The sequence below is a fragment of the Brassica napus genome, chromosome A7 (assembly GCF_020379485.1).
Source record: "Brassica napus cultivar Da-Ae chromosome A7, Da-Ae, whole genome shotgun sequence".
NCBI classification, from domain to species: Eukaryota; Viridiplantae; Streptophyta; class Magnoliopsida; order Brassicales; family Brassicaceae; genus Brassica; species Brassica napus.
Window position 1 is genome coordinate 21,706,893 of NC_063440.1, and position 110,991 is coordinate 21,817,883.

The 110,991-nt window shown below is 34.2% G+C and overlaps 15 protein-coding genes and 1 long non-coding RNA gene across 19 annotated transcripts; 9 read left to right on the forward strand and 7 right to left on the reverse strand.

Annotated features, from left to right (window-relative positions):
* The first annotated feature begins 3,359 nt into the window (after positions 1–3,359).
* LOC106353838 (phosphate transporter PHO1 homolog 1-like) lies at positions 3,360–7,099 on the forward strand. The gene is made up of 12 exons (XM_013793647.3): positions 3,360–3,614; positions 3,702–4,005; positions 4,105–4,559; positions 4,641–4,712; positions 4,824–4,953; positions 5,234–5,357; positions 5,451–5,700; positions 5,777–5,926; positions 6,030–6,182; positions 6,293–6,571; positions 6,656–6,792; positions 6,868–7,099. Exons 1-12 carry the CDS (start codon positions 3,390–3,392, stop codon positions 6,956–6,958), a joined length of 2,370 nt encoding a protein of 789 aa, XP_013649101.1. The 5' UTR covers positions 3,360–3,389; the 3' UTR covers positions 6,959–7,099.
* A 10,202-nt stretch (positions 7,100–17,301) lies between these two features.
* LOC106353839 (putative phospholipid-transporting ATPase 9) lies at positions 17,302–22,991 on the forward strand. Its single transcript, XM_013793648.3, has 9 exons — positions 17,302–18,000; positions 18,162–18,631; positions 18,994–20,447; positions 20,529–20,805; positions 20,884–20,972; positions 21,077–21,185; positions 21,265–21,477; positions 21,556–21,972; positions 22,050–22,991. The coding sequence occupies exons 2-9, from the start codon at positions 18,218–18,220 to the stop codon at positions 22,674–22,676; spliced, it is 3,600 nt and encodes a 1,199-aa protein (XP_013649102.2). The 5' UTR covers positions 17,302–18,000; positions 18,162–18,217; the 3' UTR covers positions 22,677–22,991.
* Positions 22,992–23,626: 635 nt separating this feature from the next.
* LOC106353840 (proline-rich receptor-like protein kinase PERK9) lies at positions 23,627–27,823 on the reverse strand. Of its 2 annotated transcripts, none has more exons than XM_048735901.1 (10): positions 27,190–27,823; positions 25,714–26,890; positions 25,243–25,650; positions 25,066–25,149; positions 24,929–24,999; positions 24,782–24,858; positions 24,567–24,714; positions 24,333–24,494; positions 23,905–24,251; positions 23,627–23,818 (listed from the first exon to the last, which is right to left on the reverse strand). In XM_048735901.1, exons 2-9 carry the CDS (start codon positions 26,567–26,569, stop codon positions 24,057–24,059), a joined length of 2,001 nt encoding a protein of 666 aa, XP_048591858.1. In that variant the 5' UTR covers positions 26,570–26,890; positions 27,190–27,823; the 3' UTR covers positions 23,627–23,818; positions 23,905–24,056. The 2 variants fall into 2 exon arrangements, with proteins under 2 accessions (XP_048591858.1, XP_013649103.1); XM_013793649.3 differs by lacking the exon at positions 27,190–27,823 and adding an exon at positions 26,971–27,158.
* Positions 27,824–29,872: 2,049 nt separating this feature from the next.
* On the reverse strand, positions 29,873–31,221 carry BNAA07G24500D. Its single transcript, XM_013793650.3, has 2 exons — positions 30,698–31,221; positions 29,873–30,112 (listed from the first exon to the last, which is right to left on the reverse strand). Exons 1-2 carry the CDS (start codon positions 30,895–30,897, stop codon positions 30,082–30,084), a joined length of 231 nt encoding a protein of 76 aa, XP_013649104.1. The 5' UTR covers positions 30,898–31,221; the 3' UTR covers positions 29,873–30,081.
* Positions 31,222–31,461: 240 nt separating this feature from the next.
* On the forward strand, positions 31,462–32,740 carry LOC106353842 (ATP-dependent Clp protease adapter protein CLPS1, chloroplastic). The gene is made up of 3 exons (XM_013793651.3): positions 31,462–31,701; positions 32,069–32,225; positions 32,304–32,740. The coding sequence occupies exons 1-3, from the start codon at positions 31,638–31,640 to the stop codon at positions 32,563–32,565; spliced, it is 483 nt and encodes a 160-aa protein (XP_013649105.1). The 5' UTR covers positions 31,462–31,637; the 3' UTR covers positions 32,566–32,740.
* Positions 32,741–32,944: 204 nt separating this feature from the next.
* LOC106357098 (protein PLANT CADMIUM RESISTANCE 12) lies at positions 32,945–34,618 on the reverse strand. The gene is made up of 4 exons (XM_013796783.3): positions 33,849–34,618; positions 33,688–33,759; positions 33,392–33,601; positions 32,945–33,303 (listed from the first exon to the last, which is right to left on the reverse strand). Exons 1-4 carry the CDS (start codon positions 33,973–33,975, stop codon positions 33,227–33,229), a joined length of 486 nt encoding a protein of 161 aa, XP_013652237.2. The 5' UTR covers positions 33,976–34,618; the 3' UTR covers positions 32,945–33,226.
* Positions 34,619–36,088: 1,470 nt separating this feature from the next.
* On the reverse strand, positions 36,089–37,360 carry LOC106353843 (probable carboxylesterase 6). The gene has a single exon (XM_013793652.3). It carries the CDS (start codon positions 37,227–37,229, stop codon positions 36,240–36,242), a length of 990 nt encoding a protein of 329 aa, XP_013649106.1. The 5' UTR covers positions 37,230–37,360; the 3' UTR covers positions 36,089–36,239.
* Positions 37,361–40,200: 2,840 nt separating this feature from the next.
* On the forward strand, positions 40,201–41,019 carry LOC106353845 (30S ribosomal protein 3-1, chloroplastic). Its single transcript, XM_013793653.3, has 2 exons — positions 40,201–40,510; positions 40,586–41,019. The coding sequence occupies exons 1-2, from the start codon at positions 40,307–40,309 to the stop codon at positions 40,862–40,864; spliced, it is 483 nt and encodes a 160-aa protein (XP_013649107.1). The 5' UTR covers positions 40,201–40,306; the 3' UTR covers positions 40,865–41,019.
* LOC106353846 lies at positions 40,922–42,060 on the reverse strand. Its single transcript, XM_013793654.3, has 3 exons — positions 41,446–42,060; positions 41,283–41,364; positions 40,922–41,183 (listed from the first exon to the last, which is right to left on the reverse strand). The coding sequence occupies exons 1-3, from the start codon at positions 41,557–41,559 to the stop codon at positions 41,005–41,007; spliced, it is 375 nt and encodes a 124-aa protein (XP_013649108.1). The 5' UTR covers positions 41,560–42,060; the 3' UTR covers positions 40,922–41,004.
* Positions 42,061–42,393: 333 nt separating this feature from the next.
* LOC106353847 lies at positions 42,394–45,469 on the reverse strand. 3 transcript variants are annotated; one of them, XM_013793657.3, is made up of 5 exons: positions 44,985–45,469; positions 44,454–44,536; positions 44,246–44,368; positions 42,705–44,153; positions 42,394–42,621 (listed from the first exon to the last, which is right to left on the reverse strand). In XM_013793657.3, exons 1-4 carry the CDS (start codon positions 45,235–45,237, stop codon positions 42,744–42,746), a joined length of 1,869 nt encoding a protein of 622 aa, XP_013649111.1. In that variant the 5' UTR covers positions 45,238–45,469; the 3' UTR covers positions 42,394–42,621; positions 42,705–42,743. The 3 variants fall into 3 exon arrangements, with proteins under 3 accessions (XP_013649111.1, XP_022544770.1, XP_013649109.1); XM_022689049.2 differs by adding an exon at positions 44,650–44,704 and having other exon boundaries at positions 42,394–44,153; positions 44,985–45,223; XM_013793655.3 differs by having other exon boundaries at positions 42,394–44,153.
* Positions 45,470–47,558: 2,089 nt separating this feature from the next.
* On the reverse strand, positions 47,559–51,649 carry LOC106353848 (protein NRT1/ PTR FAMILY 3.1). Its single transcript, XM_013793659.3, has 5 exons — positions 51,421–51,649; positions 51,116–51,333; positions 50,711–50,946; positions 49,797–50,120; positions 47,559–48,554 (listed from the first exon to the last, which is right to left on the reverse strand). The coding sequence occupies exons 1-5, from the start codon at positions 51,521–51,523 to the stop codon at positions 47,645–47,647; spliced, it is 1,791 nt and encodes a 596-aa protein (XP_013649113.1). The 5' UTR covers positions 51,524–51,649; the 3' UTR covers positions 47,559–47,644.
* Positions 51,650–66,217: 14,568 nt separating this feature from the next.
* LOC125576271 lies at positions 66,218–67,819 on the forward strand. Its single transcript, XR_007314703.1, has 2 exons — positions 66,218–66,607; positions 67,542–67,819. It is a non-coding gene; the product is annotated as an uncharacterized LOC125576271 (long non-coding RNA).
* A 6,580-nt stretch (positions 67,820–74,399) lies between these two features.
* LOC106353849 (alpha-xylosidase 1) lies at positions 74,400–78,480 on the forward strand. The gene is made up of 3 exons (XM_013793660.3): positions 74,400–74,727; positions 74,803–75,476; positions 76,401–78,480. Exons 1-3 carry the CDS (start codon positions 74,513–74,515, stop codon positions 78,284–78,286), a joined length of 2,775 nt encoding a protein of 924 aa, XP_013649114.2. The 5' UTR covers positions 74,400–74,512; the 3' UTR covers positions 78,287–78,480.
* An 8,468-nt stretch (positions 78,481–86,948) lies between these two features.
* Positions 86,949–88,589, forward strand: LOC106353850 (ethylene-responsive transcription factor ERF118). The gene is made up of 2 exons (XM_048735907.1): positions 86,949–87,173; positions 87,270–88,589. The coding sequence occupies exon 2, from the start codon at positions 87,464–87,466 to the stop codon at positions 88,409–88,411; it is 948 nt and encodes a 315-aa protein (XP_048591864.1). The 5' UTR covers positions 86,949–87,173; positions 87,270–87,463; the 3' UTR covers positions 88,412–88,589.
* Positions 88,590–99,779: 11,190 nt separating this feature from the next.
* Positions 99,780–102,445, forward strand: LOC106353851 (3-ketoacyl-CoA synthase 6). The gene is made up of 2 exons (XM_013793663.3): positions 99,780–100,982; positions 101,771–102,445. The coding sequence occupies exons 1-2, from the start codon at positions 99,938–99,940 to the stop codon at positions 102,217–102,219; spliced, it is 1,494 nt and encodes a 497-aa protein (XP_013649117.1). The 5' UTR covers positions 99,780–99,937; the 3' UTR covers positions 102,220–102,445.
* Positions 102,446–106,515: 4,070 nt separating this feature from the next.
* LOC106353852 (zinc finger protein CONSTANS-LIKE 6-like) lies at positions 106,516–108,975 on the forward strand. Its single transcript, XM_013793664.3, has 2 exons — positions 106,516–108,292; positions 108,528–108,975. The coding sequence occupies exons 1-2, from the start codon at positions 107,318–107,320 to the stop codon at positions 108,759–108,761; spliced, it is 1,209 nt and encodes a 402-aa protein (XP_013649118.1). The 5' UTR covers positions 106,516–107,317; the 3' UTR covers positions 108,762–108,975.
* The last annotated feature ends 2,016 nt before the right edge of the window (positions 108,976–110,991 follow it).

A 110,991-nucleotide genomic window follows, 5' to 3' on the forward strand; every position in this document is an offset into this window, starting at 1 on the left:
TCAAACAGCCATACCAACTCGTCCTCCTTGTTCAGGGAACTAGGGATGAGTTGTAGGATGAGATCCTCATAGAGAAGCAAGTGCTGGCGGATAGCTTGAATGTTCCATTCTTTTGAGTGTGGGAGAATGAGTTCATGGACTCGCATGTTCCGGTTGTGGAGGGTTGGAGGCCCCATTGGAATAGACGGAGAGAGGTTTGACAGCCACGGGTCCTCCCACACTTTCACAGACGCTCCATTGCCTATTGTCCATCCGAGACCTGTCAAGAGAAGGTCACGGCCCAGAGAATCCCTCTCCATCCGTGGGAGCCTGAGGTCGAGCTTGAAGCCCTAAGGAAGGGATCAGAGTGGCAATATTTTCCTAACAGGGTCTGGCCAAGGAGAGAGTTCGGATCCTGCACAAGGCGCCAAGCAATTTTTGCTAGAAGGGCCTGGTTAAAACACTCAATATCTCTAAATCCAAGACCTCCAAGGTTTTTTGGGAGAGTAAGCTTAGACCAAGCAACCCAACACATTTTTCTCTTTTCCGGGTTAGCATCCCACCAAAAACGAGTAAGTAAAGATTGTATTTGCTTACAAAGGGAGGCTGGGAGCATGAAGCATGACATAGCGTAGGCGGGTATAGCGGAGAGAACCGATTGGAGGAGAACTTGCTTTCCCGCACCAGATAAGAACCTTGTGGTCCAGCTGATAACTCTTTGTCTAATCCGATCTAAGATGGAGTTAAAAATGTCCCGCTTTCTTCTGCCAAAGTGCTCGGGCAGCCCGAGATACTTTCCGATACCTCCCTCCTTCTCTATTGTTAGTTGTCGCTTAACTCGAAGCTTTGTGTGGGAAGACGTCTTGGAGGAGAAAGTGATAGCGGACTTAGTGGCATTTATGCATTGGCCTGACGCTTTCTCATATTTGTTGAGGAGAGACACTAGTTGCGTGCAGCTTTGGGCGTCCGATCTCATGAAGAACATAGTGTCGTCGGCGAAAAGTAGGTGATTTATCGCAGGGCTGTTTCGTGCCACTTTAACTCCGGTCAGCAAGCCCAGATTTTGTGCCTTGGTGCACAGTCCCGAGAGAACCTCTGTACACAGAATAAAGAGGTACGGGGAGAGTGGATCACCTTGCCGGAGACCTCGGGAAGGTGAAACACGACCCTGGGGAGCCCCGTTCACCAGGAAAGAATATGACACCGATGTCACACATCATGGTCCAAGAAATCCAAGTCTCGTGAAAACCCAATCTTCTAAGTACCGCTTCGAGAAAGGACCATTCGATTCTATCATAGGCCTTACTCATGTCAGTTTTCACCGCCATGGAGCATCGCACCTTAGCCTTTGATGTCTTAAGATAATGGAGGATCTCGTGAGTAATAAGGACGTTGTCTCCAATCGCCCGTTTGGGTACGAACGCAGATTGGTGTGGCGAGATGATGTGTGGCAGAAACGGCTGAAGACGCTTCGTCATTATCTTAGCAATGATCTTGTAGTGAGTGGTGCAAAGCGCAATCGGACGGTAGTCAGCCACCTTCCTCGGGCAGGTGATTTTCGGGATAAGCCGAATATGGGTTTCGTTCTGCCTATGGTGGAGGTACCCTGTCTCAAAAAATTCCCGGATGTCCCGGTAAATATCCTCGCCAATGATATCCCAATAGGAGTGGTAGAAGCCAGCGGAAAATCCGTCAGGGCCCGGAGCTTTATCAGCATGAATGGCGAGGACAGCAGCCTTGACCTCTTCTCTGTCCGGGAGAGCGATGAGATCAGAGTTCATCGCTGACGTGATGCAGGGAGAGAGAGCTTCTTCAACGGTTTCGATGCAGTCAGCGCCCGAGGTTGTGAAGATAGACTGGTAGTACTTTGAGATAGTTGCCACTATGTCTTCTTCAGTCTCATAGATAGCGCCATTTTCATCTTCCAGGATAGAGAAAGCATTGATTTGTCTTCTGCCTCTGGTAATGGCATGAAAGAAAGACGAGTTGCGATCCCCGCTTTGTAGCCATTGGATGCGACTACGCTGCTTCCAGTATTCTTCTTCCTCGCGGTATGCCTTTTCAAGCTTGGATGTAGTCGAGGCAATTAGATCAGTATCCGGGGAAGGGGCAGAGAGTGCTTCTTCGAGAATGAGCTGGGCCGCTCTGATAATTTCATTGCTTTTCTCATTTTGTGCCTTCGTCCACTCAATGATCTTGGCTCTAATCCTGCTAGTCTTAGATATGACTGATTCCTGCTGGGGATGAGGCCAATGATTTTTTACCAGCTCTCTGACTTCTGGCTTTGACCGCAGTCTCCTGTCGAACCGGAAGGAGCCCTTTTTTAGGCTTTTAGACTGGTCAAACAAGGTGAGGAGAGGACGATGGTCCGAACCCTCAAAGCGTAGATAGACGCTCCGACCAGATGGAAACTTCTCAGACCATGAGCAATTGGACATAGCGCGATCAAGTCGGGATTGGATGAAGTGCTGATAACGCATACCTCTCCAAGAGAGGTGGTTTCCCGCATGTGGAAGATCCCAAAGGCCCATTTGTGACACAAAGCTACGGAAAGCCAGGAAGGAGCCTTCCCAGCGAAGAGGTCCGCCTAGCTTCTCGGTGTTGTCAAGCAGGTCGTTGAAGTCGCTGGTAACGAGCCAAGCATCGTTACGGTTCTTGCCGAGTTCCATAAGTTTGTTCCAGAAAGCTGGGCGATCTTCCATCTTTGGAGCTCCGTAGATAAATGATGCAAAGAAGGAGGCCTTTTTGGCTTGAATGTGGGTATCAATGATATTACTCGATGAATATAGAATCTCCACATTAATATCATCTTTCCAAGATAACATCAGCCCACCACTAACACCAGTGGGGGGGACAGAGAAGTGATGCTTATACAACGAGTTTTGGTACAAACGGAGAACTTTTTCATCAGTGTTTTTAGTCTCCATTAGAAACAAGATGTCGGGAGAGAAACGCGAGCGAATCTCTTTGAGGCGCTGGGCTGTCAGGGTGTTTCCAATCCCTTGGCAGTTCCAGCTCAAACAGGCTAAGGAAAAGATCCTTGAGGTGACCGAAAATCCGTCACCTTACGAGTGCTGGCTGGAAAAACTCTAGAACCCGGGACTGCTTTAGACGAGGGGCCTGTCTTTTTTCCTTCAGCTTGCATAATGAGCTTTCTCCTTGGCGAGTTATGGGTTTTTGTGATCCTTCTTTTTTTAATAGCAACCCCCTTAGTTTTAAGAAGGATATTTGAGAATGTGCTTTGCGAAGCATTATCAGTAGGATCAAGCAAGCCCAGTCACATATATTCTTCTCTTTCTCTGCCTTTTCTTTTGTCCATTATAAATCCTCTCTTAACCTACACTCACAAAACAAACACACTATCTACTTCTTTTGAGTTTTGAGTTTAAAGACTTAAGAGAGAGAAAGATATGGTGCAGTTCACTAAGCAATTTGAGGGGCAGCTTGTTCCCGAGTGGAAGGACGCCTTTGTAGATTACGCTCAGCTCAAGAAAGACCTCAAGAAAATCCATTTGTTAACCAGTGGAGTTGAAGAGGAACACACAGAAACTTCTCTCATCAAAACAATCAATTCCTCTTTAGGAAAGCTTTCCCTTTTCGGTAACAAGGAACGGGAACGCCCTCGTGCCATCAAAGTACTAAAATTAGACCATCATCCTTTGTGATTTTTATCAACTATTCATCTTTTTCTGTACTAATGATTATGATGCTTTTTTGAACAGGTTCATACAAAGCTTGCTTCTTCTGTAAGTAACAGTGACGTGTATGAGACGGAACTCCTGGAGACGATTGCTGATGATACCGATGCAGCAAAAGAGTTCTTCATGTGTCTGGACACGCAGCTCAACAAAGTGAATCAGTTCTACAAGACAAAGGAGAAAGAGTTCTTGGAGAGAGGGGAGTGTTTGAAGAAGCAAATGGAGATACTCATTGAGGTCAAAGATGCGTTCAATCAAAAGCAAGCCAATGGAGAACCTACTCAAGAATCAAAAAAAGACGATTCCATCTCATGCACCATCTCATCCGGTAATAAAAACATACATTATAAGTATCTCAAAGTTCAGTGGCTAATTTGTATACATTTCAAGAAGTGGTTTGCTTAGTTTGCTATGTTTCTGGATGCAGAGGAAGACTCTATAAAAAGCAGAACAGAGGAAACAGAACTTCAAGAATACTGCTTAGAGGATTTGGATAACAATGGGAAAGAAGCATTGGAATCTCCGAGATCAGAAGAATCAATCATAATCAACAACGAGGACTCGAAGCTGAGGACGGTTTCTGGCCGTGTTTTCAGCTGCCAGGGGAGGAATCTCAATATAAAGATTCCATTGACTAATCCTTCACGTAAATTTTCAGCTATAAGTTACTTCATCAAAGAAGATTTGATAAACCAGTCATCGTCAAAGAGACGTGGTCCAGATGGAGTAAATAAGCTGAGAATCAGCAAGAAAACTCTAAACCATGCCGAAAAGATGATCAAAGGAGCTTTGACAGAACTCTACAAAGGGTTGAATTATCTAAAAACTTACAGAAACTTGAACATGTTAGCCTTCATGAACATTCTCAAAAAGTTTGATAAGGTAAAGCAATTTTTAACCAGAGCTTCTATAAGTTTTTTTTTTTCTTTTTCGTTTTATAAGACTAACACTTTGATGTTTCAGGTTACTGGAAAACAAATCCTTCCAATATATCTAAAAGTGGTGGAAAGCTCTTACTTCAACAGTTCAGACAAGGTAACTGGAAACTCTACGTTAGTTTTTTTTTTGTTTTTCAAGTTTTTGCAAGCGGAAAATCGAAACCTACTGTCCTGTCTTATCATTTATTGTAATCTTGGGACATGACAGGTGATAAATCTATCAGATGAAGTTGAAGAATGGTTCATCAAGCACTTCACAGGAGAAAATCGCAGAAAGGCAATGAAATATCTGAAACCGCACCACCGGAAAGAGTCTCACTCTGTCACCTTTTTCATTGGTGAGTTTTTTTAATTTTAATATCTTTACCTGTTGATGTTGTGACGTTTTTATTTTTCACTTTCAAACACGAAATCTTTTTGTAAGACCGACCACAAATAAAAAGCTTTTGGACCCCATCACATACATACACATTAGGATTCCACAATGTAACCTTTAATAACGTTCTGTTATACTCTCTGTTGCATAACATTATCTTGTCTGCTTAAGAATATTTGCAGATCATATAGGTTTGGTTTAATATTGTCCTCAATTTTGAGTCAAATTTAATATTTATTCAGGTCTATTCACTGGTGGCTTTGTTGCTCTTCTTGCTGGCTACATCATTGTGGCTCATCTGACTGGAATGTATAGAAAACAATCTGAGAAGACTGTCTACATGGAAACTGCGTATCCTGTACTAAGGCGAGTGGTCTAATTAAAAGCTTAATTCATAATGATTATGGTAAATCTATAAATAGAAAACTAATGCCAATTTGGTATTGTTTTGTTCTGCAGCATGTTTGGGCTCTTGTTTCTGCACTTATTCTTATACGGTTGCAACATATTTATGTGGCGAAAAGCGAGGATAAACTATAGTTTCATCTTCGAACTTGGGTCCGAAAATGAGCTCAAGTTCAGAGATGTTTTCTTGATATGCACAGCTTCAATGTCTGTGATAGTCGGTGTCATGTTTGTTCATCTCTTGCTTCTTGCAAAAGGTTACTCATTTGGACAAGTTCAAGTGATCCCTGGCCTTCTATTACTGGTATAGCCACTATTCATCATGTGTTTTTATGTAAATTTGTAATCTAATATGTTTTGTGATTTTTGCGGTTTTGAAGGTCTTCTTCTTAACACTGATTTTTCCCTTGAACATTTTCTACAAATCAAGCCGTTACCGACTTATATCAGTCATCAGAAACATTGTATTTTCACCTCTTTACAAAGTTGTGATGCTCGATTTCTTCATGGCTGATCAACTTTGCAGCCAGGTAACGATTCCATGGACCAAAACAGAGCTAAGAATCTGATCTTTTGCATAAACCCCTAGTCAAAATCTGATCTTTGAAAAATGGGCAAACTCTTATCTCACAGGTACCTATGCTAAGAAACCTAGAATACATAGCCTGCTACTATATAACCGGTAGCTACGCAACACAGGACTATGGATATTGTATGAGAGTCAAGTACTACCGAGATCTTGCCTATGCAGTTTCCTTCCTCCCATACTACTGGAGAGCAATGCAGGTAGAAAAACTTAAACTAAAACATCATTGCTTCTTCCCCAAGTTTCTGTTTCTTCTGTCCCAAGTATGGGTTTCCACTTTATAAAAATACTGAAAAAGTCTCTGCCACAGTGTGCAAGGAGGTGGTTTGACGAAGGCGAAACGAGCCACCTAGTGAACCTAGGGAAGTATGTGTCAGCAATGTTAGCCGCTGGAACCAAAGTGGCTTACGAGAAAGAGGGGAGCATTGGTTGGCTCTGCCTTGTTGTAGTTATGTCAAGTATAGCCACAGTTTACCAATTGTATTGGGACTTTGTTAAAGATTGGGGTTTACTTCAACATAATTCCAACAACCCTTGGCTTAGGAACCAACTCATGCTTCGCCAGAAATCAATTTACTACTTCTCTATGGTACCAAATCTAAATCTTTTACCGCCTAATCAAAATGTTTTGACACTCCTCTGTATTTTCTCATTCTCTGATTTCTTTTTGTAGGTATTAAATATAGTTCTAAGGTTGGCATGGCTACAAACAGTTTTGCACTCAAGTTTTGAGCATGTGAATTATAGAGTGACAGGATTGTTCTTGGCTGCTCTTGAAGTCATCAGGAGAGGACACTGGAACTTTTACCGGTACAATTAATCTCCCTTTAAGGATCTTTTTGAGCATCAGAATACTGATGCTTGCAAACAAAACCACTGTTGCAGATTGGAGAATGAGCATCTAAATAATGCAGGGAATTTTCGAGCTGTGAAGACAGTGCCACTTCCTTTCAGAGAAGTTGATGAAGAAGACTGATCTAATCGAATCAGTAACCATTACTATTAGCTTTTTCTGAGATTTGAAAGAAGGAAGAGGAAGGATGTTCTTTCTTGATTAACCATATTGTTAGATCTGATCAAGAATCTTTATATCATTATTAAAACTATTATTATTCTTGTCCAAAAATCTCTGAAACTATTGAAGTTAAACAAGAGAACATAAAGAGAACAAAACACTTGATTTTATCAAGTAGAAAAAGTTAAGATGAATCTGGCAAAATCTGCTGCGCTAAAGAGGCGTGTGACTCTCCACTTTCTTCACCTCATCAACCTTCTTCTGTGCATCATCAATCACCCTTCGACGTCCAAGTAGATATAGAAAACTGAGAACAAACCTTGTCCATGGTGTTTTTGAAACAAGTCTTGTGTTCATCCATTGGGGTATTGACGAATTCACTGAAACGGTCCTTGAGGTTAGCAAGGAAAGTGGTATTCTCATCATTTACATGCTTTCTGCAAGATGTTGTGGAAGCAGCAGTTGTTGGCTGGCTCTCGGTTTGAACGTTCTTGGTATCCATCTCTTCCTGTTCCCCAAAAAAAAAAAAACTGGTAAATATGAATAATCCAACTGAGTTCTTAACATAGAACAAAGCCTCAAAAACAAAGACCTAGTATACTACTTTCTGCTAAACCCTAAAATCTCTTCAGAATTTGCTACGATGATTCAGAATTTCTTCTTCATCTCTTGATCACTAGTCTCATGTAATTGATAAAACATTAAATTTAATTAAGAGAATCGAAACTAAAAATACCTTAATCTTTGTCTCTCTTTCGCTTGTACAACTTCTTTCTATCTTCCTTCCTCTGCAAGCACTCTTTTCTGTCTCCTAAGACTCAGCGCCTATATATTATACACACATCTGTTTAAGTGTATAACACGCAAAAGAAACAACGAAAAGTTAAATATAATTAATTTTAGTTAATTTAACATAACACTATGTTTTCTTTTTTTTGTAATTTAAAAAAATTTCTAGTTTTTTTTCTTGGTTAGAAAGTTTTCAAAAAGTTAAATATGTTAAAAGTTAAACCTAAGAATATGTAAAGCTCAAAAGAATATGCATATGCAGTTTTCTACTGGAGAGCAATGCTGGTAAAAATTTAAACTAAACATTGTTTCTTCCCCCCCACCCACCCCCCCCCCCCCCCCCCCCCCCCCCCCGCCCCCCCCCCCCCCCCCCCAAGTTTCTGTTTCTTCTGTTCCAAGTATGGGTTTCCACTCTATAAAAAGTACTTAAACAGTGTGCAAGGAGGTGGTTTGACGAAGGTGAAACGAGCCACCTAGGGAAGTATGTGTCAGCAATGATAGCCGCTTGAACCAAAGTGGCTTACGAGAAAGAGAGGAACATTGGTTGGCTCTGCCTTGTGGTAGTTATGTCAAGTATAGCCACAGTTTACCAATTGTATTGGGACTTTGTAAAAGACTGGGATTTTCTCCAACATAATTCCCACAACCCTTGGCTTAGGAACCAACTTATGCTTCGCCAAAAATATATTTACTACTTCTCTATGGTACAAAATCAAAATCTTTTACCACCAAAATGACTCATGATACTAGTGGAAATATTTAATTTTCCTCTGTTTTTCTCATATTTGTTGATTAATTTTTTTGTAGGTTTTAAATCTTGTTCTAAGATTGGCATGGCTACAAACAGTTTTAAACTCAAGTTTTGATCATGTGGATTATAGAGTGGCAGGATTGTTCTTGGCTGCTCTTGAAGTCATCAGGAGAGGACACTGGAACTTTTACCGGTAAAACTTATCTTTTAGGTAAAACAAAACCATTGTTGCAGATTGGAGAATGAGCATCTAAATAATGCAGGCAAGTTTCGACTGTAAAGACGGTACCATTTCCATTCAGAGAAGTTGGTGAAGAAGACTGATCTAATCTAGCTTTGTCAGAGATTTCGAAAGAACAAAGAGAAGAAAGAGGAAGGATGTTCTTTCTTGATCAACCATATATCATTGTTATTATTCTTGCAAACGAAGATATTTATGATGCAAGATAAAAAAAAAAAGCGAATTCTATAAATAAATATATTAACGCCCAAAAGACTTGAAGAGTAGTTTTGCACATTTATGCAAGGGAGCTTGTTGAACTTCTAAAATCCAAAGCAAGAAAATTAAAAGAAAAACTTCAAAGAAAAAACACTCTATTTTATTAAGAACACATAAAGAGAAAAACAGTGGATTTTATTAAGCAGAAAATTTAAGTTTTCAGTTGAAACTGGCAAAAATCTGCTGCGCTAAAGAGGCGAGTGACTCTCCACTTTCTTCACGTCATCAACCGCATCATCCTTCGACATCCAAGAAGATACAGAAAACTGGGAACAAACCTTGTTCATGGTGTTTTTGAAACAAGTCTTGTGTTCATCCATTGGGGTATTGACGAATGCACTGAAACGATCCTTGAAGTTAGCAAGGAAAGTGGTATTATCATCATTCACATGCTTTTTGCAAGATGTTGTCGAAACATCAGTTGTTGTCTGGCTCTGGGTATTCATCTCTTCCTGTTCCCAAAAAAAAAAAACAAATCTGGTAAATATGTATAATCCAACTGAGTTCTTAACTTAAAAGAAAAACCACAAAGCCTAAAGAACAAAAGACAAAGACCTAAACTTTCTGCTAAACCCTAAAATCTCTTCATAATTGGCTACGAAGATTCAGAATTTCTTCTTCATCTCTTGATCACAGGTCACATGTAATTGATAAATGTAAAATTTTAATGAAGAGAATCGAAACTAAAGTTTACCTTAATCTTTGTTTCTCTTTGGCTTCTGCTACTTCTTTCTTATTTTCCTTCCTCTGCAAGCTGAGACTCAGCACCTATATATATATACCTGTCTGTTTAAGTGCAGAACACGCAAAAGAAACAACGATAAGTTAAAATATAATTAATTTTAGTTAAATTAACGTAATAATACTCTGTTTTCCTTTTTTATAATTTTTAAAAAAAATCTTGTTTTTTTACTTGGTCAGAAAGTTTTCAAAAAGTTAAATATGTTAAAAACTTAATCCTAATGTAAAGAAAGCTCCTGAAAGGCGGCGTCTTGGAATGATTGATTACACCCTAATTTTTTTGCCTGATCGTTTTCTTTTTGTGCCAGAGATTGCGAAAAGGAAAAATATATATAATTTTTGTACCTTGATTCAAAGTCATCAATATGAAAGGGAATAGCTTCGATCCCGATCTGTCTTCTTACCATGTTTGTATCTTTTCTTGGGGATGTCAGCAAACTCCATTTCCCGAGCTAGTGGAGGTGTACTCAGAGATGCTGGAGGCGGAGTAGCTGAAACAGGGTGAACAAGGCCGGTTGGAGGCGGAGCAGTGGTGGTGGAGGTTGCCGGTGAAGCAGCAGGTCCTTGTGCATTGACACTAAAGGGAGAGATGAGATAAGAAACTAAGAAAAGAGACCAAATGATTGAATGTGAGGCCATTGTGTTGAGAGGGAAACTGCAAGAAACACAAAAGTTTGGTGCAACGATGGGTAAGGTGGTTTTAAGTCTTCATCAGAATGCTACGTTGCTTCTAAGTTCTAACTATATATGTAGCAATAGCTACAATTATCAGGCCATTATTACGCACTGATCGATCAAATAAAAATTCAGCATTCTTAATTAACAGGGACCTAAACACTGGTAACTAGTCTAGAAATGCATAACATTATCATTTTAACAAATGTTTTATGTAACAACTGTGCAAAATGTTATAGATCAATGGCATTACAATGAACCAACTTCAAAGGTTTTTTAACAAAGGAAGAAGATAGTATTGAGCATCACCAACGAGAACTAGCACAGAAACATCTCGACGATGCAAATCGGTCATTGAACTGAGTTTGCGTATATATCGGCGAGAGAGAAGAGGATGTAACTCGCTCGTTAAGCACAGAGGTAGCTGTTGAGATTTCAATTTGGGAATGACCGAAGCCATTGTTGCGACCTCTCTGAATTATGTAATTGTGTATAGAGGAAGATGACAACAATAGCTAGTCACTAATTGAGTTATATACTACTAAGTTTATATTTTTGACCAAAAAAAAAAACTACTAAGTTTATAATTGGGCCTGGTAACATTCTTATATCCCATGGACAGCACACTTTCATTGACCATATGAGCGTAGTTAGTTCAGCTTATTTATGCACGATTATAGAATTTCTCCACTCCACACTCCAAAACTATACCAGTACCATATCTTACGAGTTACTAAATACTAATTCTCCCATACCTTGAAACTGCATTATCTAAATAGTAAGAAGCATCGTAATTATACTTGACCTTACTCTTAAACCTCATTCAACCCTTTAAAAACAGAAATAAACTTGCCGATCAATAATTTTTTAAGCTTAAGATAGGTTTTTTTAAAAGCCTAATATATGGTTTTTTATAAAAAGAAATTAAAAAACTATTAGACTCTTACCACTTTTTGGTATTTGTCTATAAAATGTTTTCAATATATATGGTCTATCGAAACTTTTCCATAATAACCTACCACCTATATATAAACTTGGTTCATGAATCATGACTTGTTTGTAACTTGTAAGATATTGATAAACAAAAGTACTAGCTTAGTTGTGTACTAAATGTAAGTGTTTAGTTAAAATCGACCAAAATAACCAATATATATGTTAGGTGTTAGGTTTGTATGGTCAAAGTTTGATGAACAAGTGTTGATATACCACATTCCAAAATTACCTAATCCTATAGGAAATTTAGAAAGTGACATTTTCTCATAAATATCTTTCTAAGGCGTGACGCTAGGGAGAGGGATTGAAATGTGATGTCAAATGAAGGAGCAGGGTGTCTAACCATTGGCTTATGAGATTCTTGGCACAGGAGAATATATATCAAACACCATAAAATTCTTCATACATAAAATATTCAAAATTATCCGATCATTGGTACATGAAATATCTCGTATCATTACAGCCGTTTTTGTTGATCCAATCCAATAGCTGCTATGTTGTCATGTATACGTACTATGACTAAAATAATGTTTGTTAGTTTCATAAAGACGTGATGATAATATTATGGGGATGTGGGTGATGGTTTTGTTATGTGACTTATTTGTATGTATGTATATATAGATAATAGTACTCAAGAAGTTGGTTAGAGGTAGATGCTAGGGACCGGTGACAGTTGTACGTAGATTGCCATGTGTTGGACACTAGCCAGTTGGGCTTCTCGGTTTGCTTCCCATTTGTATGCTCTTTATTTCTCGTCTATTTCTGAGGCAGTTAGATTTGGCCAAAGTATTTGATTATCTGTTAATAGTTTTGGATTTATTCAAAATAATTAAAACATATAAAAATATAGATAAAACCATTAGCTTGAAAAAAAAATGGAAAAAGAAAGAGCGCAATTTCCCTAGAAAATAAGACATGACTAAAGATATATGAATTATGATTGTGTGAAAAGGGAGATGAAAAACAAAAGAGCAAATGTGATGTGCTAACAAAAATGGTGTCCAGTATTCGAATGCGATGTGCAGAAATATCATTTGGAAATGTCTGAAGACTCCGATACTGATGATATTCCATACATACGAAGACAAGTTTCCACAGTTCCACTAAATTATAAATGGTAAAACAAGATTTGATAATTGAGAGATTAGAAAAGTAGCACAATCATTAATCTTACAAAATTCATTAATAGCCATAGATTCATTATGTAGTTATGGGTAGCAAGTTCTCATTTGCAAATAAGACGTTAGTATCCATACGCAGATTTCATTAAAGATATAACAACTGTAGTATAAGAATATCTATACATTCTTCTGCATTTCACTTTTACCACATAATGTATATGATATTTGTACTTATGTAGCATAATAGAATATAGTACTATTGTTTTGTGTTATTATTTAGATTCACATATGCATAATGCATATTTTTGAAGAAATTTTCTAAAATAAAAAGAAAGAAAAGAAAATTTCAAGTACATGGAGATCAAAAACTTATTTTATCAAAAGACTGGTCAACATGTTAACCATTTTCTCAAATCACAATTTTAGGGGAATAATTGTCTCAATTAACTGAAGATTCCGTAAACCGTATGGATTCCGTAAACCGTATGGATTTCATCGTCAATATCTTAAAGTCATGGACTTCTTTAGAGAAAAAGTTTCATAAATATCAATCACAACTTTAGAGTTATGGCTACCAACTTTATTTAATCATTCAAGCACCGCACGATCGAAGAAAATATTTATATGCCGTATATTCTAAATATTCCAATAAAGATCCTAATTCAGTAAAAAAAAGATCCTAATTCAGTACTACTCAATCACAAATAAATAAACAAACAAACGTGAAACTCTTTTAGCTTTTCAAGAGTGTATGATGAAGATGTAACCAACAAGATCATAGGTTTCTTCTCTCCCAAGAAACATGTTCTTTATTTTCAACGGAAAACTGAAAAGCATTTCAGCTCCACATCGAGTAGATTAATACATTAGGGTTTATGTTGAGTCGAATTTCGTTGCCTTATAATCAGGTCCACCCTGAGAAGAAGCTACAGAAACATGGGTTTCCAGCCTTAAAATATACTTTATCCCTTTCATGAAAGTAAAATTTTCTAGAGTATAGGTGTTTATTAAAAAATTAATAAATATTTATATTTATAATTTAATTTATTTTTTATTTATCATACACTTTCTAATAACTTTCTACCAATGACATTTAATTAATTCAAATATTCTCAATTAATGTTTCTCAAAAATATAAAAAAATATCTTAACAATATAGAAAATTTATCTTTGTGGAACAAGAAAAAATCTAAAAAATTTTATTTTCGGGAACGGATTGAGTACATAATTATTTCAGCTTTCTTTTCCAAAAGTTACTTTACTTTAGTGGCATAAGTTGTTTGATAATAGAACACTGGGATGTTTTATTCAAAAAAAAAACACTAGGATGACATCTTTTTCAGCCCATAACTTTTAAAAAATACCTAAAATATTTGTAAAATATATACTTTACATAATAAAATATTCAAATGGCCAAACACATTAGATTAGTAATTTTTGACAAATTAAAAAATTAAGCTAAAAGTAAAGGTATTTGAATTATGTTTCAATTGGTTATTAAAAGTAAAGGTAAATTTTCTTAAATATATATTCTTGGTTTTAAACTTTTAATTAATTTAATATGGACGGCTCAAACAATTTTGTTTTCTATTTGGATTTGTTTTAAATCAAATTAGGTTATAACCTTTTTAGGTTTTAAATCATTTTCTTAGACTCGGTTGGAATACAAATCCAGTTTTCAGATAGAAAACATAGATATATCTATTATACACATAATCAAATATAATTTGCTTTCTAGATTGATTATTTCGGTTGTTTAATTTTGCTTCGAAACAATTTTTCCGGATTGAATGCCTCTAGAAATAAATAATAACATACCTCGAAACTACTGACTTTGTCATATTTGGATAAAATGCATATACAAAATATATGGATAAGAAGTGACATATATGAAATATACTATGTTGTCATCGTGGTTATAATATAGGAATAATAGTTGAGCATAGATATCCAGAGAATAGTAAACAAAAGTTTCAGATTCTGATAGTTTGAGAAAATCCCAAAATTTGAATTAGGTATATGAATCATATAAATTTTAAATTGAATCGTTTAACTTTTCGAGCGACATTCTAGATAAGTTATGCAGTAAAATTATATTAAGTGTCGCATACATCTATGCCATTTTAAAAAAATATCATAAATTATACTTTTTGCGTTCCCAAAAATAGGATTTTATAGATTTATTTTTTGTTACAAAATGATAGATTTTCTAAAAAAAATAAGATACTTTTAATAATTAATATTGAAAAGTTGTATACTTTAAAAAAATATTAATTGAAAATATTTAAATTGGTTAAATACTATTAGTTGATATTTACTGGAAAATGTATAGTAAATTAAATTTAATTGTAAATATTTATTATATTTTTAATATGCGTGATTATTCTAGAAAAAAAAAATTTGGGAACTGAGAGAATAAGAAAAAGGAGTATTACATTTTTATGTCATACATTTTTGATGTTTCATCTTTGAAATATACAGAGTGAATTACAACAGACAAAATCTTTTTGATAACCAATACAAAGCAGGTGTTTCGTAAATTTCTTTAATGTGTGTTTTAAAAATACACATAGAAAGTACGACGGACATATTTTTGTTTATTACAAAAGTCAGCCATATAGCTATCATAAAAGCCACAAAATATATGCAAGGATATGTAAAACGTTGTGGGTAAAATTATTTTATGTACAGAGTTTTCTTTGAATAAAGATCTATATGTTTGTTTATTTGGTCGTTTAGAAGATGGATTTCGGTTTTTTTTTTAGAATTTGGAATCTCCACTATTGACCTGGTCAGGTTCTATCTTTTGACAAATTGCAAAACGAGGGGTTGCTTCTTTCTTTAGATCTCTCCCCAATGTCACCACATAACCGACCTCTACGCTTAACCACTAACCCATGCATACGGACGTGGCGGAGCCACACACTCAACCGAACAACATTTGAAAATTTAATATAATTTATTAAAACTTAAACTATATGCACCCATTCTAAATAGTGTAGGTTAGTATTCATGTTCTCAACAAAATTATTTCCCGTCTCTGCCATTGGAACGTGGTGATTATCCAAATCTTCAGCAAGTGTTTTTGCCTTCTGGAGAATTCTAATCCCAATCTTAAAAGAATATTTATATCATACAGCTTCCTTTGTAAGCTCGTTAAACACCAATAAGACCTTGGATCACATTTTAATAAAGCTCAGAACTGAACTTAGTCTCCCTCCTTTGTTCTATGTCCCCTGGACGATCACATTTTTATTCTAAAATAAGTGTACCTTAATGATATAAATAGTCAAAATATTTTTCAAGTTTTTTTACATATATCGCGATGTGATTTAATTAAAGCGATGCTAATTACAACGATTACAAAAGACGATGATTGTGTGTGCATGTAACAAAATAAATAAATAACATAAATAATTTGATAACGATCTTCAGAGTCTTCTATTGGTAGATTTTACAAACTTTAATTTCATTGTTTTTTTTTTGAAACTTTGATTACTTTATAATTTCATTGTTGTAGCATACTAACGGCAAAAACAATTGAAAACCTACGAGGCTACAAACAAAAAAAATAGGCCTCTTAATGCAAAACCTTGAAACTTGTCACTAAGCTAGAAGTTGATTGATTATATAAAGGGTTAAAAGTTAAAACAGAGAAAATATATCGATTTAGGAATCAATAGGATGTTCAATTCTATCTTTTAAATTGATCTCTCTTATGAAATGGGACCGGCAAGATGTAACCCACGAGGTATTTGTGAACCGGGAATTACATTTAGGTGAAACATAAAAGCAATATCCATGCATTAAATGCTGCATACCAAACTATACAGAAGCCGGTGGCATGTTTTATGCATTAAAGTCAAAAGTTCCTCTAATTAACCATACCAAATCCTAGAGAATATAAAGTCTTTCCCCCAACTCATTACCATTGAGAAATATAATTTTGCTTCGAAATTCAAGCACAATCATTTTAACAAAAAAAAAACAAAATTATTATTATAGTGATTTAAGTCTTTGTGAAATTTTGAATTTATAACCAAACAAAATTTTGCATATGATGCTGTACATTTGTTTTCTCTCACTATAAACAACTACCCAATAATGATATGAAAACATCCAACGTTTTAGTATGATTACATAAGTTAGTCATGAGATCATCTTTAATCCTATTTTATTTTTCATTTTAAAATAAATTTGAGTAAAATTGTCTTCACCTTTGCTTTATTTTTTATTTCATAATAAAGTAAAAATGAGATTATAAAAAATAAAGTAATGTATTTATATTTTACTCATTATATTTTTAACTCCAAAATAAAATAGAGTTTGAAAGAAATTCAGTTCACTCCACCTTTTTTTAAAAAAGTAATACAATAAAGATGATCTAAAATGTCGACTACAAGTCTACAATGCGTATTTGGCGAGTCCTATGTGAGCTGCATTCTGTTTTGATATTTTTAGTATTCATCGAACCTTACTCAGTTACTCTGATATATGAGTTTGCAATCTGCATATTTTTTCTGTTTGTGTCACATCTTTATAAAAACCAGAGAAAGATAAAACCTAGAAAAGGTATTAAAAAGATTTATGGATATCCATGTCTATAAGAAAAAATAAAAAGATATGTTTCGCTAAAGAGAAAAGGAAAATTATATGAACACGTTAAGGTTGTAAAATAGATGATTTCATTTTCATTTAAATAGATGATTTCACCTAATTTCTCTAATTAAAAGGTGTATATTCACACTCCTATTTATGGATGGGGTTCCTCCTAATGTTGCAAGAGTTTGACAACAGCGGTGAAGAACTTAGTAATATACAAAGAGAATTAAAATAGGAGTGAGAGTGAGTAATTAGAGAGAGAGAGTATGAATTAAAATAAGAGAATTCATGCATCTAACATAAGTGCATTTTTTTGTTTGGTCACATTGACTGCGCATCTAATATTTATCCAATCGTTCCTTCTTCTTTCCGGTCTATAATGTTTCTCCTGACACTAAAAGTCTCTTAGATTTGAAACTGGCAGATCATATTGGTCTCTGTCTTTTTTTGTGTTCTTCAACACAGAGAGACCATTATCAGATCACCAGATTCCCATTTTCCCGGGAAATAAAAACAGACTATTTCCTTGTCGCATCTATTGAATGTTTTTTTTTTGCAGCATTTGATTTGCTGTTCTTATTCCATCAAACATTATAATTATTATTCTATAACTTTGGCACCTTCTCTTTGTTTTTTTCTTCCTGAAGATAAACATTGCCTATAAAAAATCTCATCTTTCTAATAGATACCCTTCTTGATCTTGAAAGATACACACAACTTTTGCAAACTCACTCAATTCCCAAGGTAACCAGAGAGTCGCAGAAAACAAGGTCGGAGAAAATATAACCAGTCACTGTCTTGTCTGCTTTTCTCTTCGGTCCTGCCAATATCGGTACTGTCTTTTTAAAAACATTTTATTTTTCTTTCTTCTTTTTTTTTAAAACATTTTATTTATCTGTTTCTAAGTTTTAAAAATGTTCGGTTGGTTGTCTTCCTCTGATTCTTACTCGTGTTGCGTGTCTGAATTGTTTTGTTTTACTATTATATTCTCAGGGCTCTGCAACTTGTTAAAAAGATTCAAACCTTTGTCTCTCCTCTAGATCTTCTCAATGGCAGGAAATGAAACAAAGAGACCAAGAAGAAGAAGAAGAAGAATACACCTAAGCAAGCTATACACACTAACATGCACCCAATCATGTTTCAAACAAGACCATTCTCGAATCGGAGGACCTGGTTACTCTCGTGTCGTCTTCTGCAACGAGCCTGATTCACCTGATGCTGATTCAAGTAACTACAGTGACAACTACGTGAGAACCACTAAGTATACTCTCACTACTTTCTTACCAAAGTCACTCTTCGAACAGTTCAGGAGAGTCGCTAACTTCTACTTCTTGGTCACTGGGATCTTGTCTTTCACTCCTCTTGCTCCTTATACCGCTTCAAGCGCCATTGTTCCTCTCCTTTTCGTCATCGGTGCTACTATGGTTAAAGAAGCTGTTGAAGATTGGCGCCGCAAGAAACAGGTACTCTTTCATTTCTTTCTTTCTTGCAATCTTGTGGTCTTGTTTAGTGTTGGGCATTCGGGTTTACGGTTCGGGACGGGTCAGGTTTATTACGATTTCGGGTTATTCGGGTTGGGGTGTTTAGGATTCCTTTAGGAACCGAACATTTTCCGGATCGGATTGGTTCGGGTTCATGTCAGGTTTCTATTTTTGTAGAGTTTAAAGAAATAGGAACTGTTTGGGTTTTTGTAAATTCCGGTTTGGTTTTGGTTTTGCTTTTTTTGGTTCGGCTCTAGTTCGGTTTCCTGGTTTCAGAAAATATGCCCAGGACTAGTCTTATTCTTGATATTGTCTGAAAGATTCAAGCATTTTCATGTTATTAGGATATTGAGGTGAATAATAGGAGAGTGAAAGTGCATAAAGGAGATGGGAGCTTTGATTCAAAGGAGTGGAAGACTTTGAGTGTTGGAGATATAGTTAAAGTAGAGAAGAATGAGTTCTTCCCTGCAGATCTTGTTCTGCTCTCATCTAGCTATGAGGACGCTATTTGCTATGTAGAGACCATGAACCTTGACGGTGAAACCAATCTGAAAGTCAAACAAGGACTAGAAGTAACTTCATCCTTGAGGGAAGACTTTAACTTCAAGGGCTTTGAAGCATTTGTCAAATGCGAGGATCCAAACGCTAACTTGTACTCCTTTGTTGGAACCATGGAGCTTAAAGGAGCCAAGTACCCTCTCTCACCTCAACAGCTTCTCCTTAGAGACTCAAAACTAAGGAACACTGACTTCATCTTTGGCGCGGTTATCTTCACTGGTCATGACACAAAGGTTATCCAAAACTCAACAGATCCTCCTTCTAAGAGAAGCATGATTGAGAAAAAGATGGATAAGATCATCTACCTCATGTTCTTCATGGTGGTGTTGATGTCATTCATTGGTTCTTTCATCTTTGGAGTTACAACAAGAGATGATTTAATGAGAAGATGGTACTTGAGACCAGACAGCTCATCTATCTTCTTTGATCCCAAAAGAGCTCATGTTGCTGCCATCTACCACTTCTTAACAGCTGCTATGCTGTACAGTTACTTCATCCCAATATCTTTATATGTCTCAATAGAGATTGTGAAAGTCCTTCAGAGCATCTTCATCAACCAGGACATTCACATGTACTACCAGGAAGCTGACAAGCCGGCTCGTGCAAGGACCTCTAATTTGAATGAAGAGCTTGGTCAAGTGGATACAATTCTCTCAGACAAGACAGGGACATTGACTTGTAACTCCATGGAGTTCATCAAGTGTTCTGTCGCAGGGACGGCTTATGGACGTGGTGTCACTGAGGTTGAGATGGCTATGGGAAGAAGGAAAGGTTCTCCTCTGGTGTTTGAGAGCAATGAGGATGATGTGGAGTACAGTAAGGAACCATTTGTTGAAGAATCAACTGTGAAAGGATTCAATTTTAGAGATGAAAGGATAATGAATGGGAACTGGGTCACTGAACCTCATGCTGATGTTATTCAGAAGTTTTTCAGATTACTCGCGGTGTGTCATACAGTGATACCTGAAGTGGATGAAGAGACTGAGAAGATCTCTTATGAAGCTGAGTCTCCTGATGAAGCAGCATTTGTTATTGCAGCAAGGGAGCTTGGGTTTGAGTTTTATAACAGAACTCAAACTACCATATCTGTAAGAGAGCTTGATCTTGTGAGTGGTAAACGAGTTGAGAGGTTGTACAAAGTCCTGAACGTTCTTGAGTTCAACAGCACAAGGAAAAGAATGTCAGTGATAGTGGAGGATGAAGATGGAAAGCTTTTATTACTTTGTAAAGGAGCAGATAAGTAAGTGTAGATGTTACTATAGAAAACCTTTTCAAAGATGAACTATCTTGTAACTTATTGTTTCTTGTTTCTTGTTTCAAGTGTTATGTTTGAAAGACTTTCCAAGAATGGTAGAGAGTTTGAAGAGGAAACAAGGGACCATGTGAACGAGTATGCTGATGCAGGGCTGAGAACTTTGATACTAGCATACCGCGAACTCGACGAGAAAGAGTACAAAGTCTTCAGTGAAAGAATCAGTGAGGCCAAGAGTTCAGTTAGTGCTGATAGAGAATCACTTATAGAGCAAGTCACTGGGAAGGTTGAGAAAGATCTGATTCTTCTTGGAGCTACTGCTGTTGAAGATAAACTCCAAAATGGAGTAAGCAAGCTTCTCATGATATTCATAAAAATCAATTTTTAGTTCTTGAGCTGACATATATTATCTTCTTCTTTTCAGGTGCCTGACTGCATTGACAAGCTAGCTCAAGCAGGAATCAAGATTTGGGTTTTGACTGGTGATAAAATGGAAACTGCTATCAATATTGGGTATCGTTTTCTCGGTATCACCTTAATATTATCTACTCCTTTGAGTTCCGGCATACATTTTTTGTTCATTCTATGAACAATTTTTGTATGTATCTCTTTGACAGATTTGCGTGTAGTTTGCTAAGACAAGATATGAAGCAGATCATAATTAACTTGGAGACTCCTGAGATCCATTCACTGGAGAAAACCGGAGAGAAAGATGCCATTGCAAAGGTATATATACAAAAAAAATGTTATCTATGCACAAGATTATGTAGGTGAATGATGCAAAGTGGTTGATGTTATCTTGCAGGCATCAAAAGAGAGTGTCTTATTGCAGATAATTAATGGAAAGGCTCAGCTAAAGTACTTTGGTGGTGGAAACTCTAATGCTTTTGCTTTGATCATTGATGGTAAATCACTGGCTTACGCGTTGGATGATGATGTCAAGCACATATTCTTAGAGCTAGCTGTTGGTTGTGCTTCTGTCATTTGTTGCCGTTCATCACCAAAACAAAAAGCTCTGGTCAGTTTCTTCTTCACTTGTTCTTTTGGTTAAACCTTTTGTTGTTGTCAAGATTCACTCAAGAGTTACTATATATAGGTGACAAGACTAGTGAAATCCGGAAACGGTAAAACAACATTAGCCATTGGTGACGGCGCAAACGATGTTGGGATGCTTCAAGAAGCAGACATAGGCGTTGGGATTAGCGGTGTGGAAGGCATGCAGGCTGTAATGTCAAGCGACATTGCCATTGCTCAGTTTAGATATCTGGAGCGTTTGTTACTAGTCCATGGACACTGGTGTTACAGGCGCATCTCAACAATGGTGTGCTACTTCTTCTACAAGAACATTACATTCGGTTTCACTCTCTTCCTATATGAAGCATACACAACATTCTCAGCTACACCTGCTTACAACGACTGGTTCCTATCTCTTTACAATGTTTGCTTCTCTTCTCTTCCTGTTATTGCTCTTGGTGTCTTCGACCAAGATGTATCTGCCCGGTATTGTCTCAAGGTAAGCTTGTTTTTTTTTTTAATTACAACAGCTTAATCATAAACAAGTTGTAACCAAACTCTTTCTTGGCTTCACAGTTTCCACTATTATACCAAGAAGGTGTGCAGAACGTTCTCTTCAGCTGGCGGAGGATACTTGGATGGATGTTCAACGGATTCTACAGCGCAGTAATCATCTTCTTCCTCTGCAAAACCTCTCTTGAGCCACAAGCTTTCAACCACCAAGGGAAGACACCAGGGAGAGAGATCTTAGGTGGGACAATGTACACATGTATAGTCTGGGTTGTGAACTTGCAGATGGCATTAGCCATCAGTTACTTCACACTGATCCAGCACATTGTCATATGGGGCTCCATCCTCGTTTGGTACCTCTTCATCACGGTCTACGGAGAGCTTCCAGCAATGATATCAACCGGTGCGTATAGAGTATTTGTTGAAGCTCTGGCGCCTTCACTTTCTTACTGGGTCATCACTCTCTTTGTGGTTGTGTCGACTTTGTTGCCGTACTTCGTCTACTCGGCGGTTCAGATGAGGTTTTTCCCAATGTACCATGGGATGATACAGTGGTTAAGGTACGAGGGTCAGTGTAATGACCCTGAGTACTGTGATATGGTGAGGCAAAGATCCATAAGGCCTACAACTGTTGGTTTCACCGCCAGGTTAGAAGCTAAAAGGAGATCAGTGAGGAGATCTGAGTCTATATGACCACCACCAAATAGCCTCTCAGCAGACTCGCAGGACGTATATAGACCGGAGGAGAAAGCTGTTTTAACCAGTTTCTTGTACATTTTTCTGACAAAGAAACATCTGAAGATTACACATGAGTAGAGAGATGCATCTCTAAGTCTTTTGCTCTTCTCAAGATTCCTTTTAATCTATACTGTAATTCTTAGAGCATAGGGTAAGTTATGTATACCTCTTTGGTTCAGTCCTATTAACGCTTTGTTAATTGGATTCTTGAATGCAATAAGTCATCTTGTGTGATGAGCAATGACAAGGAATTATCATTGTTTTTAGTGAGTTTCTGGAATCCAAATCGTTTGTAGAGTCTCCTTGTCGCCAGAAACTCCCAAACACAAACTCTCCCTCCATGGAAAGTTCCTGCAACATCTCCTCAATACCTTCCATGCAACTAACTCTCGACTCATCGCCAGACAAATGCTCTTCCTCCTTTGTAGGTAGAAAGGTTTTCATGTCTCTTCTCTTCTTTCTTCTGATGACAAACTTCTTCATCTTGTGAGCAAGTTTTTGAGGGATCTTGAAAAAGACGAAGAGAAAGAACTGTAGCATAAAGCATTCACAGCAGCAACAAAGGACAACACAGTCTGCTGCAACAGCACCACAATCTTGTTCCATTATTCTTGATGCATTAAGGTGAAACAACAAAGATATAAAAGGAGGATGGAGGAAGCAGAGCTCAAGAGGTTGCAGCAGATTGTGTCAAAGGAAGGAATATATTCCTTTTGTTGCCAATATTGGTATCAACAATGCAAACGCAAAGCCACACCCCCATGTGTTTGTGTTTGCTCTTATAGACACTTTTAAAAAGCATTGTTTAGGTGTCTTGGACGTCAAAGCAACTACTTACTCTCCATCACGGTGATCCACAAGGGCAAATCAGTCTCTCTAGATGTAGAAGTTGAGCCGACAAAAAAGAGACAAAGAAAAGATCCGTGTTGATTTATCATAGGTATAAGAATGAGACAACATGACGAGGAGGTAATGTCACAGAATGTGCAAACTTGTAAGATTAAGAAATAGATACAAAAAAGTACTTTCATGTAAGAAACAAAAACCTCTCTTGCTCTAATCTTCCTACCACATGCTCCTCTGAAAATCCTCTATTTCTGCAAATTGTATTTTGGTTAGTATCATTTCACCAAAATGGAAACAAAACATGAACACAATTCAAGAGTAGACAAGAGATTCTTACTGTTTTGGGTACTCAAGAAGGTTCTGCATTGAGATTTGTGGGCTTGAGGTGCAAAAAGATGGGAGATTTTCAGACAAAACTTGGATGGTCTTGAAGGGTTTTGTTGCCTTTTAACACCGAGAGATCAAAAAAACAACCTTGTGTATGGATATTTACACGTTTTGGTCTCTGCTGTTGTGACTACTATGTGTGAAAAAATCTGTACTATAATTTTGGCTACCAAACGCCATTCTCCTGAACAATCTGATCTCTGCTGACTGTTGAGCTGAGTCAAAGACTTCGCTTTCCCCTAGTCTCATCCCATTGGTCAGGTCTTCCGCAGATAAACTCTCAAGAGCCCTCACAACCTGCAACGAAAGAAAAGCATTTCAAGTTTTGAAACTCTTGTATTGAAGAAGGAAAGAAAGAGAAGAGAATGGTCTTTGTACTTGTCCCATCCGAGGTCTCTTGGCAGCTGAGTGGCGCACGCATGCTCCTGCAGCTTCAATCATTCTAAACATCTCGGAACCCACATAGTTTCCTCCAAGCTTGGGGTCTTCTAACGAATCAAACTCCTCGGTTTCTACGGCATGGCTTATCAGAGGCCGTGCCTGAATAGCAAAAGGTCAAAACGTCATGATGATGACATGAAGATAAAGGTTTTTAAGAGATAGCATGCGTACCCATTCAACAAGGCTCTCCTCTCCTAGTGGTTGGGATGTATCCACTGGTTTACGTCCAGTGATTAACTCGAGAAGAACAACTCCAAAGGAGTATACATCAGACTTCTCTGTTAGTTTCCCGCTTGATGCATACTCAGGTGCCAAGTAGCTGAATAAAGATGCAAAGTATGTGAGTTTAGTGGCCTTTTAATCAAACTAGGCAAGTAAGCACGTACCCAAACGTTCCCATGACCCTTGTGGTGATATGAGTGTTACAATCAAGAGCTAATCTTGCAAGACCAAAGTCAGAAACCTATAAGAGAATGAGAATGTTATGTAACTAAAACCTTGAAAAATCAAGAATAGCAGACATATGTGTTTACCCGAGCATCAAAGTTGTCCTCTAAAAGAATGTTAGAAGACTTAATGTCCCTGTGGATGATCCGAGGATGACCTGACAATACACAAATGTTTAGAAGCTACCTTGAGAAAAAAATCAAAGCGAAGAAAAACAACTTACAATCTTCATGGAGGTAAGCTAGTCCACGAGCAGCACCAGCAGCGATTCTAACACGCGTTGCCCAGTCAAGAACTTCTTTAGATGCTATTCAGAGGAGGCAGAAAGAACACACTATGAGTACTACTAGTTGGTGTGTAAGTGTAATATCAGAAAATGTGTTTTTGTTACTTTTTTTACCATGAAGGTGGAAGTAAAGGTCGTTGTTAGAGACATAATCATAAATGAGCAATCTACGGTCATCAGAGATGCAATGTCCCACGATCGAAACCAAGTGCCTGTGATGGATTCTGCTAAGCGTCTCGACTTCAGCTTTGAACTCTCTGTCACCTTGCCCGCCACCAATCTTAAGCTGCTTCACAGCAACTACTCTCCCATCTGGTAGCACCCCTTTGTATACACAACCAAACCCACCTTCACCCAATAGATTCTCTTGTGAGAAGCCATTCGTTGCCTTCACAAGTTCTTGGTATGAAAACAGTGGTCTTGAATTGCCTAAGCCGCCGGATTGCGATTGTGAGAAGTAACTCCCTGAACGCTTTCCGGATACTATAGGTGCAGATGACTGTGTCCTAAAGAAAGCTGCATCTGCGCATTTGTCCAAAGAAGTCAAGAAACAGTTTTCACTTAGGCTTAAATAAAATTAGTTACCTGGTCTTGAGGAGGAGGAGCTCATTGGTGATGGTGTGACATAGCCACCACTAACAGCTGAGAGGCGTTTCTCTCGTCTTCTCACGCACCAGACAATGAGTCCAATAAGACTGAAAACTATGAGGGCTACTGCGACACTGATGCCAACGATAGGTCCAGTACCGATGCTACTACTATGAGTAGAATTTGAGGTATCAGGAGCACTAGGAGGAAGGTTGTTTTGAGGTGTATTGTTAGAGCCTGGTGGTACAAGTATCTCGGAAGGAGAATCTTGAACAGGAGGAGGAGGAGAGAATGTTGGTGGTGGTAGAGTATCTGAAGGCGGTGGAGTAGTATCCTCTGATGGTGGAGGAGGAGACTGAACGGGACGACCTGATGGAGAAGGAGGAGGAGGTGGAGGAGACTGAATGGGACGCTTTGGAGGCGGTGAAGGAGGAGGAGACTGAGAGGGACGCCCTGAAGACGGTGGAGGAGAGCGTTGTGAGATTGGTGGGGAAGGAGAAGGGCGTGGAGGAGGAACAGATGAAGGAGGTGGAGGAGAAGAAGGCAATGGTGGTGGAGGAGACGCTTGTGGTGGCTGCACGGACGGTGGCGGCGGTGAAGTTGAAGGAGGAGGTGAAGGGATCACTGGCTGTGGCGGTGGGAGAGAGGTCTCAGGTGGTTTAGGCAGAGGAGGAGGAGCATCATTTGGTGGCGGTGGTGATGTCACCGGTGGTGGTGTGGCCGGAGGAGGAGACTGAGACGGTGGAGGTGAAGTAGCATTGTTAGTCGGAAGAGAACTGCCTAACGGCGGAGAAACAACCGGTGGAGGCGGTGGGAAAGTTGAAACAGGAGGCTGAGCCGGCGTTGTTGCCATCTAAAAATTTCAGACAAGCTACAAATCTATCACCGACAAGCTTCTGGATCCATCAAAAAACCTCAAATTCTCAAACTTTGGTCGGAGAGATGATTGGGATCACTTTCAAACCTAAAAAATGCAGAGTTTTGAGTAAGACAGTCTCCTGAAAGCACCAAACTTTCACCAACCCTAACAACACTAAACGTGACGAAGCGGCAATCTTTCCAGATCAAACACACACAGCTTAAACCCTAAATTACTCAAACATCTAAAGCTTCTTCAGATCTCCTTTAAACCTCAGATCTATCTGTAAGAGCTTTCTTCACTCAAACACCATAACTGAAACAAACAAAAAAGAATATTAAAAGTTGACAGCTTTACACTTCTTCAGACATTAAAGACCATCAAACAAAACACACAAGTAGCTTTGTCTTTCTTCTTCTAAACTCTTTCTTGAATCTCCTTCTTACAATGAATCAAATCTTCTTACAGAATTCAGAACAATAATTTTTTTCTGAACAAAGTAAACAATCAAAATTAACGGTCAAAGAAATCAAAGATTATATTTTTTTAGTTTTTTATAAGGGAATAAATTAATTTCTGTCCACAAACGAAAGAAATCAAAATAAGCTACTTACCAATTTCACTTGTTTTTTTTTTCTTATGTTTTTTTTTTGTTTTATTCAAGCTTCTACGCGTCTTTTTGTTTTTAATATAAAAACGCGGTTCGTCATCAATCTAATCGATGATAATCAGAAATAATCTCACATGACCTCTGACCTTCTTTTTTAACTTGACGTGAAGTAAACCATTAACTGTTAATCAAATTGGCATATTCATGTTTTCTAGAGTATTATTTCAATGACATGGAGGTGTCTGCTAATGCTAATTACGTTTTACTCGAAATAAGTTCAAGTATTTAATATGTTGTGTTAATTCTTTAAGTTGACTTTTCTATATCAAGTTGTAGTTTGACTTGACCGCTTGAGAAATTAATACTATAAAATTACGTTTTTTTTCTTTTGACATCATATGTTGCATTTAAAAAGGAGAAAATTTTAATATATGAGTTTAATATATAATTATATATTTAACACTAGACAACTATAAAGAATTATAGCACATGACATCTATAAAAAAAATAACACTAGAAGTTTATGCTCTTAAAGCATTTTCAACTCTACTCCATAATTTATTTAAAGTAAAAAAATGTTTCAATCATATTCAGTTTTCATCTCGTAAACATATAATTATTCTATAAATTGAATAATCATTTTATCTTCTATTAATTATTCTATTTTTCTTCAAAAATAAAATAAGAGTAAATTTAACTTAATTATATAATTAATCAATTTTAAAATATTCTGATTTAAAAATAACCTACTATATCAAAGATAGTTCACATTAGGATTAGAAAAGAACTAATCATCTTGTAATAATATCAATAAATTCGGAAGATTATGTTTTAACACAATATAGTTAAAAGGACGGCTATCTGACTATATTTGCAAAGCAAATTATCAAAAAATTATGTTTTAAATTTTGTAATCGTTCAACGAAATTTTTTCATATTTAAATATATTCATATACTAAATATTATCATAAAATAGACCGGTAAAATTAGATTTATAGCCAGTTTATAATTCGGAAGATTTGGTGGAGTGGAATTTTGATGAAAAACCGCAAAATTGGACATTTAACCACTTGATTAAATTCAAGTCAATTCCTAGTTTCTATTGTTTATTGTAATTACTATGATATTAATCCGCTATATCAGTCACACCACACATAACACCAATTTATAAATCTTATATATTTAATAAAAAGCCAATAACCACGTGCTTTACATTACACTATCCAGCCTGAAAATGTTCTACAATTTTATAGCCATAAATATTGGGACCATTTCTACCTCAATTGACCCAATCTATTTGTATTGGTCCTAATTGATTTTAGTGTTCGTATTTGTAAGATTAACGTGAAGACTCCGGACCTCCGGTGATGACATATGTGCACTCATCACAACCTTTGACGTTTGAAGAATGAGATCTTAAACATTTCTTTCTAATAAAGAAATACAAACCCTTTAACATTTTCCAATTTACACAGTGCAATTAGATATGTGTGTGTGTGTGTATGTATATGTATGTCTGATCACCTTTTCAAAACATAACTTAGTATGTCATTTAATCAACAACGGTAGATCAATAATAATGTTACTTGCATTGTTGTCACCTACAAATGGATTTCAGTCTAGAAAATCCATCATAAATGTTAAAACACAAGAATGAGTTGGGGAAACATTCAAAGCAATTCCATCGAAGGAGTTCTCAGCTTTGAATATCTAATAAAATGAATATTAAAAATATTAAGATACACATCCAAAATATATTTAATATGATGTTTAAATTTGAAAGATACTTTTAGATGATATCTCAATATTAAATCTCATTCTTGTGTGTTTAATATTGAGATATCATCTAAAAGTATCTTTCAAATTTAAACATCTTATTAAATATATTTAAATTTGAAAGATACTTTTAAATGTGTTTCAAAAAAAAAATGTTAAACACACAAGAATGAGTTGGGGAAACATTCAAAGCAATTACATTGAAGGAGTTCTCAGCTTTGAATATCTAATCAAATGAATATTAAAAATATTTAGATACACATCCAAAATATATTTAATAAGATGTTTAAATTTGAAAGATACTTTTATGATATCTCAATATTTGAAATATTTATTTAATTAAATATTGGTATTTTTTACTATTCAAAGTTAAGTACATTCCTAATAAAATTGCTTTTGTAGTAACAAAAAAATATGTCGCCAAAAGAACATTCACTAACTCGTGATCCCAAGACATTGCAACTACAATTTTGTTGCTTTTTTATAAGCTCTCCTCAGTTAGTAACCACGAGACATTTCTCCATCATTACCAAATGAACAAAGTCCTCAAAGTAAAAGAAGGTCCCGTGTCATCAATTGATTACTGGTACATGTGGTGTGAGAGCAAAGTGAGGATCTTGAAGGGAATATATACATGATCAATAACTAAAACGCACTTTGTTAATCTGGCATCATTGAACAAGAGGTTTTATTTATAAACACATGCCACCTCTCCGCTGTCTCCAACTTAGATATTTCCTCAAACTGGTTGCTACATTAACTCTATTTTAGTATATAAAATGGAAATATATTCCGCATTCATATCATTAGCATGTGTTGTTGATGTGGATGCACATTGTGTTCAAACTGGTCATGGTGATGTATCACTTCACATGGGATCTTTTCAAGTGTGGAATTGAAAATGTAAAAGCTGTGTGAATAGGCCTTTCTTCTAGGAAACAAGAAAACTAATGGATTCATAAACCAAATCCAATTTCAGATTCACAAGAGCAAAAAGTAATTTTGTAACAAAATTTATATTAAAAAAACAAAAGCAGTTTTATTTATTAAATCAGAAAGACATCTGAGAAATACTGAGCTCTTGAAGAATGGCTGCAACTTCCACTTCTTGTTTTTTTTTTCATTTGCTCTCTGCATCATATATGTCCGTTCTGCGATCTCTTATTAAGGAACAAACAAAAACAAAAGAAACATTCGAAAGAGAACCATCAACATTAGCATTTGCATCATGCAGTTACTTTGCCTTAGATATAACATAATGAAAACAGTCCTAGACCCAACCATTTCTCAACACCTTAATCTCAAACACTACTATCAAGAACCTATGTAAACTATGCTAAACCCCATAATCTATGTGGTCTAACCACATAGCCATCCATCCATCCATGGCTACTATGCTCATCACTATGTAGAAACCTCATTAGAAACTCTATCAAGTATCAGGACATGGCCATTTCAATAACAAAAACTTTATCGCTCTCCTGCATGTTTGCAATCTACAATTTCAACCGGCTGTTAACACTTCCCACAGCTAAAAAAACCACTCCTCACTGCAAAATTAAGCCTCAAACCCTAAATTACATTTTTATCTACCAAATCTTCCGACAAGAAGACAAAAGCAGCTATACAAGTTTTAAAAGCTAAGGAGCTGTAATAAAAATTGAAAATCAGACAAGAAAGCAAAAAAGAAAAAGATTAGTAAATGCAGAAACAATAATAAAAAAAAAAGAGGATACACGAGGTAGAAGCCATGAACGAAAGCACCGGCGAGGACAAGACCGAAGAGACGGTCCCTGAGAACAGGCTGATGCCTTAAAGTCAAGCGAATGAGAGGAAGAGCAGGAGCGTATATGAGAGGCACCAAGAACTTGATCGGAGCTCCTTTCTTCTTCCTCTCCATCCCTGTTTTCGACGGATCGCTTGACGACGACGACATTGGAGATCCCTTTTGCTTCAGTTCTGCGATTCAATTGTTTTTTTTTTTTAATTATTTTGCGATTAAAAAAAGAGGTTTAAGGAATCCTTTTTTTATCATTGGACATGGATTTATAACGGACCTCGAAAGATGGGCCCATTTTTCAGCCCACGAGAATTTTTTTTTTTAACGCTGATTTATTATAATTTTACAATTATGATATAGGAAAAATTACATAAACGATTCGACAACCGACAATACTATCTGCCTTATGAAGACCTACGCCTAACTGCATCACTTGAGCCGTCTTATGAAGATCCACGCCTGACCAGATTTACTTGCACCATATTGAAGATCCCTTGCAAGCATTTCTTCTGTAGTCTGCATAATTGTTTAATAAACTGCTCTCTCCGGAACTTAAAACTTGGATTTCCTGTAATCTGCAATAAATTGTATAGTCTGGCATTCGAACCCCAGACTTGGACGTAGAAGCCCACAAGAAATTTAAGAATCTTTTTTATTTTTTTTTAGTTCGGTAAAAACCAGGACGGTCGGAAAATAGAGTTAGGCTTTTAGTAGTAACACTCGGTAATTAGATTAGAAACTTCATAAACGCAGCGTTTCGGTGCAGATGCAACGTTGAACTTCCGTAACCACCAGTTACTGAATTTTTTCGTGATTATAATTGCTCGGTCCTGATTACATTTGTGTCTTGACGACAAGTGTGAGAAGCATCCACTCGACGGAGAAGAGAGTCAGGCATGGAGACTGCGATATGTGGGAGATTAGCTCTCGCACCAACCACTCTCTTCAATTCTATCTCAGGTTCTTCCTTGTCAACATCACCCTTGTGTGGTATCATCATCATCATCATCATCGGATTATTTTTTTTCTCTGCTGAGTGAAAGTTTGAAACTTTATTAGCTTAATTGAAGCTATTTGAATTGAATATAGAAGAAAGGGTTCTTATTGATGATGTTTATGAAATTTATAAGTGTTTGTTGGAAGTGAATCTGATTGGTTCTGAAGATCTTACAAAACATACGTTGATGTTTATGAAAATGTATTTTTTTATAAAAAGATTCAGACTTTTTTTTTTTTTTTTTTTACATTTCTGGCTTTTGTAGTTTGTGTTTGGTTTCAGCTATATGAAGTGAATCAGTTTGTGTCTCTTACTTGATGATGTGTGCAGGGGACAAACACTCTGTCTCAAAAGGACCATGCGTTAATAACCGTGGAGTTCTCATAACCATGTCTACGTACGCTGCATTGGGTAAAGGAGGTGGTGTGTTGGACAAACCAATTATAGAGAAAACTACTCCTGGTCGTGAATCCGAGTTTGATTTGAGGTATACATTTGCCTACAAGATCATCTCCAAACTGCCAAAGCTCATTGTGTGATTTTTACAATTGCTGTGGTTGTTCAGGAAATCGAAGAAGATGGCTCCACCGTACAGGGTGATACTTCACAACGACAACTTCAACAAGAGGGAGTATGTGGTTCAGGTGTTGATGAAGGTCATACCAGGCATGACTGTTGACAACGCAGTTAACATTATGCAAGAAGCTCACATCAACGGTTTGGCAGTTGTGATCGTCTGTGCTCAGGCCGATGCAGAGCAGCACTGTATGCAGCTCCGCGGTAACGGCCTTCTCAGTTCTGTTGAACCTGATGGTGGAGGCTGCTGAAAAAAAAATACTAGTTTAAAATTTCGTATAGATTTTCACGCCTCCCAGGACACTCTATTTAGTAAAGAAAATGTTTCCTTTAATGTTGTATATAAATATCAGAAATTTGGTACCAAGACTGTTACTGTATGCAGTGAACTTTTTTGCCTTTATAGATCTTTTGTTGTGTTGAACCTTTGAAGAGTCTAAACATTAGAGTTCTCTGTGAAGTGTGAACCCACAAAAGGCGACTTAAATCGAAAGTATGAGCATAAACAACAGATATAAAAAGTTTCCTACGATATGATTCTCACCACAAGACAAGATGCTCTATTGAGGCAACAAACTTTACAACAGCTTCATAGGATTCTCACCACAAGACAAGCTAAGCTGCTCGTGCCTTTTTGGTCATCCACGACTATTATATATGTCGGCTTAGAGCTGTTAGCTCTCTATGGTTAGCCCGTCCTAGGGACTAAGCCCTGTTATGGCCCAAAGGAAAGCATAGCTCTTCTCAGACTTCTAAATCATCTTTTATCAGCTTAGTGAACATTATAATCCAGAATCATTCATCTTTTTTTTATTTCACTTTTTTTCCTAAGCTAAAACTGAGAAAAAAAAACATAAGCTAGCAAGATCTATATATACATTCATACAACGTAAGATACAATCATGAAACTCTTCAGCGGTTCATGCCTGGTACAACTATGGGAGGAGTTACTTTCTCTCGGCTCCATTTCTCTACATTCGAAAGCCAACCTGAAACAGTCACAATAAAACATATTTAGTGATTTCTTGTAGAAAACGTTAGATCTTTTTCTTTTCTAAAGACAATAAGATTGCATACTGATGGAAGGATCGGCACCACGGTTCTTGAGCTCTCTAGATTCTTGGCAGATAGCACAAGAAGTGCAAAAGAGATGGACCCAAAAGTCACCGCATGGTTCCTCAGGCAATGCGAAATGTTCCCTAAGCCTTGACCTGTTTGGAAATGCGTAAAGCCAGCAGCAACCCACAAACCCTAACGCTAGATGAATCAAACCTGCGTCCATGCAAGCTGCACCCCCAAAACCCAAATTTTAGTTTTTTTTTTTTTTGTATAAACAAATCAATGTTAAAATGAGATTAATACGTCTTTCTTACGTATGGTTCCTCTGTTTACGATCTCGGTGTTCTGAGCGAAGGAGATGCATGGCATTATAGCTGTCTGAACACCTTTTCAAGAATCCATTTTTGAGACAAGAAAGATTAAAGATTAGTTTTTTTTTTAAACAGAAGAGAATATGATTAAGAAGGGAACGTACAAATGTGACCATCTAGGTGACAATCACAGAGACCGGTGGTCCATAGTCCCTGAGGAAGTTCTCTACCGTACGGTTGATCCCGGAACGACGCTCCTTCTGCCTTGAACACCGGCCCATCCCCGTACATTTTGTAATAAATTTCAGTGATTAATAATATATAATAATTCTCAAATCAATTGTACCAACAAATAATAATTTGTCACTTTCTTTGATTTTCCCTAACGTTTGTTCGTCAGATGGATAGGTTTTACAAGTTTTTTAGAGAACTTGAAAGACTAATTTTTTTTTTCCGGTGAGAAAAATTAGAAAACGAACGGGGGGAATTATGTAAATATATATGTCTTTTGCAATCGGAGCTGGACATAGGTACCAAAACGCTTCAACAACAAAGAAGATAAACGTCAAGTTTTGTTGGTGGAACATTTATAAAACGATAATAACGTTTTTAATCTAATCAATAAAAATAACGATTTTATCTTATTTTTAAAAAAGCTTTCAAATAACGGTTTTATCTCAATATAGGAATACTGTAGTCTAATATGAAAGCAGTTATCATACAAAAGAGGTTGGATAAATTTATCCAAATTATTATCTGCACTATACAATTCGTGAAGTATTTATTGGTTGACAAGAAAGACGCAAAATATTAAGATTTGTATGATACATAAATTAAACCTCGTCTATTTGTAAAGCGTTTTCTAATTTTTATGAGAAATTTCCTTTTTAAATTTTTTCAGTTGTGCCATAAAACAAGAAAAATTAAATAATTCGCTACTGGTTTATCAAAGAAATTGACTATAAAAACTATAGGATTAATAATTCTACAATAGAAAGTTTGAGTTCCAAGTCTCAGATAAAATTGAATTATGCAGAATATTGAAAAAGTAAATTTTACAAAATATTTTTATCATAAAGCAAAAGTACCATTAAAAATTGTTTTTATAGAATGGCTCAAGTTAATAAAACAAATATAATGTCGCTTACATAATGTTTTCGTAGTTTTTAATATCATAGTTAATAGTGCTTAAAAAGGTAAATTTGCTGAATAATTTCCACATTTGCTAATTAAAGGTATAAATATATCTTCTGTGTAAGTTACAAAAATTTAATTCCCAGCCTATTTTCAACTTCTGAATGATTTTTTATAGAAGAAACTGGCAACACACATTGAAATGGTCAACGTTTGTGTCTTAGACCATCTCCAATGTATTTTGCTATTTTCACCTATAAAATAAGGGAACTCTATAATAGAGGTGAGATATGCTCCAATGTATTCCCCTAAAATAGCAATTTCTAAAATATAGAGTAAAAAATAGAGGAATGCTATTTCTTCCTCTATAAATAGAGGAAAAAATAGAGATCTCTATTATAGAGTAAGAAATAGAGATGGGTTGGAGCAATTTCACATCTAAATGCTATTATAGAAGTGAATATAGCAATGGGTTGGAGATGCTCTTAGAAATTGATTATGCCGGTTTTCCAAAAGTCATTGGTAATGATAATTGTGATTTGTATGAACAAAAATAGCAGCAAAAGGGAGAAAAGAAGAAAAAAATGAGGTTGCCAATCAAAACTAACCATGAACTAGGGTTTTGTCCAAGTCTGTCCCCCACTATACAATTGTCTGCAAAATTTCTAAAGACATTATTTTAGACTTTTAGTTATTAGTATTTTGGGAAAGACATAATGTCTCAAGACAAAGAAAGACAACTTAAAATATTTTACTTAATATATTTTCTCAGTTCCTGCAAGTAAGATTTTTAGTATTTTTCATATTCTAAAAATTAATATATTTTATAAATATAAGACATTTGTTATACTTCTAAAAATATTAATCGAGAATAATTAAATTGATTAAATATATTAGTATTTGATAGTTATCAGAAATTATATAGTAAAAATAGTTTATGCAGTTTTTTTTGTCAACGAAAATTCATGTATGAATAAATTTTTAATAAGTGTGAATATTTAAAAAAAAATTATTTCTGGAACGGGAAAAGTATATCTCAGTACTGAAAACTATCAAAAATATTTGAAGTGAAATATTTTAAATATGCTCACTTAATTATTCTTAATTTGTGAGATATTACAGTGAGAACTTAAAGATGCTTTTATAACTTTTGTTTTAAAATTTGGCATGACGTCAATTAATATTCCCGCCTTCCTTAACTCGCAATAAAAAATTGTTTAATTGTCCAAATTCATTAATCCACAACACGCACGCTGGGCACGTTTGAAACTCTAGTTAAACTAATTTTCTTAATAATGGAAACCGAAACTCATATTAATCCTAACACAGACACCTGCTTTGAACATTATAGTATTTAAGTTACAAACATATAAAAGCCAGCATTGAAAAGAAAGCAAAAGGGTTATACAAACACAACTAATTTAAAGGGGATCATACTGGTGGATGAAAGAGTCGATGTGGCACAACATCTCATCAGTTGTGGTCTGAGCAAGCTGAGACTTACCCAGAATGTGAAACGCGTGACCAACGCCTGCATACACCACGCGCTTGATCATTTCCTCGTTACCATCGCACATCTCCATCTCTCTATCCATCAGCACATCCATCTCCGCCACGCACACCAGCGTCCTCGCCACCATCTTCTTCACCGGTTTACAATACGGATGCTCCCTGTTTTCGCCACGTGGCAAAGCCAATCTCCACCACGTGTCGGATGCCGCCAGCGTAAGTATCGAGCTCTTTGTATTATTTTCCACGCGCCTCTCACTCTCTGTACGCGCCTCCCCGCCGAAGAAAGGCTGCATCAGGATGGTTCCTTCTATCCTCAAGGGCTGTAGATCATCCGCATCTGTTGCTAATCTTGCGGCGACATGGTGAGCGATGTTGCCTCCGGCGCTGTCTCCGACCAAGAATATTCTGCTCAAGTCACATAGCGTGCCCCACAAGCCATTGTTTCTTCTTTTCTTGAGCCAATGAATGACATTGACGCCATCTTCGTATGCTGCCGGGAGAGGGTTCTCAGGGGCTAAACGGTAATTTACAGACATGACCATGCAACGTGAGCTAGCGGACAATCTGGCCAAGAACTCGTGGTAACACGACCAAGAAGCCGAGCCGACGCAGAAACCTCCACCGTGGAAGTAGACTAGCAAAGGAAGCTTAGAGTTGGTATCCATCGGGACATAGAGACGTGCCCATACGTTGGTCAACTTGTCTATGTAAACATCGGAGCAAGCTACACCGAGCTCCAGGGGTAGTGAGGGACCCACACACGGCACGAGTTCGGATCGTTCCACGTGGCCGTCTTTGTAAACTTTAATCAGGCCTTCCACTTCGTCTACGACCGGTCCATGAATGTTTGTGTTATAAGGGTTAATGGTCATCACATGGGTCAATGTGGTTGCTCCCATTTTCTCTGATTTTAGGTGTTTTCTGCTGATTTGTGACACAAAGGAGATTTTAATAGATGGTTGTAAGAGAGATATGGATCTTTTATTAAAAAAATTGGAGATTGATGTGTTTGGGAGGTTTCTTACATAGGAGGAGGATATATATAATGGAGGGTGATGGAGACGGGTGAGGTTGGAAATATTTCCACTTTACTTGTTCCATTAAGATAATAACAATAATTGAAACCAAACTTGTTATTGTTATGAATGAATGTATTATGCGAATCAACTTGAAGAAACCAAAAAAAAATCTTAAGAACAAAATGAATTGAAGGGAATACCCATTTTGGGTTTATCTATTGATTATGTTAATTAATAAATTTACAATTTCTTAGATCCAATCCGTATTTATAATAGCCTCAAAATTTTGATTACCTATCTCTTTTAGATACTGAAATTAATGTCTAGGAGCAGATATACCACGTGGTTTTTCTGAATATGATAATCTGACCGTTAAACAACCAAAAATACAATAACTTGCTAATTGGAGGAATTGATCTTCTATGAGAATTAGTCGTACCTATATAAAAATGAATTATCTCTGCTTTTTTCATTTTAAACTAAATTCAGAATCGTCACTGCTGATATAATAGAAACGTGTGAATAGACTTAAAAGGGTTGTTCTTATCCAATGGGTGTGGGAGGGCAATGTTCAACTTCAACGTGACTATTTCTTTGTAGGCTAGTCGATGGACTATAGTGATATGTTTTTTAATTCCGTTTAACAAATGTGTTGTAGTTTCTATATAACAATAATTGGAAATATGAAAAGGTGGTACGTGGACATCAAATACTGTGGTGGTGGGGAATAGTCTTCCATCTTTCAACGGCATAGAGTCAGAAGAAGTATGGGATTGGTTGAATGGTTTTGTCAAAATGCACTTAGAAAAAGATACATTGTCCACTCTTGTTCTTCATTGTTCATGCACCAATCTTTTCATTTAAAAATTAATTTATTAAGTACGTGAGAAAACATTTCAACATGGTGTGTATATAATTATGATAGTTTCAGTCGCTCAGCTAGCATTTTTTTGTATATATTGGGTGTCAAATCTCTATGCTGAAATTAGTGGCATAGAGATTAAACGAGAGATTTGTCCCCCAAAAAAAATGACTAAACGAGAGATTTCTTCTTGATGTAACTATAAGCAAAATATGGTATAAAAACAAGTTAACAATGTTGTTTGTTAAAACTATTACGAAAAGTTGATTTAAGTATGGGTCGTGAAAGTTGATTGGTGAAGTTTGTGTTAGCCAATAAAAGAACGGGCAAGTACGCGGAGAGCTTAAGTGGGATATATAATGTAGTATATTATAAGAAGTTGATAGTGTTGACAAAAGTGGGACAAACCCCATTTCCATGTTTGGGAATTTTGATTTCTTGGCACCTTTATAATATATGCTTTACTTCTGGTGTGCTCCATATACACCCACACTACACAAATACAATTTATTACACCAAAGTTTCAAGCAATAATTTGTTACATACCATAATGGTTGATTATGAAACTCAGTTATCAGTCTACATTGGTAGGAATCAAATACTTCAAAATAAAATTTTGCAAATACAAATTTCACCGAAATGACAATCTATTTCGTACCTGGCCTTACAATTACCAAACTTCAAAATGTTCATCCATAAGTAAAAAATATGGATATTTAAATTACAATGTACATTGTGGTTGGTGTTAAAAAAATGTACATTGTGTTTTTTTATAAGAATATTGAGATTTTATAGTCCTTAAACTTCATATATTTGAAATCCTTTAACAAAGAAAAAACTGCATATATTTGAGAAATGAATCTTCAATCTAACTTGGTTTGAATTGAAGTTAGGTTTGTTGTCAGTGTTTATGTATTTTAGAAAGAAAAAAAAAATCACATGTTGGCCTCTTTTGCTTTTTTAAGAGATTCCTTTGAGAAGCGAATAATAAGGAACCTACACAACATGGACACACACGCAGAGAATATTAACTAATCCAATCAATACTCAACACACAATATGACTATGAGTGTCAATTATGAAAGAGTACAAATCACGTCACAATAACCAAATAAATAACATCGTTTATACTTATTCATGTAAGTGTCTTAAATCTCTGTGCAACAATAAATGAGCCCACATTCATTGTAAGACTATGTACAATAATTTTAAAATTCAACATCTTCCATTTTGGTTGTGACTGATAAAAGTTAGAAGAAAATGGAGTAAATAAATAAGTGGAACTAAGCTGGAAATAAAACATGTGGTATGAAGAGAGGGAAAAAGAAAACCATAATAAATTCTCTTGTAAAACTTTGAGATTAAAAATTAAAGTATATTATTCTCTTTTTATACAGTAAATAGCTGAAATGGTGTAAAACATTTTTCACCTGATTGATAAATGTGTAGCTGAAACTAGAGTAAATTTAATTTTAGAGTAAATATTTATTCTATTAGTGCAATACAATCAAACTCTTCATTTTTTAACATTCCACATTATATTTTTTTTTACCTCATCATTTAACACACATTCAACTTATACACATTACAATGGTTTTGTTTAATAAAATTCAGACTAATAATTATTTTTTCTATATGCAAGTTAAATAAATATAATCTCTATTTATAGAAAAATTTAAATGATAAAGTTTCGTATAAGATATAAAAGTAAAATATTTAATTATAATGTGAATGTTGATTTTAAATAATAAAAAAGATATAAAAATATCAAAAATCTTTAGAAAATAACACGTGTTGAAGCTGTCTATACTCTCGAAAAAGAGTGCACGGCTCGTAGCAAAAGTGGACGCATTGAAATATATTCCGACAAAGAGAAGATTTTGTCTTTCAACCAAAAATCGGTCCAAACATTTTCATCTTCATGGGCTTTTAATAGAGTTTTGTTAACTCTAAAACAAAATAGTGAGCCAAGTCAACAAAGCCCATATAGTGTCATATCAATAGTCAACTACTTTGGAGTTCCAGTGCAACCATATCTTCTTCCTTATCCATTCCAATAAAATCTCTATTGATCTCTCAAGAAACAAGAAAAAAAATGATGTCATCAATGGCACTCCACTCATCTGCTTCCCTCTGCTCTTCTTTCATCTCTCAACATCCAAAACTCTCCATCAAAGCTTCTCCATTGTTCCATAACCAAACCACAAAACCCATCTCTCTAAACCGGAAGATTGTGGCTCTTGCAGCTCCAGAGACACTCACTTCTGAACCAGTCACCGACACTCCACAACCGAAACAGGTAAACAACAACAACAACACACTCTTCTTTTATGTGTTCTGTTTCAAATATATCTGAGTTGTTCTTGTGTTTTAGGTAGTGAACCAACAAGAGGAGAAAGCAAGAGTGGTTCTCAAGTTTGTGTGGATGGAAAAGAACATAGGATTAGGATTGGACCAGCATGTCCCTGGACATGGTACAATCCCACTAAGTCCTTACTTCTTCTGGCCAAGAAAAGATGCTTGGGAAGAGCTCAAGTCTACTCTTGAAGCTAAGCCATGGATCTCTCAGAAGAAGATGATCATTCTCCTTAACCAAGCCACTGACATCATCAACCTCTGGCAACAAAGTGGCGGCAACTTAACTTCCCAATAATCTTCTTTTCCTTTGTCTATGATATTTTGCTATTGAGAGTTATTTGTTACAATGATATCTAAACAATATCCATCACATTAGACTTTAAAATATTGAAAATGTTTTTATTGCAAAGAAGATAATAAAAGCAAAAAAAAAAACTAAGCTAAGCGACATTGAGTTGTTGTTTTCCTGGAAGAATGAAACATCCTACGCTTGAAGATTGAGATTTTGCAGAGAAGAGCTTCACCATATGACTTGGAGACTCTCTGGTCACCGGAGTATGTACATGTCAGCGTCACTTTCTTCTCCAACACACTCACCAATATTGAATATGTTTCTGCTTACCGAAAGAAACAGAGAAAACAAGAAACAATCTGTTGTGAGATAAAGAACTAATGTCGGTGGTCTTATCTGGAGAAGTAAAACTAGTTCTCACCGATCATCCTTGACATTATGTCGGCGATCTTCTCTTGGCAGTCACTACATCTGATGTCTGCTGATAAAACAATCTCCTGAATCTGTTAACAACAGACAAAATCATTACCACAAAACAGAAACCACAGTCAAAGAGAGAAGTGTTCAAAAGAGTAGCTACGAACAAGAGGCATGGATAAGGATGCAACAGAAGCTAGACTGCTTTCACTTGTTATTGAAAGCTTGCTTCTTGGTGATGCTCCAAGCTCTTGCTCAACGATTTCAGACAGAGAAGCCATAACAGTGTCTCCTTGTACCAGGAAATATAAATAGAACAGGAATCAAGAATCCTACAAGTTGTCGCTATCAGGAAAAGGATGAGCTAGCAAATCTTCTTAAGTGGATGACAGAAGAAGCCCATCTTTTCTTTTGCTTCACTCTGTGGAGAAAATCAAGTTTAAAGAGACAAGAGACATGTTAACACATAAGACAGACATATACAAACTATGCTTTGGATCCTTGACTTAATTGTAACATATTTTAGAGTGAGAAAGTCAAGACGTTTTGGCTCTTCCTTTACTTTTCCTCTGCATAGTTTGAAAAAGATGCTTCACTCACAAAAATGCAACCCCACCAAGAACATTCAAGTAGTTCTTTATTTTTCTTTCATTACCCCACTTCGGTATATCCAATCACAGATAAAGCACAAAAAGAGATATTAGGTACAAAGTTAAAAAGGAGTTTAAAATAAAAACTCTTAACCTTTTATCATAACAAGGGGTTTAGTATTATAAGCACTCTTACAGTCTTGCACAGACTGTAAAAAATCTCAAAACTGAATCAATGAACCGTTCTCATAATGGTCCCAGTTTCCACAAAGCATTAGTCGTTACAACTTGTAACCAAAGAGTATTGGTCCCGTTTGGATGATGTACGAGACAAGACACTTATGGGGACATGGACAATGACAGAAGTAATTTACGTACCAATCATGTGTCTTGCAACTTCGAAGAAATCAAAACAAATGCTTCAAAATTCAAATAAACGTGTCATTACCACATGAGCCGCCTCAAATCAGCTCTAAAACCATTCACAGCTAAGACGAGAGTATGTATATTATATGGACACTGAACTGAAGGTTAAAAAAAAAAGATGTTTTATTTGATGATACATATGTTACATGAAAAGAAAGATCAATTCTAAAAATACACTGTTTAGTGTCTAAAACCCTAGTGAGGTAATGTGCTATTATTACCTACTCTCTACTGCATCCAAAACTTGCTGCCTGTATTGAAGCGCTCTATGTCTACTGTTACACATACGTACACAAGACGAATTTCGATGCCATGATGAGCTTAACCCTATAATTCCCCAACAGCAATGTGTCACAAAAATCTAAAACCCAAAATTTTCATCAAGCAGATGCACATTAGGTAATATGTACCTCACAAGACTAGACACTCTCCAATCCCCAACCTGATCATCATCTTGACATCAACAGGCCAGCCAAATGCTGCCCAACCGAAGAGCCAAATACAGAATCTCCCATGAACTTGCCGTTCTCACATGAGTAACCATCAGTCAAGCTAGGATCATGCGGCCAGAAACTGACTACACGATTGCGCTTCCTTGGGCCAACAACCGAAGAGCTAAACAGAGAATCTCCCATGGAACTGGTTCTTTTCCGCTTGTTCGACGCTGTCCACTTCAAGTCAGAAACCAAGACGTGTTTTAGAAGATCTGGAACTGGCTTATTGGTTGTAGCTACTGGAAGAGATACGGTTAGTTTAGCTTCATCCTTTAGTGACATAATGCAATCACCGACACCAACTTCACATAGCTTCTCCTCAGGTTTCACCTCAACCTCATTCTTCTTCATCGAGGCTAGAACAGAACTCACGAGATCAGATCTTGGTTTCATCTGAACCCACTCATCTGCCAACCATTCCAAAGATTGTCTGAGACCACTACGATGGAAGGAAGATATTTTCTTCTCGCCTGGAAGGTAAACTTCAACTCTCTCTTCCGAAACTTTCTCCACCACGATGCCTTCCCACCATCCATCACACCACCACACGTCCACAGGCACACCAACATCGACGGCACACACATCGCTTTCATTGCTAGGCCTCAGATTTGGACGCACTACTTTCCGTCCTGGGATTCTAAGACCCAGATGATCACTAGCAGCAACCTGAGACGCCAAAATCCACTCCTCTAGCTTCTTTGATTCATCATCTGCATCCATAATGTCTTGGTACTGGACCTTAACCTTATCCTTGTGTTTCTTCACTACCAATGCAACCAACCAACAACCTCTGATGCCACTATCTTGGGAAAGAACTTCAACAACTGAACCCTTTTTAATGAGATGGGACGAATCATCTTCTGCACCTTTACACATAGAAGTATCAGAAGCCTCCAAGTCAACCAGAGAAGCTCCTGATACTGGGTCAGTGTCAATGTCAAGTGGCTGGGCACCTTCACCTGTCTTTAGAATGGAAACATTCAAGTATCTAAGCACTTCTTGTCTCCAGTAACCTTGTAACTGTGTAATGTCATAAGGCTCTATGCCATCATCTCCGTATAACTTCTGGCAGAAGAAAGGTACGCGCTGCACATGCATTGGCACCTTGAGAAGCTCCTCGTAATGCTGAGGGCTGAGGACAGAAGCCAATCCATCTATGCACTCGATTTTGATGTCTTGGAGACAATGAGAAAAGAAAATCTCCCTGTCGTTAGCATCGTCGGTCAAATCAATACCGACTTCATCAGCTTTGTGAAACCACCGTACCACGACCATCTTGTTGCCTTTGGAGTCCTCGTAAAGGTCTTCCAAATATGCAATGAGTCTCTTGTGTTGCTCCGCTAAAACATACACAAAATCATTCACCTGTAATGAGTTTGTGGAAAAAAGGATCAGTTTTTTAAACAGTAAATGACACCAACTGAACTTCAGTAAAAAAACATTAAAAATGGACTAACCGAGACTCTGACACCATTCCGGGAGAAAGATGGATAATGCTTACGCCGTTTCCTGCAAGTCCAGGAAGAACCCATCCAGGAGAAGTTTATGGTCGAGTGAATAAGCACCTGAGGCTTACCATTCTGAAAAGAAACAAAAGAGAAACCAATAAATATTCCATTTTCTCACAACTCTATACTAAAAGAATGAGAAAAAAAAAACCAGTACCATAAAAGTGTCAATATTGAAATCTCCAGCAGCTTGTTCAGTCACAGTAGTAGCTCGTACATCTGCTACATGAGGTATCTCACCTAAGAAATTAAAAGAAAAAAACACAAACAAAAGATCAGCAATATTTCAACAAAATGCTCTCTGATACAAAACTAGAAAAAAAACCAACAATTCGTGCAGACAAGCTCAGTACCAAAAGGTGAGAGAGCTGATCTGTCTGCACCAAATTTAAGTATTAATAGATTTAGCTGCAAAAGACGCAACGAGAGAAGGTAAGATCTCTAACAGACAAAAAAACAACATTTCCAAACACAAAACAAAAAAGTACATATACAAGACTTTGAATAAAAACTCCTAGCAGACAATTATAAGAGCCATTATATCCACGACAAGACAAGACTTCTATCACATATCCGACAGAACATGAAATTAAAAAAAAAAAAAACTCTTTTGAGCTTCAAGATCCGAACTTTATCTCGTTTCAGGAGAAACCCAAAACGTCACACGAAATGGATAGAGAAAAATCACCGGAAACAATGGAATCGAGCCAACCCTTGACGTCTTCCAAAGAGCTAAGCTTCTTCAAAACAGAGCGATTCATTTTCAACGCGTATCTAAAGGACATGCCTTTAGAAGCTCTCCTCAGCCTCCCAACAACAGCCAGATCCGCACATCCGTCTCTCCTCTCTAGGTAATAATGAACCTCCGTCTTCCCTTTCGCGTTCTTCACATTCAGCTCGTTCCACCCGCAATACGACGGCGTTTCAGACGACCACGCCATTATATCTCCCCACACAGACGAGATGAAGAAGAAGAAGGAAGGGCGGAATTTGAATTGGTTATGGAAAAAAAAGCTAGGGTTTTCGATTTGGGGATAAGTTTAAGGGTAGTGATTGGCTCCACGTTGAGTGGTGATTGTTAATTACGTTAGTACCCTCTGAGGTTAGAGTGAAATTACGAGTGGGCCCTTGAGAGGGGTTTACTTACGGGCTTTCTCTTTCATCTGTCACGATAAGGAGGAGGCCCCTCCCGTTTCGATTTTTTTATAACGGTAAAGGACAAAAGACATGTTGTGTGCGATGAAGCGCGTGATTTTCGGATTCTTGTATTTAAAAATAAGGAGGAAGGAGACTCACTCTTTCTAGTTGACAGCTGTGTACACGTCTTTCTAAGTTATTTTTAAAAGATATTTTCAATATTTCTGTTTGCATTTATTTTGATTTAGAACTTTTTTTTTTATTTAGATTGGAAGAATAAAAATAATAAGACTTTTAAAATAAAAATGTGATATTCAATTTTTAGGGTCTAGCTAATTGGTAACAATCATAAGAACATATGAACAAATAAGAAAAAATATATAGAAATAAAACTGAATGACTAGAATGTTTATTATTTATCGCATTTAGTAAGAAACAATATTGTTCTATATTCTTCTGTAATAAAAAAAAATAAAGAATAGAAAAAAAAAACTATTTTTTATAAATGATAAAAAAAATTTAGAAACGTTAGAGAATGTATTATTCATCATCATTTTTTTGTCACCATTCATATCTTTATAGAGAATTCAAGATATCAAAATGGTTATGAAACTCAATCGAACCAACAAATAGGAAATATGTCTGGAGAGAACATGATATTTTTATAGCTTAAAGATGGTTTTACGTTACAGGCGGCTCAACTGATGACATTGTGAGGACTATAAACATCTCAAGAAGTCTATTGCATTTACATATATAATGTAAAGTCTTGATTTGGACGATGAAATGCATGAAAGTCATATAATTTACAGAAATGGTATTGCAACAAACTATTTTTAACTAGTAAAAAAAGTGTTTATACCTACAACATGATCGATCTTCATTTCTCGTGGATGAATTTCGACAATGTAAGAAGTTTTTCTCTAACTTTAATATTGAACATATTCCAAAAACAACAAAAATGAGAGAAAATCTTGCACGCGGTTCTTAAATTTTATGTTTAGCTATGGTTTATGTTGATTTTATCCGACCGATTTGATTTGCTGAATCGTTGTCTTTTTAGAAATAGTTTATTTTTTGTTGGCAAAAAAATAAAAGAGTTCAAAACTTTAAATACAAAATATAACATAAGAACACTTTTATCAATGTTCTGAAATTACTTTAAGATATTTATTTTATAATAATTAAAAAAGTTATTACGACCAAAATTTTAATTTTATATATCGGCTAATACTTCTAAAAAATAATGATTAATTATATTTACACCAAACAATGGTAAATTGTTATTTTCATTCTATATACAATGAAAGAGCAAAATAATATGTTTTATAGGTGTTTCTTGCATGATAGAAAACTACGGTTTATTCAAAAAAAAAAAAATCAACCAACTTATTTAGTCTTTCAATCATTTGGTAGCTGATGCTCTTCTACATCATCAGAGAAGTTCGCTCTAGCGTTTGTGTCCACGGACTGTGCTTAGACAGTTTAAGAACGATTTTAAATTAGACAATTTAAACGAAATGGTCATTGTTGGGCAACACTAAGAAGAATTTGCCAGTGTTGGAAAGACTTATCATAAATGAAATGTAAGATGGATTCATGTCTTTTAAAACAACTCCAATCATAATATTAAATTTGGTGTTAAAATAACACCAAATCTAGTGTTTTGGTGTTCTACTTTATATTCATCTCCAACTATATCACCAAATTTTAGATTAAAATCTAGTGTTTGGGTGTTCTATTTAATTATCTCGATCAAGTGGCTATCTTTCTGATTTGTGTTTTACAATTCAAGTTGATTCAACAGTAGCTTAAGAAAAGCTAATTCGGAACAGAATCGATAAAAACAAATGAAAAACATATCTTTAAAATGTCTGAATATTGCAATATTATGGTCAAAGGTTTAGAAGTTTGTTTGCTATTTTTCGGTATGCAAACACCTAATTTTTATCTTGGTTCAAAAATGCCACTTTAGAAACACTAGTAATGTGTTATCGATTATGTTTTATTCGGTTAGTTTCTAGTACTAAGAAAAAATCATTAGTTTATTAATTTTTATTTATTATTTTTATGATGTAATATATTTTAAACCAGGTAAAATAAAACAAACTATTAAAAATAATAATGGCCAAAGTCATTCTTTCAGTTTTATTATATTTATAAATATTACAATTGATTTTACATTATATACCCAAGAATCAATATATAGGCTCATGCATCAATTAAGTTCTTTTTGAATAACCGTAACTCACCACTAACAGGACTATTGACTTTCTTGCTATGATGCACCTGAACCGGCTTATATGTGTAAATCTTGGCGCACCAAAGATAATACACAAAATTAATAGCTTGTAACAAAGTAATTAACCAGTAAAAATATTCAAGTCTCCCTTGGTTTAAATTTTTATCTGGCAACCAATTGCTCCCATCCGGTTTAGCACTGAATGTATGAACCAAAGTCACAAGTAAAGTACTCGCATAGTTTCCGATCGAAATTGACATCCAGAAAAGTGCCATCGACGTGCTCCTCATACTCTCCGGTGCTTGGTCATAGAAAAACTCCAAACTTCCTATCGACATGAAAGCTTCAGCAATTCCGTGGAGGCTGTACTGAGGAATCAACCACATAAATGAGATCGGAATCACCGTGTGTGGTTTATCCAAAAGCCCATGCTCTAATGCTACTTGTTTTCGTTCGATCTCAACGAACCCGGCAATGAGGGTTGCAATTAATGAGATGACAAATCCAATCCCCATTCTGTGGAGGAACGTGATGCCTCGCTCGAGACCAGTGAACTTTCTTGCAATCTTTACAAAGATGCGATCGTAGAAGACAACTGTGCAGAGCATCGCAACAGTTGTGAAGACAGACATTGAACCGGCTGGAATTTGGAATGATTTGGTTAGATGTCGGTTCATAGTTTTGGCTTGTTGAAGAGAGAAGGTTCCTTGTTGAGCATATGCTGTGAATAGGAGGATCCCAGAGGCTCCGATTGGACCCATCCGGATCACTGATTTGAGTTCTTCAACTCGGTGGACTGTGCTTAATCTCCATAGATTAGGGATTTGACCCGACTTCAAATTGTCTTCCTCAGTCTTTATCGCTGCTTTGTCCAAGAAACTATAAATATAAAAAGCATATGTTAGTAGGCTTATGACAAATGCAATGATTTGAATTAATTTTAGAAGCAATTATTAGAACCAGAATCTGTGTGAAATTTAATGATTGAAATTAAGTAAAATTAAAAAAAATTATATGAATTATTTTAAGTATTTTTGTTTTTTGTTAATTGCTATCTATTATCATGGATTTGCATAAATTTTTATTTTTGTTAAACTGTTTCAAAATAATATATATGTTTTCTGAGAAAATTCTGAAACTTTTTTACGTAGAATATAATTATTTTGTACTAAATTAGTTCTTTGTGCTGTTAATAATGATTTTATTTACATTTTTTTTGTTATTTGTATTATATATATATATTTCTATTAGGTTGTATATTAGTATTAGATATATATTATTTAGAAAGCGAATCAATATGCTAATTCCCCATCCTCAAAATTTTACTTGATTTTTGTTTCAAATGTTTCATGATCTTTGTTCTATACATCGATTTAATTTATTTATGTCTTGATTTATAAGTTTTTTTTATTCTGGATAATGTTGTTTCAAATTAATTTTCCGCCATTTTTAATTTTAATTTTACTGTTTTCCTTTATATGAGAAAATAAAATATATTTTTTTACGTTTTTCGACACAGGTTTCAAGAATTTTATGAATATATATATATATATGAAATTTTGAAACTGTAATTTTTTGAGTAAAATTATGAAAATTATATTTCAGTAACATAAAATTTAATAAGATTATAAAATGAATAATAACTAATATTTTAATATAAATCTTTAAAATCTTTAAATTGGTAATAATAGAATTGTACAAAACAAAAAATTACAAATCATTAAAAATCTAATCTCAAAATTTCAAAATTTGTTAGAATCTATCTACTAGTAACATGAATACTCAATCTTGAAATAAATATTAATGTATTTAAATAGTTTAAACTTTATATTTCAAACGAATCATAGTATACTTTTTCTTGTTCTTACATAAATTGAATTACTAAATCAACTATGACGATAGTCAAAAGGCCTATAATAAGTTAGCACTATTAAAAACATCGTACTATTTTGTATAGTAAAATCTTTCGTCACTTATCTCTAATATAAACAAATTATTCGACTATATGTTAGTCCTTCCGAAATCACCATGGTATGTATCGTAGTGCACGATGCGTTAATTACCAGAAGTTTCGATATGAATTTGAAGAAGAAGAGTCCCCAATAGATTGTTATTAATTACCTCATGTGTTTGGTGTGTGTGAGTATACCGTCTAAGGAGATGGTAGCATCAATCTCATCATTGAAATAGAGAAGAGTATGATCAGAAACCATACTCAGTTTCCTTTTGTGAAACGCTGCAACTGCCACTTGGATCAAGCGGGTAAACGGACTACCGGATGGATGCAAGTGACGATAAAGCCTGAAACCGCCGACAAAAGCAATAACAGACAGGAACATAGCCAGTGTTGGGATTCCCAAACCTACACCCCACCCAACGTTATCTTGGATGTACACAAGAACCGTCACCGCCACTAAAACCGCTGCACCCATGATAAAGTAGAACCTAAGAATTTGATTACAACAACAAATTTTCATTATTTCTGGTTAAAGCAACAACAATGATAATTAGAAGAAAATTACTAGCTAGGTAATATTTAAAACATGGGTTTCTACTTCCATCAAACACATGATCATAGTTTGTTTGTTTTTGCTAACAATAGTTTTATTTGGCAAAAGAAAACACACATGATCATCATAGTTCAAAAATTAGCTTCACACATCTAGATTATTACTTTAGTTTAATCGTTCTAGCAAACTTTAATAGTTGTATAATAGTTCATTTTCATTTACAAAACTATAATTAAGAAAGTTGTTCCTTATTGAGCTTCCATCAAAACATTTGCAAGTCCTTGACCTATACAAAAAGACTTAAATAGCTAATACATGCATTTCTTAACTTAATAGCAGCATCAGAAAGTCATGTATATAGTTTTTAGGGTACAGACAAATGTTTAATACAAAAAATATTTTAATGTTGTATAATCTATACGACCAATTGAAAAAATAATAAAAACCACTATGCAATCTCTATGAAAGGACTCGGAATTGTTGCTATATATATGCAGTAGAAAAGGTGTGAATAATATAAATTACCAGTTGAAGTAGTTCCAGGGTTTGGTGGTTTGCTCTGGATCCGATTCGTCGAACTGATCCGCACCAAACGCAACAACGCAGGGTCGGATCCCACCTGACCCGATAGCTCCAAGAAGAAGAGCTATATACAGAACACTCAACTGTGCTGTGTCTGCTACTACACAAACTTCTTCTCCTTTACATGGTGGTGGCCTTAGCGTCGGTATTATTGCCGATATCGTAAGCAATGTCATCCCCTGTACGTTTTTATTCGGTTTACAACTTCTCGTTAGAAGACTATGATAAAGAAAATGAAAATTTGACTAAGACACCGTCGAGAAGAACTCAACTTTGGTTTATTCCGAGTTTCCTATGGTCAGGTTAAGTAAAGTTTTGTTAATAAAAGTTCTTTATGTATAAACATACGATTTGGTAGATAATGGAAGCGAAAGTGATGGTCCAGAAGCGGCCAGCGAAGGAGTCGGCGATAAAGGCACCGACGAGAGGAGTGAGACTCGAAGTTCCAGCGAAGTTAGTGAGAGTGTTGGCTGCTTTGGTTAACGGAAGATGAAGCTGTGTTGTTAGATAGCTTATCATGTTTGAGTGAAATCCAACCACCGCCATTTTCTCACACATCTCGTTCGCTGATAATCCATCAAATATTAATGATAATCAGTTTCATTTACACAAAACCAAAATAATAATCGTATAGAAGGTTTCTAGTCTCATACCGAAGATGAAGGGCATGGTAATTAATCCTCCCTTTCTTCGACTTGGCTTCCCATGAAGTTGTTTTTCTTCTTCACTGATCTTGTTCTTGCTCTGCTCTTCCATGTTGTTGAGTGTTTCCTTGTAATGATTAGTTATGTATTTTGTTTGTTATAACTTGTAAGTGTTGAAAATGGCAATATTTATAGGCTTTTTTGGTGTATATATTACTGGGTGCGTTATACTAGCCTTGGTCCGTATGAGGTCTATAAAGGAACACGACGATGGTGACGTCTACTGATTCGCAGGCAGACTTAAACCGTATTTGCGCGTTCCTCAACGATAATTTAGTGGAAAATTATATCAAATGACCATAAAAAACTTATTTAAGTAAATGACCATCAATCAGTATAAGGTATGATATTATGTATATTTATGTATCAGTGATAAAATAGTCTATTTGAAATAACTACCACACATTTTATTCATTTATTTGTTTTTTTTTTCATTTTCAAATCCTCTATTTCTTTATATGTACTTCAAATTTTTATTATAAATAGAATAAACTTTTTGATCTTACTCAAAAACATGAAATAATTCTGAACATTTAAATTTTTTTTTTTCAAAATAAATACATAATTCTAAAATAAATACATATTTCTAATACAAATATGTACATGCATGTTTTATTCTACATAATACCATGTTTCTACTATTCTATAGAAAACAAATTTATTTTTATATACTTTCAACAATTTCAAATTTTTATTATTTATATAACTGAAACATTTACTCTTTGTTTTGATTTATATTTTTGAATATAATGTTTAGTATATTTATTCTAAAGTTGATTCATCTATCAAATTTTAGTATCATTAAAAATGCAATGGTTTGTACAAACCTACAACATATAGTATAGTAATATATATGATGTAGTATATAGTACTGAAGTTTTAAGAAAAATACTATTTACTTATTTGATAATGTGAAAAGATGGTTTTCTGAAATTTGTGATTTACACTCAGTCCATATAACATTTTTATATGATTTACAGAAAAGCATATTTTAATTATTTTTCACTCACAATATATGATTATATTACATTTTGAACTTATCATATTAGTTTCGTTGTTACACAAATGACAGTACAACAAAACATACATGAATTATTGAACACACATAAACTAGTGTGCCAAATATTATTATGTTGATTAGATCAATTATGGTTATCCTTTTTATTTTATCAGCTATATGACACAACTTTTTTACAAATTCCACTGTGTAATTTACATCTCATACGATTCATGAGAATTTAATAGAATAGTATACTTGTCAACAGTTTTTTTAATTGTTCTTACATTATTATACATGTATCACTATTTGAATTTAAGAGACATGCAAATATCCTTTAAAAATAGACAAGTAGCTTTGCATGTTTATATAATAAATTCATACTTTTAAAACCGTATGATATTCTATATATTACAAAATAGTATTATAAGTTATATAGTGGCTCTGAATGGTAACGTGCAGGACAACAGCGGGATAAATGCAGTGCAGTTCAAATAGTAACAAAAATATATAGATATATAGGTATATGTAGAGATTTTTGTTAGTGTTGACGGCGGTGCGAAGCGGTCGGTTATCATTGAAGCCAATATGTTGAACGAAAGTAAGGAATATTTTTGTCTATCTCACATGTCAAATCAATGTTTAGAAAAATGTTAGACGGTAGTTAGGCATTTTATAAGTTAGGCGTTTTATAAAGAATTATTTATTATACTAGAACACCTATATCAATTTTTAAGATATCATTAAAAAAAATCATTTTGTTGAGGTCTGATATGTCGCCTAGACATCACATAGCCCAACTTTTAGAACACTGTGTCTAACAGCAGGGAATGGTTAGTTATTTTATTTTTAATTTACCATGACTATATTATTTATTAATTGTCATAATCAATATATAGCTAGTTGGCAAATTATCCCTAGTTTAGTCCCAGCTTAAGTTATTGGACAAAAACCTGAAATATATATAAAAACATTACACAATATAACAATTCTCTTATGAACTGTTGTTTGATTCCATGACCGTATGAACTAGTGTACTTTTAGGCTTTTAGCATCTTCTTAAGTTTTTCGGCCTGCATGCTTAGTTTATCGTGAACAAATTATGATCAATGTGTTGGTGATCAACTGATCACGTGGGAGTGACTAAAGTTTGAGGGAGTTTATAAAATTTTGTTTTACTTTTAGTAATTGTGGACAGCAAGTACCAACTAATAAAAATTACAAGTAGCTGTTATATGAGGTCAAATTTATGATCTTACGAGTTCTGATGGAGTCTTTGTAGCAGATCATATGGTATTTTCTACTCATTCAGAAAGATAAATTGATGTTGAATAAGTTGATTGAGATCAATCACTACAAGAAAACAAAGAGATTCTGATGGCCAAAATCGTCGGAAGTTCGTCGGAAAAGGCCTATTCCGACGCATTTCTGACGAAGGCGTTCGTCGGTATCATTTCGTCGGAAAAAAAGAATTCGTCGGAATTTCGTCAGAATTTCCGACGACTTTCTGACGAATACCGAGAAATAACATTCTGACGAACTTCCGACAATATTCCGATGCGGACACACGAGACTAGAGTTCATCGGAAAAACTATATACCGACGGAGACGGATCCTCCGAAGATTCCGACGAACTAAGTTCTCGGTAAATACCGACGGAGTCTGATTCGTCGGTAAATACCGACGGAATATGACTCGTCGGTAAATACCGACGGATTACGATTCGTCGGTAAATTCCGACGACTCACCATTCGTCGGTATGTTCCGACGAATCATAGTCCGTCGGTATTTACCGACGAGTCATACTCCGTCGGTATTTACCGAGAACTTAGTTCGTCGGAAAATGTCAATTTTAATAATACGAATTAATTTTGCATTTTTATATATATTTTTTATATGAAAAATTAATTAATAAATAAATAAAATCTGAAATTTAAAACTAATAATATTATAGAATTTAAATTCATACAAACCGAAATAGAAAAAAAACATTCAGAAAATTTAAAATTCATGCAAAACGAAAGAAAAAAACATTCAGACAGTTTTAAAAAGCTGAAAAAAACTAAGAACTCGAAGACATCAAACGATCTAGCTTCTGCATTATCTCGGCGTTGAACTTCTTCTGGGATGCCAGCTCAGCAAGGATAGTGGCATTCTCCGAACGGATAGTGGCATTCTCCGAAAGGATAGTGGTGTTCTGCTCCTCCAATGCCCCAATCCGTTCATCTTTGTCATGTAGCTCCTCGAGAATCATGGGATCGGCATACGGAGCTTGCGAAGAAGACGCCGGATACGAAGAAGCACGGCGGGCCAACCCAACTAAACGGCCTCCTTTCCTTTTAGGAACCGCCTACAAAAATATTTAAAGTTAGTAAATATAGACAAATTAGTAATCGACATTATAAAAAAATATATTAATAAAAAAAATTACCTTTTCAACCATCTCATTTATTTGCAATAGGGACAAGTTGGTTGAAGCTCCCGTAGAATCGCCGTCATCAGAGAGAGGCTGAGATTGAGTTGCTATTTCAGCTTCCACCAAATCAACGACACCTTTGATCACGGGATCCTGAATTTGACCTGTCTTCTTGTTAGTGTGAGCCACCTTAATGAGTTGGAGACGATCAACGGGATTACCGTCATTTTCTTCGATCTAAAAAACCGCCATTATTAGCCAAGGAATATATAAAATATTTATTTAAAAAATATAAAGATAAATAATTAAAAAAAACTTACAAGTTCATCTTCCTTAGTAGACATAGAGCAAGCGCCGAGGTTGTGCACATACATACCTTTCCCGCCACGATCGCTCTTCCGGTTCTTGGAGTTCCTAGAAGACGTCTCTGCAGTTTCTTCCTTCTCCCAATGAGCTATCAACTGCTCCCACACCGTCCCGTTGATGAACCGTGGCCTCTTGTTCTTCTGCCAAACTGTCTTCCACGCGTTTATCTGCTTCGTATAAGAGTCCATGGCTTTTTCGTTGAATTTCTTACGGACTGTTTCCGTGAGATCGGAGTGCCAGTTGAACTCTTGCTACAAAACAAACATAATTTAATAAGTAAATATATTTTAAAAAATGTAAATACTTTAAAAAAATGAAGAGTTTACCGCAAACTGACGAAACCACAACTCTCGTTCTTCGAAAGGAATCACACTCCACTTTGAATATCCAAAACGAAGCATGGAGTACATCATCTGGTTGATGCTCCTGCTAATGCCATTTTTCGACTTGGTGAACCTTTAAAAAAAATACAAGTTAGTTAACAAGTTAATTAATGGAAAAAAACATAATACTACAAATTAAAAAAAATACTAACCAAGTGCTATGTCCTCGTCGTGGGTTGGGATGGAGAACCGGGAGATGCTCTCGACCTGGTTGTTGAACCAATAGATCAACTGGCATGACCCCCGGATCCTGTTGAGCAGCAGCGGGAGGGGCAGCGGGAGCTGGAGCGGGAATATATGCGGGAACCGAGTTTTGTTCGTGAGACGATCCCGATGCACGGGAACTGCTCACCGAACTACGTCGAAGACGGGCTGCGGGGCGGGGTACATCCTCGGACCTAAAAAAAAATTAATTTATCAAAAATCTTTTCAAACCATTTCTATTTTTAATGTTTTCATTTATATATTTACAAAAGGTTTTATAAACGTTTAAAAAAAACAACTAAATTTTTTATTATACATGATTTATATATATATTGTATACAAAATTATAAATTTTTATAATTACAGAAAAATGTTGTTAAATATTTTTAAAATTTTTAAAAAACGTTTTATTATACATAGTTTATTACTGGAAATTTGTAAAAAATTATTAAAATTTTAAAATTTTTTATTATACATGATTTATATATATATATATGTATACAAAATTATAAATTTTTATAATTATAGAAAAATGTTGTTAAATATTTTTAAAATTTTTAAAAAACGTTTTATTATACATAGTTTATTACTGGAAATTTGTAAAAAATTATTAAAATTTTAAAATTTTTTATTATACATGATTTATATATATATATGTATACAAAATTATAAATTTTTATAATTATAGAAAAATGTTGTTAAATATTTTTAAAATTTTTTAAAAACGTTTTATTATACATAGTTTATTATTGGAAACTTGAAAAACGTTTTTAAAAATCAAAAAACGTTTTAAAAACAGGAAAACGTTTTGAATTTTAACAAAAACACAAAATAATTCCAAAAAAAACTTAAACAACAATCCAAACAACAATCCTAACTTATATATCCTAAACTATCCATTCAATCCTAAAATTTTCAATCAAACAACCTAAAATCCGAGATCTAACTTCCAAAACCCTAAAAAATTGGGATAAAACAAGGTTGGGATGATTCTTACATGATTTGGGGTTTGGGGAAGATGATTGGGGGCCGGAATGGGGGCCGCCGGTGATGGGGGCTCGAGAACGGCCGGAATCGCCGTGAAAGGGAGAGAAATTGCGGAGAGAATTGAGAGAGAGCCGGAGGCGGAAATAACGAAGAAGGAAGAAGATGAGTAATTATATTTAACAATTCCGACGGATACGGGTTCGTCAGTATTCCGTCGGTATCATTAAATATATATCAATTGGCGGTCCGCGAAAATTTCACGCGGTTTGGTTTTCCCGGGTAAATTACAATTCCGACGGAATTAAGTTCGTCAGTATATTCCGACGGAATACTGACGACTCATTCCGACGGAATACTGACGACTTTAGTGTTTAAGGGTTGGTTACAAGTTTCTAAAAGCAAAATCCAAATCTTTGATAATATATATAGTATTTTCATAAAGATTTAACAGTAGAAATGTTTTGATAACACGAATTTATACAACAACATTTTTTGTAGTGTAAGATTAGATGAATGTGATTGTATAAGTATATGAGTGTTAAGATGAGATGTTATGAAAACATGTGATATGCATACATAAATATTTTTATGAATTGTTATATTTGAACGGTTGCGATCTAATACTATACTAAACACTTATTATGTATTATTTTCATAGTTTTGGCATACAAATTTATAGATTTTTATGTTGGAAATGTTTTAAAAACACATGTCCTCGGTAATTCGTCGCAATATACCGACGACATCCCGACGAACTAACAGAGTTCGTCGTAATGTCGTCGGTATGTTGCGACGAATTACCGAGGACTTTTTAAAAACACATGTCCTCGGTAATTCGTCGCACTGTACCGACGACATTCCGACGAACTCGGTTAGTTCGTCGGGATGTCGTCGGTATATTGCGACGAATTACCGAGGACATCTCCAGACTTTCATGAAACTCTTTATCGTCGCTATCTCGTCGGTATTTTGCGATGGATTTCCGACGGACCAAATGGAAAAAAAAAAAAAAAAAAAACTAATCCGAATCTTCTGAATCTTCATCAAACTCCCCAACCTCAGCTTCTGGTTCCGAATGTACAACAGCATCAAGTCCAAACTCAGTCAAATCCTCAACGAGTTCAACATTTGCCAAATCTTCAACTGCCTGGGCGTTGCTGGTAGACTCTGGTTGCAATGGTTCATCATCATCAGAAGTTCCATCCACTCGTCCTCTTGGGTTGATTTGCGTTACAGTGACCCATGGATCATCTCTGTACGTCACCCGAGGGTAACTGATGTAACATACCTATACATATCAATGAAAAAATATTTTTACCTCTCATATTGTAAATGAAAGGTAATATTTTTACCTCTCATATTGTAGAACATCTTCACAGTTGGTGAGCAAATATGTTTGCAAATGAGCGTGCTCAGTGTCCGTAAGTCTGCGCTTCGTGAATTTTCCGCTAAGTCGTCCTATTTCCTTGAACATGCTTGGGACAGTAACATGATATGTTGCTCTCTCCCCTCTGTCATCATGCCGAGCAGGTCTTCGGTGTTTTGTATGCACTTCTGGTGGAAAATAATTTTCAGCAAAGATTGCAGTTTCTTCATTGATCACCTGTGCCACTATAGATCCTTCCACCCTGCTTTGATTTTTGACCATCTTCTTCAGATGATGCATATAACGCTCAAAAATATACATCCATCTGTACTGCACAGGACCACCAAGTTCCAATTCTCTTGCGAGATGAATAGCAAGATGTTCCATTACATCAAAGAATGATGGAGGAAATATCTTCTCAAGGTTGCACATGCTGACTGGTGCGTTTGTCTTCAAATTATTAATACCCTCTTCAGTCACTACTCTGCTGCATAAGTCGCGGAAGAAAACACTTATCCCTGCAATTGCTTCATGAACATTACGTGGCAATAATGCTGAAAAAGCAAACGGGAGGAGGCGCTGCATAATTACATGACAATCATGACTCTTCAAGCCACTAAACTTTCCTTCGCTTCTATCAACGCAGTTCCCCAAATTTGATGCATATCCGTCAGGAAATTTCACTTTATCTGTAATCCAATCAAAGAACTCTTCTTTTCTAGCACCATCCAGCCGATAAATGGGAAAAGGGGCCGTACCGTTCTCATCAACGTGAAGTTCAGAACGATCACAGATATCGACTAAATCCAACCTTGACTTCAAATTATCCTTCGTTTTACCTTGGATGTTAAGGACTGTGTTCATCAGATTGTCGAAGAAGTTCTTCTCAATATGCATGACATCTAAATTATGCCGCAATAGATGAGTCTTCCAATATGGCAGATCCCAGAAAATACTCTTTTTGTGCCAGTTATGTAGCTCTCCAACCGCACTGACTCGAATGTTTTCATGTCCACCTACATCTGGCGTCCTTTCTGCATCAAAATCCCTAAACTGCTTCAACAAATTTTCCCCACTAACTTCCTCAGGTGGACCATCAAACACCTGCTTGTTCTTCGTAAACGAAGTCTTACTCCTGCGGTATGGATGATCAGGTGGAAGAAATCGTCTGTGACAGTCAAACCAACACGTTTTCCTTCCGTTCTTTAGTTGGAAAGCATCGGTGTCATCTTGACAATATGGACATGATAGCCTCCCATGTGTTGTCCATCCAGATAACATACCATATGCTGGAAAGTCACTTATTGTCCACATAAGTACTGCCCGCATCTGAAAGTTTTCTTTGCACGAAACATCGTATGTCTCAAAACCATGCGCCCATAGTTGTTGCAACTCATATATCAGTGGTTGAAGAAACACATCTAGTGATCTTTTAGGATGATCTGGACCGGGGACGAGAATTGAGAGAAACAAAAACTCTCGTCGCATGCACAAGCTCGGCGGTAAGTTGTACGGGGTCACGATAACTGGCCATAGAGAATACTGTCTTCCATGCTTTCCAAACGGGCTGAAACCATCAGTAGATAATCCAAGATAAACATTTCTTCTCTCTTCCGCAAATTCTGGATATGTTGACTGGAAATGTTTCCAAGCCTTCGCATCTGAAGGATGTCTAATCTCACCATTTGTGGAATGCTCTGCATGCCATCTCATTGCTTTTGCTGTGCGCTCACACTGATACAACCTCTTCAATCTTTCCGTCAAAGGCAAATACCACATTCTTTTGAACGGGATCGGAACTCTTCCCCTCGTCTCCTGATAACGAGGTTTCCCACAAAATTTGCATACATTTCGTGTCTCATCCGCTCTCCAGTAGATCATGCAGTTGTCAATACATACATCTATCACTTCGTACGGTAGTTGAAGACCGGCTACAAGTTTCTGAACCTCGTAGTATGAACCCGGTGCAAGGTTATCCTCAGGTAGAATACCTTTGACAAAATCAGTAATCGCATCCATGCATTCTTCAGCCAAATTATAGTCTGTCTTAATACCCATTAATCTAGTTGCAGATGATAAGACTGAATGACCATCTCTACAATTTTGATACAAAGGTTGTTTTCCTGCATCTAACATATCAAAAAATCTCCTAGATTCGGGATTTGGTTCTTCCCCTCTATAATGATCATGTACCATCTGCTCAGTACCTACACCATAATCTATATCCGTTCTAGGTTCTTCTAACCTAATATCAGGCTGAAGTTCACTAACAGGCTGAGGTTCGCTAGTACTACCATATTCATAACCAGTTTCCCCATGAAGGTACCAAACTTTATAATTACGTGAAAACCCTTTCATATACAAATGAGTCCAAACATCAAATTCTTTTATAACCTTATTATTATTGCAAGTAGAGCAGGGACATCTTAACATACCACTTTTTGCATCTGGTTGCTGTTGAACAAGCCTCATGAATTCTCCAATTCCTTGAACGTATTCTTCCGTAAGCAAATTAGTGTTGGGATCCAAATGAGGTTTATCCATCCACGAACGATAATAAGCTCCTGAAGACATGATTTTCACGGAATTGTTATGACTAAAGAGAAAGAAGAGAGAATGAGGTGTGAATGAGATGAATGAGGAGGGGTTGCATTTATAGGAAATTGCTTACGGATATCCGACGACTTTCCGACGGAATACCGACAGATATTAAGCATTCCGTCGGAATTCCGTCAGTATTTTCCAATCTCGAACGGCTATAAAACGGTCATATTTATTTGTCGGCAACGGTCACTTGGTTCGTCGGAAATTCGTCGGAAAATACCGACGGAATACCGACGACCGTAACGGTTATATCTTTTCATCGGCATATCGTCGGAAATTTGACGGAATATTCCGACGACTTTTCGACGACTACAACGGTTATATTGTTTATCGGAATATCGTCGAAAAGTCGTCGGAATATTCCGACGACCCATGTTTTCTCGGAAATTCGTCGGAATTAGCCGACGGAATTCCGACGACTTCAGATTTTTTGTTTTCGTCGGAAATCGGTCAGAATTCCGTCCAAAGTGTCCGACGGCTGTGTTGTCCGTCGGAATCTCCGTCGGAATTCGGCGTGTTTTCTTGTAGTGCAAAGAACTGGCCAAACGATTATATTTGTTGGTTTAACCTAATGGACGAGACGACTTGATCAATAACTTAAATAGATCAATAGATGCCACACAAATTTTAATAAAGCTGTGAACTCAAAAAATCAAGGGGGATCCACATAAGAAGCTTATCATTGATAAGAAAAAAAAAATCTCATTTTGTTTTTGTTTTTTTTTTGCTAAAGGAAAATCTCAGTTTATTGATAATATTTTGAAAGGTATGCTTTACAGTATCACATACAGAGTTTTTTATTAATAGCTCTTCAGTTTTGAATATTTAGGGTCTCAAAATAATGAAAAGGAAACTAAATACACATCACATAAAAGAAAAGATACAAATGATAAATTTATCGTCTAAAGAGATAAATCTTGGAAAGAAAAGGGAGTTTTTTTCATTTAAACCAAATCAAATTTAACGTTTACCTTGGTAAAAACGGCGGAGATCCTATGCTTATTGTAAGTATATTGCCGGCATAAATATCTAGCTCACTCCTTATGCTTTGCCATTTTGAACTTCAGTGATACTAAATATTGTTTGGGATTGGTTTGTCTTCAAAAGATGTCATGCGACCGTTGGTGCATGTGTCACTAGGCACATGCCTATCTTGAGTACTTTTTAATGTCTTTGGACTTAATTGCACGCCTCTAAGTCCTGGTCCTTGAAGTTTCCTTGTTTGTACATGTCGTCTAGGTTTTTTTATTTATTGACAATCTCTCTACTGCCTAATTGGATTCTTCTCTTATGATTCTAGTACTGGATCTTGTTTAGAGTGGTGTGAATTTGCGTCTTCATAATCTATGGAAACTATGGACTTTAAACAAAGTGGTGGTGACCGCCTAGCGATAAAAGGTCCAGAGACATGGTGTAAACTCGCTCTCCCTCTATTTTTATTTTTATTAAGAACTCTTACACTCCCACTTGGTTAGTCAAAATGGTGTCAAGTTACTCGAGAGTTTCACTCACCATGAGATATTAACTAGTTTTTTTTTAACGTCATTAATTAACTAGGCTTTCAAAGTCCAAATCAACCCTAATTATCAAAACCTAATGGACTTTAGTACTTTACCGAGAAGTGTTAACTATACACGTAAACTTTCTAGAAATTAAACCTGATAAAAAGTAAGATCCATGATTTTCTAACGAGGTTTTATGGATATCATATTGTTGTGGTATCTGTTCTTACATCTTCTTTTGGACACCTTTTCTCAGTTTTGTACAGTTTGTTTTATTTTTTAGTAGTAATACTGTACTCTTTTGTGTATAGACCTAACAATACAATGTTAGTGAACACATAAGTTAATACGTATCTGCTTCTTTTTTTAATTTGTTTTCACATCTTTAGCGATAGATCAATAACAGATAAAATTGAATACTCCAGTTCTTAAAGATAATTAAATGATTTTAATTTGAGTGCTAGTGTCTGTGTTGAAGTATTTTCGCATGCGTTAGAAAGGGACTGCAAGAGAGTAGAGTTGGGAATCAGATAATATCACATACATTGTGGGGACTCTCTAACCTTTTTGCACAGCCAAACCCACTCTAGTGCCAGTGACTGCCACCCAATGACTTTTACTTATATAGGACTTTTCTCTCTCCTTTCATTCCAAAAATATCTCTTCATGAATGATTACAAATTACTGTGAATACAATTAAGTGATCATAAAGTGAATGAAGTGTACTCGCGATATGTGTATTAAATTGTTAAATCATTCTGACATCACGATGCTTTCTTTAATGCCAAAACATAACGTGTTCCCATTTTTCTATTGTGATATTACTGTTAGAGCAATGTTATCAATGAAAACACTATAAAGTTCCTTGAACAAAAAAATTAATATTTTAATAAATTATAATTAGATAACTAAAAGTTAACTATAAAGTAAAAATTCAACCAATCCATAGTCTTCAAGTGTCAAATGGAATTCTAGTGAATTTTTAAAAAGTTTTAAGGGTATCTCCAATGAAATTCTATAATTTGCTTTATATTTTTCTCTAAAACAGATTAACTCTATTATAAATTTAGATTTACGGCATATCCAACTCAAACCTATTTTTCCTCTATAATTTTACTAATATAGAGTAACTCTATTATAAAATAGTTCTTGCTCTAATTATTTATTCAATAATAGAGTTACTCTATTACATAATAGAAAATAGAGGGATATCACATTTTCACTCCAAATATAGAATGAAAAAGTAGACCTACGAAAAAGTGTTATCCCTCTATTTTTTCATCTATAATAGAAACTATTGAAGCAAAAGTTAGCCTAAAATAGAGTTGCTATATTTTAGTGATAATTATAGAGGAAAAAATTGAATTGGAGATGGTCTTACTCTAATGGTGTTATTCTATAATAAATTTACTCTATTTTACGGTAGAATATAGAAGAATGTTACTTTTTATTTTGTTTTAAAAATAAAAACATAATATTCCTATATATTTTACTCTATAATAGAATAATTCTATTATAGAACAACACCACTAGGACATCTCCAACTTCCACTCTATTTTTCACTCTAAGACAATCTCCAGTGGTACACAATAGTTTTCTCTATATTTCACTCTAAAATAGAGTAATTATACAGTTGGATTTACTCCAATAGTTCACTCTATAATAGAATTACTCTGTAAAAAAAATAATTTTACTCTATATTTTACTCTATTATAGAGTAATTCTATTAGACCAGACCATCTAGAAAAATAGAGTAACTCTATTACAGAATAACTCTATTATAGAGTAAACTATTGGAGCAAAACTTACTTTATAATAGAGTTACTCTATTTTTGTAGGAATTATAGAGAAAAAAATAGGTATGGGTTGGAGATGCCCTAATATAGAGTGAACTATTGGAGCAAATCCAACTTTACAATAGAGTTACTCTATTTAGAGTGAAATATAAAAAAAAAATATTGTGTACTATTGGAGATGTCCTAAAATAAAATATAATTGGAATGGAACCCAACTCTATTATATAATCACTCTATTTTACAATATTTTATAGTAAAACAGAGTGGAGAACGAAATAAATTCTATAATAAAATTATTTTACTTTAGAAAAAAAATTGAGTAATTATAGAGTTTCATTGGAGATTGTCTAATAAAAAACCCTATTCTACTATCTCTCTCCTCTTTTGATTATTTTTATCCTTTTTTTATTCTAAGAAAACCCTATTCTATTAGAACCTCGAGCAATTCTTAGAAGATTGGATGATGTTATAATCCTAAAGATTGGTCCACGCCACTCAGAATCGCAGTTTCTAAAGTGAGATTGTATTTTCTTCTCGACTGTCCATTTCAAATCGTGATCATTAGTATCTCAATTCTTACAAAAATAAATAAACAAATAAAATTATATATTAATTTATGAACATAATATAATAAGTATTTGAAATTTGAGATATCCAGGTAAACTTATCTAATATATTAAATATTTTTGTATAGATATCTTAAGTTTCAATATATATTATTTTATAATTTTCTTTGTTTATTATAATTTTCTTTTAGAGATAGTACTTGCCTAAAACAATCCTTTGTTGTGTATATTAAAGTGTCTCATCTTTTTGTAAAATTAAGGAATCTTATTTACAAAGTTCCTCTCTATACGATGATATGTGATGTGTGTTCTTACTCCATGTTATCCTAAAACATGTGAGACCTTTTCAGCCTCATAAAACATTAGGACACACCACATACAAAGTTATGCCACGCAACAATTAGCAAAATCCTAAATTATAAATCCATAATATAGTAGAGGTTATACAATATGGATTACAAAAAAAAAAAAAAATCTCTAAAATACTACTTGTAGGGTTTAAACTTCTACTTTCTAGCCATGTTTGTTATGCGGTTTTTTGTCACAACTATTGTAATAACAACGATGATCAATTAAACAATGAATTTTAGTTTGTGTTGAACTAAGTAATCATTAATCAGCAATATCGACCAAATTATTGTGTTCTCATTGGTTCAGCTATGGGTTTCCACAACATATTTCAACAATTAGTGGTTAATAAACCAATTTGATATATTTTTAAATAATAAAATGACATAGTTTTTAACTCATTGGAATATACCAACGCTAATAATAGTTGACTAAAGCTATATATACGATATGTAAACAGGTTAAATGTTCCATCTATGAAGGGAGTGTAAATTAAAATTTAACCATTAATAAGAATATAATATATGTGTTAAAAATTATTGACATAAATTGTAATGTTACATGATAGAAACATTTAAAATTGTGACATTTAAGAGATAGTTTAAATTAAAAATTCACGCATGTAATAAGTCATGATTTATATATGTTTAATAAATAAGATATTTTTATTTTCAAGGTGAAATAGAAATGGATATCGCTTTCCAACAAAATCTTTTTAAAATCTTTGTAAAGTGTATTTTTGAAAAGTAATCATTTTAAGTTGTTATTATCATTAAAATATTTTATTTTATTTTTATTTTTCCTTTATATATCAAACTAAATTAAATTGAAATTTCTGATTATATTTAATGATAACTAAAAGTTTAAATTAATCAATTTTTGGAATAAAGTTTAAAATGATTCTGAAAAGATTTTGTTTGAATTTTCTTAAATAATTTTTTTAATTTTAAATATAAATATAAATAAAGATATTTATAATTAAGTTATGTACATTTATAAACTTTCTAAATAATGGTCTAACTTAAAATATCACAAATGAAATGAAGCGGTGACTTCTATTTTAATAGAATAGAATTATAAAAACAAACATATAAAACACACGTGACACCTTCTGATAAAATTTTAAAATTTGATAACTAAAGAAGTGAGACAGTAATATTCTATCTTTTCCACCAAAAGTAAATGGCCCAACCACGATAAAATTTAGGGAAATTAGGGGCCATGACCATAAGAAACAAGAAATTAAGTGTATAACCATAAGACTGACATGGCTATGATATATTATATAATGTTTTGTAATTATCCGAAAATACCCTCATTTGCGCGTGGAAAGTGGATAGTTTGCTTCTTCTGTTTAACTAGAAAACTGAAAATGCAGTTTTGCTGTTGAAACGCACGCATGCGAGACAGAAGACAGAGTTTTGAAATCGCAATAAAGTGTGTAAGAAGTGGTCGCGAATCGCAAAACGGTGTTTCTGAGCTTTGTGAGACGGCAATTAAAAAGTTAGGGTTCCAAAGGGACAATGATAGTTAAGGTAGAGGGAGCGATTGCAGATTCTCGGCAGCGCGAGCGGTTGCAGAGCGGAAAGCCATGAAGCAAGGTTAGATTGAATAGCGTTAGTTGACAAATCATCAGTTTTCGATGAACCCAGATTTGCAATTAAATCGGAGCCGTCGTTCTAGGGAGTAACAGAGGAAGAGGAAAAATGTTTAATTGGGGAACTGTATGCATGAGTTGAATATTTTAGCATGAAACTAGGAACTAGCCAAGTGTAGGACTGTTTATTGAAACATCTGATGGAGAACATACGGTTGTGGGGGAGACAATGAATAGTGATTTGTAAGAGATGCCTATACTATATGAATAAATTAAATAGTATACTTATCCGGTAACACTTGAAATAGGTTTTATTTTTAGGTGAGCTCTGAAATATAGTCATTTGCACTTCTGTTATTGTGTTGTTTGATGTGCAAGGGTTATTAGCCTATATGTGAAATGGTAGGAGTATATTAGAAAATTTTGTGTTGTGATTACATTTATGGTAAGGGTAGATGTAACATAACATCGTCTATAATACTCGTTTTAAGTATGGTGGAAAGTGACATATGATTCAAAGGTTTGCTTATTATATATGGTAGAAGTGCATAGTATAGTTATACTAAATTTATCCAAATAGGTGAAATGGGGCAAAGAACTTCGGCCTTCAGCCATGGTTTTGATTTAGGTAATTTGTTGTATGTTGTGAATGCACTTGCTGTGGGGTAGCAAGTGCCATATACCGTGAAGTCATTCTTATACTTTATGGCTGCCGTTTATAGTCTAGTTACCCGATTTTCCCACCCCCCCCCCTCCCAAAAATATCATCTAGTTAATGGAGACCAATAGCAATGGTATTTATAATATAGTATTACCGTTCACATATGTGTGAACAAACACGAAACTGAAGTCTATTCTATGATGGATAGGTAAATAGAATAACTGCCAATAGTCACCCATTTGTTTTTAGATTCACTGATGTTGCTTATATTTTCCAGGACCATCGTGTGTTGCATCTCTTGTGCTCCTATAAATGAATGCTAAACAGTCCCTGAATCATGTGCGCATCTGACGGAAGAGGCACTAGCAATTGCAGCAAGGACATATGATGTTGAATTCTTCGCGACATTCCACCCCAAACAACTCCCATAAAACCTCGGGTGCTTCGACCCCCTATGTTTTACTTATGTACTAAGCGGCTATTAAGATTATGACTTATTTATATGTTTCCATTAACTGTATAATTGTTCAATCGCCAGACTAATAATTGTCCACCTTCTTTTTGTTCAACATTTCTGACATATTATATATTTAAAAATATTTAACATCAATTACCATACTATGTCATTTATATTATAGTATATCGTTCAAATGAAAAAGAAAACAGGGTTGTGATGGCCAATCATATATAGTTGCCTAACTCCTTCCCTGGCAGGTCATTAAACGTACACATAGTGGCCTCCTTTCATTTTTTCCTTCAAATTCCCTCTATACATGCGAATTTATTAAACAAAGCATAGTCACTGTGAACCCTCTCGAAAGTGGTCTTCCTTGATGTGTTTGCTCTTATGCGTACATACTACATGTAATATAGTATATGTGGCGTTGACCGTTGATAGGACAACAGTCTGCTAGTTATGTTGCCCATGTTGAGCATGCTTCTAATGTTAACCATTTGTTCATTACATATGCACTTTGTGAGTTCAGTCTCCACTTAAAGAGAAAATGTGATGGGCATAGGAGCATTGCATTTATCTAACACAAAAGGTAAGGTTACATATGCCGATACTATTCATAAGGTTGCTAATCATTTCCTACATGCCTTATGCCCCTCACACTGTTCAAAGTTTCTAGTATTATTTTGTATCAGACAGTCTATTCTGCACAACCTAAATGGTATATAATATATTATTTTTAGTACATATATTTTGCTTTCGCGCATATTCACACGTGCACGCGTTACGCGTTAGTAAGGCCATTACGGGCAATTTTGGGCGAAACTTGTCACATCTAGAGCCTTACACTGTAGAATGGACATATTCTTATTTGTAAGTCTCTTATGAATATTCACCAAATTCTCCCTAAAATTTAAAGATTTTAGAAGAAAAAAGCAAGCATGGAAAAAAAAAATGAAGCTGCAGAGGAAGTCACGAGAGTTGATGAACAGATTAGATGTGATGCGGGCCGTAACGTACCACGTGTTTAAAGGCCCACTTTCTTCACTCCCGATGGCCCACTACAAATCCCACCAGAAAATATCTACCGATTTTAACGTCCGTATGTATGAGATTCAGAGAGCTCACATGGGTTGTAACTCGTAAATGTACGTCGGTATGATAATAGATCTTTAAGATATAACTTTTTTTCCTTTTTTTTGATGACCGAGAGGTTCCGGGCCAAAGCCTAATCATTCCCCTTAGGGCGAGACCCAACCATGTAATATAATTTTCTTTTGGAGAGCGAGACCTCTCCCAACATGAATTGAACATGTAACCTTCATGGTCCCTACATTACCGGCAACCAAGGGTTTTAACCACCAGACCAACTCAAAGTTAGTTAAGATATAATTTTAAGTATAAAATAGGTTTTTTTTGTAATTAAACCCTTAGACTAAAGAATAATCATTAAAAAAACTATCAGCTAAATATTCTGTGAAATAAACATTCAACTTTAATTTCGTTAACGTATGTTACTCTTCGTCTAAAAACTGTGACGGAGGGTGACATACGTTAACGATTTATAAGTTGAAGATTTATAATGTTGAAAACTTAGTTGAGTGACATACGTTAAATTTTTTAAAATCTTTATAATCATTTATACATTGTTTTAGATTGATATAAGCCTTTAAAACTAATTTGAATACATTGTTTTATAACCGATTTATAAAGCTTCATAAATATTTTAATACTTTTACATATAATTAATATGGTTTCACAATAATTTTATAAGTTCTTACAGTTTCTGTTATTTGTTAGGATACAATAATCTAACATTATTTGTGATATTACTGAAACATAAAGTAATAAAATAAATCAAGAATAATATATCAAATATATTATTTTATTGATCAAGAAACAAAAATATAACATATTGGTTCAGAAATCAATGCGAATAAAAATAATCATGCATTATTTTTTTCTGGGATCGAGGCAAGTATGAGCCGGATGACGGAAATCATGAAAATAGAAAAAAATGTGCCTACTTTATATAGAAAGATTGACTTCATAGATGAATTATTTTTGACACTACTGAAGACTTAATACAACTTAGAAACTTTAAATTATTTGATATTTGACAATGACGATATAAATACACAAATGTTTTTATATCACTATTGCCAAATATCAAATAATTTAATATTTTAAAGTTATATTAAGTTGTAAGTAGTGTTGAAAATTATTAATTTAGGATGTATAAATTAATTTTATAATAATTTAATATATTAATTCACGTTTAATTATTATTGAAATTTTCTATATATATATATATAATTGAGGAAAATTAAATAAAAATGTATTATTAGATTGTTCCAAAAACAGTAAAGATCAAAACATACAATGACTAAACAAACAAAGTTTTGTATATAACTCAGGTTGTTCGAGTTTTTTTAAGGAGTACTTCACAGAAGCAGAATGTTATAATTCAAAACAAAAAGAAGAAACATATTATTACTTTGGGAACGAATACCGTCATAGATTTTTTCTCAAAAAAAAAAGCTGAAAGTTGCACACTCTTGGTTCCAACTTCAGATGTTGACTTATGACCAGACTACCTTTTTCCCCTAAAAGATACTTCAAATTCGCATAAACATCAAGAGTTACAGCATGATAAACCAAAGCCGACGGAACAAAAAGTTCCTCGGAGTCAAAGCCCTACAAAAGGGAAGCAGACATACCAAAGATACACCAACAATAACCTTAAACAAGAGCAGAAGATACACTAACACACAAGCTCAGACCATGGCTACAAACATTTCCTAATGAAGCAGAGGAATAATCCGATGGATTGCGAAAGATTAAAGACTAAAAGCGTGAATGGTTCAAACAGAAATTAAGAACATGGAATAGGACCAGAACATTTGCTTAACCATTGTCCCAGAGATGTCTTACCAGCGAGGCCGCAATGCTAGTTCCGGTGACCAACAATTTCTAAAAGAACCACCCAACCAAAAAGCACAGACTTAGAGAGAGCCAAAGAATCACAGAGGCAGGACCGGTAACCACACTACTTATACTATTACATTACGGAGATTTTATGAAATTTAGACTTCAAATATTTTTCTTTTATTTAAATTTATTTAATGTTTAAAGATTATGTACACTACACTAAATAAAGAAGCAAATAAAATACTCTATTAAACTTCATTTTCCATGTTTGTTTTAATATTGCCAACAAGATTTTTCTGAAATAATTATTTTTTCTAGAATAAAATCATCACTTATTTTATGACAAGATTTTTGTAACACCAAATAATTGATATAGATGAAATATATAGTTTTGAGAGGCGAACCCTCCGTAATTTTCAACTTCCTTCCAAGACTTATGAGTAACATTGTTGTACTGATATTTTTATTATGTACAATAAGAACAAAAACAAAATTGGAAAAGATCGAGATCTCCAATAAAGATTTGTCTTATTTTAATCGAAAATGAGCCGAGGAAGAGATGGGTGAGATCGTTTTCCTAGAGAACTACATACTGATGCTAGTATCCCCCATAACTTCATTTCTTGTCTATTTCTTTTATTTAAAAGGTTTTTAAATTTATTAATTAGTACAAACAAAGCTAAAAACAGTTAGGTAATTAAAAGAAAGGATTGTTTTTTTTTTTGAAAAAGGGCTTAAAAGAAAGGATTGTTACTTTTATTCCATCGCATTATTTACAAATTAATATACTAAACACGGACTAATTCAAAGGATGATCGGCCATATAACAACAGTTTTTTTTGTCCGATATGAATTGATATGCTTCTCAAGAATATCAACAATATTTGGAAGATCCTCACAGCTATGACATGGAAACCCTACAATCTGTCCGGATGCAGATGTCTCGAATCAGGAAAAAACAAGCGCAAAAAAAAAAATCAAAATAAGTGATATTTTATCCCCATATTTTACCATGCATTCTCCTCCATAAGAAGGAAAAAAATTCAGAAAATCTAAATTCAATCACTCCCAGTAAAATTTCAAAAAATCTAACTCTAGACTTGATTCAGTTTACTAGAAAAATGTTTAGAATAAACGGGAAAGCATTTTAACCTTACTTCTCACGCACATTTTCTACTGATCTAAATATTTCACAACATATTTTCCGAATATCTTCTCTCAGTTACTTGATACATGATTTTCGCAAACGTTTGAGGCCTAATCGTCTCATGCAAATTAAAATGAGAGGTAGAGAGAGGTGACTTCTCTAGGAGAAAAGTCCAAATAGAAACACGAACAAGACATACAGTTAGTACTAACGTACTAATCAACACTTACATTCTATGATTATAAAAATATCACTGAATTGACCAACATTTTAAACTTTGGGTTAATACCTAGATACTACACTAAAAAGCCAATCACTCAAAAATACCAGTTGCGCATATTTTTGCTGAAAATGATATTTTAGGTTGTTCTTATTATTGTTTGGCTTATAATTTTTTGGGGAGTCTTAATCATTTTACAGTTGTTCAACATTCAGAGTATGCTTCGAAAAAGAGGGGAGGACAGGTGTATTAAGTTTTATAACTAATTGATGAGTGCATCTGAAAGACAAATTTGAATCTCGTGAATCCTTCACATCAATACAGCGATTGAGTGTCTTATAGTATGATTTGATTAAGTTGGGTGCATAATGAAACAAACTAATGTGATAGAACTAGTGGACAATGTTCTTTTTTTAAAAAAAAAGTAGTAGACAATGTATCACTCATAAACCGAGACGCTACACATCGATCTTGGACTGTCTCTAATCCTCTCTTTTTTTTTCTTTTAATAACTGTTGTCGGAAGTTCAAAGTCCTATCTTCGTACCGACAGTCCGAGACTTTTTTTTGGTTCAACGTGAACTTTTCATTAATCCAAGTAGTATATACAAGGTTGTAAGTTGTAACTATTAGAGATTTGTTGCTAAAAATAAAATTTTCTTTTAGAGATTTAAACCAACGTACACATAATGAGATTATCATCTAGGAACATTTAGAAATATTTTACGAGATCCAAACATTTTTTCAAAAGACAGAGACTTTGCTTCTCGCTAATTTTGTTAAATAAATTTTAACTTTCAGTGGATGGATAAAACTTTGGTAAACGAGGTTAGCTACACGATACTTATGTCGCTTTTCATTTAAATAAGTTTTTTTTTGTATTTAATGGCTGAACGATCTCAGCACATACACGAGACTTATGTTATTTTCATTTAAATTTGTTAAACTACGCTAGTTCCAGAATTATGCAACTAAGTACAATAAAACCACATATTTTTGCAGGTTTAAAGCTTCGAATGTTTATAATTGTACCACACCATAGTTAATAGTAACAAAAAATCTCTATATATATATCTATACACCTATATATTTTTGTTATTGTTAGGACGGCATCGCATTTATTTTGTATGTTGCCATTCGGATCTTTAGCCTACATTTTCTTTATTTCTAGTCACTTGAATTTGTATACAGTTTTATGTCTACTCTTTTTCTGTAATTTGCAATAATATTTTTTAAAAATACAATATGAAAACCTTTTTAAGAAATCGAAATCACGCTTCAATTTAGAGACCAAGATGTATGGAGCCACGTTGAAACAAATCACATCCTTCTATTTATTTATTTTGATAAATCCGTTCAAACTCTTTATTGCTTTATTGGACATCGCATTAATTCTCAAATACCGTAATAACATGATATTTGCTCCACGCGAACATAAATGTCAAGATATTGTATAAAATTATGCTGACAATAAAATAAAAGAATAATTACATTCGGTTCACTTGGCATATAACATGATATTTGTCCACTTGGTATATAATTATATTTTAGATTTATAATTCAGATTTTTGGGCTTTTTGTAATTTTAGGTTCTTCAGATATAAGAAATTAGGTACCAGTCGAATTTATATATTGAACTGAAAACAGTTCAATACCTTAAACTAGGACTGGAACTTTAGATCTTTGAATCCATATATTTTACCAACGCTTTTGTCTAGCTGAAGTTATTTGTAACCGTTTCTGTAGCCGTGTACCCGTGTTGCTTGATTTCTTTTTCTCAACATCAACTTTCATTAACCAAAAAAAATGAATACATGATTTTGATCACAGAGATTTAAATCTAACATACAAAAAACAATCTAGTATAACCTAAAATCATTAAATTAGATCCTATACTACCTAATCAACAGTCTGATGTTATTTAAAAAGAATATACTAGAGTAAGCTTCATTTATTATAACGTTTTCTATTTTAGAAGCCAAAATAGTAAAATGTATTAGAGATTTTCTTACGCGTTTTTATCTTTTTTTTACTTTGCCATGTGACATACTAATTAATAAATATTCAAAATTTTGGTTGAAATTATTAACTGATTTTTCAAATATAAAATATAATTATAATTTTTTTTTTGAAAACTACTATATTCGTGAGCAAACTCTAATTCACTAAAACTCGCTTGTTTAATTCTTATTTAAACAATTAGTAAACTCATTTATTAAATAAATCTAAAGACAAAGTTCAAACGCATGAAAACTGAAGCAGAGCGGTGAGTCAGTTCTACTCATTTTCACATATCATTGTTAGCATTACTTAATCCATTTATAAGGCACATAATTTATCTAAAAAAAACTTACAACATTTTCTACTATTTATATCCTTGTTAAGTGTTTCACAAACTTATCAAACCTTTAGAGGGTCTCTTTTACTCCCTCTCACTCCCTTCATTGCTTACACTACAGTGTAGCTACTGTAGAGTGTAGATCAATACTACACTGCAATGGCTTCTCCAAAAACTGCTGTTTCATCTCTTTCTCTTCTTGTAGCTTTAATCATCTGTTTTTCACCCGTCCACTCCTCAAACACCATCGGCAAAGGCTACCGTTTGATCTCAGTCGAAGAATCTCCAGACGGTGGTTTCATCGGCTACCTCCAAGTCAAACAGAAGACCAATATCTACGGCTCAGATATCACCACTCTCCGTCTCTTCGTCAAGTAAGCCTACTTCTTTAGATCCTCTACTTCGCGCCCTACGTAACCTTCTCTATTTCTGACCGTTGGATTTTTCAGACACGAGACTGACAATCGCCTCCGTGTTCACATCACCGACGCAAAGAAACAACGATGGGAGGTTCCATACAACCTCCTCCCCCGCGAACAGCCACCACCGGCGGGGAAAGTCATCGGAAAATATCCGACCACAGTCCATGAGATCTCAGGCTCCGAGCTGATCTTCAGCTTCACCAAAGACCCATTCACATTCGCCGTGAAACGTAGATCCAACGGCCAAACGCTCTTCAACACAAGCTCAGACTCAACCTCACCCTTCGGACAAATGGTGTTCAAAGACCAGTACCTAGAGATCTCAACTTCATTACCCAAAGACGCATCACTCTACGGTCTAGGCGAGAACTCGCAAGCCAAGGGGATCAAGCTCGTCCCTAACGAGCCTTACACTCTCTACACGGAGGATGTGTCGGCGATAAACTTAAACACCGATCTGTACGGTTCGCATCCGGTTTACATGGATCTGAGGAACGTTGGAGGTAAACCGTATGCTCATGCGGTTCTGCTTCTCAATAGTAATGGTATGGATGTGTTTTATAGAGGAACGTCTTTGACTTACAAAGTCACCGGAGGAGTTTTTGATTTTTACTTCGTCGCTGGACCTTCGCCGCTTGATGTCGTTGATCAGTACACTTCGTTAATTGGACGGCCAGCTCCAATGCCGTACTGGTCTCTAGGTATGTACACGTTTATTCCGGTTATGTTTTACTGTCTTTAATGATTTAATGCTATTACATTAAGATTAGAAGACAATTAAAGACTTTATAGGATTAATGATTGTGTTTGTGGGTATAGCATTACTTTATAAATAGGAAAAAATATTGTATTATTTTATTTAGAGAAAACATTGAGGTCAATTTCAACTCTACTGTTAGAGTTCAATATAAATGAGTTAAGAGATGTTTTAATGTATTCCACTAATATAGAAGAATGTTATATTTTCTGTATATATAAGAGAATAATATTTTCTCTTAAATATAAATAAAAATAACATTATTCTTTAAAAATAGGTTAAATATAATATTTTTATTGTAGAGAAATATATTAGAATGAAACACACTTCTATATTCATAGTTTATATTTTTGAGAAATGTAAAAGTGGATTGAAAATCACACCGGATATTAGTATGAAATTGCAGGTTTTCTAAGTTTTGACTGTTAGTCAAAAGAAGTGTCACACGAAAATGGATTTGCCTATCATTGCTAATCAGAGTGATGAAAAATGTTATGAAATTAATTGTGTTGAATATTCTTTAAATGTCACGTGGTATTATTGATAGGAAATTCATTGTACATTATATCTTCTCCGACACAACTTTTAGTAATGTTACCCAACTGTCGCTTTCTAATTATGTTTCCCACCAATTAAAAAAGATATGAACATGAAGGCGTTTGACAAAAAAAAAAAAAAGAACATGAAGACGTGTTACGTTGCTTTCCTCTTTTGTTATCCTTTAGGCGTTGAAAAGTTGACTCTTGATCAATGATTATTATTATCCTCAGCAAATTTTTATTGGTCACATGATTCTTGCTATGGTCTTTGCTAGAAATGGACCATGATTCTATTTTTATATACTAATCTTGTATGAAATTTTGTGTAGGCTTTCACCAATGTAGATGGGGATACCATAACTTATCAGTCGTTGAAGACGTGGTTGATAGTTACAAAAAGGCTAAGATCCCACTTGATGTGATATGGAACGATGATGATCACATGGACGCACACAAAGACTTCACACTGAATAACATTAGCTACCCTCGTGCTAAGCTATTGAAGTTTTTGGACAGAATCCACAAGATGGGAATGAAGTATATTGTCATCAACGATCCTGGTATTGGCGTCAACGCTAGCTACGGTGTCTACCAACGAGCCATGGCCAACGACGTGTTCATCAAGTATGAAGGAAAGCCTTTCTTAGCTCAAGTCTGGCCCGGTCCGGTTTATTTTCCTGACTTCCTTAACCCTAAGACGGTCGCTTGGTGGGGAGATGAGATCCGCCGCTTCCATGAACTAGTCCCTATAGATGGTCTATGGATCGACATGAACGAAGTGTCAAACTTTTGCTCAGGGCTATGCACAATCCCAAAGGGGAAGCAGTGTCCTAGTGGAGAAGGACCTGGTTGGATTTGTTGCTTGGACTGCAAGAATATAACAAAAACTAGATGGGATGATCCTCCTTACAAGATCAATGCTACTGGGGTTACAGCTCCTGTCGGTTTCAAGACCATTGCCACAAGTGCGTTACATTACAACGGTGTAAGAGAGTATGATGCTCATAGTCTCTACGGATTCTCCGAGACCATTGCCACACACAAGGGTTTACAGTCTATCGAAGGCAAACGTCCTTTCATTTTGTCCCGGTCTACTTTCGTCGGTTCAGGTCGGTACGCTGCTCATTGGACCGGAGATAACAAAGGAACATGGCAGAGCTTGCGAGTGTCTATCTCAACAATGTTGAACTTCGGAATCTTCGGTGTTCCTATGGTTGGTTCAGACATTTGTGGGTTCTACCCTCAACCAACGGAGGAACTTTGCAACCGTTGGATCGAAGTAGGCGCGTTTTATCCCTTCTCGAGGGATCACGCAAACTACTACTCTCCAAGACAAGAGCTATACCAATGGGACACGGTTGCGAAGTCAGCTCGTAACGCTCTTGGTATGAGATACAAACTCCTTCCATACCTCTACACGCTAAGCTACGAGGCTCATATGACCGGTGCGCCAATGGCTAGACCGCTCTTCTTCTCGTTCCCTGAGTACACCAAATGTTACGGCTTGAGCACACAGTTCTTGCTAGGCACCAGCTTGATGATATCTCCTGTTCTCAAAAAAGGCAGAACACAAGTAAAAGCTCTGTTCCCACCAGGCTCTTGGTACCACATGTTCGACATGACTCAAGCCGTTGTGACCAAGACGGGGAAGCGCGTGGCTCTCCCCGCTCCGTTGCACTTCGTGAACGTTCATCTTTACCAGAACACTATATTACCCATGCAACAAGGAGGGCTGATATCTAAAGAAGCTAGAACGACGCCGTTTAGTCTAGTTATTACGTTCCCCGCGGGAGCTACCGAGGGATACGCGACGGGTAAGCTCTACCTAGACGAGGACGAGCTTCCGGAGATGAAGCTAGGAAACGGACAGTCCACGTACGTTGACTTTTATGCTTCGGTCGGAAATGGAACTGTGAAGATGTGGTCGCAAGTGAAGGAAGGGAAGTTTGCGTTGAGCAAAGGATGGGTCATTGAGAAAGTTAGTGTGTTGGGACTCAAAGGAGCGGGGTCAGCTTCTGAGATTGAGATCAATGGAAGTCCGATCTCGAACGAGGCTAAGAAGATTGAGGTAAGCTCGAAGGAGCATACTTATGTTGCTGGGTTGGAAGAGGAAGGAGAGAACAAGAGTGTGATGGTTGAAGTTAAGGGACTTGAGATGATGGTTGGTAAGGACTTCAACATGTCGTGGAAGATGGGTATTAATGGTGCAGTTTAATTTGCATGTGAGAGTTTGGTGAAGTATTGGACAGGAGAATGAGATTATTTACAAAAAAAAAATATGCTCATTCTTATTCGTTCGGATTATAAATGGGGAATAGAGGTTTGATTTTGAGATTGTGTTCCTCTTTTATCAGAAGATGTGTTGTTTTTTCGTTGGAATAAAAATTGGAAGTAAGAATATTATAATCATGAGACTTTAATTTCAGAAGGCAACCAATCTACTCTAGTTTGTTATAATCGGTTTGTGTTTGAAAGTGTGTGACGGTTTCATCGGTGATTTTATTTTTTTTTGAAACATCATCGGTGATTTAAAACCCTTCCTTCTGTAGGATCTGCAATTCAATGACTTGACATAAATTTTGTCTTTGTTTTCTGTTTGAAACTAGTCTAATAATGTTCGGGTAAATTTGTTCGGAAATATTGTAAAAGAGATTGATGGCTCTGCGAGCTGAATAGCATGTTAGATGAAGGTGAAATGGAAAGCTAGTTTTTAGTGTGTTTTTTCCTCAGCTAGTTTTCAAGTAGTTTTAATATCTCTTTTTTTCTTATATTTTTTTGTTTACATCATTTCAGTTAGCCATTTTTTTGTCAATCTTTGTTGATGTATTTAGTTATTTTCTTGTGTTTCAACTTGTTTTTCTTATTTGGCCTAATGACTTTTTTTGGAGCAAAGCCTAATGACTCTAGAAACATTTACGTAGTCCACTAATTTCTAATGTCTGGACTTCTTAAAAATTACTTAGCAGTTTTTCATATAATACATCAGTAACGATTTTAGTCTAGTTGTTAGTGTGCCCCTTTAAAAGGATATCTCAGCACGGATTTGAATCCCGAAATGAACATATTTTCTAAAAAAATACATATATCAAAACAACATCGTCTTATCTTTGTTAAAAGTTGATTAACTTCTGTTAGAGTTAATGTAGATTTAGACACGTTTTAGAAAAAAATGGATAATTTTTTTTTAAATTATAATTGAGTTGAGGTCGTTTTTGGCACTGACCATTTGTTCGGGTCTTATTTGGCACGATTGAGAGTGTTGGGGTCGAAATTGGCACTTTTCCTGGTATATCAAACGACGTCGTTTTATCTTGTTAACGGTTGACTAACTTCTGTTAGAGTCAATGTAGATTTAGGCACGTTTTAAGAAGTTCGGGTAGTTTTTTTGAATTATAATTGAGTTGAGGTCGTATTTGGCACTGATCAATTGTTCGGGTTGTATTTGGCACGACTGAAATAGTTTGGGTCGAAATTGGCACTTTTCCCCCATCTGGATGGATTCTTGTCTTTGATGATACACATGCAAGATCTAACAGTGAAGACAACGAATCTAACATGGCTAGGCAAAGATCTATAACTGGGTCTAATCCAAAAAGCCTATTAGATGAAAAATCCATCCCACAAGATCTAATATTTGTTTAGCCCTACGACTTTATATCACACATCCAAAAGGAAAGAGCACAATTAGATACTATTACGCCATTCCCTTTGACAAGTCGTTGAGATAATTAATTGCCAAACCTTAATTAAGAACATAAGTACTTTCTCCGTTTTATATTAAGTACAGCGAAAAAAATTCTGTTGCAAAATTTATAAATTTTATTTTTCAGTTTATTTTTTTATTGATTAAAATGTGGTTAGGTGTATAAGTAATGATGTTTTTATATCGAAAATATGTAAAACTAAATATTTTTTTAAGCTGTGTGTAGAAATTTAAAATAACATTTAATATGAAACAGAATAGTATTATTTTAGTTAAGCAATTGATTGACGAGTCATGGAACTTAGTCGAGTCGTAAAACTTGTCAAATGTTTTCGACTTGTCGGCTTTACTTCTCCTCGTTATTATCATCTTTCCGTGTTTCACAATAATTTATTTACTCACACTGTTTGGAACAATATATTATCGTAACCAATAACATATGCAAGTTCACATACTCCTCCGATAATATGTCTAAAGCTTTGCCTAAGTGTCATAACTAACTTGCATATGTAATTATATCTGCGATATCTTTCTTTACAGTTAAGGTTTTTGACTATACATTAACCGACTATGTTTCACATCAGAAAAGGTTGCAATAAATTGTGCAATAAGTTTCCCCCTCCCCAAAAAAAGAGTTCAACCAGCTGGTCTTGAGAAACGAGCAAACCAGAGGGATTCGTTACTCGTTAGCCATATCACAAAACGATAAGGCAGGTGGCAATAGTGAATACGTGGAAGGAGATGAGACAGGTTAGGTTCGGTGGTGACAGTTTTTTACTTGCGCGGGAAGAATAAGGCGGGAAAGTGGGACCTGCAGAGTGGCAGGCGGCTAAATGGCGAGAAAAGAGTCACGCGCCACCGTCTGCGTGACCCACTTACCTTCTTCTTTTCTTTTCTTTTTTTTTTTGTAAAAAAAAACTATTTTATTATTCATGTTGATCTGGATAACCAAACTGAAATAAAACAATACTTTTTTTTTCTATAGATCCCAATTTTATTTTTATTTTCTTATATAAACATCCATTTTTCAGATCAATTTCTTTAACCTCCTTATACTTTTTACGTTTTTGTTGGGATACATTTTCACTAAAATTAAAATTAATTGTTTTGGAAATATATATAGTTTTTGAAGTACAAGAATTTTACTTTATGTTTTTTAACTTAAATTCAATTTTACTTTATATTTTGCAGTAGAAACTTACATTATTGAACTTAAATTATATATTGTGTCTTTTACTCAAACTATTAAACTATATATTTCATATGTTTTATAAGTGTCATCCTAACATTTTTTTATTACATAAAAATGTAACTTTAGAATTCTAATACAAATTTTACTTATTTTCAATTTAAAATTAATTGCAAAATGCATTGACTTTATCAATAATTTTTTTTATTTCAAAAACTATAGGTCAAACATGTATAGTTAACAAAAAATAACTATATTTCATTTATTTTCTTAATTTGATGAAAAATGTCAAAGTGACACTTATTTAAAAACAAAAAGAGAGTATTTTTTCATATCGGTATTAAATTTATATTCAATGATTTTTTTCCAAATTCTTAGCATAACTTTAAAACATTATATATTTATTTGGATACAATAACTAAGATCTCTTGTTTGTATTATAAAAAAAAAACTTTTTTTTTATATTTATATTTTGTATCTTATTATCTTTGTTTTCTGATTGTTTATTTTAGAAATTTTGTTTTAATCATCTGTTAATTCTTGGTTGTAGTTTTGCCTCAATATTTTGTTGAGTTTAGTTAGCTTGAGTTTAGTGAAAAATCAGTCAGAGTTATTTATTTTATTTTATTTGATCTTGATAAATAACATCCTGAATGGCATATCTTTTTTCTTCTTAATTTTACTCATATGTTCTTAAAATTATGTATTTTATTATACTATATATTTTATTGATTTCTATTTTAATTGGTTTCTATTACTATTCTTATTTTCAAACTATTTCAAAAATATATATTTGACTATGTATTCATTTTTGGTTTTTGAGACTTTGTTGATAAGTTTCCTGATCTTATCTCCAACTTTTCTCATGGGAAACACGTTTCTCCTATTTTCTATACTCTTTCTTGCTTTTCAGTTTTAAATATTGTTTTGTTTCTCCTTTTTTTTTTCTCTGATAATTAATATATTAATTATAAATATAAACATTCAAAACCCAAAGAAAGGGTAGTCCAGAGCTTAAACAAAAAAACACCAGGCCCAACATTGGCCCAAACAACATTAGAAACCACGTTCATAACACGTGTAACAGGAAGCGACGGAGACACGTGCAAGCCGCATCTCCACGATCTTCACCGAACCATCCACGCGTCGACATCCTCCACCGCTTTCACCGCCATGCGAAATCTACGCCGGTGAGTTCACCGGCGATTCACCATAGCCACCGTCTCCTACCGGAATCATCTCGGGATCACGAACCTCCGTCAACAATTCCGACTTCAGACTATTTCACCCAACCAAACCGAACAAATTTCCACCGGAAACTACCGGGATGTCAACCACAATCACCGAAAAAACCCACCTCCAACAACTGTATTGGACGTATTGGGCTTCATCAGGTACGCCAGCACGTTTCAAAGAGCATCCATCGATTAAAAACACACAAACACGATACCAAAGTCGGATGATTCCACCTAAAAGGTCGCAAACCACCGAAGTCAAAGCCGGCTACACCGCATCGAAGAGACCACCGTGTACCAGAAGCTATGTTACAGATCAGGAAGGAAGCAAAGATGAGGGAACCACCACAAGTTCTCTTTATCTCTCAACGTTCATAAGAGAGAAAAGAGAGACTTTACCATTCCCTTCGCTCATCCGATCTCAGATCGTAAAATAACTCAAGCCAAAGCCAACCTTAGAACCTTCCCTTTTTATTTATGATTATTGTTTTGTTTCTCCTATGCTTGTAGACTCTGGTTCTCCTATGTATTTATTTTCAAATGACAATTGTGTGAGCAAGAAGATACACAGTTTTTTTTTTGCTAAAACAGAAGATACACAGTATTGAAGAAGGTAATTAAATTTTTTCTTTATTAACGTTTATGCGATAACATATTCATTGTCTTTGTAGACACAATTTTAGTTATTTCGAAACGTACAATGAAAATCTGCTCGAGAAAAGCCTGGATGATTTAGTATGATTTAGTATTCAAGCTCTTGAGTCTTTCATGGCATCCACCACATCAAATGTACAAAACATAGTTCAGACAGAAAATGAAAAGACAGTGGAATGTAGAGTTATAACGGAAGAACTCTACTTTGTCCAAAAAAAAGGAAGAACTCGACAAGATTTAAAACCCAACACCAAAAAGAAAAACAGTGATAACAAATAGAGGAAGTTAGATGAAATAACAAAGTTCGTTCGTTCAATCTTTCTTACTACAAATAGAATTGTGAATCATGCAGATGCAGGATGCAGGATGCATGCACTGACATAATACATCTAAATAAACTGAAACGCCTTATTACGCACCCAAAGAACATTATGCGTTCATTTAATTATTATTTTCAGTTCGTAAGAATGCAGATTTTATTAAATAGTAATAGTCTGGATTTCAGAATTCAGATGAATGCAGTGGGGGATTGATTTTATAGAGATCACGTGATAAAGTGATGGGACATTAGATTTCGAAGGGCCCTTTCTGCCTATGTAAACTTGGCAGGTGGCGAAGAGCCATGGTACCTCTTCGTCTAAAATGTGACGACCTGATGCTCCGATGAACCCATATCTTCATCTCATGTGCATCTCACATGCCAAGACAGTTGGATTCTATTTCTAAACTTTTCATGCTTAAACATACTATACGCTTTCCCCTTTTTCTTATTATTATTAACACCGAATCATGGCAATTAAGTTGTGCAACAACTTTACATATTCATTTTACCAAATTAGATGTATGCAATTTTGTGATACAAACCGAGTGGTAGTCTAACAGTAATTTTTTGGACTTGATTTCTTCGATAACTAAATTATTATTATTTGACCAGTCTAGACTTGAACTTCAATCCAATTGGTTTACATGGTAGATCATAAGAAATGATCAATTCACTTCCTAGCATTATTCCGAAGGTATTCCAAATTCGAATCAGATAGTATGGTAGCCAGTCCAATCTATAGCAAACTAAGTGTATTCCTCTCGAAGCCGACCGGATCAGCCGGTAGAATTTATTTTTAAAAAATGTGTGATTGTTTTCATCAGCTACATATTTTATTAGATTAAGAATTTTCAGGTAAACGATCGACTTGTAAAGCCACTTCTACCGATGCTATTTGATATACATGTCACATGCTCTATACACGAACTTTATGCGAGAGAGTGGACACTGATGTTATGCATACAAAGAATATGGACTAAATAAAACATCAAATATGTGTGATAGTTTTTGGGAAATTATTACAATTTACAAGAAATCATATGTTGCTAAGTTGACCAGAAATTGAGTAGCGAGAGTTAACTTCTCGTTCTTTCACATATATTGTTTTGGTTTTACATTTATAAGAAGATATTTAGAAAAATTTAATGTGATTTTTGTAAAGCAGATGCTTTATTTTGGTATATACAATACGAGGAAAAAGGAAGAAAAAATAAAATCTCAGAAATTTACTGAAGTTAGCTCTCAGCTTTATTTAGTTCTTTAAGTCGATATAAGGTCACAAGAGGACTCACAACATATACCCTGCTGTCATAATCACCACTATAACATAATGGTGTGTTCTATCATTGCGCGATTTGCTCATGTAATATAATTGTCTTTTACACCATACACCATACATAGACCACTTTTTATATTTTGTGAAATTTGATTTCGTGGTCACTTTTACAAAAAGATAGTGTTATGAGGTTAAATGTTATGATTGATGGTAGAGACTATAACTCGCGCTTAGTAAGATTGAAGGGAAATATAAGAAGAGTCTTTTCGTACATGTGTCACATGTGTCTTAAACATTATTCTCTAAATTTTCGACAAAAACTCCATATAAAATCAGCACTTTCTTTTCACCTCCGGTAATCATATGGTGTTGTTCTTTACATCGACAGCTTGTTGCTTAATTATCTTTTTGATTTGATATTTATTCCACGACCACCTCACTACTTTGTTTTAATACTGTATACAACAATTTTGAACATTTTAAACCGAGTGAGAGAAAGTCGAGCAACTCATATGATGTTTAACTTCAAATTATTTTTAACAGCGCTTACAGTTCTCTAGTGTGTACAACATTGTATATGTTGTCTATTTCATCTGGTACAAGATACCTATTTTTTTGGGTCAAACATTCACATTAACCCATTTTGCAGGTTCTTTCGTACCGAGGAAAGTTTTCCGAGTCGCCGCTCTTTGTTTTTTATAAAGAAGCACCAAACGCGTGAGTAAACCTCTGGAAAATTACCTGGAACCAAAAAAAAGAGTAGCAAATCAGTTGTTTTTTTCAGTTCAGAATGGAGTTAGATAATATAAATATGTGATAAAAAGGTAATATAAATATAAATGGATTCTTATTTGAAATGTTTTAGGTGTTAAGCCAACACAGTATGCATCAAAAAACAATTTTTAGAATGTTTAACACATTATATAAAAATATTAGGTTAGCTATAAAATATTTAAACTTATATATAATCCAGAATATTAGTAATGTTTAAACCAAAATATCTTAATTATTATTTTTTGGATATTTAAATATTTGACTATGAACTTAAACCAATTTTAGTTTATTTGAATAATTCAGTTTATGTTTTTGTATAATTCAAAATTGAATAATTTTTAAAAATTTAGCAACCAAATTAAAAAAAACGAACTAGATCGATAAATCTTTAGATATCACCAATATTTACATAAATATTTGTATCTATAAAAACCAAAAACTAATTAAACTAATATTGAAATAAGTTTTTATTATAATTGATTTTAAAGAGAATTTAAATCATCCAAAATTTATAGGAAAATAAATCAAATCCGAACTAAATAAATATTTTTTTAACAAAACGACTAAAATCTAAAATCCGAACTAAATCAAACCAAAATCTAACAAAATGACCAAAATCTAAAATAAAAATATATTTTGTATTTTAATAAGTCAAAATTTTTTATAGTGAAAGTTGAATTTAGCAAGATTTTTAAAGATTTCATTCATATATTGTAGAGATTTCTTTACCAACTGGATGATTTGTACTAAAAGTTTAGATTTTTATCCAAATAAAAACATTACTATAGATTAAAAAGATAACAAATTATATAACTAAAATCGACTAAAAAGAAAAGAAAAGATTATAAAATGACTTGTTAACTTCTGTGTGGGGGAAGGGAGAGTGTGTAACACGCGCTGGGATTCTTGGCGGGCCATGATAGAAGCATGAGTAAGAGAGAGAGTCATGCGCCATTAATGTTAAAATTGTCCCTACTCCCACAGTGCCAGCTCATTTTATTATATGATGCTAGTTCACTTTTTAATTCTCAATGACGGTTAAAAATAAAATTTATTACTCTAAAATAGTAATGTAACGCTAAATAAACAGTCAAATACAGTTATTTATTAGTAAGAAAACGGAAGATTCATTAAAATCTCTGAGTTGGTCAATAAATGTGAAGACTATAAAAGATTAATTACCAATTTAGTTACTTATTTATGGTTACAAATCTACTACAAAAGAAAACTGAATATTTATTGAATATTTACTTTCTTTTTGATAATTAATTTCCCATAAGTGTCGGTCTTTTCATTGAATGGTTCATTTTGACCGTCATTGGAAAAAGTGAAATCGCTATATAAAATGAGAATATAAAGAGCATGAAAGCTTCACCAGAGTTAAAGAAAAAAAGACAGAGAGAGAGAGAGAGCAGAAGATAGAAGAGAGAGAATCTGAAGAAAAACACATTTCAACAAACAAAAAGGTTAATAAAAAATTCTGCGTTTCTCCATGAATTTATTAAATGAATCGTTCTTCTTCTTCGTCCTCGGATTTGTTTATTTTTTGTTTGATATTTATGTTTTCTCTTCTAGAGATTTGCGTAGTCTTTGTAAAAATCGAGTTATTTTTATTATTATATATATATAATCAAAAGAGACTCTGTTTCTCTCTGCTCAAGGGTTTAAGCTGTGTTCTTGGTTTCTCACTTTTTTGTTCTTCTTCTCCTTCTTGTTGTGTCTTTTTGAAGAACAGGAACAGTTAGCGTTTCTGAACGCGGATTTATGTCGGCTGGATTTGAATCAAAAGCTGTGATTTTGTCTCTGATTAACAACATCTCTAGTCCGATCTCATCAACATCTTGTTCCAAACCTGGTCCTGGTCCTACTTCAAACGCTCTTCACTTCTGCTCTAAGCAGAGGCTTGTTCTCGAGACTCCGTCTCTTTCCATGCGCTTAAGACCCAAAAGGTATCGACTTTTATCTCATTTCTTCGACCCTTTTAAGAGATCTGTTACAGACAGCGACTAAACTCATCTCTCTATGTTTGGTTTTTATGTCTTCAGGACTTGTTCTGGCGTTGAAGTGTTTGGGGGTTTTCACATAAAACAGCAAAAGTTTTCTTTTTTCATAGTTCGCTGAGTTTTTTAATTTATTATTACAAAAACAAAGTTTTGATCTTTAAGTGTTTTGAGTGTGTTTTTTTTATTTTTCTGGGTATTTTTGAGGATTTGGGTTTTTTTGTGTGACGTCAGCAACAATGGTAGTGATAAGTAAACAACAGTCTTTGGTTGACATGAAGAAACCAAAGAGAAGCAACTCTTTATTATCTTTATCATCCCATCCTCAAGATACCCACCAGCCTCTGAGAAAAGTTCGGATCATCGTCAACGATCCTTACGCAACTGATGATTCCTCTAGCGACGAGGAAGAAGTGGTTAAGCAGCCTCGCCAAGTGAAACGCATCGTCCGTGAAGTTAACTTCCCACCTCTTCAACCTCCTCGTGTTGAGCCTTCCGTGTCTTCCTCGCAAGACAGTACCAAAACCACCAGCAAGAAGATAGTATCAGCATCAGCATCGCCTGCTCTAAGGCCTAAGAAGCGTGTTGGTGTTAGGCAGAGGAAGTGGGGGAAGTGGGCTGCTGAGATCAGACATCCAATCACTAAAATCAGGACGTGGTTGGGTACTTTTGATACCGAAGAAGCAGCTTATCAAGCTTACATAGAGAAGAGGAGAGAGTATGATGCACTTGTCGGCATCACTAATGATTCTGTTTCCGAGACTAGTCAATGCTCTCGCTCTTCTCCCCTTGAGCAAGACACTTCAGCTTCGGCTCTCACTTGTGTCAAGCCTAATGAAGAAGAAGAGGTCAAGATTCCTACAACTGATGTTGATTCGGGCAAGGAAGTGTTGTTCGATTTCAACTTTGCTGATCTGCCGATCCCTGATTTTGGTTTCTTTGAGGAACCAATGGGACCTGCTGGTGTAGACGAGCAAGACCTAGACTTTGATTGTTTCTTCACTGATGATCAGCTTGATGACTTTGGTCTGCTCGATGACATTAACGGGTTTGGAGACTGTGGTCCGAGTGCGTTACCGGACTTCGACTTTGCAGATCTTGGGCTCGAGCTACCTGGTTCTGGTTTCCTTGGTGATCAGAACGTTCCTCAACACATCACTTGCACCAGGAAAAGTTTTGCAACTTGAGTTATATTTTTGTTTAATTTTTTATGTTTTTTTCTTAAAAGTATTTAAGACATACACAAAGTGTGTTCCGGAGAGATGTAAGAGCTTCAGACATAATTAGCCGGGTTTTGTATTAAGAGTTTGTTTTATTTAATTTTTGTTTTATAGTTAAAGATGAATCAAAAACAGTTTTGCATCTCTTGTGGTTCTCTTCATTAGTCTTTAAGTATGGGGTTTAAGACTATAACTACCATTACTGCATCCAGTTAGTATTGTTGGAGGCTTCTTTAATTTGTTATTTCCCTTGTTCTTATCGCCTTACCAGTGGATGGAACGTTAGATTCTGACGTGTTGTGATTCTACGAATCTAATAGAAAGGGACAATTCATTTGGCTTCTTTCTTCACTACTGTCTCTCTGCTGATTCGCCGGGCCATCACAAACACAAGACAGCATTCTACTAGTTTAATTTAATTCATTATGGTTTTTGGTTATGAATTATAAGGTCATTTATATTTAGTTGTAATAGTGAAGAGGAGAGTGGGAAGAGAGAGAGAGGCGATCCGTTTATCGCCGGCTCCGTCCGGCTGTTTATCTCCGGTTTCGGTGTTCTCCGACCGGATCTGACTCTGGCGACGCTCGTTTCCTTTTGAGGTCGTCCGGCTTTTGTCTTCGGTGTCCTCGCTTGATCTCTCGGTGTTGGACATCCGACTTTTGTCTCCGCATCGCGATCTTCTTGATTGGTGATGGCGGCTCCTCACCGGGCTTATCCCGGTTCGTTAATTTACGCTTCCTGTCTCTTCACCGCTCAATCATCTCTCTTCTCTCTGCTTCGATTTCTTCTCTCTCCTTTTGGTTAAGGTCGTTTCATCTTCAGGCTTATTCTCATCTTTAAAGATGACCGATGTTCATGCTGGATGAGCGAAGTTGTTGAGTTGATTGTAGATGATTGTTTTTTGAAGCGTCAATCTGGTGTGCGGCTTGGATCTTGAGAAGATCGTTCCGTCTGAGCTTTCTTCACTAATCTGTCTCCGCCGACGGCGGAGATCCGTCGTAGCTCCTCTCTGCCTCCGGGAGAAGCAAGCTGGCTTTCGGTCTGACGCGTGTCCACTGAGCGCAGGGCGTTCGAACACGTGGTACTGCTTGTCGGGTTTCTTCTTCGACGGTTTTCTTTTTGGACTGACGGCCCAAGAAGTTTGATGTATAGTTGGCCGTTGTTTAGGCTTTTCGTTTCTTTTGTTGTTGGGCTTTGGTTCGATTTGTGCTTTAGTCCTTTAATAAAATTCCCAGTTGACAAAAAAAAAAAAAAAAAAAAAAAAAAAAAAAGAAAAGAGGAGAGTGGGAATTAAAGAGGGAAATGCACGGAAGTGTCAACAAGTCGGGGGTTGGTTTTGTCAGGTTTTCCGATTAAACTATAAATATTTATAACAGCTGTATCGCATTTGGGAGTATAAATTATATTAAAAAAAGTTAAAGGTGATTGGGAATGGGGAAATGTCAAAGGATGATTTTTATACTCTATACTAAACTTGGTAGTATTTTAGTAGTTATCATCTCCCACTCTCTTCCACTACTTTGTGGTTGCACATGCGATTGTATGTATCTTTTATGTACGTGCGTGTGGCATGTCTCACTCACGTGATCTTATACTATAAGAAAGGAGAGCTTGAAGCGCACATGGATGGGCTGAGGTGAGGTGATGAAGTGCAAGGATCTTGTGATAAGCTTTCTTTTAACTCTGGATCATATATTATATAAACTATTCACATTCTCATAAGCATAAACATAATCAAAATGAATCCAAGTGTTTTGTTAGTTTGTGAGATAACATAGCTTCATGCTAAAAAATGTATTGGATTTTGGGCTGGAAGAGATGTATTTTTTCGGCCCAAACCTTCATTGTTTATCTCTTGGTTTTTATCTTTTCAAATATGAAGAAGTGGCTTGGTGTTATTAGACTATAAAATACGTTCATGCACAATTGAAAGCTACCACTTAGATCATTTGCTAATGCTTCACAACAGCAATACTTGAACAAGTCTTCAAGTAAATTACAGATATAAATGTTTCTCATATTGAAGCGTTTGCAGTGGTCAAGGGCCGCTCCAATGCAACTAGTTGAGGGGAGAGGCTTTGATGGCACTGAAACGGCATTGGGTCAATGAGCAAGAAGATGTAAGACCAATCCTTTGAGAGTGATTTGAACATTTGCACCAGAGTTCATCACATTGGTTGTGCCTTTTATGATAGGATCAAACAATGTCTCTTGAGTGTTGTGATCCTGTGGAAGAATAACAGGAGAAGCAGCGTGGATACTCCATGGACGCCATTCACTGCTTCGTCAAAACTTCCTTCAACCGTCAGATCAGCTTGGAAAGTAGAAGAGTGGGTGGTTCATCATTATCAAGAAGTTGCTTCAACCGTGACGTATTCCAGTCCAATATTATATACTTTAGCCCAAATACTTGTAAGCGAAGGATAAAATTTCCAAAGGCTCATTGGGCTTGATTTCTTTCTTTTTGCACCGCTAGAGGCACATAATGATATAGAGACACACTCGTGTCCATGTGTTTGTGGTAATTACCCGTAGGGTAATCAATTTAACTTGTATTTGTCTGTGCTAGTTCTTTGCTTCTTAATCGTGTATATATATATATAAACTAGTAGCCTTGCCCGCATATACGGATATAATTTTTTGTATGAATACTTATTATTTTATGTTTTATTAATTCAAAAATAGCATAATACAATATTATTTATGTCTTGAAAATTTTAAATCAAACATTAAATTATTTATATATGGTAAGAAATTTCATCAATATATATATATATATATGTTTATTATTGTCTTAAAATTTTTTAAACACTCACACCTTAGAATATTTTAGAAAATATATCTATACAAGTGTTTTAGTTTGATTAATATTTAATTATAAATTATTTTATATCTTTATGTTGTAAATTTTAACACTCACACATTAAAAATAATTTTTTTATAGATAAGAACACAACATGTATAAGATTTATCTTATTTAAAAAAATATTTTTATCAATTATCTAATATAACATATAAACTTTATATATTTATAACATACAAATCTAATATGTTTAACATAAACTTCAATTTTAATTATAAAATTAATTATATGTAAGAAATTATTAAGGGTGTCATTGACTTTAACCGATATAACTTTTAAAGGAGTTTGAAAGCAAAAATTACTTCGCAAATAATAGTAAAGATGCATAATAGTCGTTATCAAATCAAGTAATAGATCTCAAACTTTTTAGATATTTTGTAAGTACATATCATGTGAAGTACACTATTAAAACGAGATTTACTAATTGAAATTTAAGCGGGTAGTCCACGTGAAATGCAAGTAATTTTAAATAATCCATGAGTAACTAACAAGTAACAGGAAGTACAGGGAGACTTGTAACCAGTAAATATAATTTTTTAGCGAGTATATGAAATTAAAACAAAGGTATATGAAATTAAGAATATTTATTATTTACAAGCCAAATATCAATTTTTATAACTCACAGAAAACGGATTAAGCCGCAAGTACTACATGAAATCTCGGTTATTTATTTATCTCCACTCTTAACTTATCAATCGGCATTAATGTAACATAACTCACAACAAAACTTGTTCAAAAAAAAAAATCTCACAACAAATTAAACTTGAGAAAAATTATATCCTAATTATTAAAAAAGTATAAATCAGTCAACCTAATAATATGAAAAGAATTCTGAACAAATTAATCACAAATAAATTTATTTCTTAATCATTCTAATTAAAGCTAGGGGACAAAAACCAAACGTTTAGGTCAAATCTTTCACCAGATTTGTATAATTGATAGAATGATAGGGAAAAAGACATGGTCCAATAGTTACAAATAAATTATCATCAAAATCAAAAGAGATAGTTGGGAAGATGGTCTCCTAATCAGTAATCATTGCTACTTTCTATTTAATTTTCTTCAAAATGAAACCAAAGAAAATCACAGCCATTTTCAGTTTAATATTGGCTGAGTGAACCAAGTAGAAAGCAATGAAACCTCTGGATATAGTGCAGTTGAACGCTGATAAAGGATATCAAGCTTGGTCTAAGCTGGAGGGAAATGTCTGCAACGAGAGCAGAGACCGGACGAGTAGTTTAATATTCTCAAATTACTAAATACTAGGTGTCGTGCCCGCATATGCGGGCTTAATCGTTTTACAAATATTTATTAGTTATTTTTCAAAAAAGAAAAATATTTATTAGTTTATTTCTTATTAATTCAAAAACCAGAATGATAACTTATTATTTATGTTTTCAAAAAATAAATCAAACATATATATATGACAAAATCTAATTAAATATATATGTTTAATTAAAATTTATTAAAGATTACATTGACTTTAACCACTGATTTTATTATAATTGTTTTATATTTTATTTTTAAATTTTATAACTGACAAATATGTTTTAAGATAACTGCACAATATATAAGAATTATCTTACTTTTCATATGCGGACTTAATCGTTTTACAAATATTTATTAGTTTATTTTTTATTAATTAAAAAACCAGAATAACTTATTATTTATGTTTTCAAAAAGAAAAATCAAACATATATATATATATGACAAAATATAATTAAATATATATGTTTAACTAAAATTTATTAAGGATAACATTGACTTTAACCACTGAATTTATTATAATTGTTTTATATTTTATTTTTTAATTTTATAATTGACAAATATGTTTTAAGATAAATGCACAATATATAAGAATTATCTTACTTTTCATATGTGGGCTTAATCGTTTTACAAATATTTATTAGTTTATTTTTTATTAATTCAAAAACCAGAATAATAACTTATTATTTATATTTTCAAAAAGAAAAATCAAACATATATATATATATATATGACAAAATATAATTAAATATATATGTTTAACTAAAATTTATTAAGGATAATATTGACTTTAACCACTGAATTTATTATAATTGTTTTATATTTTATTTTTAAATTTTATAATTGAAAAGTATGTTTTAAGATAACAACACAATATATAAGAATTATCTTATTTTTAAAAAAAGTTAATATTATTAATTAAAATTCGTTTTTGATTATATAATTAATTATATATAAAATTCATTAAGGGTATTATAGATATTAACCGGCCTAACTTTCAATGTGAGAGCTCCGTTGCAAAAAATTACTTCGCAAATAATAGTATAGATTCCGAAATATTTTTTGTTTTTGCTAATTTCTATCAGTATGCAGATTGAAGGAATAACATGTAATTATATTTCTATATTATGACACCTAAGGAAATTCTACCAGAGGACGGATAACATAATTGCGAAACTATGTAAAAATATCTTTCTTGTTCATGTCCGTATTTTGTTTAATATTTTGTATTTTATTGGGAAAAATTGTGAAATTACCAACTGGTGAATTGGTTACGTCTCGTCTTGATCCTGAACGCATTCAAAGGCGATCCTGTTATCAACGACTTGTACCTTTTAATATTAGTCACATAGAGCAAGTGGTCAAACAAAAAACATGTTTACCTATGGGATCAAAACTAATTGTCGCTCATTTTCAACAAAATTGATGCTTGATTCGCAAGAAATCAATGATTAATCTGAGTGTGAATCGTCAAGCATATAAATACTTCTAATAGCTCAAATTGTCACATCTGAAGATTGGTGATAATTTCATGTCACCAGTGGTTTACCGCTGTGGTCGAAACAACTTGTGGCCTCTGTGACGGACATGTCGTATCTTATTTTCAAACATATTATTGTAATCTCGCGTGATATTCATCTAATAATAAATATAATAAAGTTGCTACAAGTAATCAGTTTTATTTAAAAGTAATAAAAATTATTTACACTATCACATATAATTTTCGTTGATGTTAACATTCACATGCATGTTCTATATGATAAATTTAGGTCAACGCATGTGTCATTTTTGGGTTACTTGCGACAAAACTCATTCCCAAATTAATTTAGTTCATTAGTTGCCAAAGATATGTACATCTACGTGGCTTGTTTTTTTTTCTTTCAACGTATATAATAGGTTTAATATGATCATTATTCCAGGTACAATCAATTATAATTTCTTCCAAAGACAATTCATACGTATTACTATATTTTTGGATATGCCTTACACGTATTCAAAGTAGGGTAACTGACTCTAGCTAATGGAAGTGTTTCATTAAGTAACCTTGTGTAAAAATAAGGTGTATGTAGGTTACTGGTTAAACGCATGAGTTGGGTCTATTGTCTTTTTATTTCGAATTCTGGTGGAGAGAATTCTGTACACCATGTTTTTTGGTATTAACAAAAGCTGATTCTAAACCTAGAGGAATATTAACGACCAATGCCTAACTCCTTCTAATTGATAAAAATTTAAAAGGTATGAAAGAATAACTTGTCAAGTTTTTAGGAGATCACTTTTTCAAAAAAAAAAAAAGTTTTTAGGAGATTTCGAAGTTTACCCAGAGTTTTGAGGAATAAATTAAGTGCAACTAAGTCTCACAAAACAAAAACAAAAAACTAAGTGCAAGGAACAACGTTTCCCACATGTAGACTGACAGTATCATTATCATATGCTTTCCAAGCTACTGTACATACTTTATGGAGAGAGAGGAACAACAGGAAGCATGGGGAGCCACCGCGTGATAAAGTTCTCCTTACTAGCTTCATTGACAAGTTGATTCGGAATCGTATGGCTTCGCTTCGCGGCAGCAGGAATGAGAAATTTGATAATTATTTGCAGAAGTGGTTTGCAACCTATCATACAAAAATTGGAATAAATTTAACATTCATACAAAAAAAAGTACTAACACTATCATAATGTAATAAATACGAGTTTTTGTCAAAAGTTGAGAGTTACAACTAATTCATACAATCCGAAAATTCAGAAACACAGAGAGATATACACGTATATTTACAAATTGAAGAATAAGTGTTCGGTACATTTATTTATTTTTGCTAAACGTCTTATAAGGTAGTTGGCAGGCTGGCAGCTAGTTGGTCTTCTCCGTGTATTGATTTTATCACATCACATTATATTTGTGCGGGACCGTTGTATAAATTATAGTTTATGGTTCTTACGAATTAGAAATAAATTAGCAACTGAATTAAGTGAAAATGCCCTTAGTTATCCATGTATCAGAGCATGGTTTCTTACTCTGTCATTGTTTGTATAGACTACGAGAAAAAGGAGAAAAGAGAAGAGAATACACGCAATCATGGGAAGAGCAAGAGATTCAACTTGAACCCTATGATATAAGTGACCAATTACTTAACAAGATTCCCAAACTCAGATTGATTCGTAATATCATCTTGTTTTATTTTCTTGCTACTAATGTTTGGTCACTATAGAGAGACTCTCTGATATCTAGATTGTGTTTTCTGTAGTGCCTAACGAATCAAATATTTTCACCCAGACAACTTTGTAGTCGTAGTTAAATAGATTATAAATTCAATGGATGGGCATTTGCAAGTTTTATTTTTGCTAAAACTTAAATTCGACATTTGGAAGTTATAACAAGGACTATATATATTGTTTAGATAGTAGGATTTTATGTTTGAGTTTTAGGAGATAGAGTTTAGGGAGCCCTTTTTGTGGAAGACCGCCCAGGAAGCCCTCCCGCTTGGTGAAAACCGGGAGAAAAGGAGAATGTTTGATCACACAGCATGCACCTTCTGTGGCGACAGGGAAACAGCAATTCACCTCTTTGCGCTGTGTCCGTTCATATCTAAAATATGGGACCTAGTCCCCTTGCAACACAGACCAACCTTCGCCGCAAACAGGTCGTTTGCTAGCTACCTCCAAGCGTCAAAGAAATTCATCTGCCTTCCCCCTACTGGAGCATCATCGGCCAACATCTTTCCATGGCTATGCTGGGCTATATGGATAACAAGGAACAAAAGAATCTTCGACAATAAGATTCTCTCACCAGAAGATATCATTTCAAAGGCAATCTCAGAAGCGGTAGAATGGCAAAGTGCTCAACAACAACAACAACAACAACAACAACAAGAATCTCAGAAAACATGGTACGCATCGCCCACCACCAACTCCCTAATCATTTAAAGGTCTGTACTGATGCGGCGTGGAGCGAAACACAAAAACAACGGTAGGGGTGGGTCTTCTCAGATCATCAGAGGCCATCTTTCTACCAAGGAAGCAAAACAGAGGAATTTGTCATGTCGCCGTTAATAGCCGAAGCTATAGCAATCCGACAAGCTCTCGAGGAAGCCAGGAACATGGGCGTCACCAACCTTCTCGTCAACTCCGACTCTCAAATCTTAATGAGAATTATCCAAAAGAAAGACTTTATCAAGGAACTTATAGGCATCCTGCAGGACTTATATGAGCTCTCTTGTTGTTTTTCATCTATCTTTTTTAGCTTTATCCCTAGAGGGAAAAACAGTCTAACTGATTCTGTCGCGAAACATGCTTTGTACGCCTTTTCATCAAACTAGTCTTTATCCTTTTAATGAAATTGCAGTTCAAAAAAAAGAGTTTAGGATTTAGGATTTTGTGCTTAAGTTTTATTTCTAGACTTTGGGATTTACTGATTTTGCATCTAGAATCTAAGGTTTATTATTTCTTTAAAAGAATAAAATATATTATTTTATTATGAAAGGTGATGGAAGAACTGTATTGTGGACTAGAAATCGGTGTACTAATGAAACACATCCACATTATATTCATATTAAATGAGATGCTCAAGTACATATCAAGCAGCTGGTGAACAGTTCCAAACTAAACTGCTTCATCAAAATTTGTGGGCATTAATGATCTCACAATGGGGCTACGAAAGTCCTCGTAACTATTGTGAAGATTCATTAAATATAATTAAAGGTTTGTGATCTCAATTTCTCTTGAGTTTTCTCTAATTTGTTCTGATACACGAATGATAAAAATGTAAAGACTCGTGCATTGTTATCCAAGTATGGGATAAAGTTTATATATGTTTGGTAAAAAGATTTGGGTTTGATCTGAGGTTTTGGTGGAATCGTCGGATCTTGAGATTTGTCTGCTTTCAGATTCCAAGTCAAATATCGCAACTACTATTTGATTTGCCTCATGTTTTCCGAAACATGGGTCTCAAGATTTGTCTAGTTGCACTTTCCAAGTCAAACATTGTAACTACTGTTTGATTTTCCCTCGTGTGTGTTTCCACTTTCAAATGACTATCGGGCCCAAACTCGTCAGCGTCCTTTTGTCCATTTGGTTCAGCTAAATAGTCTTCCATTTGGTTCAGTTAAATAGTCTCCTCATGTTACTTAATCTCAGTTTTTGAGTTACTTTTGAAACATAGCATTAGGGAGACCGTATGTATTACGTTATATCGAAACATAAAGGGAGTACAACTGGTAATTGTGTTTACTGCATTGTGTTTACTTTTATTCCTAGGAACCTTAATGTTTTGGCTGATTCACTTGCTAAATCAGTCTTGTACTTGGCCACAGCCAACTAACTCTCTGCTGCTGGACCGTTCTCTTTCGCATTTATAATATTGGTGTTCAAAAAAAAAAAAGGAGTACAACTGGAAACGAAATGTCTGAAAGCGTAGAGGCAATCTTTTAAAGTTTCAAGAACAAAAACGTATCAAATGATATTAAAATAAAAGATTGTTAATATTCCCATAAATAACTTAATTGAAAAATTATACTTTAACTTCTTTTTTTTTTGAACAACAGATGATATTTTAACCAAAGGAAATAAATAAGATCATAATGTTGGAGGTCAAAATATTTAGACCAATATCGTCATTTTCGTTTTTACTAACTCTATCAGACCATTTCCAAAGAGACTCTATTTTTTCCTCTATAATTTACTCAAAAATAAAGTAACTCTATTATAGGGTAATTTTTGCTTCAATGGTGTTACTCTATAATAGAGTTACTCTATTATAGAGTGAAAATATAGAGGAATGTCCCCTTTTCACTCCATAAATAATAGAGTTACTCTATTTTTGTGTAAATTATAGAGGAAAAAATAGAGTTCCATTGGAGATGCCCTCAAGTTCGATTAATATCATGCTAAAAAGCTCTAGCTTTCTTCTCGAGCTTTAGACCATCAGGTAATTTTCAGTGATTTGTTCTTAACAAAATCATTTTCCAGTGTTATATATCAAGCTAGTTAATTAATTTTTATTTAGTTATAAGATATCAAATACTCCCCTTCCAAATTATTTATTTACTATGTACTCCTTCCGTTTCAAAATAGATGATGTTTTGAAGAATTTTAGATGTTTTAAAATACTCGACGTTTTGATATTTTATATTAACTTTAGCTTTATTGAAAACTGTGTGACCAATGATGTTTTATAGTTTTTTCATGATTGGTTAAATTTGTTTTAGTTTATATTTTAAATGTTATTTTTTAGGTAAAAATGTATTTCTTAATTCTTGTGCATTGAACCAAAACATCAACTATTTTAAAACAGAGAGTATTCAAATAAAAAGATAAGATTCCGCCGCGTTCTCAAAATAAAAACAAGCGTTTCCATACGTTTTAGAATTGAGTTTCTTTAGAAATGCGTTTCCGCAATGATTCTCCACATTTCCAAGAAATTCATTTCAAAACATTTGCGTAAAAAATCTCGGACAGAGTTTTCATACAATGGCTTAAATGACACACTCAATCAAACAAATCATATGCACAAGGTTTCACCACTACTTGGTTCGTTCATCATTACTAAGTTAGTATATTAAGCAATAAGTATATAAACAAAAAGTCAAAATGCGAATTATATTAATCTTCAATTTCGGGAGTTGACCATAAAGCTGTAACTCTGTGACTATAATTATGTAACTATAATTTCTCTAACTTTCACGTGATCTGTCACGTTGATGGGTGATACGTCCAAACTCGCAAGTAACTTTACGTACAATTTTTTGTCGGCATTTTACGTACATTTTTCAGGGTATGATTATAAACTTCATTTAATTCATGCGTAAAAAAAGATTAGTACTACTAATCCTTTCATTTGTGAAACTTTGTACATAGTATATAGTTCTGAAAACAATGTTCTCTTGGATTCATATTAATGCAACAGTACTATTTGGCGCCTACTTCGCTACATGATCATCAAATCAAAGTAGTTGCCAAACAATTGATCTCGATTAAACCAAACGTTGACACGTCTCCGCCGGTTTTATTTATTTCTATCTCAACAACAATTTTGAAAGATATGAAAATTTTATATCAAAGGGGGAAACAGTCCTTATCATTTGATCTCATCACACTTCACACCCAAGAGAAGTAAAACAAAACATTTTTTCTCTCATGATAATTGAATATTATAGTCAAATAAAGCAAAAATTAAATAGAGAGCAAAACGAGAGCGTTGGGTGACGTTACTCTTCATTAACTCTTCTCATCTACCCCTTCTCCTCTTTGCCTTTATATCCTTCACCTCCCCTCGCTCGTCTTCATTAACTCATCTTCAGAAACCTAATAACAAAAGTTAATAAAACAAAAGTACTTATATATTTTTACATTAAGAAATCTCCCTTCCGAAGATGTCTCAAGCAACGATGCCAGATTTTTCTAGCTCGGTGAAGCTCAAGTATGTGAAACTTGGCTATCAATACTTAGTCAATCACTTCTTGAGTCTTCTTTTGATCCCCATCATGGCAATCATCGCCGTTGAGCTTCTTCGGATGGGTCCAGAAGATATTCTTAATGTTTGGAACTCACTTCACTTTGACATAGTTCAGGTCCTATGTTCTTCTTTCCTTGTTATCTTCATCTCCACCGTGTACTTCATGTCCAAGCCACGCACCGTCTACCTTGTTGACTACTCTTGTTACAAACCGCCTGTCACGTGCCGTGTCCCCTTCGCAACTTTCATGGAACATTCACGTTTGATCCTTAAGGACTCGCCTAAGAGCGTTGAGTTTCAAATGCGAATCCTTGAACGTTCTGGTCTAGGTGAAGAGACTTGTCTCCCACCAGCTATTCATTACATTCCTCCGACACCAACCATGGACGAGGCAAGAAGCGAGGCTCAGATGGTTATCTTCACGGCTATGGATGATCTCTTCAAGAAAACTGGTCTTCTGCCTAAAGACATCGACATACTCATTGTCAACTGCTCTCTCTTCTCGCCCACCCCATCGCTCTCAGCAATGGTCATCAACAAATATAAGCTTAGGAGCAACATTAAAAGCTTTAATCTCTCTGGGATGGGCTGCAGCGCGGGCCTGATCTCAGTCGATCTGGCCCGTGATCTCCTTCAGGTTCATCCCAATTCTAATGCGGTCATTGTCAGCACCGAGATCATAACTCCTAACTACTACAAAGGGAACGAGAGAGCCATGTTGCTTCCCAACTGTCTCTTCCGCATGGGATCCGCGGCAATTCTTATGTCAAACCGTCGGTCTGACCGGTGGAGAGCCAAGTACAAGCTTTGCCACCTTGTCCGGACTCACCGTGGCGCTGACGACAAGTCTTTCTACTGCGTCTATGAACAGGAAGATAGAGAAGGAAAAATTGGCATCAACTTGTCCAAAGATCTTATGGCCATCGCCGGTGAAGCCCTCAAGGCTAACATCACCACAATAGGTAATAATAATTAATACATATCATTTAATTCACTTTAATACCCTAACAATAATATAAACGGAGGAAAAGTATACTAACGGGTGGGTGGGCATTCAACTATTTTGGTTCTTGTTCAGTGTGAATCTTTTGAATCTGCTTAGTTTGGATTTGGTTCGGTTTTAAATAAACAAATTACATACCGCTATAGTTTTTAATATAATTAAATCATAATTTGGTATGTCTCGTTTTTGGGAGAATTTGGCTTATCGATTCGATTTCATGAAACTTAATCGGTTTGTTAAAGCATCATCAATGTCAAGAGTATCTCACCATATATAAAACTAATATTTTTATTAAATTTATTTGCCTAATTAAATTTAAAATAAATAAATTAAATCAATTAACACTTGACATGTTTAGACGGGTATCTCACAATTTATATTTGGATATCTATATAAGATACTCTCCTTTTCAATTTTCATTTTCTTTCATACTTTTTCAATTTATTGCATATTTTTAATTGATAGAGACTCTTGGAGATACTAATGATATAATTTATTTGTTTTGATTTGGTTTGAGAAATTAGTGTTCGGTTGGGGTTATAGTTCAAGAAGTCGATTGAGCGGTTCAGTTTTCGGTTTGGATTGGTTTAGGTTCTAAGAAAACTATGTACTATTGCACATACGTCTTGTTTGTTTGGAAAATTCAGCTTATTCAGTTCGGTTGCCTTAAATTATGTTTGTTCGATAAAAATAAAATAAAAAACTTGTGGTTAATTTTTTTTTCTTGGTTTGGTTTTGATTGAACAGGTCCTCTGGTCCTACCAGCATCAGAGCAACTCCTCTTCCTCTTGTCTTTAATCGGACGTAAAATCTTTAACCTGAAATGGAAACCATACATACCTGATTTCAAGCTAGCCTTCGAACACTTCTGCATCCATGCAGGAGGTAGAGCCGTAATCGATGAACTCCAAAAGAATCTACAGCTATCTGGAGAACACGTGGAAGCCTCGAGAATGACATTACATCGTTTTGGTAACACATCATCGTCATCGCTGTGGTACGAGCTTTGCTACATCGAGTCTAAAGGGAGAATGAGGAGAGGAGATCGAGTTTGGCAGATTGCGTTTGGAAGTGGTTTCAAGTGTAACTCTGCTGTCTGGAAATGTAACCGTACGATTAAGACACCTAAGGATGGACCATGGTCCGATTGTATCGACCGTTACCCTGTCTTTATCCCTGAAGTTGTTAAACTTTGAACCAAAACGTCTTCAAGTACGGTTTGTTTACGGTTTGGATTTTGTGATTCGGTTTTTAAGGGGATTGGGAAATGGAGGTTTGAAATAAGAAAAAGCAAAGCATAAATGTTTGTATTTATTTGCTCCTGCATATACTTAAATCTCTATTTTTATTTGGGTATTTTTTTTAGATTCTCGTGCTGTAATTATAAGAGTTTCATATGAAATAAGAATATTTCCTTCTTTATTTATAATTCGAAAATAAGTTTTCTTGTTTTCATCGCTGCCGCCCATATTGCTTACAGGATTTGATTTGTAATTACAGTGGTTACCGCCCTTTAGAACCAACATTTTCATTTGATTCTTTTATCGATTGATGAATGATATAGTAGAACTATTATTGCTTATCTATCTTATTCTGAAATTAAAAATGCAAATGATTGATTTTGAAGGAATACCATTTAACATAAGTCATTGGAACTGTAAGTGTATTGTATAACTACGGTTAAAAAATTTAAGGACTGAGTAAGACTTTAATATTGTAATTTCTTTTAATTACTGTTTTCAGACAATTTTATCGTACAATTTTATTATAATCAAAACCAAAATAATTATATTAATAGAGTATATTAGCTCTAGTCTCGTATTAATATAATGTTCCAATTTTTCTACTTTATATTATAATAAATATTTTCATTTATAAATATGATTTTTAAAAATTACCATATATTTTCTGTTTTTAAATATACAAAACTTTAATCATTTATACTTTATATATATAATTATTATAGTTTTGATTATAATAAAATTGTAGGGTAAATAGTTTTAAATAATATTAATAAAAGATTTTTTATTATAGTATATTTTCTGGAAAATGATGGAAAATTAAAATTTTAATATATTTTTAATATATTTTTCTGTAAAATAATGTAATTTTTTTAAAATTGTATATTTAACTGTTTTGCATTCATTGGACACATTTTTAGGAACACATAACATATATATATATATATATACATATTTATATAGTGAGTATAAATATATTATTAGGTTCAGGTTCATTATTTTTTGTAATCTATAATTTATTGTATCCACTCTTAATAGAAATATGTTTAAAATTGTTTATAAAATTATTTCTATCATTTCGTATGTATTTATATGTATATTCTAAAATTTATAATGTAATATATGATATTTAATTATTTCTATAAATAAATTATATTAATTCTTATATCTTTAAAATATTTAATTGTTTGTATGGTAATATAGACTAGATTAGGTAATTCTAGAATTAGTTTCCTTTTTTAAAAAATATTAAATAAATGAAAATTTAAATACCAACAACCAATCAAATTAAGAAAATTAATTCTAAACTTCACTTATGAATAACACCTAAGCAAAATTCATTTAAGTGACTTCTCAATTAATACATAGTAGAATTCTTATATCTTTAAAATGTTTAACTAGATTTTAACCCGCGTTTTCAAAGCGCAGAATTATTTTTGTTAACAAAATTATTAACATGTTTGTTAGTTCTTAATAGAAATAAAAAATCTATTTGTTCAACCTGTTTTTACTTGATAAATATTTTGTATATTCGATAAAATAAACAAAAAACATAAATTGTAAAAATGTCTACTTATTAATCATATGTTTATTTAGAAAAATCAACTTTGTTTAAGTTTTTAAATCTTAATTGAAAAATAATTAGAAATTTTTAATTAGGATTTATGTGTAATGTTAGTTTTGTAAGAGCATATATCTAGGAAATTTATGTAACATCAATTTAGAAAAGAATAACATTTAATTTAAAAATATATCAGATAAAAATTATTCTAATATAACCACCAACAGTTAGAGTATTAAATGTTTAAATTAAATAAAAAGTATAGATTGCATAGAAAATAGAATTATTATCATTTACAAAAATCTGGAAAGATTAGTTACCATAAATATAGAAAATATTCAGTTATTTATTTTAGATAAATAATAATTATATTAGAATTAAAAGCAATGGCATATCATTGTAAATAAGTTGAAAATAAATAGCAGAATCCTATTAGGGATTCTACTTTAATTGTATAGATTGTTTGTATGCTAATATATGTTTGATTAGATAGTTCTAGAATTAGTTTTCATTTTTAAAATTTTATTAAATAAATGAAAATTCAAATACCAACAATCAATCAAATTAAGAAAAATAATTGTAAACTTCACCTATGAATGATACCTAAGCAAAAGTCACCTAAGTGACTTCTCAATTAATATATAGTAGGATTTAGTTTTTTTTTCTCGTATATGTTATGTTCTAAATTTTGAAAACGACTATAAATTATTAAAGCCCTTAAAGTCTCACACTAAAGTTTTTGTGAACCATGGTTTAATTTTTTTTTTATGATAAGATACAAATGATTACAAAATCATATAAGTATGAAAACTCATTTAATAAATATTGAGATTAAATATATATTAATATTGTTTAAATTAACTATATACCATATAAAATACATAAGTATTTTAATTTTGAAATTTTCTTTGAACATTTTTTTTTAATAAAAGCTTTGAACAAATATTGATAATTTAATAGCTTAATTTTAAACTTTGTATTGATTTTTTTTAAATCATAAATTACAAAAACTAGTAAACATCACACAATAAAAGTTTTTGTTATCAGTGATTGAAAGTTCTTGTTATAAGCAAATACAAATGATAAAAAAAAATATGAGTAGAAAAAAATATTCAATAAATATCAATATTAAAAATATAGTATATATTTATGTTAATATCATTAAAATTTAATTATAGGCCATATGAAATAAAAAGTGTTTGTTTGCATTAATAAAATTTACTTATTTGTTCACATCAGTTTGATAATATACGTAATAGTTAATAAATTTTAATATTTAATGTATATTTATTATTTTATAATATGTAAAATAATATATAATACGTAAAAATAATTTATATATAATGTTCATCCCTCTCGCAAGATGAAATGACTGAAGCTAGTAAACTACAAAGTAGTGTCATAAATAATGAAGGATACGAAGGTTCATCAAATGAATTTTAACAAAATTTGGCTTGCATATTTTGCAATTAATTTATTTTTAAAATTAACTATACAAGTGACTAGTGTTACCCTCGCCCATGCATAGGATGGACTTATAATATGTGTTTCTTAATACGACTCAATATCTTATTATATGCAGATGGACTATATATACTCGCTCATGGATACCATTTTTTCGAAACTGTTGCGCATTAAAACGTCTGAACTACTTCAATAAAGAATTGACCTTCAAACCAACACAGCATATGAGTTTTTGTTATCCAATATATATATTCAGTACCGAACAAAAATACTTTAGTCTAAAGTACTTTTTTTTGTTTTTTCGATAAGCATGTGAAGTTTCATTACTAAAAAAATGATACATAAGATACAAATAGAATTTGAAAGATCAAACTTTATATATCAGAATAGCTAATTAAAGCAAGGGTTTTAGAAAGCTTCCCAAAATTTTTAAAAAGACTTTCACAGACTAAAAGGTTTAAATGTCCCATGAGAAATGATTAAAGCTTAGCTAAAACATGATTCCATAACACCAAGATCATTCCAGTAGTTCAAAGCTTAATCTGGATGCCGGAATGTGTCAGGACTTGCATGATGATTTGGTGTCAGTTTCGAGTTATGTGCTTGGAATCGGGTTGTGTCGGCTTCGGCTGGCTCTAAGATAAGCTTAATCACAATTGACTTGTGGCGTGTAATTAAGGTACTAAACGATGTAAACCCTAAAGATAAAAGTATTCTTACAAAAAAAAACTACTATCTTTATTATAATTGTAGCATAGATTCAAACAGAGAATGCAATGCCAACTCAATGCTTCTACCCATATATATATTTTTGTCTGACAATTAAACTATGAACTATATATATCAACACACACATATATATATATATAAAGCAAACGTTTAAGGTTTAATGATATATCATCAAATTTTATTCAATAATCACCCCAAAATCGAGCTTTAGTTCGTACAAATGATAAAACAATATAAGCATCGTTTTCCAAGTAGACGAATAAAGCCATGAATCGTACATGTTACACATCGATCCTCTTATCTTCTCAACAAAAGGTTGATGCCTTGGTTTTTGAAGTTTTCTGCATATTGATGTGGTCCAGTATAAACCATAGTTGATAGTTATCTTTAGTTATATTATTTTATTTTGTTTTAATCCAATGTTTGTGGAAACAAGTAATTCTGTACTGTTTTTTTTTCCACCTTTTCTAGTTTTCTCGTAGAATATCTATGTATTGTGAGTTTAATGTAATAATCGATGGTGGCTATAAACCCCAACCTACATACTCCCAAAATACACATATATTTACAACATATACAAAATTGCGTCAAACTGGAGTTGGACAGATAACAAATTAAATATTAACAGTACTTCGTTGTCTCTAAAATTTGAAGATGAACCTGTAGAAATAGAGGTATATATATATATCAACACCATAACCAAATGTCATACTGATTACTCCGGAATTAATTTGCCACAACCAATCAAAACTTTCGCTTTCCACAAAATCACGAGAATAAGTCCATGCTATTTCAACTTTTCCATAGAAAATAATGAAATATATAGCAAAACTAAAAAGTAGCTAAATCCAAATACAAGGAGTGACTTGGCAGGGAAAACGACTGGTGGTCCATAAGGATATCCATCTGATTAATAAGTTGACCAATCAAAACACTACGAAGAGGATCATCTTCAAGAACTAGACCAATCAGAGTCGAGATAAGACTTCTACATGGCCCTAATGGGTAGCATAAACAACAAAAAAGTGCATCGAAATTTAACTTTAATCACACTCCTAATATACAATAAAAAAAAAACTCACATCGTGTGGGACATGTACAAGACTACAACACCGCTAAACTTAACAACTCATTTCCTCGTAAAAACAAATGGTAGTCTCCCTTCTTATAGCCACTTCTCGATAACTGAAACCTTTGTAGAGTAAACATATTCTAAACATATTCTTTTTGCAACTGAGACTTGGCAACTAGTTTTTGAAGGTTCATTCTCGTTGATGGGGTTAAATATAGAGTAATAACATGATGAAAAGTTTGGCTAATGCGGTTGGTGGAAAGACGGCAAGGGCATGCGATAGCTGCGTGAAGAAGCGAGCGCGTTGGTATTGTGCAGCTGATGATGCTTTCCTTTGCCATTCTTGTGACAGTTCGGTCCACTCAGCGAACCCTCTTGCCTGTAGGCACGAGAGAGTTCGCTTGAAAACGGCTAGTGCCGGGAAGCATCGTCACGCCTCCTCCTCACCACCTCATCCAGCCACGTGGCATCAGGGATTTACACGTAAAGCTCGGACACCACGTGGAGGAAAGAAAAGCCACACGATGGTTTTTCATGATCTTGTGCCGGAGATGAGCTCGGAGGACCAGAGATATGAAGTGGAAGAGCAGCTCATCTTTGAAGTACCGGTGCTGAATCCAATGGGTAATGAACAATGCTTAAAAGAAACAAAGATTGTGTTCCCAATGATGCCCGTATGTTTCAAGAGCAACGAGGAAGAAGACGACAACACTGAGAGTTGTCTTAATGGGTTATTCCCGACCGAAATGGAACTGGCTCAGTTCTCAGCTGATGTGGAGACTCTCCTCGGTGGAGGGACAGATCGAGAATTCCATGCCATGGAAGAGATAGGGTTTGGTGAGATGCTAAAGATTGAAAAAGAAGAGGTGAAGGAAGAGGAAGAAGTCGCGACAAGAGAAGTGTGTGATCTAGATGACGCTAATGAGACTTCTCCATTTGAAATAAGCTTCGATTACGAGTCCTCACACAAGACGGCATTCGAAGAAGATGATGAGAAAGAAGACGTTATGAAGAATCTAGTGGACGTGGGAGTGAATGAGGTGACTGGTAGGATTAAAGAAGAGAAGAAGGAGAAGGTTCTTATGCTTAGATTGGACTACGAAACCGTGATTTCCACTTGGGGTAGCCAAGGAACCCCATGGACCGCCCTCAAGCCGTCTGAAATAGACCTGGACATGCTTTGTTGCCAAACCAATTCCATGGTACGTGTACTTGCCCTATCTTCTGATCAATATAATATTTATACAACCGGATCTTTAATGGTCGAAACGTATAAAAAGGATTTTATTACAATTTTAGGGATAAGTCTCAAACTACCTTGTAAAACTTTTTTTTTTTTGTTACTGGACCGCACCACCGCCTGTTATTATTACATAATAACGTCATAAGTAAATCATTCTCTTATCAACTAAACTTAATTATTTCGTGAATATTTAGTGTGAAAGTGGAGGAGAAGCTCATCATCACAACCACTTCCCCGGCCTAGGGTTACACATGAGAGAAGCTGGGGATGGAGGAAGAGAAGCTAGGGTTTCAAGATACCGAGAGAAAAGGAGGACAAGGTTGTTCTCCAAAAAGATAAGGTACGAGGTACGTAAATTGAATGCTGAGAAAAGGCCTCGAATGAAAGGAAGGTTCGTGAAGAGATCTTCAATTGTTGCTGCTCACTAGTCACTAAGAAAGATCTTTATGTATAATATATAATTATAGATATCACTGTGCTCTCTTCATAAATTTGTTTGTTGCTGATTAGGTGGTTGTTAGCTTTTTCTGCAATGTTAGAAAGTTTTGCACGTTTTGTGAGCTACGTATATGTAAATATAGATATTTATCACCAAAAACTTGATCTTGTAAGGTTTTGTTTATATAGTTCATGTAACGTCAATTTTGGTTGCTATCAGCAAAAACAAACATATGAGTGTCACAAATACACTTCTAAATCTCAAACAATATGAGAACATATATATTTTCACAAAAAAAAAGAGAGAGAACATGATGGTTATGTGTTTTGAAGTGTGATTCATAGATAAATATAGAGAAGAGCCCTTGCCCAAAAAAAAAGAGATAGAGTCGTAGTATAGTAATTTTAACAGATTTTTTTTTACATTTGGTTTCTGTACCTAATTCATCAAAATACTCTTCGTAAATCAAAGGCGAACTTTTAAATCATCGTATCAACATAACAGGGCCGGCTTAGATAGGGGATCACTACGACCGCTCCAGCTCTAATTTGTTTTTTTTCTCTGTTTCTTAATAGAAAAAATTCTATTTTTTAAAAAAAATACATTTATATTTTATATTAAAAATTAAAAGTGGCCTGATTTTTTTGATGAATGTATTTTTTATTTTAACACAATTTCATTTTTTAAAATAATTCTGACATTTAAATATATATATATATATATCAAATTTTTTAAAGAAAAATATTAGTTTAAATTTTTTTTAAAAAAATTACCCCAAGATCCATAATACCATTGAGCCGGTCCTAAACATTAACTAGTTTATATATATACCTCAAGAATTAATCTCAATTTTTACATAAAGTTCTCGGATCCAAATAAAAGAAAGAATATATATTAATTTTATCAGTGCTAATAATTTGTTACTTTTGGTGGATTAGAGATGGATGTTAACTAGTTTTGTTTGCTAGAGCTACAATTTTGAAAATTTATCAAATTTATAATATCATTTTAAATATATATATATATATCAACTAAGGATTTATCTACCGTTCGTGCAGGGGAATCTTCATTTTAAAATTTAACAGTTGTTTCTACATCAATTTGGTTAGTTTTTAATTTTCTGTCAAACTGTTGTTCTCATATATCTCACTTAATTATTGTAATTTATAATTAGTATTGTGTTTATTTGATTAACAGAAACACAACCTCGTCATCTTATAGTTAACTAATTTTCCGTACACGGAAGTAGAAACAAAGGTAATGAATATTTTGTTTAAATATTTCATTGATTTATTTTGTATTATTTATTCTTTTATATTCATCCTACTTGTAATTTGTTTAAGAATATTAGTACTACATGAGTTTTTATTTAATAGTCATATCTTTTTATTCTTTGAATACAAAACATGTGTGTTTTGGATATTTAATTAAATACAATAACCTTAGATTTTTGCTTTGTACATTTACTTTTTGTCATTTTCTAGAACTTTTTTTGTATTTTTTTGCTTTCACGCAAGATAACTATTTTATTATTTTTTATCCTTTGTTTTTTTTTACTATTTTTGAACTTTATTTTTAATTATTTATTAATTTTTTGTTGTGTCTTTCAATATTTTTTTGTTAATTTCTCTGAGTTTGAGTTTATACCAAAAAGAGAGGAAAATCCATGCACTGCTTTTCTTTTTAATTTTTGTTTATCTTGGTCAGCTTTTTTGATTAACCATTTGTAAAATAATTCAAAATCACAGTTTATTGGAAATTATGGATTTCATAAATATATCAAACATGATTTGAAGAGATATGAGATAATTTATAGTTAGAAATTAATAAATAGAAATATACTCTTATGATGATATCCGAAGGTTATTAGAAAAGATAGAAAATTAATTAAAATTATTAATAAAATATTAACAATAAAAAATTGAAAATTTTCAGAATCATCTTCTTATTTTAATAGAAAAGAAAGTTTGAAAGTTTAAAATAAATAGTATATACCATTTTAATTGTTTAACTAAAAAAAAAATCCAAAATCTTAAAATCCCACCAAAATTACCATAAAATCCTCATAATCCATTTTTAGTTTCCACCAAATCTAGATTTCCTAAATTTTCAAAAACTTCCAATCCAATAATCCCCCCGGCCCTAACATTATCTAAACTTGTAAGCAAAGAAATAACATTTTTGTCACATACATATAAACGAATATCACAAAATGTGAT

What these genes read in the sequence shown, in the direction of transcription:
- LOC106353838 (XM_013793647.3), top strand. Translation starts at nt 3,390, where the DNA reads ATGGTGCAGTTCACTAAGCAATTTGAGGGGCAGCTTGTTCCCGAGTGG. An exon ending in AACGCCCTCGTGCCATCAAA is followed by an intron (nt 3,615 to 3,701) that starts GTACTAAAATTA and finishes TTTTTTGAACAG; the next exon opens with GTTCATACAAAGCTTGCTTC. An exon ending in CAATTTACTACTTCTCTATG is followed by an intron (nt 6,572 to 6,655) that starts GTACCAAATCTA and finishes TTCTTTTTGTAG; the next exon opens with GTATTAAATATAGTTCTAAG.
- LOC106353839 (XM_013793648.3), top strand. Translation starts at nt 18,218, where the DNA reads ATGGCAGGAAATGAAACAAAGAGACCAAGAAGAAGAAGAAGAAGAATA. An exon ending in AAGATAAACTCCAAAATGGA is followed by an intron (nt 20,806 to 20,883) that starts GTAAGCAAGCTT and finishes TCTTCTTTTCAG; the next exon opens with GTGCCTGACTGCATTGACAA. An exon ending in GAAACTGCTATCAATATTGG is followed by an intron (nt 20,973 to 21,076) that starts GTATCGTTTTCT and finishes TCTCTTTGACAG; the next exon opens with ATTTGCGTGTAGTTTGCTAA.
- LOC106353840 (XM_048735901.1), bottom strand. Translation starts at nt 26,569, where the DNA reads ATGGCAACAACGCCGGCTCAGCCTCCTGTTTCAACTTTCCCACCGCCT. An exon ending in CCTTTACTTCCACCTTCATG is followed by an intron (nt 25,150 to 25,242) that starts GTAAAAAAAGTA and finishes TCCTCTGAATAG; the next exon opens with CATCTAAAGAAGTTCTTGAC. An exon ending in AGAGACCTCGGATGGGACAA is followed by an intron (nt 24,252 to 24,332) that starts GTACAAAGACCA and finishes CTTTCGTTGCAG; the next exon opens with GTTGTGAGGGCTCTTGAGAG.
- BNAA07G24500D (XM_013793650.3), bottom strand. Translation starts at nt 30,897, where the DNA reads ATGTCGTCGTCGTCAAGCGATCCGTCGAAAACAGGGATGGAGAGGAAG. An exon ending in GTTCATGGCTTCTACCTCGT is followed by an intron (nt 30,113 to 30,697) that starts GTATCCTCTTTT and finishes AAGAGATCGCAG; the next exon opens with AACGGACATATATGATGCAG.
- LOC106353842 (XM_013793651.3), top strand. Translation starts at nt 31,638, where the DNA reads ATGGAGACTGCGATATGTGGGAGATTAGCTCTCGCACCAACCACTCTC. An exon ending in TCTCTTCAATTCTATCTCAG is followed by an intron (nt 31,702 to 32,068) that starts GTTCTTCCTTGT and finishes TGATGTGTGCAG; the next exon opens with GGGACAAACACTCTGTCTCA. An exon ending in GAATCCGAGTTTGATTTGAG is followed by an intron (nt 32,226 to 32,303) that starts GTATACATTTGC and finishes GTGGTTGTTCAG; the next exon opens with GAAATCGAAGAAGATGGCTC.
- LOC106357098 (XM_013796783.3), bottom strand. Translation starts at nt 33,975, where the DNA reads ATGTACGGGGATGGGCCGGTGTTCAAGGCAGAAGGAGCGTCGTTCCGG. An exon ending in CGTAAACAGAGGAACCATAC is followed by an intron (nt 33,602 to 33,687) that starts GTAAGAAAGACG and finishes TTGGGGGTGCAG; the next exon opens with CTTGCATGGACGCAGGTTTG. An exon ending in TGGTGCCGATCCTTCCATCA is followed by an intron (nt 33,304 to 33,391) that starts GTATGCAATCTT and finishes TGACTGTTTCAG; the next exon opens with GTTGGCTTTCGAATGTAGAG.
- LOC106353843 (XM_013793652.3), bottom strand. Translation starts at nt 37,229, where the DNA reads ATGGGAGCAACCACATTGACCCATGTGATGACCATTAACCCTTATAAC.
- LOC106353845 (XM_013793653.3), top strand. Translation starts at nt 40,307, where the DNA reads ATGATGTCATCAATGGCACTCCACTCATCTGCTTCCCTCTGCTCTTCT. An exon ending in ACACTCCACAACCGAAACAG is followed by an intron (nt 40,511 to 40,585) that starts GTAAACAACAAC and finishes CTTGTGTTTTAG; the next exon opens with GTAGTGAACCAACAAGAGGA.
- LOC106353846 (XM_013793654.3), bottom strand. Translation starts at nt 41,559, where the DNA reads ATGGCTTCTCTGTCTGAAATCGTTGAGCAAGAGCTTGGAGCATCACCA. An exon ending in CATCCTTATCCATGCCTCTT is followed by an intron (nt 41,365 to 41,445) that starts GTTCGTAGCTAC and finishes TGTTGTTAACAG; the next exon opens with ATTCAGGAGATTGTTTTATC. An exon ending in CATAATGTCAAGGATGATCG is followed by an intron (nt 41,184 to 41,282) that starts GTGAGAACTAGT and finishes TTCGGTAAGCAG; the next exon opens with AAACATATTCAATATTGGTG.
- LOC106353847 (XM_013793657.3), bottom strand. Translation starts at nt 45,237, where the DNA reads ATGGCGTGGTCGTCTGAAACGCCGTCGTATTGCGGGTGGAACGAGCTG. An exon ending in GCTCGATTCCATTGTTTCCG is followed by an intron (nt 44,537 to 44,984) that starts GTGATTTTTCTC and finishes TTAATTTCTTAG; the next exon opens with GTGAGATACCTCATGTAGCA. An exon ending in TCAATATTGACACTTTTATG is followed by an intron (nt 44,369 to 44,453) that starts GTACTGGTTTTT and finishes GTTTCTTTTCAG; the next exon opens with AATGGTAAGCCTCAGGTGCT.
- LOC106353848 (XM_013793659.3), bottom strand. Translation starts at nt 51,523, where the DNA reads ATGGAAGAGCAGAGCAAGAACAAGATCAGTGAAGAAGAAAAACAACTT. An exon ending in TACCATGCCCTTCATCTTCG is followed by an intron (nt 51,334 to 51,420) that starts GTATGAGACTAG and finishes ATGGATTATCAG; the next exon opens with CGAACGAGATGTGTGAGAAA. An exon ending in CCCTGGAACTACTTCAACTG is followed by an intron (nt 50,121 to 50,710) that starts GTAATTTATATT and finishes TCAAATTCTTAG; the next exon opens with GTTCTACTTTATCATGGGTG.
- LOC106353849 (XM_013793660.3), top strand. Translation starts at nt 74,513, where the DNA reads ATGGCTTCTCCAAAAACTGCTGTTTCATCTCTTTCTCTTCTTGTAGCT. An exon ending in ACTCTCCGTCTCTTCGTCAA is followed by an intron (nt 74,728 to 74,802) that starts GTAAGCCTACTT and finishes TGGATTTTTCAG; the next exon opens with ACACGAGACTGACAATCGCC. An exon ending in AATGCCGTACTGGTCTCTAG is followed by an intron (nt 75,477 to 76,400) that starts GTATGTACACGT and finishes AATTTTGTGTAG; the next exon opens with GCTTTCACCAATGTAGATGG.
- LOC106353850 (XM_048735907.1), top strand. Translation starts at nt 87,464, where the DNA reads ATGGTAGTGATAAGTAAACAACAGTCTTTGGTTGACATGAAGAAACCA.
- LOC106353851 (XM_013793663.3), top strand. Translation starts at nt 99,938, where the DNA reads ATGTCTCAAGCAACGATGCCAGATTTTTCTAGCTCGGTGAAGCTCAAG. An exon ending in GGCTAACATCACCACAATAG is followed by an intron (nt 100,983 to 101,770) that starts GTAATAATAATT and finishes TTGATTGAACAG; the next exon opens with GTCCTCTGGTCCTACCAGCA.
- LOC106353852 (XM_013793664.3), top strand. Translation starts at nt 107,318, where the DNA reads ATGATGAAAAGTTTGGCTAATGCGGTTGGTGGAAAGACGGCAAGGGCA. An exon ending in GTTGCCAAACCAATTCCATG is followed by an intron (nt 108,293 to 108,527) that starts GTACGTGTACTT and finishes GTGAATATTTAG; the next exon opens with TGTGAAAGTGGAGGAGAAGC.